General features: G+C 33.9%; 15 protein-coding genes and 2 pseudogenes across 18 annotated transcripts; 8 read left to right on the top strand and 9 right to left on the bottom strand.

Annotated features, from left to right (window-relative positions):
- Positions 1-4,914: 4,914 nt before the first annotated feature.
- On the bottom strand, positions 4,915-13,781 carry LOC110684250 (transcription factor TGA9-like). Of its 3 annotated transcripts, XM_021860666.1 has the most exons (13): positions 13,215-13,778; positions 12,887-13,124; positions 12,607-12,701; positions 12,080-12,162; positions 11,571-11,816; positions 10,515-10,556; positions 10,288-10,347; positions 10,121-10,198; positions 9,905-9,953; positions 8,345-8,631; positions 7,338-7,559; positions 6,014-6,156; positions 4,915-5,302 (listed from the first exon to the last, which is right to left on the bottom strand). In XM_021860666.1, the coding sequence occupies exons 2-13, from the start codon at positions 13,024-13,026 to the stop codon at positions 5,212-5,214; spliced, it is 1,536 nt and encodes a 511-aa protein (XP_021716358.1). In that variant the 5' UTR covers positions 13,027-13,124; positions 13,215-13,778; the 3' UTR covers positions 4,915-5,211. The 3 variants fall into 3 exon arrangements, with proteins under 3 accessions (XP_021716358.1, XP_021716362.1, XP_021716359.1); XM_021860670.1 differs by having other exon boundaries at positions 8,345-8,616; positions 12,887-13,781; XM_021860667.1 differs by having other exon boundaries at positions 11,571-11,813; positions 12,887-13,746.
- A 5,274-nt stretch (positions 13,782-19,055) lies between these two features.
- On the bottom strand, positions 19,056-21,382 carry LOC110684249 (F-box/LRR-repeat protein At1g67190-like). The gene is made up of 2 exons (XM_021860665.1): positions 21,039-21,382; positions 19,056-20,621 (listed from the first exon to the last, which is right to left on the bottom strand). The coding sequence occupies exon 2, from the start codon at positions 20,551-20,553 to the stop codon at positions 19,294-19,296; it is 1,260 nt and encodes a 419-aa protein (XP_021716357.1). The 5' UTR covers positions 20,554-20,621; positions 21,039-21,382; the 3' UTR covers positions 19,056-19,293.
- Positions 21,383-28,750: 7,368 nt separating this feature from the next.
- LOC110684246 (transmembrane 9 superfamily member 5-like) lies at positions 28,751-36,109 on the top strand. 2 transcript variants are annotated; one of them, XM_021860662.1, is made up of 8 exons: positions 28,751-29,333; positions 29,823-29,863; positions 30,655-31,243; positions 31,362-31,490; positions 31,712-31,868; positions 32,243-32,724; positions 33,109-33,477; positions 35,879-36,109. In XM_021860662.1, exons 1-7 carry the CDS (start codon positions 29,191-29,193, stop codon positions 33,323-33,325), a joined length of 1,758 nt encoding a protein of 585 aa, XP_021716354.1. In that variant the 5' UTR covers positions 28,751-29,190; the 3' UTR covers positions 33,326-33,477; positions 35,879-36,109. The 2 variants fall into 2 exon arrangements, with proteins under 2 accessions (XP_021716354.1, XP_021716355.1); XM_021860663.1 differs by lacking the exon at positions 28,751-29,333 and adding an exon at positions 29,445-29,679.
- LOC110684481 (pollen-specific leucine-rich repeat extensin-like protein 4) lies at positions 34,661-35,617 on the bottom strand. Its single transcript, XM_021860937.1, has 3 exons — positions 35,582-35,617; positions 35,464-35,533; positions 34,661-35,343 (listed from the first exon to the last, which is right to left on the bottom strand). The coding sequence occupies exons 1-3, from the start codon at positions 35,615-35,617 to the stop codon at positions 34,661-34,663; spliced, it is 789 nt and encodes a 262-aa protein (XP_021716629.1).
- Positions 36,110-36,776: 667 nt separating the features above from the next.
- Positions 36,777-38,130, bottom strand: LOC110684247 (repetitive proline-rich cell wall protein 1-like). Its single transcript, XM_021860664.1, has one exon. The coding sequence runs from the start codon at positions 38,045-38,047 to the stop codon at positions 36,965-36,967; it is 1,083 nt and encodes a 360-aa protein (XP_021716356.1). The 5' UTR covers positions 38,048-38,130; the 3' UTR covers positions 36,777-36,964.
- A 1,229-nt stretch (positions 38,131-39,359) lies between these two features.
- Positions 39,360-41,475, bottom strand: LOC110684480 (annotated as a pseudogene).
- Positions 41,476-42,850: 1,375 nt separating this feature from the next.
- LOC110684243 (repetitive proline-rich cell wall protein 1-like) lies at positions 42,851-44,441 on the bottom strand. The gene has a single exon (XM_021860660.1). The coding sequence runs from the start codon at positions 44,365-44,367 to the stop codon at positions 43,012-43,014; it is 1,356 nt and encodes a 451-aa protein (XP_021716352.1). The 5' UTR covers positions 44,368-44,441; the 3' UTR covers positions 42,851-43,011.
- Positions 44,442-53,552: 9,111 nt separating this feature from the next.
- LOC110684479 lies at positions 53,553-54,927 on the top strand. Its single transcript, XM_021860936.1, has 2 exons — positions 53,553-54,626; positions 54,712-54,927. Exons 1-2 carry the CDS (start codon positions 53,553-53,555, stop codon positions 54,925-54,927), a joined length of 1,290 nt encoding a protein of 429 aa, XP_021716628.1.
- A 2,726-nt stretch (positions 54,928-57,653) lies between these two features.
- LOC110684244 (60S ribosomal protein L10a) lies at positions 57,654-60,426 on the top strand. The gene is made up of 6 exons (XM_021860661.1): positions 57,654-57,752; positions 57,849-57,885; positions 58,736-58,955; positions 59,313-59,478; positions 59,716-59,921; positions 60,131-60,426. The coding sequence occupies exons 2-6, from the start codon at positions 57,881-57,883 to the stop codon at positions 60,182-60,184; spliced, it is 651 nt and encodes a 216-aa protein (XP_021716353.1). The 5' UTR covers positions 57,654-57,752; positions 57,849-57,880; the 3' UTR covers positions 60,185-60,426.
- Positions 60,427-60,763: 337 nt separating this feature from the next.
- Positions 60,764-66,121, bottom strand: LOC110684245 (annotated as a pseudogene).
- Positions 66,122-75,486: 9,365 nt separating this feature from the next.
- Positions 75,487-77,953, top strand: LOC110684242 (ferredoxin, root R-B2-like). The gene is made up of 2 exons (XM_021860659.1): positions 75,487-75,641; positions 77,210-77,953. The coding sequence occupies exon 2, from the start codon at positions 77,218-77,220 to the stop codon at positions 77,671-77,673; it is 456 nt and encodes a 151-aa protein (XP_021716351.1). The 5' UTR covers positions 75,487-75,641; positions 77,210-77,217; the 3' UTR covers positions 77,674-77,953.
- A 7,298-nt stretch (positions 77,954-85,251) lies between these two features.
- LOC110684241 (glucan endo-1,3-beta-glucosidase 14-like) lies at positions 85,252-91,392 on the top strand. The gene is made up of 4 exons (XM_021860658.1): positions 85,252-85,813; positions 86,851-87,899; positions 88,341-88,465; positions 91,023-91,392. The coding sequence occupies exons 1-3, from the start codon at positions 85,744-85,746 to the stop codon at positions 88,398-88,400; spliced, it is 1,179 nt and encodes a 392-aa protein (XP_021716350.1). The 5' UTR covers positions 85,252-85,743; the 3' UTR covers positions 88,401-88,465; positions 91,023-91,392.
- A 1,906-nt stretch (positions 91,393-93,298) lies between these two features.
- LOC110684478 (aspartyl protease UND-like) lies at positions 93,299-94,360 on the top strand. Its single transcript, XM_021860935.1, has one exon. The coding sequence runs from the start codon at positions 93,299-93,301 to the stop codon at positions 94,358-94,360; it is 1,062 nt and encodes a 353-aa protein (XP_021716627.1).
- A 411-nt stretch (positions 94,361-94,771) lies between these two features.
- Positions 94,772-96,834, top strand: LOC110683965 (aspartyl protease UND-like). Its single transcript, XM_021860361.1, has 2 exons — positions 94,772-95,779; positions 96,030-96,834. The coding sequence occupies exons 1-2, from the start codon at positions 95,092-95,094 to the stop codon at positions 96,650-96,652; spliced, it is 1,311 nt and encodes a 436-aa protein (XP_021716053.1). The 5' UTR covers positions 94,772-95,091; the 3' UTR covers positions 96,653-96,834.
- Positions 96,835-97,108: 274 nt separating this feature from the next.
- Positions 97,109-99,421, bottom strand: LOC110684240 (probable calcium-binding protein CML48). The gene is made up of 5 exons (XM_021860657.1): positions 98,760-99,421; positions 98,538-98,584; positions 97,723-97,898; positions 97,612-97,630; positions 97,109-97,397 (listed from the first exon to the last, which is right to left on the bottom strand). Exons 1-5 carry the CDS (start codon positions 99,181-99,183, stop codon positions 97,287-97,289), a joined length of 777 nt encoding a protein of 258 aa, XP_021716349.1. The 5' UTR covers positions 99,184-99,421; the 3' UTR covers positions 97,109-97,286.
- A 1,499-nt stretch (positions 99,422-100,920) lies between these two features.
- Positions 100,921-103,375, top strand: LOC110684239 (DNA polymerase epsilon subunit 3-like). Its single transcript, XM_021860656.1, has 3 exons — positions 100,921-101,230; positions 101,816-101,934; positions 102,826-103,375. The coding sequence occupies exons 1-3, from the start codon at positions 101,022-101,024 to the stop codon at positions 103,092-103,094; spliced, it is 597 nt and encodes a 198-aa protein (XP_021716348.1). The 5' UTR covers positions 100,921-101,021; the 3' UTR covers positions 103,095-103,375.
- Positions 103,376-105,721: 2,346 nt separating this feature from the next.
- Positions 105,722-113,898, bottom strand: LOC110684238 (protein transport protein Sec24A-like). The gene is made up of 14 exons (XM_021860655.1): positions 113,390-113,898; positions 112,277-112,342; positions 111,519-111,572; positions 111,272-111,444; positions 110,959-111,145; positions 110,691-110,836; positions 110,461-110,615; positions 110,218-110,299; positions 109,984-110,099; positions 109,424-109,522; positions 107,927-108,050; positions 107,557-107,837; positions 106,423-106,637; positions 105,722-106,338 (listed from the first exon to the last, which is right to left on the bottom strand). The coding sequence occupies exons 1-14, from the start codon at positions 113,715-113,717 to the stop codon at positions 106,127-106,129; spliced, it is 2,238 nt and encodes a 745-aa protein (XP_021716347.1). The 5' UTR covers positions 113,718-113,898; the 3' UTR covers positions 105,722-106,126.
- Positions 113,899-119,188: the final 5,290 nt, after the last annotated feature.

Here is a 119,188-nt window from a genome sequence, read left to right as displayed (position 1 = left end):
TCAAACTTTGGTGTTTTGAGGGGTGGTTATTTACAATTTTTCCTTAATTTTATCTATAAAGCTTCCTATGTTTCTAATTAATAGCAAGAATTCTCTTCTTTTCATCCATTTATAATTAATTGAAACACTTCTTTTTATGGTATAGACTTCCTACTATAATAATATTTATTCTCTCATAAGAATCAAATATTAACTATATTTTTTCATTATAAAACTCTTACTTTGGTCTCCACCCTATGTTGTGCAAACCCTATTAATGTGATTAATAAAATAAAAGAGTAAATAATTAGAGAAAAACAGTTCTAATCCAAGTGAAATCAGGAGATCTTGGGTACTACAAAATAATTTTCAAATGAAACTAACTTGCTATACATCTCATCAATTTATTAGCACTAGTAAATTGTATTTTGGGATAACTTTAGGTGGGGAGGGAGTACCAAATAATTCATTTTTTGGTTAATGTATTCATTTATTGCTTTGGGTGTATAATATAAGATCCCTAATAACTTACTAAATTATATTTTTTAGATAAGCATATCCCGTTTATTAGCACGAGTACATTTTACAAATTAGTATTTAAAAAGTGAAAGTGATTTGGAGGATTATTATTACGTAAAGAATTGCGTGTAATAATGGTAATAGAGATTTGAAACTTTATCAAGAATTTATGCTGTAATTGTAGAACAAATCAACACTATCCATACTTTGAAAAAAAAAAAACAGTTCAAAAATAACACTAATATTTAGTACAAAGATCAGGTGAGCTTTAGCCATCAAGGTAGTCGATGCCAAGATGAGTTAGCTTGTTATAATAATTTGTTTCTTTAATCCATATTTTTGGTGTTTATCTATTTTGTTTGTCAACTAAAGCCAACTATTAACCATCAACAAATTGTTTGTCTGACCTAATTTTCTGTTGGATTACCAAGTTGACTTGCTTTTGCTATTGACCTTTCCCTACTATGAGAAGACATGCTTCTGTTTTATCAATTCAGTGGTTGGTTTTCTATGTGCGCTCAACTTGGGTTCGTTATTATTGAGTTTTCATCTTTTAAATTAATACGAAGTATTTCATCCTTTAAATTAATACGAAGTATTTTTACCTTCATAAGAAGACGCAACTAAGTACAAACCAGTCGTACTTAAAAAACATACCTAGATCCAAACCAAAGTGGTTGTTATTTAAGGTCGGCTTTTGTATGTATAAAAATTTATGTATTTCCTACTGATAGTTTAACAGTAAGTAATTCCAGTCTCTAAATGCACAGTTTTTTGTAGTTTGGTCTGGATAGACTTATTGATGACAATCTCAATCATGACTATTAGTTGAACCTAATGACTGATCACCCTAGTATGACCACGTTGAAAGTTAAAACTTAATGACTCATCACCCAAGTATGACCAAGCTAATTTGACCCGATATAATAAGATTCAAACATGTCATTTGCCTACAAGTGTCAAATTGATAACTTAGTTATATGCATCATCCTTTTTTTAACATACTATTTATATCTTGTAAATACCTTCTTTTAAAAGAAGCCATACACTAATACTTTGATAAGCAAAACCTAATTTATAAAGTATCTTAATGCACTAGATTTAAGAAGGATAATGCCATTTTCTAATGAATACAATTAGCAAAAGCATACACTTTGGCAATGACAATTATAATTTTAAAATTTCATATTACAATATCCAATCCATGCTACTCATAATGGAACCAAAAGTGTAAAGGCCAGAAGGGAAGGTGCACTTGTATATTTTAATTTTGAAGCTTATTTAGATTTGATTAGCTAATCAGTGTTTAGTGGTGTGGATAAGAATAATTATGACGATAATCAGAGTATTAACCCGAGATCCCTTTAATAAGTAGGAACTTTTATATTTGATTATTTTCCTGGAGGAAGATCTCTATTCTTTTAAAAAGATTTGGTTATAAGCTGGTGTAGTGTTGTACTTTATAGTATTTCGACTGTATGTGCATCATCAATTTTCTTCAAAATTAGTTGGATTTATAAATTTAAGTGAATCAATACTGATTCAAGTGTCCAGCTTAAGAACTAAATCATATCGAAGTATATATTTTTCGGTTTTTTTTATTTTTATTTTGACTCTCTTGTGCCAATTTAAATGGTCTTTCTTCATGTATTAAAAAGAAACCCAACTAGTATTTCTTTTGAATTTGCACTCCAATCTTTCTCTAGGAGTATCATTTTTCTCGCATTAACCCTTTTTTTTCACAATTTTAACACTTTCATTTATTACCTTTGCTTTCTTTTGTCTTTCTCAATCGCATTAACCCTTTTTCTTTCACAATTTTAACACTATGTAAGTATCTACTGTACTTTTTTTTTTTTTTTCCTCTCAATCCTACCTCGATATTTTTATTCACGTTGATCAAGATTTCAAATGACCTTAAGTGAAAGATTAAAATGGGACGGAACAACAGAGGGAGTATGTGAAATACTAGTAGTAATTATTTAGTTGGCCACCATTATAAACTATGTTGTTTCCTGTTTGTTATGGTGCTTGTGGATTCTGTCATGTTACAATGAAGGATGAGATTTTGCAACTTGAATCCTGGAAAGGAGTTCTTATATATGAGCAGTAACAAATCTGCAGTTAGAATCCAAATTAACGGCTGTATAACAGCACTAACCTATCATTACAAGCCAAAAAGTTGGTTGAACTTATTACTTTTAACTTATTGATTACTCTCAGATGTCTGTATTTCAATAGTGTAATCTCGAGTTACAACTTTGCAAATTTTTTGTCATCTCTAGTTAACACATTGTCTTTGACCCTTTCCCCTTCTACTTTGGAATATAATGAGAATTATGAGATAAGTAATGACTTATAATATAAATACCTTGGATTCGATGAAATTTGGTTCTAATCAATAAAAAATATTTAAATCATTTTAATCAATAAAATTACTTTCAGTTCAATAAAACAGACTAGCGAGCTTTGGTTGTCTAATCGATCTTTCAAAACGAGCATCAGTCTTGCACCAACCATCCAAACGAACTGCATGGAGTATGCATGGACATTGCCAAAGGACTACAAAGTTCATGGAACGCTCCCACTGTCATAAGGTTATGTCTTGCACCTTGATACCACTCCCTAGCTTTGTCGATTGTAGGCGCTCATTCATTGATGATATTGCTTTTCCTTTGTGCACCTAATTTTTTCCTCATTAACAGAATTAACTAGTGACAATATTGTATTGCACATTATAGATGTACACTTTAATTTGATGCTTCAGTTCTGCTAACAAATGAATAACTGACAAGTAGGTATAAAAATATTATATATTTTGTATATATAAAATGAATTTTGTATGAAATTACACATAATAATGCCAAGGTAACCTTTAGGTAGGATAGAAAGCCATCTAGCCTTTTAGCCAGATGGGAAGTCATTTGCTTGATTATGTGCATATTTTTGCATTAATCTCCAAGATTATTGCACCAATTATCATTAATTGCCTGCCAAGTACGGCCACCTGAGCCAAAAGAAAAGAAAAAAAATAAAGTTATTGACATGGTTCATGCTACATATGAATGAGCATTGTAATGATTAAGTAATTGTTTTGTACGAGTACTCTATAAGATAGGGAGTATCAACCAGTCCCATATTTTGTGGCCGGACTTCGACATTGACCATGTACGACCTTGGTCTGAATTTGTCACACTAGTAATGTAACAATTGATTTTAGATAGAGAGAATGTAGCGGTACACAAATAAAAAATAACTCTTGATACTTGATAGTCGTATCGTTTTGAACTTGTGTGGATTAGATGTCTAAGAAATACTTTGTATGTCATGTCTTTCAAGAATCTATTAATCTTTTAGTGAAAAATGATCATACTAGGTAGTGATGTTTAGTCAAAAGTGTTTTTTGTTGCTACATAGCCTATTACCCTTTTTCATACTAAATCAGAACTTTAAGGTTAATTTATGAAATTAAATGAACCAATTTACTTATGTACCTCTGTACGATCTTAATTTATGTTATTTACTTACAGTTTCCAGTAACTTGAAACTGATAAGCTGGCTAACTTGAAAACATATTTATTAATCCCATATTACAGATAAAATAATATAACATATGTACTTACGTAGTATTTTTTACACAAAAATTGGAGCTTAACAAATGGCACGGTTGTGCTAACAGCTTATCAAGGCAGAAATTGCAGATCTGATATCGGGTACTAGCACCGGCGTGCAAGGAGCTGCACGTCAACACAAAAACTAACTGAAAAATGGTACTCCCTTCGTCCCTTGTTAGAGATAAGTAGAAATCTAATTAAGGGACAGAGGGAGTAATTACTATGTATATTTTATTTTTTTTGGGTGACATTAATCTGATATTCGTGTTTGTGTACGTCTACTACTTTTGTTGCTTTACATTTCTTAAGCTTGTATCATCTTTTATTCTATACACTTCTCTTCTTTTGTTATCTCCACTTACAGAGGCACCGCGAATTAGAACTTTTCATACCTATATACATCCCAATCGTATCCATTTACAAGACGACATATTTTTGGTTAGTATTTCTACACCAAATCCACTTTCTTAAGCATGCTATATAAGTGCTCCTTGTTTCTCTTATATTAATCCTTCTTATCAATCTTATGTTATAAATTTTTGGTCGATATTATTAAAAATTTAAAGAAAGCAAAGCAACATCTCGCCTTTTCATCTTCTCACAACCAGCCACTTTGTACACTTAGCCTTTGCTATCCATTATGTTGTTGTGTTAATAGGACATTGGCCTTTCAACCATTTTTTTTATAATTGCATATTACAACCACTTGTTATTAGGAAAATGCAACAAATTTTGTATTTAGTGTATTATGTCTCCTTCCTAACCATCTCTTCTAATCCATTCATATAATATACGCAATAAATACAAAAGGAAAAGCCGAAGAAGAAGATAAAGCGCGAATTATATTTCATATAATATGATTTACAAATCGCACCTACACATTTACATTGTTGCTTTGTTTTTCTCTTTGGATGGGGAAGGGGGCAAGGGGCGGCGAGGGAGAAGCTTCCTTTGATTTACAAGTGAAAGATGACCTAATGGTATACATAGAATTTAATAATTAAAAAAAAAAAAAACTATTCCTAAAAGAAGCTGGAATGCTTGAGTGGAGGAAGAGATTTTGATAGCCACCATGAATGTACTTGATGCCACCTTCATTCTAAAACGGCGAGAAGTGGTTATGTTGATGAGGTTGCACCATCTGCATATCTGGGGCTGTTTGACATGAATTATCGTTGTTCATCATGTGTCTGAAAACATTAAAAGTAAGATTATTAGTTAAAAAAGTCAAGTGATTATAATATAATTATGGTTGATAATTTTATAAAGATGTTATGTGTGACTAGCTATAATATCCTTGGATATAATTGTTATTCCATTTTAGCAATTTATCTTTCATTCAAACAAGTTGATTCTCGAGTGATCTCATTTACATTTTTTAAATAATAAAAGTTATAAATCCTTTTGAATTATAATCAGACAATGACAAGTTAATTAAACTAGAAAAATAAAATGCAACTTAAATTACAAAACCTTTGGGATCATTTTCACAAAGACAATTGTCTCTTGAAGAAACTATCATGAAATAATTACAAAACCTAACTATTTGAAAACATATAAACTTTGTTTTGATCTATAAAAATCATTTTTCATATTTTATGTTAAGTACTTGCATAGAGCAAAAAATCATTACTAAAGCAAATATATGTTTCAGTTAGTAAAAATAATTTTAGTTCAAAAAAAAAAGCATGTGTTGATCACGAAACTTTTGTAACAATTTAAAACGAGAAGTTTAGCATTTAGTCTTATAGAGAAGCATATGATTTATGATTTCAAACTGAATCAAACGTTACTCAATGTCAGGAGGGTAAATCATCCAAAAGTCCATATAATCATACTACCTAGAATTTTATTGACTAATACCAATTCAAATTGTAACTTTGTCCAGTCAAAAAACTTACTCTCTAGGACGTGAAGCCCAGAGGGAACTTAGAGCACGCAACCGGCCATAGTACTCTCCGATAACCAGAAAACATCTAGCAGCTTGTCGAATTGTCAATATTCTGTGTAGTTGATGAAGGGTTTGTTGTCTTAAGTTATCAGCCTAAAATCCAGGAGAAGAAGGAACAAACAGGAAAAAGTTAAGGTACATCACAACAAATCTGTCAAAAAGCAATTCAAGACAATATCTTTATCATATCAATTAGTGAAGGGTACAACTTAACCACTCATTAAGTAGCTTAATCAATGGGGTCCCGAATTCGAGATCAAAATGTTTATAGTCTTCAAACATATTGTCAAAGAGGTTGACCCATATCAAGTTGTTTTTTAAGTCTTAGATTTGGACATTTCCAATCATAGAGTTTGAGTAGTAGATGAGAAGGGGTTGAATTTTTTGTTTTTTCAAGGCATGGTTGAGGCTTTAATCTTCTTTATAATTTTTATTATTATTTTGTTGTTTTCATTTTCAAATCAACTTCTGATAATGACATTAAAAGAATAAAAATCATGCACCAAATCCTAATTAATGACTCTATTATAGAATGATGTGGAACTTTGATCTGATGGCTGAATGAAATTTTATTAATATTAATTAATCACTTTATTTTGCAGGGTATTAAAAGTCAATTTACAAGGTTAAATCAAAGGTGAGGTCAGTTTAATGTCAAGTGCACGTTTGCCCTTCAGGTGTACTATCCACAGAGTTACGCCGCAAAACATGAGACAAAGCCCTTGATTTTGGTGTAATACGGGTGAAGTAATCTCTAATTTCATGATCTTTAGTTTACTAATAACATCATTAATTAAGAAAACAGCATGAATAGCCCCCAGTTTCGTTACTTTCTAGTAAGCGTTGTTCAACCCACTTCTGATAGTATTTGAACTAATAGTGTGACAACTGATTAAATCTCGACAAAGGTAGTATGTTATGTGCTGGTGCAAAATATTATGACAACATGCATGAATGTATTTCCAGAAGTACTACCTAAATCTGTCATTTTCAGAAGTCATTTGGAAGAGATGTACTTTTTTGTCAAGAACTGTTGTAATGGGAAAAGCCTGATCCACAGTTCTTGTCAATTTAAAAAAGTCCAAAATTTGTTAGGACAGATAGACGATTAGTGGTAATACTAAGAAAACTCAACAAACATACTAAGGCAATTATGCATTATGCATGTATAATAATGTTGCCTTGGTTTTACTTAAACTTAGGATAAGTATCAAAGTATGCTTCATTTGAATTATTTGGCCTTAAAAAAACGATTGATAATCTTAATTATTTACCTGGCGAATAAACCCTTCAAGATTAGAAAGTTTGCCCAAAGCAATAGCCATTTGATGCATACCATCAGTAACAGTACTAGTCGCGATGGTGTCAACTAAAGATTGCTGAAGTTGATCTAGGCCTTGGGTGAGAGCCTCTTCCGCCTGTTGCGAGGAGTGTTGTAGACTGTATATTCCCATCAGCTGCTGCTCCGTTAATGGGTCTAATTGTGCTGTTAACATCTGTAACACAAGCCACAAACTTCTCTTCATTAGACTTAAAAGACATTTTAATTGTCACTTTATTGCTTTCACCATCAATCAACAATTAGGATTTAATCAATTAAGTTATTGATCAAGAACAAGAAAGAAGAAATTATCAATTCTCATGCTTTGAAGAGTTGATTAATGACTTAAATTATTGAATTAGTGACACATTAACTAGTTAAAACAAGAAAATTAGGACCACTTCTTTGGATAACATTTAGCAGGTAAAGGCCTCAATTTTCATCACTTTTATTTGATCTTATTTCCTCACAAGTTGCTTTTATTTTGACATTAGCTAGGCTGCTTTTCTTAAAGAGACTTTTCGAAACTGGAATCAAGGATATAATCTTCCTCAGTAAGACACTAAACTTTAGACTAAATCCGCGGAAAAGTAACTCCAGTATCAATTGAAGATAGAATTAAGCACAGATGTGTTGTCTAGGCATAATAATCAAGTGGTGCTTAAACAATAACCACTAGCCCTCAGTATGTAGAACGCGATTTGTTAGTTTAGCATAGCATAGATGCCTCTAGGTAACGCGACAATAATTTGTTGCCACTTTGGCACTTTGCCAAGAGCATATAAATGGTGAGATATTCCGGATAATTTTTCCAAGTACAAAGTACTCCGTAGTACAGTAAAATCTTTGCATGTGAACCCTAGTACAATGCAACATATTATACATGATCATAAGCATTGATATTATTCTTCTGCTACCAAGAATTTTGATTTAATTTTGATTTATATTTTTTGTACGTACCTTGATAAGTTCTGATGGCCTAAATCCACCCATCCAAAGGAAACAACGTTCTGCAGGAGTAGTCCACATTCCGGTGATGAGGTGAAAGATATCGGATTTGGCTGCCACCCCCTTGAGGCGAAAGATTTCGTCATAATGGTTGATATAACCATCTACTATAATCCGAAGATCTCCATCTGATAAATGAGCCTGTAGAGCAGCTCGGAGTTCTGAAGTGTGCCTATGATCATCTTCCAGCCATCTTGCATACTCCATATCGAAAATAGCTGCTCCTGCAACACCATCAACTGCAACATAAGCGTTAATGTATCTTAGCACTCTTAGGAGATGACATTGTATTAAATTTCATCAACTTTTTAAAAAGATTTTAATTTATTGCTAGTTTGCATTGTGATAAAAATGTTAAAATCTAAACCAACAAAATTGCAAATGTAAATGAGTAAATCAATTAATTCTTCTTCTTTTATTTTAATCACTAAATAACAAGAAACCATCCACAACCCTCAAAATTATTGACCCTCCAAGAAAAATTTATTAATCCGAAATAATTTAAATAAGCTAATACTTCTATGGAGCATATTTTACATGTTTTTAAATCTCCATTTAATTAAATTTTCTAAATTATTTGGTCTCCTCTTTAGAAAATCCAAAATTACGGTGTCTTGTTAGATACGTTCCCCTTGGATAATGAGTATGAACTAAATAACAAGAAACCATCCACAACCCTCAAAATTATTGACCCTCCAAGAAAAATTTATTAATCCGAAATAATTTAAATAAGCTAATACTTCTATGGAGCATATTTTACATGTTTTTAAATCTCCATTTAATTAAATTTTCTAAATTATTTGGTCTCCTCTTTAGAAAATCCAAAATTACGGTGTCTTGTTAGATACGTTCCCCTTGGATAATGAGTATGAACTAAAAATCTAAGTAAAATATTCTTGTCAAAATATATGGCTTGTATTTGCAAGTAGCATATAAATAATACAGTCGGTCATTTTTGAATAAATTTGGCATATTACTCAACTCTTGCATTTTGATAACAAAAAAAAATAACAATCAAAATGGTCGACATTATTCTAAATAATTGGCCTGATATTCGGTAGTTCAAGCATTTGTTTTTTCATATCTAATCTATAAGTCAAAATCACAAACAATTTAAATAAATTATTTGCCAGCTCGAGTAAGACTCGACTATATAAAATTCACAAAAAATCTTAAGAAATGTATAATAACAATTTATAAATTATTTGTTCTTTGAACAATGTTCCTGTGGTTTTGACATTTTCTGATTCATTATTGTTCAGTTCACAAGTCTATCTTAAAGAAGCAACATATATGCTATCTTCCTCGGTATTCTTAAACTAAGCTACAAAACCAATCAGGGATTGCCACATTACCCCGTGGCCCAGAACAAATTAGTATTATTGCCCTTTAATTTTTCCGTGCCTAAATTATAGACCACATTTCTATGTTGAAGTAATGATCAAATTAAATTTTGGAGAAAAAAATGATCATAAATATTTTGGAAAAAATCATAAAAGCATGAAAATTCACCTGAGCTAATATTTGAAGGTGCACCACCACCTCCACCCATGAAAAAACCCTGAAAATTCAAAAAGAAACAAATAAATTTACATACTACACTATAATATGCTCCAAAATGTTATGGAATTCCACTTCATTAAGTTGTAATTGTAAATCAAACAATATAATATTAAATAAAATATGAAGTGGAAAATTAAAAAATAAAAAATAAAAAAAGTGTATGACCTGTGCTCTAGCTCTTTGAAGATCTTGCTCTAGCTGTGCTAGCTTGATCCTACTTGATTCTAGCTGCTGTACATAAGCCTATATACACCATAAATGAGACTTTAATTAATTATGTGCTTGAAAATTAGAATTTTGTTTGAAAAAAAATGAGCAGAAAATATTTGTACCTTCTTTCTTAGTCGACTTTTTCTAGCTGCTTCTCTGTTCTGTGCCAAACGCCTAAGCGTCTGAAAACCAAGGAAAATCAATAAAGTGTAACCAACGTGGCTGAAACGTCGTAAATATATACTCTTAATAAAGTGTAACTGTGTAACTGTTTAGACAATTAGCTCAACTCAAAAATAAAAAATGAAGTTTGAGTTTAGTTGATTTAGACATGAACTTTAAGTATTACCTTAGCATCAAGTGGTTTATCTGATTTGGTTCCACCATGCCTCTACAGTAAAAGCAAAAACATTTGAGGTTAAAAACAAGGTAAAAAAAAAAAAGTAAACCATTTTTCTATCCTATAATTATTGTACAAAGGAAAAAATAGAAAGTGGTTAAACTTAGCAAATTTGAAAGAGAAATGCATGTATTTTTCATGCAATAGGCAAGAGTTGTTTACAAAAATTGACATGATTTAATTGAAGAAAGAATAAAAATGATTAGAGGGATAAAAGGGTCAACCTCATTTTGCTGTGCAAACATGGTTGCTGAGATGAGCAAATTTCAGAATATTTTTAAGAAAAAATAGTGAAGTTTTATCACATGCATTTAATAAGTTTACACAGTTTGGAGTAGGAAGATATGCATTTAATATAAATATGACAAAATTTTTGATGGTTTTTCTAGTTTTTATCTTTTTATTTTATTTTTGTTGCTTTCTGATTTGGGTTTAATATGAAGTCCAAAACAGAAGGTTAGGACTTTGAGTTATAGGGATTAGAGCTAAGTAGTACTAGCACTACACCTTAGAATATATAAAAAAAAAAAATTAAAAAAATAAAAGCCATTAGAATATAATACTTAGAAAATAGTGGAATTACTGTGAAGATTCTATCTTTTGCTTTTTTGACGAGATGAAGAAAAACACTCTTTTTCTGTTTTTATGTCAGAAATTTTGATCAGAAAATCATCCAGCAAAACAACTAAAACCCTGCCTTTGATTTTATGAGTGTTTTTGGGATCTGTGAAACTTTTGTCTTTATTCAGAAAGATTTAAAAAAAAAAGAAAATTTAGAAAATTCCAGATAAAGATAACACCTTCTTTATGGTATTTAGTGGTTAAGTAGCAAGAAAAAAAAAAGGACAAGAAAAAAAAAAAAAAAAAAAAAAGGCAGAGAACATTATTATTCTAGGACGTCTCACTCGAAATTAATAGTCATGTTGATAGTGTAATTTAAACCAAGTAATAGTACGACAACAGCAATAACGAAGATTGCGTTGGTCAAAGAATGAAAAAAAGAACCTTTTCTTGAGGTTGTTTTTGAGCAGCTTGATTTTGGGATATTCCAGTTCTGGAGCTATCACTTGCCATTCCTGGTTGCTGAAAACTGCCACCTTGTTGTTGCTGTTGTTTTTGTTGTTGCTGGTTTTTGCTAATCGGAGATTCGGGTTGTTCTAAATTAGTATCAGCTTGACTTGATGAAAGGGTGTTAATTGCTGATCCTGAATCATCTGTACTTTCTCCTCCTGACTTTGTACAACTTCCCTGCTAATAACAATATTAATACTACTATTAATAATTTTACCAAACATTATTTTTTATTTTAAAAATGGGTAGCATTTTAAAAATTGAAAATGTTTATCCAAAAACACAAGTAAAAGGAATAAAAAACAAAAGAAAATATCTTCAAATAAAGGAAACTTCAGAAGACACAGGAGATGGTTGTAGAAAGAGTTTTTTTTTTTTTTTGTAAAAAAAAAGTTTTAGAGAGAGAAAATTAAAGAGAGAGAAAGTAGAAGTATAGTACATACTCTGGTGGTTTGTTGAAACCTCATTGGCCAAGAAGGGAACATCTCCAGAGTTGCAGCAGGTCTGCTTCCATTTGTAAATAAAGCTGCACAAAATCATAAAAAAAAAAACCAATTTTTTCATAAATTACTCCGGTAAAAATAGCGTGTCTAAAAGTTCTTCCTGTTTTAACCTTTATAAGACAAGCGTTATTCAGAATAAAAAATTTGGAAAATGAATTTATAAAAAAGGAGCAAAAAATAATGCAGTTAAAGTGAAATGATGTGTAGAGATATGAAGAGGTCATGATTTCCATGTTAGTAACCCCACGCCATTCTGTTGTATCCTTGAGAAAATGATTTATGTAATGTAAATAGAAATAACATGCACTTTCTTTAAATTTATTGTAAGACACTTTCAAACTTCCCTCCTTTTATTTTCTCTTTCTTCCATTTTTGGTTGGTTGGTTGGTCAAATGGTTAAGTTTATCATATTATTAAACGTCAGAAAATAAAAATTTTAGAAAAAGTAGAGTAGATAGATGTAGTACATGGTTTAGGTTGTTCATGATTTCCAATCTTAACTCCTTGCAGAACAATAGCTTGTTCTAGCTCTCCAAAATCAAATGAGGATCCTCCTTGATTCCTGTGTTTTTTTTTTCCAAATACAACAAAAAAAACTTGTCACGTCAAACAAATACAACCATAAACATATCATTAGTCATTAAACTCGGACTTGTGTAGTTGTCTATATATCTCACACGTTGATAATGTAATTAGAATTTACGACTGTAGATATATTAATGATAGGACGGAGAAGTAATTAATTACATGAAAGGATTGGTTGTTGTAGGGTTGATCGCGGCGGCATGGTGATGATGATGAGGGATTGCAAAAGGAATGTTGTGATGATTTGATGAAGGGCCTGATTGTGATAAACCAGTTTCTCCCAACCTATGACTTGACGCCATGCAAATTTACTTATATGATTAATTTACGCCCACTTCTTAATTAATAATTACACTTCCATGTAATTAATTAGCTTGCCTTAGCTTCTTCTTCGAATAATCTAGATTTAGAGAGAAAATAAGAAAAAAAAAACAGAGGAAAAATGGAATTTGAAGAAGAAAATATGGAAGCTTATTTCAAAAGTTTATACCTTTGGGAAGGAGGAGAGAGAAAGATGAAAACTTGAAAATAAGATGAATGTCAAAATGGTTGAAATAGAAGGGTAGCCACCAAAAGAAGAAGAAAATCAGAAGATAGAGAAAGTTTGAGTCTTTTTCAAAACATGTACTAGTACAAGTATTTATTTTCTCTCCTATCGAACTTTTCCAAGCTTTCAATTCATATCATATCATATCATATCATATCGACGATATCATCGATCATCAACAAATGAAGGAGGGTTTTTTTTTTTAGTTTGTGGGTTTGCTTTTCTCTCTCCTTCTCTATGAAGAAAAACAAAAAGATTGGATGATTGTTCTCTTTTTGAAGAGGATGTTTTTTTTTTTTTTGCAAAGTTATAGAAATAGTAATTATTACAGATATTACTATTATGAGACAATTGAATTTATGGTACAGAAAATCTTGTCCTTGAATGGGTTTTCTTGTGGTTTTGTGGGGTTTGAAAGCTTTAATTAAATAGGTATGGTTTTATATAAAGTAATGATAGAAGGATTAAACTAAATTAATGGGTTTGGAGGGACCTAATTACTATAATACTCCGTATGATTTTAATTAGTGGGGTCAAACGACCCAAGGGAACCCACTAGAATCACTGACTCCAACTCCACTTCCTATTTCTTAACCGACTATGTTTTCTTATTGGTCCCTTGTGAGAAGCTATACAACTATGCAAGATTTGAAGATATGCAAAAACTTTTGTTCTTTGCTGGTAAGGTTAAAAGGTTAACATGTTCGGAATATATATGGGGTAGTTGATATTCTCTCTATTTCTCTTTGTTTACTCTATTAAGTGATGATTTATTTTTTAATTTTCGGTTAAAAAAAACTAATAAGAAAAAAAAATGTGATGGGGTTGTGATGGTTGTGAGAGTAAAGACGTGATCTTACAATTAAACATAGGGTCTGTTCTCATACGTTTATTTTCAGTTCAGCTGAGTTTAGTCTATAAGAACATACCCATAGAATAAGCAAACTTAAAAAGGACGGACCAAAAAGATAACTGGTGCAATGTTAAGAGACATAGGGAGTAGAATAATAACTTTACTTGAAGGCGTTGGAGCCATATCTCATTTGAAAATTTACTTTATTTTGTTGTAATGTGATTTTCATATATAGTGTGTTATTTAGTCTCTTCGTTTGTAAATGAAGGTATCATTTGCTTGATACATGTGTACTTAGGATATCAAGGTGATTGGTAAAAAAATTGTGCAGTTTGGTTGATTAAAGGCGAATTATAAAGATAAGAAGAAAAATGAAGTTTTTTTTAATTAAAGGTAAATAAAAAAATAGAGACATTAAAATTTTCAAAGGGATAATTCTTGTAAAAAAAATTTGAAACTTTTCTTTATAAATATCTAATATTTTGAGTATTAGGTATTTAGACTATTCTATAATAATGTAATCTATATCAAATATATAGCATTACAAAGGGGAGATAAGACAAGGTTTTTTTCATAAAAGGTGGTAAAAAGAGAAACCAAAAGACATGGCATTCTAAAGTTGTTTAGCTGAATCTAAATTGTTTATTTTTAATGGAAATTTGGGTTTTACTTTTTGTTCCATATATTATGAAAATAGATAAAATATTAATTATATTAATGTTGTGCTAATTGCCCTGTCAAGTGTCAACCAAAACATTATAAAAGACCACCCCCTTCCTTCCACTTGTATATAATTGAAAAAACCCTTAAAATCAGAGAGGGTTTTAATTATCTGGTATTATCCTCTTTGTTAAGGAGTCAACATCCTTTCCTTGTCATCACCTAAAACCATGCCACACAAAGATTCTCTCTTCTACTAATACATTTTTTTTTTATGAGGAGCATATCATACATAATGTCTTTCATAGTTCCCATTGATAATATGATTAATATCAATAATATGATTAATTAGTTTCATTAGTTTCCAAAATTAGGGCCCTTAATCCTTCAATTAGGTGCCTTTTTCTAAAATTCTATTACGTGGTTGTTGTTGGTCCATAAATTCTTCTTTATTTCCTTACAACTAATTAATTTGGTAGAATGGAATTGAATAAATAGAAAAAACTAGTTAATAAGTAACTCAATTAAGATACGGAGGATGTAATGAACTTTCCACATCTAATTTGAATAATTGCATTAATAATAGAAAATAATATAGAACAACATTTTCTATGATATTTCTACTATATGTAGTCTGTTTTTCTATCAAATCGTGGAAATTTGGACATAATAAAAGAAAGTAATGCAAGTAACGTAAGTTTTCTATTCTAATCAATATTTTTCTCTTCAATCCTGTGATGTAGTCTATCTTTTCCTTACTAATCATTTAACTTTGTAAAAAGAAAAGGTCACAAGTGCGTAAACTTTTGCATGGGACTTAAATGGCATTAGTGAAAAAAAAAAAAAAAAAAAAAAAAAAAAAAAAAGGAGATCAACCTTTTTGTTACAAATAAGAAAGGATATGCATGATGAGTTGCATTAGTATATTTACGTTTAATTTTTATGTAATAAAATGCATTTCCACATAAAAGAAAAAGACACAAACTTTTTGGCAACGGACCCATCATTCTAACACATTCTTACATCTAATGGGAAGACTGGATTAATGGAAGAGGTGTCACCAAATTTTATTGTATTTTTATTATTATTATTAACTATTTTTTCAAATAAAATTGTAATATTATGCTCATATCTAACCTTTTTGTAGGTAAAATTATGCTTCCTACCAATTATTCCTTATGTAATCAATGATTGGTCTAAAAAAATAAAATGTTTGTGATTCTGGTGATTGGTGAACAGCTAGATGTTCTATGGATTAGATTTATAGATTAATATTAAATTATATTGTAATGAAGTATTTTTATGAACTACTAATAATAATATACTTTCTACTTCTAAATGTGACTTAAAGACTTGTTTTTCATGTGGATTACATAGAAAGTTAGAGATTAGCTAGGCAATCAGAAGATTCTATGAATGTTATAATTGTATTCAAACTAATCCTTGATCTTTATTTAATTATGTTGCTTGTTCTTCTGTCCGAAGGCGATTGGTTTCGTTCAATTGTTATTATTTATCAATCTTATTTTTATATTGACTTATGGATGTGATTAAGCTAGAGTATAATCCTTGCTTGTTGCTTAAGCATGAAAGTAAAGTTAAATTTTTATTATTATTATTTAGTTTAAAAAAAAGGGCTGAAAATGGTCTCTTTAAGACATCCATTATTTTAAGTCAAAAACAATGCATAAATGACTAAATTATGTTTTAAACTTTGAAAAAATAAACAGAAAGAAAATAGCTAAATAATTATTGTAAAAAGTCATGAAATGATTATTGATAAATGTTGAAAAAAAGGGGTGATAAGCCAATCCAAGAAACGTATGTAAGCATGTACTTAATTCTTAATTGAGCAATTGTCATGTGGATAATCTATGATAATCCTTGTTAATAATGGATCATAATCTAATCAAAAAATACAAAGCAATCAGAACCATACAGTTTAATTAATACGTTAATCCTTTTCTTGTTAAGATTGAGTTACATCTGAGACCCTCAGACCCTGTTTGCTTCTATGGCACGGCGCGTTGCATTAACAGATTAACTTGGGCTGCTGCTCTAAACTATCGAATCGAGTGTTACAATAAAAAAAAAAATCAGTTTTTTAGTACTTCTGTTGCCTTTAACAACCATACTAAAACTGTAAACTATAGTAATATACACCAATTTAAGGATTTTTAGTAACTTCAGTTGCTCCAAAATTCTGTTTTTTGGGAAAAATTGATGATTTTTACTCACTTTTATATAAGCAATTTCTTAATGAAAATTAAGCAAATATAGAAAAAATTCTTATACATGAATCTGGAATATTCATATTCAATTGCCAATTTAGTTCAAACTTTCAAGTATGATTATTATTCCTGGTCAGGGTATTGGTAGTGGAAGTCCAATCTCCAAGTTTACTAAAAAGTGAGGCCTTTTTGGTTGGTTGGAATATTTGCTTTCTGTTGCAATCACCCATTTCTATCAGTTAATCAGTATCAAATGAGGTACCAAATGTCTCTCCCTCTGCATAAAAAGATAGCCAAAAGAACAATACACCGCGTCTATTGAATTTGAATGGTTTTTTCCCGTCCTTTATGGCTTTCCATGTTGAGGCGATAGTCCCTCTTATTCTACAGTTCTACCAGTGTAGGAGAAGGTTCACTCCGGCCACCACCCTTGTCCGATGAAGCAACTGGGAGTAGAGAAGGGTGGAATTCAGCCAGGATCAAATAGATAAGATAGCTTTAATTTTACTCCTGCACTTATTTTTTCCTGCATCTGTCAATTATGCATAATTATGTGCTTAAAATTTATTTCATTTTCTGTTCTTTAAGGTCACAAAAGTCTAGAGATAAGATGATATACTACAAGATTCAATCACATACTCAAACCAACTCCGTGCAGAAAATTTGAATAAAGAGCACCTAACCATGTACTTTCTGCAATAACAATTCTAGATAAACTTAATTGCATACTAATCAAACATTATAAAGATGAATTGATACAAGTGATTAGATACATTTAACATAGATAAAACACGAAAAAACACGTACTCTAGCGTAACATCACTACAAGGCAAAAAATAAAGGTGTGATATTTAGTTCTGACTAGTAGTCTTAACAGACATGAAGCATGATATTTGAACAAGTAAACATATTTCAGACACATCAGATAGACGACAGTTGATATTTGCAGCATCATACATTATGGCTGAGACACAATATGCACAAACATTATATCAGGATTATCAGACATCAAAAGTCAGTAGCTTCACACGCCTGTTGTAAGACATCTAGAGGATAGCATAAACACTCCCCATTCCCAGGTCCATTAGAGACTTCAGGAGCAACTCGACCATCTAGGCTCTGAGTCCCGACTAAATCCCCAAAGATAGTAAGGTACACTGTTATAGTAACTGTTGGGACTCAGGATTACGAGTGACGACTGTACAGTGAATAAAGGCAGTACCCTGTCAGTCCACTTTCAACATTCATCTATTTGGTATCAGCATATTAGAACACTAACCTATCTCAAGTCCACACTGATGGATTGTCTCTTTGAAGCACTGGGCAGGGTGCCTGAAAAACATAGTGAAGTAAGACGGGCATCTCTCAAAGCATGCAATGCTAAGGTCATCATGGAATGCAGTAAGCCTGCAACTCTTATATTATTTACCAACAATTCAAGCAGAGTACTCAATTTCTCCCAGTCTTCCTCTTCTTACAAGTCACCACCAGTAACTAAGGGGAAAAATGGTTCTTGAACCCTTTACTCATCATGTCTCTGTAACTTTCAGAAAAACAGAACGAACTTCTTCAGCATTAACTCAGATATACAGTAAATTCATGATAATGTACTGAATTGGAGCATATACATTTTACATGATAGAACAAAAAATGCAAAAACAGATAAATTGGATAGAGCAAAAGGAACAGCATACAAAACACAGTATCAAGGCTAATCTGATCTAAGAACCAGATTACAAAAAAGTGAGTTGGGATATGTAACTTACCAGACTGCCATTCCAAGTAAAACTCTTCTTATTCAGACTTTCCAGCAAAGTTGGACGATTAAGAAACAACATAAATGCATTCCATTAGTTTTCCTACAGTTGGCAGCTCAAGGGAACTACTTTAAAGGTCAAACACAGAGAACAATAAACGATCATGCTCATCAATTATCAAGAGTAACTCACTTCATCATCAAACACAACTTGTCATTTGGCATTATAAAAGAAAGAAAGTGCATACAATTTTCAGTAGCAAGGGAAAAGGATATATCTTGAATCGAACACAACACAGAAGCAGATAAATTGAATGACAGGTACAAAAAATAGGCAGACATGCCTTGCCTGCTCAATGCCTCAATCTTATACAAAAAAAGGAAAAGCTCATTCTTATCATTCACATAAGTACGTAACAGGTTGATCAATCAACATTTAAAAAAAAAAAAAAAAAAAAAAAAAAAAAACAGCCTATATTTGACATACCAAAATTTCGAGTGTACAAAGAGACATTGCTGCCCCTACTCATATTCAAAATACACATCTACATGCATATACTGCCGCATTAGCCGCACAATGGAGGAAGTAAAATTTGCCAATATTTGGCATTCTTCAGGTGTTTTGGTGTCGGAAACAGTCCCATGAATGATCAACTTTTCAAGGTTAGGACATCTCTGCAGAAGCTCTTCAACCCACTGGGAGAAGATATCACTGATAACAGTCCAACCAACTTCAAGTACAACTACATTGTGCAGATGATAAGAACCCTCCAATCCATAATGAATCACTCCATCCCTCAAGTCATTACTTAATGAAAGATGGCTTAAATATGGGAAGCAAATAGCTATAGTTTCCAAATCAACAATATCATCCTCATCATCAAACACCACATCCCAAAGCCGAAGAACTCTCAAATTTGACGACCTAGAGATCATATGATAAAATTTTGGCCAAATGATTGTGAAGTTGCTGACATCGATGACTTCAAGATTTTCAGCTATTTCACCAATATCAAGATGTATAACACTAACATCATCAATTTGAAAACGCTTTAAGGTCCCCTTCCCAATAAGCTCGAACTGCTCCAGAGCACAATCTTTCAGATGCATATCCTCGAGAGAGTCAGCCTCCAAAATGAACTTGTCCAAACTAATGGCTTCAACATATATAGTCTTCAGCGTTGGACTGCTCAATTCAACACTCACTTGGGCATCTGACATGGCAATCTCGGGATTAATTAGGGATAAGGACTCGAGTTTTGGGCAAGCAGTAAGGAGAAGGTTCAAATCCAATGCTGAAATGCTGACATAACTCAGGGAAAGTGAATTGAGGCAAGAAAACCTTTGATAATTAGGTTCAACTCCTATGATTGTATTGTGTGCCAAAGACAGCATCTCCAGCTTGTGTCTCCCACAAATATCCAGAATGTTAAGGTTCGGGCTAGTCCTAACATTGTAATACAATATTCTCAGGCTTTCCCTAGTATACATAAGCCACGCGATAACTGTTGAAGCTGAAAACTCATCAACATCATCCATCAAGATTGTAAGCCCTTGCAAGCCAGTAGTTTGGAAAATTGTCTGTGTAATTAATATCTCTAGCCGGCTAGTTAGCAAATCGCGAAAAACAGGCCAATCATTGGAATTGAATGAGAGACAATGTAGGTGCTTTCGAAAAGCCTCTCTCCATTTCCGGCATGTTGCAGATGCAATCACCACCTCCCTAGCAGCCCCGAGGCGGGACAGTATGTTTCCAATCACTTCAACAGGTAAATTCTCCATGGTCTACTCTGATCATAGACCAAATTCAATTCACCCCAAAACTAACAACAGAATTTTGGGTTTTGCTCCTTCAAATTCAATTGAAGAATACATGTTTATATCACACAAATCCCAATATATTGTATCATGATCACATCATACTTTAATTCTTTAGCCAAATTTTCAACAAAACAACAAATCATTGTATCCAAAAAAAATGGGTATTTCACAATTCTTCAAACCCAATCTAAATCAACATCATAAACACTTCATTTCTAATTATAACAAGACAGAAATCTTCATAAAGTAACTGCAAGATTTTCCTATCAAACGAAAGATCCAAACTTTGAGAATTACCAATGTCAAAACACACAGATCAACAGGCGATTAATCAAAACCAAAAAAATCTTACAATATCTAAAAGAAGCAAACTTTCCGATAAATTAGCAAAAACCCAGTTGTGACAAATGGTTAAAGAATCAAAAAATGGGAAAATTGAAACGTACCCAATTGAAAAGAGTGCAGATAAATGGAACCCAAAAGGAAAAATCCTCCGAAAATTCGTTGGATTTGATCAGAGAAATTGGCTAAAGTGCGGTAGGTTAAAGGAATATCATTGTGTTATGAGCGAGTCAAGCACAAGGCTTGATCGCAGGCGTAAGTTGGGGAGAGAGACTCGCCATCCTTTTGAAAATACGGCGGACCATTATTCCTTTTTGGTTTTCTTTTTTCTTTTTTTATAAAAAAAGAAAGGAAAAGAAAAAAAATGTTCTAGACGTGGGGTTAGCAAACCAACCACACTAGACTAAATAGTGTATTAGTGAATAAAAATGAGTTGACATTTAATTTTTGATTTTAAGATGTGCTGGTTGAATAGTAGTGGCTAAATTTAGACATAAATGAGAAGTGATAATGGCGAATTAATAGGTTTATGTGGTATACTAAATAGAAGATGGTTGAATGCGATTGATATTTTACTTGATTCTATTTCCATCCGTATTCTAGATTGGCTATGCTATTCACTTCGTTGGTGATTGTTAACTATGTTTTCCTTGGATTATTTAGTTTATTAGATTTAAACGCAATCAATTTATATTGCAAATAAGGCAAATCCAAGGGAAAACAAGTAAATTGGTGCTTTGGTAACTTGTATCTAGGATTCTAGGTGGTTTACTTTGTATAACCTAACTGGGTACATGGCTACCTGCACTGCCAACATACACTAGCTGCCATCAGGGTTTTTGCAAAGATAACTGCTCCTATGCTAGAGTCAATACTAGTATGGTATGGTTGAGGATGTTCGGTTTAAGAAAATTGTGCCTCATAAGTAAAATATGTTAGGGTATTTTATAGAAATTCCATAGCAGGTGCCACATGTCGATCCACGTGGATGTGTTGAATAGATGTCCACGTGGCTGAAAGCAAGTTTCCACATGCGTGGAGAAAGAGGTTGATATATATGGGTAATGAAAGAGGTTGATATATATGGGTAATGAATCATTATTGGACATGATCCAAATGCGAAGATCTGACCCGATTACCAGATCCATATCAGTGTCGGTATCCCGTACCTAAATTAAGTGGGAACTATGCATTGAAAGACTACATTATGAATATCTTCCTCAAGTATCATAGATTAAGCCTAGAGACATATTGTCTAATCAATCCCAAGATTTGCTAACTAATCCATTGACAATTGTCCTATCGGTAGATGTAAATCACCTCTACTTCCAAACCCTTTTAGTGCATAATGAAAGATAATGATTAAAGAGATGAGTGCTCTCACCGTAGATACTAGCTCCAACAAGAAGTGCCAAGTGCTTGCACACAAGTTAGACCAGCAAGCTGGATCATAAGTTCGCTTATTTAATTTGAAGATTGCGTGCCATATCTAGGCCCTTAACCAATACCATCACCTATGCATGAAAAGAGCACTACAACAATGTAGATTCGTGCATGACATTGTAGATTCTTACATACATTCGTGTATGCTCATCAACATACATTTGGCTACACCTATCTATACTATATATGAGAAAATTTTCGCTATCAAATTATCAATGCTTAACGATACAAAGATTATTAACATATTCTGAAGTGATAACAAAACCATATACGCCATACTACGTATTTTAATACAAGTATTTATCATACTAAAGGGCTTGTTATGTGACCGAAACCTCAAAAAATTCTCAAAAAACGTGGATCTATTAGCCTTTAATTTTGGAATTTTAGACTTTTTTTTTACCCGGAAAAAAATTGCCGAAATGTTTACCATGGTCCCTAATACCCTCCGGGATTCCAATTGGTTGGGTGGAACCATCCAATTTACCTTTAAACGACCAATTTACCGGTTTACAACTTGCACCATTTTCATTAACTCAAGCTAACCACGAACATTTATGACAACATATAATGATCATATATGGATCCAAACAACATTATATGACCCCGACGTCTATCCCATAAAATCTCAATGCTTTTCGACACCGTGCCCCGAAACATTCGAAATTTCTCAAAAAGCGTGGATATCCTTCGATTTTGGAATTTTTTGACTTTTTTCACCCGAATATAAAAATTGGCGAAATGCTTACATGGTACCAAATACCCTCCGGGAGTCCAATTAGTTGGGTGAAACCATCTAATTTGCCTTTAAACGACCAATTTACCGGTTTACAACTTATACCGATTTCATTAATTCAAGCCTACCACGCAGGGGCGGATCTAGGGGGGTTTCATTGAACCCACAGATTTTTCGGAAAAAAATTATAAGTTTTAATTTTTTGTTTAAAAAAAAAATGGTTAAAACTAATTTATGTGAGATAAATATTCAAATGTCAAAGCCTGGCACATTGGTAAGGGAGTGATTGTTAGAGCATTGAACCTCCTCCTTAAGTCCTGGGTACAATTCCTGAGACCTCTTATTCCTCTACTCCTCTTAATTATTGGGGACTTGAGATTTTTTATTTTTATTTTTATGTGTAATATTGATTTTTTGCAATAGAAATATAGATTTATAGTAGTAATGTATTAGCATGCTTTCAAACTATGAAAACTCGAAAAATGCTTTTGTAGTTTTTTAGTTAATATATGATCATCATTTTTTTTAAAATTCCGAACCCACAGTTCGGAATTCCTGGATACGCCACTGCTACCACGAACATTTATGACAACAGATAATGATCATATATGGTTCAAAATGACATTATATATATGACCCCAAGATATATTTCCTATAATTTCAAGACTTTCTGACACCGGGCCCCAAAGACTTCAAAAATTCTTAAAAAGCGTGGATATTAGCCTTCAATTTTGGAATTTTTTGACTTTTTTTCACCCGGAAATAAAAATTGCCGAAAATTTTACCATGCTCCCTAATACCCTCCGGGAGTCCAATTGGCTGGGTGGAACCATCCCATTTGCCTTTAAACGACTAATTTACCGGTTTACAACTTGCACCGTTTTCATTAACTCAAGCTTACCACGAACATTTATGACAACATATAATGATCATATATGGATCTAAACGGCATTATATGACCCCGAGATGTATCCCCTAAAATCTCAATGCTTTTCGACACCGTGCCCCAAAACATTCGAAATTTCTCAAAAAGCGTGGATATTCAATTTTGGAATTTTTTGACTTTTTTTCACCCGAATATAAAAACTGCCAAAATGCTTACCACGGTACCAAATATCCTCCGGGAGTCCAATTGGGTGGGTGAAACTATCCAATTTGCCTTTAAACGACCAATTTACCGGTTTATAACTTACACCGATTTCATTAATTCAAGCCTACCACAAACATTTATGACAACAAATAATGATCATATATGGTTCCAAACAACATTATATGACCCCAAGATGTATTTCCTATAATTTTAGGACTTTTCGACACCGAGCCCCGAAGACTTTAAAAATTCTCAAAAAGCGTGAATATTAGCCTTCAATTTTGGAATTTTTTTTAACTTATTTTCACCCGGAAATAAAAATTTCCGAAATTTTTACCATGATCCCTAATATCCTCCGGGAGTCCAATTGGCTGGGTGGAACCATCCAATTTGCCTTTAAACCAATTTATCGATTTTTAACTTGTACCGTTTTCATTAACTCAAGCTTACCACGAACATTTATGACAACTTATAATGATCATATATGTATCCAAACGACATTATATGACCCCAAGATGTATCCCCTAAAATCTCAATGTTTTTCGACACTGTGCCCCGAAACATTCGAAATTGCTAAAAAAGCATGGATATTAGCCTTTAATTTTGGAATTTTTTGACTTTTTCTTCACCCGTATATAAAAATTTCCGAAATGCTTACCATGGTACCAAATACCCTCCGGGAGTCCAATTGGGTGGGTGGAACCATCCAATTTGCCTTTAAACGACCATTTTACCGGTTTACAACTTACACCGATTTCATTCATTCAAGCCTACCACGAACATTTTTGAAAACAAATAATGATCATATAAGGTTCCAAACGACATTATATGACCCCAAGATGTATTTCCTATAATTTCAAGACTTTTCGACACTAGGCCCCGAAGACTTCAAAAATTCTCAAAAAGCGTGGATAATTAGCCTTCAATTTTGTAATTTTTTGACTTTTTTTAACCCGAAAATAAAAATTGTTGAAATTTTCACCATGGTCCCTAATACCCTCCGGGAGTCCAATTGGCTGGGTGGAACCATCCCATTTGCCTTTAAACGACTAATTTACCGGTTTACAACTTGCACCGTTTTCATTAACTCAAGCTTACCACGAACATTTATGACAACATATAATGATCATATATGGATCTAAACGGCATTATATGACCCCGAGATGTATCCCCTAAAATCTCAATGCTTTTCGACACCGTGCCCCAAAACATTTGAAATTTCTCAAAAAGCATGGATATTAGCCTCCAATTTTGGAATTTTTTGACTTTATTTTCACCCGAATATAAAAATTGCCGAAATACTTACCATGGTACCAAATACTCTCCGGGAGTCCAATTGGGTGGGTGGAACCATACAATTTGCCTTTAAACGACCAATTTACCGGTTTACAACTTACATCGATTTCATTAATTCAAGCCTACCACGAACATTTATGACAACAAATAATGGTCATATATGGTTCCAAACGACATTATATGACCCCAAGATATATTTCCTATAATTTCAAGACTTTCCGACACCGGGCCCCAAAGACTTCAAAAATTCTTAAAAAGCCTTCAATTTTGGAATTTTTTGACTTTTTTTCACCCGAATATAAAAATTGCCGAAATTTTTACCATGCTCCCTAATACCCTCCGGGAGTCTGATTGGCTGGCTAGAACCATCCAATTTACCTTTAAACGACCAATTTACCGGTTTACAACTTACATCGATTTCGTTAATTCAAGCCTACCGCGAATATTTATGACAACAAATAATGATCATATATGGTTCCAAAAAACATTTTATGACCCCAAGATGTATTTTCTATCATTTCAAGACTTTTCGACATCGGGCCCTGAAATCTTCAAAAGTTCTCAAAAAGCGTGGATATTAGCCTTCAATTTTGGAATTTTGACTTTTTTTCACCCGAAAATAAAAATTTCCGAAATTTTTACCATGGTCCCTAATACCCTCTGGGAGTCCAATTGGCGGGGTGGAACCATCCAATTTGCCTTTAAACGACCAATTTAACGGTTTACAACTTGTACCGTTTTTATTAACTCAAGCTTACCACGAACATTTATGACAACATATAATGATCTTATATGGTTCCAAACGGCATTATATGACCCCGAGATGTACTGTATCCCCTAAAATCTCAATGTTTTTCGACACCGTGCCCCGAACATTCGAAATTTCTCAAAAAGCCCGGATATTAGCCTTCAATTTTGGAATATTTTGACTTTTTTTTTCACCCGAATTTAAAAATTTCTGAAATTCTTACCATGGTACCAAATAACCTTAGGTAGTCCAATTAGGTGGGTGGAACCATCTAATTTGCGTTTAAACGACCAATTATTTACCGGTTTACAACTTACACCGATTTCATTAATTCAAGCCTACCACGAACATTTATGACAACAAATAATGATCATATATGGTTTCAAACAACATTATATGACCCCATGATGTATTTCCTATAATTTCAAGACTTTTTGACACCGGGCCCCGAAAACTTCAAAAATTCTCAAAAAGCGTGGATAATTAGCCTTCAATTTTGGAATTTTTTGACTTTTTTTCACCCGAAAATAAAAATTGCCGAAATTTTTACCATAGTCCCTAATACCCTCCGGGAGTCCAATTGGTTGGGTGGAACCATCCAATTTGCCTTTAAACGACCAATTTACTGGTTTACAACTTGCACCGATTTCATTTATTCAAGCCTACCACGAACATTTATGACAACAAATAATGATCATATATGGTTCCAAATCGCATTATATGACCCCGAGATAAATCTCATAGGATTTCAAGACTTTTCGACACCGGACTCCGAAACTTTCAAAATTTCTCAAAAAGCGTGGATATTAGCCTTCAATTTTGGAATTTTGACTTTTTTCGCCCGGAAATAAAAATGCTGAAATGTTTAACATGGTCCCTAATACCCTCCATTAGTCCAATTGGGTGTGTGGAACCATTCAATTTGCTTTTGAACGGCCAATATACAGGTTTACAACTTGCACCTATTTATCGGTTTACAACGACCAATTTAATTTACTTGCACCGAACCCGACTTGATGAACTGAAATTGACCCAAACCCGTTAAAACCCGAATTTAATCCGACTTGTTACTAACCTGACCTGAATTCAACCCGACCCGTTCCTAACCCGACCCGAATTTAACCCAACCTGTGACAAACCTGACTCGAAATTAACCCGACTTGTTATTGATCTGACCCAAATTCAACTCGACTTGTTATTTACTCGACCCGAATTTTACCTTACCTATTACTTACCCAACCCAAAAATTCAACCCGATCTGTTACTAACTCGACTCAAAATTAACACGACTTGTTATTGACCCGACCTAAATTCAACCCGAATTGTTCCTGACCCGATTTCAAATCACCTTAACTGCAATTTAGACCATTTTATTATTGTTGTTCAAAGCATTTTGTCTTGGGAGACCAAGTCAGTCCAGGCCAGCAAAAGAAAGGAGCATCATCCTTAAATTTAAGAGTTAAATATAATATATATTTTTTGTATGGTCAAAGGAGATAATTATATTCTTAAATTAGAGACTATAGTTCCCTAGTATATTGCCATATATATTATAGTCAAAGGAAATAATTAGCTTGATAAAAATGATAATTATCGATTTATAGTTAGTTGAACCCGAATATGACCTGATTTGGAGATGTCTAGACCTGATTGTAACCTGCAAATTATTGACTTGAACATAACCCGACTTGAATCCGAGAATGACCCAACTTGGAAATGACCCAACCTGATTATAACTCGCAAATTATTGACTTGTACCCGAGAATGACCCGACTTGAAAATGACCTGACCTGATTATAATCTGCAAATTATTGACTTGAACCAAACCCGACTCAAACCCGAGAATGACCCGACCTGATTCTAACCCGCAAATTATTGACTTGAATCAAACCTGTCTCGAACCCGAGAATTACCCTAACCCGTTTTAAACCGTGAAAACCCGAATTAAACCCGACCTATTATTAACCCTACCTATTTTTCACCCGACCCGAATGTAACCCGACTTGTTATTAACCCGACCTAAACCCGACCCAAACCGATAAGATGTATGACCCGACGTGACCCGACGTGACCCGACTCAAGCATGACCCAACCCAAACCCGACCCGCATAGGTTATGGAATTAATCTGAATTAACCCAACCCGAGTTGTCCCGACCCATTCTCACCTGACCCAAACCCGACCCGTTTACCCGAATTGACAGCTCTAGTTATGTTTAGCTTAATTTCAAGGCCTATTCACATTTACTTAATTTCAGTTCAGTTCAGTTCAACTCCTAATTTCCCTCTCTCATAAAATATTCATTTCATCTCAGTTCACCTCCTTAGTTTAGTTCAGTTCATTTCACCTCCAATCAGTTAAGTTCAGTTCAGCTCCAATCAGTTTAGTTCAGTTCAGCTTCAATTAGTTTAGTTCAGCTCAGGTCAGTTCAGTAAATGTGAACCTGAGAGTTTAGTTCTATTCAGCTCTAATCAATTCAGTTCAATTTCTAATTTCTTTCTCTCATAAACAATTCATTTCAACTCTATTTAGTTCAGTTTAGTTCGGCCCCAATCAGTTCAATTTAGTTCAGTTGTTTTCGGTAAATAAGAACAAACCCTAAGGCTAAAAAATAAGTTTAGTTAAGTAAAAATAATTTCGATTCAGTTGAAGAAATAATAGAGAATACGCAAGAATAATTTCAATAAGGTGAAATAAAGAGAGTCGAAGTACAATTAAGACCAAATATACTACTTAAAATAAAATAATTAAAAAAAAAAAATGCCCACAAAAATGTTCATGTGATCAACCAAAAGCAAAAACAAAAATTGACGCAATTTGAGCTAAAAATCAGTTACTCCGTAAAATATACTCCTATGAACGTCATTTCTACGGTGACCCTCAAACGATTTCTCTCAATCTAACACACTGTCACTGTCAGACAGATCAAAGTAGCTTGTTAACCATGTCAAAGATCCCAAATTTGTTGCTGATTTTAGTGATTAATTTCTGGGTTTTTCCTCCAGTTTATTCTTTCAATCACCACTACAATGTGGGCGATCAAATCCCTATTTTTGCCAACAAAGTTGGCCCTTTGAATAATCCCAGGTACCCACCATTTTCTAATTTTTATTTTGTAATTTAAACTTATAATTTGTTCCCAAATTTCATTTTATTGACTTAATTGGAGAATTGTTTCTTGAGAATATAGTATTCTTAAGTTTTAGTGATTTTTGAATGGTAATAGTTTCTTTAATTAAATCAGAAATTTTGAGGATATGGCTAATTTTTTTTTCTTTAGTGTTTTGGCGATTGCTACATTCCCGGATTCAAAATTTTGATCTTGTTGGTGTAATAATTTGTATGTAGAAGATTTTTGAGTCAAATTTGCTTCAGTTATCAAACTTTTCTACTGGACTTGTTATTGCAATTGGCAATGTGGCATCTGACTTTGGTAAAATTTCGAGTTCGATTTCATAGTTTCTTATATAATTCTGTTGGAAATATTATTTAGTTCTGTAGTTCTAAGTGTTGCAGGATTAGCATTGTTAATACTTTTGTGAGGGAATTTTGATATGAATCTTTGTCTTTTTGCAGTGAGGCGTATGAATATTTCGATTTGCCATTCTGCCGCCCAGGTTGGCTAATAGTCTTATAACAATTAGTGCATTTTTCTGTCAATAATTGGGTAGAAGATTGAATTAACATCATTTGTTATATATATTTTTGCAATTACTATCATGCAACTGTGAACTCGAACTTAGTAGAGTAACTTGAATTTTAGCTGTCAGTTTACTGATGTATAGCCTTGCAATTTTGTGCTATCGTAACTATATAAGATAATCTATTTAAGTGTGGAAGGATAAACAGTTTTAGAAGCGGAAATATAGTTGTTAAGTATAATCAGAGCAATATGGCATATGATCATGAGTAGCTGGGTTTGATGACTGAAGAGTGCAGACTAATGTCTTGTACTCTTGTGAGACTGGGTGAAGGGCTATATAGCGCATATTATGGTGCTAATTAGCTGCCTATGCAATGGATGTAATTCAAGATACTGAGACTTTTCTTAGCTAGTTTACACAATCCTTTCTTAGTTCTTACCTTTGCATTTCAAAGCTTGAGCTATTTCCCAGAGATCTGCAAGATGGCTTGCTTCATTATCCTCTCCTGGGTGATGTATCAAATGTGGCTCTGCAGTCTTTCTGTTAATGCACCTAAAATGACAGATTCTCATGTCTTATTTAGTATAAGTGCATCTCTTGATATGTTTGAAATGACCTCTTGTCTGCAAAATATATTCAGTCAGAGTATGTAGTCTTGTTAGTCTTTTAAGATTTTTCTACTAAATCAGTGCTTCAATTTCAAAACAAATCATTGAAAAGAGCTCTGTTGCTGTAGCTGAATTGTCTTCATCTCCTGGCTGCAGATCCTTTAATCAGAAGAAAGGAATCACTTGGCGAAGTTTTAAGTGGTGATCGTCTGACAAATACACGATATGATATAAGGTTCCAGGAAATGAAAATAGCAGAAGAATGGTGCACCACTAAACTTGGAAGGGAGGAACTTGTTAAATTTCGTGATGCAATTCAGAGGGATTATTACTTCCAGATGTTCTTTGATGACCTCCCATTTTGGGGATTCATTGGGAAAGTTGAAGGAGAGAGCTTGAACCCCTATATGAAAGGGTCAAGATCCTATCTATTCACACATGTTCAGTTAGATATCTTATATAATGACAATAATGTTATAGAAGTGCACGCTTTCAGTGACCCCAATCATGTTGTTGACATAACAGAAGATGCTGCAATAAATGTAAAGTTTACTTACTCAGCAAATTGGAATGCAACATCAATCCGATTTGCAAACAGAATGAAAAGATATTCAAAGGCATCGTTGCTCTCACCAGTTCAGCAACTTCACTGGTTTTCAGTCATTAATTCAGCTGTCATCATTTTGCTATCAATGGGAATACTGGCTGTGCTATATTGGTGGAATATCAAGAATGATTTAAGAAAGTAATTTAGCAGCCTCATTACTTGCACTGTTGCTTAATTTTTTATTTTTTTTTATTATTTTTTTCCAGACAGGGCTCTAAGTTCTCCTTGGTCGACAATTAATCATTTTGTATTCTAGGTATTCAAACGGAGATGAAGACGATAGAGAGATTGGATGGGCGTGCATTGAGGGTGATGTTTTCAGATGCCCGACATTGTTGTCTCTCTTTTGTGCTGTGCTTGGCTGTGGCACTCAACTTTTTCTTGTGTAAGGAAACTAATTGGAGCATTGTGCTCTGATACTTGTTACTTGCATCAAATATGTGAAACATGTTATGTGTAGAATTATCAAGTCTAATCTGCATTCTGCATGGTAGTGTTGTTCTATTGCACCTGTTTGCTTCCAGCATATTGAATATGAACATGCTATAACTTGTCTGCTGCAGCACTCCTGGTGTAACTTACTAACCTATATATGAACCTTTTCAGGTTTTGCTGTTTGTTTTTATTAACCTCCCTTGGTCTTCTAGTGCCATATACCCATGGGACTTTATGGACAGCTGTTGTTGTCATTTACACTGTAACATCTGCAGTTGCAGGTTATACTGCTGCTTCATTTCATTGCCAATATTCAGAAACTGGATGGGTAAAAATCTCTATTTCAAATGCATCTGAATTACAGTTGTGTTCCCCTCTTTCCTATTCTTTCTGTGTGCGGCATGTATGGCAGCTTGGGTGATTTAAATATGACCGGCTATGTTCTCCCTCCATCCCTAAATAATAGTTCACCTTTCTATTTCAAACCATGTCAAAATAACAGGCCATTTATTCCCATACTATCCTCAAAGATAATATTAATCAGAATACACAACATTGATAAGGTGTATATTCAAAAGTTCATAAAATAAATGCTACTTATAATAACATCTCTAAAACATGATCAAATATGTGGGCGATTGTTTAGGGATGGGAGTATTAATATATTTTCAATGGTTCAATGAATATAAATTAATTTTGCAGGAAAGAAGTGTCCTTCTGACAGGGATTCTCTTTATGGGTCCATTGGCACTTGTACTTTCTATCCTTAATACAGTAGCAGTATCATATGGGTCTACAGCTGCTCTACCTTTTGGCACCATTGTTGTGATGTTTCTCATACATACATTTGTTACTGCCCCACTTCTTGCATTAGGAGGGATTGTTGGATGTCGTTATAGATGTACAAAAGTTGTGCCTTCTACCAAGAAGTACGTGAGAGAGATACCACCATTAAATTGGTATAGAAAAATCCACATTCAGATGTTTCTGGGTGGTCTCTTACCTTTCAGTGCAGTTCTCGTGGAGCTGCATCTGCTATATGCAAGCATGTGGAGCTACAAACTATTTACACTACCGAGCATTATGCTCATCAGCTTCTCAATCCTTGTCTTACTGACTGCTATATTAAGTGTTGGTTTGACATACATTCAACTTTCTGTGGAAGACCCTGAATGGTGGTGGAGGTATGCTGTTTATATTCCATTGTTGCTTACTTGATGGAGTTGATTCATGCAGCATGGAGGCTCTATATGGCTGAGAGGAAAATCATTTTCTTCCACCTTTCTTTCCCATTGTCCTTTCCTCTTCTAACAATGAGCCAAACGATGAACAATTAAGAGCAAAATCTAAATTCCATTGAAATATCGCTTTCCATCTAGTAACAACAATTTTGCTCAAGTTGTTTTCCTTTGAACCAAATACAAATATAGAGAAAACATTTTTTTCTTACAAGTAGCCTTATTTTCTTCCAGGATGCCTTAACTTTGTATTTTCCTCCTGTTATAGTCGCTGCTGACTTTCTCGTCATTCAAATTGCCAAAGCTTAAATTTTTCTTCTATTTCTGCAGGTCTGTATTACGTGGTGGATCAACAGCTATGTTTATGTTTGTCTATTGTATATACTTCTATGCCAGATCACATATGGATGGTTTCATGCAGTTGTGCTTCTTCCTGGGCTACAACGCTTGCATTTGTTATGCTTGTTTCTTAATGCTTGGTGCAATTGGTTTCCGTGCTTCTTCAATATTCATCCAGCACATGTATCATGGCGTTAAGAGCGAGTGAATTTCATGCCTTTTAATTTTTGTCCCACTTTTACTGACTATCCTCGACAAATACATGATGTGTACCCCCAAAAATAGGGATCCCTGTCGTTTACCTCCATTAATCAAATGAAGGCCTTACAAGATGCAAGACCATGCTGATGAAAGTTCCAGGTTTGTTTCATGTTGAGATTATTTAGTAATATGTGTGTAAATGCATAGCATGACAGCATGAGATTAAGGCTGTTTTTTTTGTCTCTATTGATTCTAAGTGGTTGTTTTTAGGCTTTTAGCTGTTATCAGTTCATAATATATGAAAACGATATTCTCCAACTTTTATGGCTTATAGTTTAGATATTATTATGGAAATCAGCTAGACTTTTTTTTCTTCTTCTTAGAATCTGTCAGTGAGTCAGCAGCTTTTTCATCACATGTAAGTAGATATTCAATTTCCTGAAATTAATCACTGCATAAATTTAGAGAGGCTAACAATTTCTGAAAATGGTAGTCTAATTTGTTCTCACTTGAACTCTATAATGGGTGTTTGCAATGTAATGCTTGTAGGAAGATTATTCGGGGATATAAAATAACCAATATTAAAGTTACTGCGAAACTAGTGGAGGGGCTTGGTATTTATTTCAAACCTCTTACACGTAATTCCTCTGTCTCATTGTGTTTGTCCAATATGATTTTTTAGAGTTAAACTTGCAAATTTATGTTTTTATAGTTGCAATAGTTAATGTGCTTAGCACACTAATATCACTCTTCTAACATACTGTATGTAGGATTTTATACATTCAATATGAACTTTTAGGGGAGAAGGTGTTGAAACCTTGCCACTTTCAAGTACTTAAATTTGCATTGCAATGCTCTATAAATTTCTAAGAGTCAGCTCTTACATTGTTACCTCATTTTTGTCCTTCCAAGTAGGGATTTGAAATAAATATTATGTGATAAATATGCAATTGCTTCTGACATGTGCATCTTTTAAAGTGCTCCCTTTGAAAACTTCCTGACCTTAAGATGATCAAAGCAACGTAACATGACCTGTTTTTAGTGCTATCTATGGTTATATAATAGACAGAATTTGCAAAATAGTTATTGATGTTTATTTTCATTATATGAAAAGGTACATATAACACTCACTAATTCCCTTACACAAATTAATTTAGAATATAAAGAATATTTTTTTTCCATTCCTTATACTCAAAGAAGTAACTTCTCAGTTTCAGAGAAAAAACACTAGTATATTCTTCCTAGTAAAATATTTGATAGCCGAATTTGAAGTATCAATGGAAGAGCTATAATGGATATTATGTAAACGCCAGAGATATGTAGCATGAGAAATTAACTGGTCTTAACGAGAGGGGTCATTAATTGGAGGGTCAAATACTGGAGCTGGAATATAGTCTAGTGACTTATATGGTGGAGGTGCTCCGTTTGTAGGAGATTGGGTTGGTGGAGGTGGAGGTGGAGGTGGAGATGAAGATGAAGATGGAGGTGAAGATGGATGTGGAGATGGAGATGGAGATGGAGGTGGAGATGAAGATGGAGGTGAAGATGGAGGGTTTTCAGGATAATCATCCTCAGTTGGAGCTGGAGCTGGAGCTTGAGCTTGAGCTTGGGCAGGAGTATCACTAGTTGGATTGTTGTAAATTGGAATATAGATAGGCTTCGGAATATATATGGGCTTCTTGTACATTGGCTTCTTCTTATGTACAGGCAATGGGGTGGGAAATGGTTTTTTGTAGATTGGTAATGGGTGGTTGTACTTAGGCTTCTTGTGCTCTGGTGATGGTGGAGTCACAGGTACCTTTGGTTTGGGTTCCGATATAATTGGTATGTTGAAATTTGTTGGAGTGTCCACAGGGTTGCCGTTGTCCTGTTGTTTTGGTTGGTTATTTGGAATGTTATTCTCTGGGTTTGGGATATAACCGTTGTCAAGTTCACTGGCAGAAGATACAACAGCCATTCTGAACACAAGTATCAAAGACATGAAGCAAAAAAGATGGCGAGCCATCAATTTTGGTCTTTCTGAGGCTGTAAGACTAGTTTAGGATGAGAAAAATGTAAATTGGATGGAGCTAAGTAGATGACATGTTGTATTCTTTTATATACAACTCCCCTTGGACCGACTTCTACATTAACAGCACATATTACATGATAGTAAGGAGATAAAGACGGTAGCAGCAGCAGCAGCAGCAGCAAGGTTGTGGTATTGTTCACACTCCTACAATGAAGCAGACATATTAGGAAATCATCATAGATTCTCTCTGACATTTTGTTGCTGTGACAAAGGGCATTTTTGCTGCATTTTAGCGCAAAAGTACATTAAAAATGTGATTTTTTTTTTTTTTTTTTTTTTTGGCTGCTGATTTGCAAAATCGGCCCTGGAAATAGTAGACAAAGCTGCTGTTTTGAGTATTGTTATGATTGTTATATTATCCTTGCTCATTTTTTTCATGTCTTCTTTTTCTCCCCCATTTAGAAGTATTTTAGAAAGCTGTCAATCTGTCATCATCTATATACTTCGATTTTAGAGAATTTGACATTTTATTTTTTACACTTATTACAGTATGGATGACTAAAGATGGGGGAAGAGGAGTTTTGCACAATTTCTATTATACTCATGAAGTATCATGTGCACGGTACTCTGGAATCAAAATGACGCTGCTTGTTCACTAAGTTTCCCATTCTCTTAGCTTCTCTTATGCTATACTATGCTTTCTTTCAATTGAAATTACTATTGGAAATTCAATCAATCTTTTTTTTTCCAATTGCAATTTCTTCAATTGCAATTCTCTCACACCAATTAGTCATTCTTCCTCGTATCTTTTTTCGTCCAATTTTTTCAAAATTGAATATGATTAGTGCAATTTGCTTGGTATTAATTTTGATTATGCTTGTCATAGTTGTATTGAATCTGTTGTTGCTTATGATGCCAAAAGATGAAAGGAAGAGATAGACTACAAAGAAGAAAACATAAAATGGAGGAGACTGCTTGAGGATTAATGTCATTATAAAAAATTACAACATGTTTTTTATTTTTATTTAAAACCCCCAATTAGACTTGTGAACCAACATAAAGTACGCCCAATCTGAACAAGATAAAGCAAAAAAGCAATTACTCTTATAAACCCTTCGTCTCATTTTAGTTGCTCAATTTGATCATTATTTGTTAGAGTTTTTTTGTGCCAAGTAGAGCAATTACTCTTAATTTCATCATTAATTGTTCATTATAAATGTATAATTAGCAAACACGGGTTCAATCAACAATCAACTTTATAAGTCTAAGAAGTAATATTGTTTTACATATTTATTACTCGTATTATTTTTGAAACCACATTGTTTTACATACTCCTTATTGATTTTGAGGGGAAAAAATAATACGTAACAATAATGGTGATGTAAAAATTGATTTTATGATAGATGGCAAAACCCACAAAACAAAACAATTAAAAAAAAACAAAAAATTAAAGAGAGTATAGAATTTTGAATTCATTATTTCGAATTGAAAGTATTACAACAACAAATAAGAACAACAATTAATTTCACTCAACATACCCCTCATTATTTGGGGTACTTTTAAACACACATGTAAACACGTTGGAAGGGAAAAAAAAATGCATAGCAAACAATCATTATTTAGTCATATGTTTCCTCAGTAGCCATATGGAGGAGGGCTTGGGGTGTATGCGGGAGACTTATAAACCGGTGACTTGTAGATTGGAGATGGAGTGTAAACTGGTGACTTATACTTATACACTGGTGATGGGGTGTAAACCGGGGACTTGTAGATTGGAGATGGAGTGTATGATGGAGATTTATACACAGGTGAAGGTGTGTATACAGGAGACTTGTAAACAGGAGATGGAGTGTATACTGGCGACTTGTACACAGGAGATGGAGTATAGACTGGAGCCTTGTAAACTGGAGATGGGGTGTATACTGGTGATTTGTATACAGGGGATGGAGTGTAGATTGGTGACTTGTAAATTGGAGATGGGGTGTAAACTGGTGATTTGTATACTGGAGATGGAGTGTACACTGGTGACTTGTATACAGGGGATGGAGTGTAGATTGGTGACTTATGAACAGGAGATGGGGTGTAAACTGGTGACTTGTATACAGGGGATGGGGTGTAAACTGGTGACTTGTATACTGGAGATGGAGTGTAAATTGGTGACTTGTATACAGGGGATGGAGTGTAGACTGGTGACTTATGAACTGGAGATGGGGTGTAAACTGGTGACTTGTATATAGGGGATGGGGTGTAAACTGGTGACTTGTATACAGGGGATGGGGTGTAAACTGGTGACTTGTATACAGGGGATGGAGTGTAGACTGGTGACTTATGAACTGGAGATGGGGTGTAAACTGGTGACTTGTATACAGGGGATGGAGTGTAGACGGGTGATTTGTATACTGGAGACGGAGTGTAAACTGGTGACTTATATACAGGGGTTGGGCTATAAACTGGAGCCTTGTAGACGGGAGATGGCGTGTACTTTGGGGATTCATATACAGGCGAGGGTGTGTACACTGGCGACTTGTGAACGGGTGAGGGTGTGTAGACAGGTGATTTGTATACTGGTGATGGTGTGTATACCGGTGACTTGTACACTGAGGATGGTGTATAAACTGGTGTCTTGTACACCGGTGTTGAATAAGAATCACTAGCAGATGAAACTGCCACTAAGGTCATGAGAAGAAAAGACATGAAAGAAAGACGATTGAAAGCCATTGTAAAACGAGAACAATGACACTCACTCACTCACTAGATTTGTGTTTAGAGGATTGCTAAAAGAAGTTTGAGTTGTGGAATTCCTTGTTTGTAGATGGGGTTTATATAAGATTTGTCTTTGAATTATTTCTTGATATAAAATCAATGAAATGAATTAAAAATAGATTTGTTAGGTTTATCCTTGTCATCTCAATCTTGTTTGAATGTATGTAACCAATAATTATATTGATTGACTTATTCTTTTATACGTGAATGTGGACGTTCAAATTACCAGTGACTACATGCAAATGGTGTTATTATTATTAGTGCTCAGTAGCTGCCAATCAAGAAAGCAGCCTTGTAATTGATAAATTATAAGCAGAATCACGTATAAAAATTATTACTAATAGCATAATAATTTGCATAAAAACTTCAAATAAAAACACCGACAAAAATTTGCAATTGGGGATTATTATAATATGTAAAATAGTTAGGTAGTTTTAATTGGTCAAATTTTCCATTAGTAAACAATATTATTGCACCAAACTAGTTGAAAACTAAGTATATTTATGTGTATAATAAGAAACAAAATATCACAAATATAACGAAATGTAAGATATATTGTTAGATTGATTGAATTGTGATGTGAAGATATGTTGATAAAATTAAAAAATAAACTTTGCACTAAAATAATAATAATTGGACTACGTATCTTACAAGAAGTGGTCGAGTATTTCATCTCAATTGTACGACAATACGACATGCATGTAGGAAACTAGCAGGAGCGTAGGAAAATTATTGCTTATTTGCTGCTAATGAAGTCATATTGGCGCGTTTTATTGGATTATTGGAATTTAAGTATTCAATAATAATAACTCCTTCAAACAAAAGTGTTCGAAAATAAAATGTCGCCCAAATTCTTCCAAAGCATATGCCCTAAAGTTGTAGGCTTGTAGATAATTGTTTTAGAGTTAAAATGATAGCTTAATTACCCCCAAAAAGATTCGAGTTTGAATAATCAAAAGTCATTTAATTTGATTAATTATAACTTTTAATTTTTTTTCATTTTATTATATAGAATTTTCTATTACCCGTTTTTTACATTTTATATTCATAATTTGTCAGTAACTTGAAAGAAGGATTCGTGTTCACCGACCCAATAATTAAGTTTCTACTACATATCTTAGCTTACACATATAATTGTATACGAGTAAAATTAAATTGAACTTATTCTAAAGAAATTCCAAATATTACTTATATTAATTACTGTAAGTACAACATAATTTATCAGAAATCTAATTCTATCAACTTTTATTTTTACAAAAAGACAACATTAGAGCTTCAAAATACTTTGCAAACTAAAAAGACGAACAATAACAGTTATAGTTAATTGTGCATATCAAGCTAATTTGATAGTAAACCCTATACATTATCCTTCACATACATTTTGGCTTGTCTCATCTCTAATTCATTCAACAATGTCTCAAGATATTATCAAGATGATCCTCCTTCTTCTAATGATTTCTTAGCAATCTCACTTACCTCTTTTACCTTTTCCCTCACCTTCATTCCTTTCTCCCCTTCCATCAACTCCTTTACAATCTTAATCAAACTTTCACACTTAACAAACTTTCTTTGTAACCCATCATCACAATACTCAACTCTCAATCCCACTCCAATCTCCTCGGCCACCATTTTCGCGTTCAAATGTTGTTCGGCTATCATATGCCAACCCAATATCGGTACACTAGCATATATTCTCTCAATGTCGAGTTCCACCCACAATGACTCAAAAACCCTTGTACACTTTCATGCTCTAGAATTTCCTTTTGCTCTACCCAACTTCTTAGAACCAACCCTCTATTTTTTACTCTCTCTTCAAATCCACCAATAACATTTTTTTCTTGGTTAGGTTTTACCCTTAAAACCCATAAAAAAGTTCACACATGACTTCTCTAGCCCTAGCGCGATTTCCTTTAATTGTTGATCGGAGAACTCAACTTGTGTACCAAACGCTACGTATAGGACGGCCTTTCCTTCACTGTGCTTCGTGTCGAGCCACCTAAGATAATCATCTTCCTCTGATTTCTTACGATTAGACTTTTCAACCAACATAACGGCCCAACACACCAAGGTTTAGGCGAAAAATTCAAGTTGTAGTAATTTTAAAAAGTTGTTTAAGTTCATAGAAACCAAAGCTCATTGAAGTAGCACTACGACATTTAGTAACTAATTCCATGTTATCTCTCCTATTTAACGGGCTATCGATATCATCTTCACTCACTTGAATCCACGGAAAATTCGGGACTTGGATCGACGATGACGGATCACAATCATCGGATTCGAGCAGCGAAAATAGACCGTTTAGTGACAAAACCCTTGAAATAACCATGTTATACATGTTAAAACCATAAAAGACTAATCTAGGTATACCAAACTTGGAAGCTGATTGTTGAGTCCAATAAAAGAAAGCAGCGGAGATGATTACGGAGACGGGGTTATGGCCTTGTTGAAGGTTTCCGAGGGCGGTTTCGAAAAAAGGTTGAAGATTATTTGTGGAATGAACAAAAGAGTAGAAGAGGGACATAGAAGGGAGACAGGGAGTTGATCAGTGCATTCGACACCTAGAGGGATGTCGACGTTAAAGGTGGATAAAGTAAGAGAGACGATTGTGACAATATTCGGAATAAGCGAGGATAAAGAAGCCGAGATGAAGGGCTCGTTAGCCGGGGTGGTGAAGATGGTGTGTTGGATATACTTTGAATTATTTTGAAAATAGATAATTATCAAGAAAATGGTCCATTTATTTTGAAAATTAGTTTCCCATGATCAAGGAAACTAACTACCCATTATCCCACTAACTTAGGAAACCACCCATAACAAACTCACGTAAAGTAAAGTAGGAGTTTTTGATGGCAAAACTTCCTATATATATGTAATTCAACGTGAGTCTCATTCAAGCAACAAGGTCACTGCATCCAACTCTCAAAAATACATATACACCATCAAAGTGAGAGTGAGGGTCCAGCACCAAAGTTGAGGAGATTGTTCACGGTTTCGGCGTCGCGACGAGGTTGTTCGAGTCTTTGCCTTCCTCGTAATTAATTTGCAATGGCTGGAGGTATACTAATCAATTATCGCTTCCGCAATCATGTTTTGTATGTTTACAATTCAACCTATAAACATGTTGTTTGCTGTACATGATTTACATGGTGAAGGTCGCGGCGGGGCGTTGGTTGTGGATGAGTTTGGTTAAGCTTAGAAGAGGGATGGTATGGCCTCATTAGACATGAAAGGAAACAATACAATGTGTAAACTTGTATTATTATTCTTTAATTTCATGATATCAATAATTCCTCTCTTAATTCATTTAATGTTGTTACTCAGATCGATCGATCCATATGTTCGATCAATATACGGAATACTCCATCCATATACTTGAAAGAAAACAATGCAAAATAAATGGATTAATAACACAATCACATATTCAATCCGTTTTGTATGTTGACACAACAATGCAAAATATAGGAATAGATAACTAAAGTTAATACGAAGTATAATTTTTATTTCAATCTTTATTTTCGTTCAAAGCATTTTAACTTTTGACATTGTTCACCTGAAATCTTGTAAAACTTATTGTCTCTGCATGTATGTATTTATGGAGTATTAGTTTTTGAAATGAACATTATTAATAAAAATTTATAACTTATACAAATATGTAAATAATAGATCCATTATTTGCTTTAAAATTGTTGAAACCAGGATAAGTTGTGCAATAGAATCATTATTTGCTTAGATTTATACGTAGCATTCATTTCGTATTAATTAATACATAGGGTTTTTCCCTTGATTTACTTTACTATTAAAACTTTAAAAAAAAATGATCTTAAATTAGATGCGTTAGGTATAGCTATACTATTATTTCAAAAAAAAAAAGGTATAGCTATACTACGACGACGTATAATACAGTATAAAATAATCTGCGCAATCTTGTTTTTAAGGAATAATTGAATCAGCCATTATCTTAAGCAAATTTGGATGTTTATTTTTATTCAAAACTAATCCGTTTGACTATTGTTATTTTGACTGCAAAATGGTTGTAATTAATCTAATTATTTCATGATCTAATTGCTGGCAACTAAAACAGCCAAGCTTGAACCAATTAATTAAGTAGGTTTCACTAATTAAAAAAAAAATTGTCTTAATCAGTCATTTGAAATGGAATAAGAATAATTATTAACCTAATCCATCGACGCGTCCAAACTCCGACGCAGCCAGTAGCAATGTAGCATAGCTCATACGTACATACTTTGAGTTTTTCATCTTATATGTTCGCAAACTCCGATATCATACTATGTATATATTTGCCTTCTAATTTTTGTGCCATGGTCCGTGGATATGAACTATATGATGCTGTTATTACTTACACATATTTGTACATACACTCATATGATGAATTAAATATCTTTAACTATTTCCAAAATGTAATTTTGTTTTAGAGACGATATTTATAGGAATTTGAAAAATTAGGAATACAAATTAGAGGAGCTAACTATTTGGTTATATATGATTAGAAAAACTAAGAAATATTTATTTTTTAAAGCAAAACGATTAAACAAAAAGATACAGGGTTATATTATCATATTTATCAAATTATACGAGCAATAATGAAAATAATTTAACAATATTTTATATTATTACTTGATTATTGATAACTCCATTTACTTTGAATAATGTCGTATGTTATTTTAGTTAGTACTTTGTACGAAGTATATAATTAGGGCATTACTAAAAGTGGGCTAATATTTTTAAAAAAAAAAAAAATTAAAACACGCAGTCAACAGAATAATTATTTATTCATTTCAATTTAGAGCAATACGATACATTAATAGAGAAACTTCACCCGACTCCTCAATTGGAGTACAGTCATTATAAAATTCAGCAAAAACAATTAAAACAATCATGTAGCTATGTAATTTAACTTCTTAGTAGCCGTATGAAGGGCTTGGAGTGTATGTAGGGGTTTTGTAGACCGGAGCTGGAGAGTAAGCAGGTGACTTGTATACAGGGGATGGGGTGTAAACTGGAGATTTGTATACCGGGGATGGAGTGTATATTGGTGACTTATAGGCTGGTGATGGAGTATAAACTGGAGACTTGTAAATCGGTGATGGGGTGTAAACGGGTGACTTGTACACGGGGGATGGAGTGTAAACGGGAGACTTGTAAACCGGTGATGGGGTGTAAACGGGTGACTTGTACACAGGGGATGGAGTGTAAACTGGAGACTTGTAAACCGGTGATGGGGTGTAAATGGGTGACTTGTACACAGGGGATGGAGTGTAAACTGGAGACTTGTAAACCGGTGATGGGGTGTAAACGGGTGACTTGTACACGGGGGATGGAGTGTAAACCGGAGACTTGTAAACCGGTGATGGGGTGTAAAGGGGTGACTTGTACACGGGGGATGGAGTGTAAACCGGAGACTTGTAAACCGGTGATGGGGTGTAAACGGGTGACTTGTACACGGGGGATGGAGTGTAAACGGGAGACTTGTAAACCGGTGATGGGGTGTAAACGGGTGACTTGTACACGGGGGATGGAGTGTAAACTGGAGACTTGTAAACCGGTGATGGGGTGTAAACGGGTGACTTGTACACGGGGGATGGGGTGTATACTGGAGACTTGTAAACCGGTGATGGGGTGTAAACGGGTGACTTGTACACGGGGGATGGAGTGTAAACTGGAGACTTGTAAACCGGCGATGGTGTGTAAACGGGTGACTTGTACACGGGGGATGGAGTGTAAACTGGAGACTTGTAAATCGGCGATGGTGTGTAAACGGGTGACTTGTACACGGGGGATGGAGTGTAAACTGGAGACTTGTAAACCGGCGATGGTGTGTAAACGGGTGACTTGTACACGGGGGATGGAGTGTAAACTGGAGACTTGTAAACTGGTGATGGGGTGTAAACGGGTGACTTGTACACAGGGGATGGAGTGTATACTGGTGACTTGTAAACAGGTGATGGGGTGTAAACGGGTGACTTGTAAACTGGTGAAGGGGTATAAACTGGCGACTTGTACACGGGAGATGGGGTGTAATCTGGAGACTTGTAAACTGGGGAAGGGGTATAAACCGGTGACTTGTACACAGGGGATGGGGTGTAAACTGGAGACTTGTAAACTGGTGAGGGGGTATAAACAGGTGACTTATACACTGGGGTATAAGATGGTGCCTTGTATGACGGAGTAGGGTTGTAGGAATAATCAGTGGCAGATGAAACCGCCACCAAAGCCATGAGGAAGAAGGACATTAAAGAGGAACGATGGAAAGCCATTTTGATGGTGGATGACTCAAAGGAATGAAGTATGAGAATGCTAATGAAAGGAAGAGTTCGTTGAGGATAATATGGTTTGCATTAGGGCTTTATATAAGAACATATTAGTGTCCACTCCTTCATATAATATCATTAAAACATATAAATTGATCAAGTCTTGAATTATTTTTAAATATTTGGATTGGTGCCAACTTTTGATCGTGATTTTGTCAATAACAATCACATTGACTTTACCTTTTTTTTTTGTGAATATGGACATTTTTATTCGACAATAATCTTTTGAATATCAATTATTGAAATGCAAAATGCATTAATAAATACAATTAGTAGCTGGCAAGAGGCGTCGAGTTTAACATTATTAACTTATTATGCAAAAATTATTCGATTTAAGTTCAAAAATAAAATCACCGACTTCAACAAGTTGCAATTTGTGGATGAAAAATAAATTTGTTAGGTAAATTAGTAATGATTATCAATTGTGATGTTTAATATCGTCGACTTGGTCTAGTGTGAATATCATTAGATAACATTTTATATGACAGTTTGTAAAAGATGATATTTTTTTTAAGCTGATTGATGATTGGTAGCTTGTCCATTGTGAATTGTGATGCAAAGAAACGTCGACTTGATCTACCTTTGAATTAGAAACGAGTCTACACTGAATTGTTCATGTTTTACCACCATAACTACTTGTTGAATATTATTTCATCTTTTATACAACTATATATGTAATATGCAATGATATATTACGCGTATTTAAATTATTATTCTAAGCTAATTGTAAATGTTCACTCGGTTTAGTATGCCCGTAACATAATAGATTTTTATTAAAAACCAAAAAAAATAGTGTTATTAAGGTAAAGAATATGCATGAATTAATTAAGTACATACGTAATACGGAATATTTATATATGTAATAATATTACGCTTTTTAACTCTTTATTACTCTAGACTCATTGCAAATGATTTACTTTGACGTGTTTTTTTCATAATTTTATTTTGAATGAGCTATTATGGATGATTTATATAAAGGTTTTTTTTTTTTTTTTTTTTGAGAGAAAGCGGTTAGTGCATTAATTCATAGTAAGTGTATCCAAAAGTACATGCGAGGCAATCTCATTTGGCACGAGATTTTCCCGAGACTAATTTTATTTTGAGTGTATTAATTATTAATTATGATATTAATAAGTATTGAGAGTATTGACTTATTAATATAAAGCTAAGTATGAGCAAAGACTAATTTTATTTTGAATGTATTAATTATTAATTATGATATTAATAAGTATTGAGAGTGTTGACTTATTAAGAGGATTAGAGGACTATGGCTGCTAATGATAATAATAACGTGTTGTCGTCAGTGTTTAATGTTAATCATTATTATTGTTTAAGGGAGTAGTTGAATTGTTAGCTACTTATTAGCTTATTAGAATAATAATGGAGCATATATGCAATTATGCATGGTATATATGGTGATCTAAATAACTAATTAATTTGTTATTTGGCATATCCAGGCATACTACTTGCTACTTGCTACTTGCTACTTGCTAAGTTGCTAGTAGTGTAAGGGATTAGTGTAAGTAGTATAACTAACCCTTATAAGTCATAACCTCATTTCAATCCAATCAACTAACCTTGGATCTAAGTATGAATGAGCATATTATGGATATTAATGAGGATATCCGCCATGCCCCGATATTTTTAGTTTAAGACAAAATTTAACAAAATGGCACGTGAATAAAAAAAGTTTAAGACAATTTAACAAAAAAAAAAAACACTCATTTAAAAAAATATTCACATGCCATTTAGTTAAATACTAGCATAGTGCCCGTGCGATGCACGGTTTATAAATCAAATTATTAAACCCGTAGGAAAAATAAAAATAAAAACAAAGGTAATTCATTTACTATTAAAGGACTTGGTTACTAGTGGTCAATAAAAAAAAATTAAAGGGATGTTATTTGAATAGTATTTTATGTTATTTGTATTTCTTTTAATTTTTTATAATGTTATTTTATTAATTGAAAAATAATTGAATAATACTCCAAATAGCTATATAAGCAGTGGACTAATTTCCATGGTTGCTAAATACAACCCTCACCTACTTAACACACACCCTTCTAAAAACCCAAATATACCCTTTCCAATCTCATATTCTCATTTTTACGTTGCTTCCCTCTCTTTCACCCTAAAACCCCAAAATCTTCAATTTATAATCATCCAGTTCATAATCTAATGCCCCGATTTAATTTGAGGAATTCTAATTATCATGAATCGCGACATCATTTTCGCTCGATCTTGGCTGCTAATTTTTCATTGTTGTGGTCAAGCTAAACTTCACAATCTCCCTCATATTTGTTGCTCTATTTTTTCAATCGATTTTAGGTTTATTTTCTGGATTTTTTGCGCTGGAGTTTGAGAATTTTGGGGCTTTAAGTATTCAATTGCACAATTATTAAAGAGTGTTAGTTTCCCTATAAAAAAAATCTTTTGACATTACCTTCTCTTGATTTCTTTCATGAATGAATAATTGTAAAAGATATATAAAATTTGAGTGTTTTCATACTGTTTTTCCAGAATTTTTGATATTTTGCTTATCTAGGTTCGAATTTATGAGAAATCAATAGTATTTAATCTTTTTTGGTTTCTAATTTTCATTACTTTAAATGAATCGAATTGGGATGATATTTGGTTACAAAAAAAAAAGTAGGATTTCGTATAACTTGGGTAATACGATCAAGTCCATTTCCTATAACGATTGTGAATTAGATTGCATGTTTTGTATAGTTGGGGCTAAAAATAGATGAAGCTATACTATTTCATGCAGCTGGGATACTTGGGTAATACGATCAAGTCCCTATGTCATGTAGTAGCTATAATACAAGGGGTACTTGTTCATATGGGGTATCCAAAAATTTTATACTAGTACATTGACTCCCTTTGATAATCTTGTGAAATGTAGGCCAATTTTTACACCCAATCTAGATAATATAGGTATTGATTTTGTTCAATGTAATTGAAATAGAGCAACACGTTTCACTCGTATTGCACAAAGTGTACTCGAAAAAAAAATTTAAAAACAAAAAACATACATCAATTCCGAGTTATTCTTGGTTAAAATTTACATCTATTGCAATCCCAATTAATATTTTAAATCGATTTTGGTACTCTTGTAACAAAAACTTAAAATTTAGTAATAGTTAGGATTGAAAATAATAAGGGAAAAAGAGTTACGTCAAGTAAACCTAGGTTGCGTTTAGCAACCCCCTTTATTTATATCTCATGTTGAGAAAAAACTAAAATTTTCTCATCATATCATCCGCATCAGTAGCTACCATCAATCTAATATATACATGTTTTATTTACCCGTCACACTCATTAAATCTATAAACACAATAATAACCTTATATTTGACCTAGCAGAACATATATTTTTCCTAAGTTAACCATTGTGCCAAAAACTATATATTATATAATAGTCACATATATAACCAACAACTGATTAAATATAGTATACAACACAAATACTTCGTATATAGGTATGGATACTGATAATTTAATATAAATAAAATATACGGAGTATATATTACTAAGATTTATCCCTACCTTAATTATAAAAAGGTTAACAAAACTCTTATAATAGTGCATGGACATTTATATATCTAAAAATGTTCTTTTTACATATATTTTTCCCCATTTAATTTTAAAAGCCTTAAAATTGTCTCTTGAATTCGCTAAATTGATTTGAAAGGTTATGTTTATTTCAATATTTAAAGCCATTTACTATTTTCATTTCCTTTTGTTTTAATTTTTCTATTTAGAATTTATTAGACTATTAGGTTTCAAGATCGAAGTCAATATCTTTTTACCATACAATCACTAAATCAAAGTCGCTCAACTAAAGTTTTGGACGTTGCATAGCTACACAACATCCAACATATTTAATGATTACATGCAAATAATTTTAATAAAACTACGCATTCGATATAAGTTATTAAACAATTTAACTATATATACATTTTGATAGGTTTATATCTTTCATATTAACAAAAATTTACAAATGTTATTATTATATTTTGAAAAAAAAAATTAGACTTTGGAGTTTTGTATAAGATAGATAAAAGATAAGTTAAATCCCGTCATATATGCATTGATCAGTTTTGGGTGTTCTATCCGGTTCACCCTTTGGGCTAATCCAGATTTGAGGATCAGTTCTAGGTTATTAGGTTCCATTCCCCTTCCAATTGTTGTTGCAGGGGAGCGAACATAGGTCCTCCCTACCTAGTATAGTCTCAGTCACCACTACACCAACAACCAATTGGTGTAGTGGTGATTGGGACTACACTTGGTATATATGAAGGACACGTGTTATAAAATATTATATTATATACATATACTTTTTTATATTGTAAAAAAATATTATATTATATACACATACTATTATAGTTAAAAGTATTATTATGTATAAAACAACATAAATTATTGCACATGATTGTTGTATATCTAGTATAGTACATGAGCAATGCACAATTTTTAAATCAAAATGTTAGTTTTTTTTAAAAAAAAATTCATAAGTAATAGCATTGTTATTACGAATATTACAATTTAAAACACGAGTAATAGTTATAATACATTTTATATTTGTCCCTTTTCCGTCAAATGTCTAATTCAATTTAACTTTTATTCTTCTTGTTTAGATTGGTTATTGGTTCTTTTTTTTTATTTATTTTTTTTTATGCAAGAAAAACAAAAGGTTATTGTAAAAGACATTGTATAGAAAATGAAAGGTCGTTTAAAATTAAATTTATGTTCAAGATTATGTATTTTTTTCCAAGACAATATTTCGGCTCAGCATTCAGTATTTGTCAAGGAGTACAACAAACGATAAAAGTAATTTTTACACTATTTTGTATCTTTATCAAAAACTTTTGTATTCATCCGATTACTTGAATTGAAATTAGGATAACTTGTAGACTATTTTGGGTAACTTTTATCAATAAAGCATAAATAACTTTCATTCATTACAGGGTAGCTTTTATAATAGGTGCACAATATTTTATTGTACATCTGATTTTTTTTAAAATGTTTATATTGATTTCATAATTGACGTCAAATTAAATTCTATCGATTTTATTTAATTTTCATAAAAAAAATATTAACCTTTCAAAATACGAAATATTTGTTTCCTTCATTATGCCACTTTAATCATATTGCTTCAAATTAGTTATTATTCTTTAACTTGACTATAAATAAAGATTGGAAAAACTTTATGAATTATTTGTAGTATTGGAAAGTATATATTTATTATAAAAAAATTAAATCAATATTTATGTTAGGAAATCATGAATATCTTATGCATGTATAGAAACTTGCTTTTATTGTTTGAAATTTAACAAAAATAATTATGCTTGAATATGTAAACAGTAATTATATAGATATATTTTATACATAAGATAAGCCAATGAGAGAGTGACATTTGTCATCCTTACATTGAGGCGCTTGTCTTTTAGTATAATATATAGATTGTCTTATGTATTTAATATATTAATTTTTATAATTTTTTATTTAAGATAATTTTTATTTGTTGAAAATTAATGGTAGAAATTGTATTGCCTTTTTCTCCAACTCACTTACTGGAACTTAATTTTAGAAAACTTTGAAAAAAAAAAGAGTAAGTGTAAGAATAATTAAGAGAAAGAGTCTATAAAAAGGTATATGAGTGTAAGAAAAATTAAGAAATCGAGAGCAATTGCTAGAAAAATTAAGAAAATGCATACTCGTATAAACAGGCAAGTGAGCTTAAGATAATGCATACTCGTACTTGTTGGTATTAGTTGTAAATTGACCTTTTATATTTTTTTTGGGAAAGTTGTGAATTTGTATTATAATAACTTATATGAACTTGCTTACATTATTTCCAAATCCTTCAATATACAATTAAATCATTTAAATGCATCCGTTTGTGTTAGGATTATTAGAAAATATTTTTGGGATATTGTTTCCTTAAATATAGGGTTGATTGGGTATTAATGATATTGTATGTATCTTTTGATTTTGTCACGTCTTTTGAGAGTAAAGCACAAATACAGTCCCTAAACTTTTGTATTTGTGCACTTTTGGCCCCTTAACTTTTGTATGTGCATTTTTGGTCCCTCAACCACCATATTTGGTGTTTCTGACCAAAAGTTTAGGGACCTTGCTTAGTCAGCAAAAGTTTAGGGACCATGAGTCGGCAATTTTTTTTTTCCTTTTTTTTCCAGATATTTTTGTTAAAAATATTATTTAATTGTGAGTTGGCAGTAGTCATGATGAAGAAAAGTTAAGGGACTTAAAGAAGCCACGTGGCCCAATTGAATTCCTGTTAATCAAAACTCAGCATTTCGATTTCTATTCCCTATGAAAATTCATCCTTTGGTGGGATAAAAGCTTTTGTATATATTCTAGAAGAGGTGAAGGGTCATTCATCTTCATCGCAAACAGTAGTCAAAAAATACGAGCTCCATTGGTATGTCTGGGTGGGAATTTGGAGAATCATCGACGCATAAGAAAGAAAAACTCGAGTCTTTGACATCAGGTAGAGGTTCATCCCCAATTTCAATTTCTTTTTTTAATATGAAACATACCCTGTTTGTGTGTTCGTAAGCGAGTGAGGGTTTGATGAAAATGATGAAAATTTTGAATTTTTTTTGCGTTGATCTACTTAAATTATGCTTCACTTTGTTATTCTCTGCAATCGCATGAAATTAGTTGTTGTTTTGTGTGATTTTTGTTGAGTTAGGGTTTTACAGTAAAGATTAGGGTTTTGTATGCTCTGTTTTTAATGTGATCACATAAAACGGCCAATCTAATAGACGTGGTCACCTAATAACCTAGGTATGGAGGCTTTGGAAGATGCTCACCCACTGATGGCAACCCAGGATGTTCTTGTGCTGCATGTGTTCCCCAAACTCCATTGGGTGGACCAGATTAGTGTTGAGAGGGTATGCTCGAAGTGGCGGCTATGGTGGACCCTAAGGCACATTGCACCCTACCTCCCATACCGCATTCACCATAGGAATGAGTTCAGGGATTGGGTTCTGAATGACATTCTCTACAAATTTGGGCGGGACTTCTTTGCGTGGATTGAGAAGGACATGACAGTGTACTTCGATGGCTTTCCACTTCTATTCAAGGAGGATTAGAAGGTTGTAGGTGGGGTGGTAGGTGGGGTGGTAGGGTGGGTAGTTTTTTGCTTATGGTATCAGCTGGTTTTTGTGCTGTTAATAGATGGTTTAGGTAGTCTTTTGACATTGTCATAGCTTAATGTATGTATGTAGGTTGAATGTGACATTCATGATGGTTTTTTTTTTGGTATGTCACTGCTATGACACTGTATGATCTAACTTAATCAGATTAGGCTTCATTTAGTGATCTAGGATGATGCAGTTGTATGTAATTCAATGAAGCCTAATGTAGGATATTTTGTAATGACAATTATGATGATTATATTAATGAAAATGAATGCTTTTATTCTGTTTACTTAAACCTTAATCTATTTTGCATTTAGCTTTAATTGTATGTTTGGTTTAATTGATGACATTCATGTTCATGTGTGTGATCACATGGTACTAAAGAAAGTTGTGTACTTAGTTGAATTGCCATTGCTAAAAGCTGTCCATTCTTTTGTCAGATTATGGAATTAAAATCTTGCTTGATTATACATCATGGTGGTCAGTGGCAAATTGGATGTGAATCATTTTACTTGGGGGGAAAAATAAATGTGTTTGAGGATATACCTGCAACTGTGGATATAGATGGTCTGGGATATGATGATATTGTTAAGGTCCATTTCTTAGATCCTAGGAAAGATTTTAACTCAGGGATTAGGTACCTAGGTTTTGACAAAAATATATGTGATCCTTTCTTGAGTTTACTTCTATAATACAAGGTCATTCACATATATACAGAGCATCAGGAACATATCAATCCTTTATTTCAGAATTTAGGGAGAAGGGGTAGTTTTATGAGTTTGTTAACAACAAACATTGGGGAAGATGATGAGCATGCTGAGAGGTCAAGTGAAGGAGTGAATTTGCATGAACAGGAGAATATTCCTAGGCATGACCAAGCTGATATAGATTATGACACTGAAGGGAGTGATGTGGATGATGAGGAGTGTATGCAAGCAAGGTGTGAGATAGCCAATGACAAAAAAAATGTGGTTTCTGATGAGTATGAGTTGGAGATGTTGAGAAAGGTAGCTGCATTTAAGGGTTTGGGAGAAATTGGGAGTGACTTTGAAGGTTTGATGAGCTAGATAGCCCTGATGAAGATGATGATGACAATGACTGTGGTTTTTTAGTTGCTCCACCTTCCAACAAATATGTTAAGTCAAGTATTAAGATTTTGGAAAGTGAAAAACCCCAATCCCAAGTCTTTTATCCTGGGCAGAAATTTGATAACCCATCCACTTTTAAACAGGCCATCATAAATCATTCCATTGAACAAGGCAGAAACATACCTTTTCATAAGAATGATAAAATGAGGGTAGGGGCAGTTTGTGAGCACAAGGACAAAGGATGTCCATGGAGAATTTGGGCCTCTTGGGATAAAAATAAAACAAAGTTTTGTGTCAAAGCTTATGTTGGTGAACATACTTGTGGAAGATCCTCTAAGGTAAAGAAAATGTCAGCCTCTTAGATTGCAAAGCAGTATAACACACAGTTCAAAGTCAACCCTTACATGAGGTTACATGATCTCATGGAGACTGTATGGTTAGATTAGGGCATTAGGATCAGTAGGTACTTGGCTCATAGGGCTAGGATAAGAGGGCAATCTCTTATTGTGGGTGAGTACAAGGAGCAATATGGATTGCTACCTAGGTATGCAGCTGAGATTTTAAGAAGCAATAGGGGGAATACAGTGAAGCTGAAGTTAAATGGGAATGTTTTTGACAGGATATACATTTGTTTTGAGGCTTTGAGGAAAGGATTTTTAGGTGGATGCAGGCCTTTTATATCACTTGATGGGTGCTTTTTGAAGGGTCCTTATGGGGGGCAATTATTGGTTGCAGTAGGTAGGGATGGGAACAACCAAATGTTCCCCTTAGCATAAGCTGTAGTAGGTGTTGAAAGCACTGAAACTTGGAGTTGGTTCTTACACCTACTTGCTGCTGATTTGGGAACAAAAGAAGGGGCAGGCTATACATTTATGTTAGATCAACAAAAGGGCTTGCTTGCTGCAATTGCAGAGGTTTTTCCACAGGCTGAGAGAAGGGTATGTGCAAGACATGTGTATTGCAACTTTAGGGGTGTGTTTGGTGGTATCTTGGAGTTTAGGAAGCAATTTTGGATAATTGCAAAGTCCACAACTGAGAATGATTTTCTGGCTAAATTACAAGTAATGAGGGACCTCTCAAATGATGCTGCTGAGGATTTGTTGAAAAGAAATTATAAGAAATGGTGTAGGGCATTCTACACACCTATGTCTTGTTGTGACAGTGTAGACAACAATATGAGTGAACTTTTTAATGCATATATACTGAAATGGAGACATAAACCTATCATCAGCATGTTAAAAGACATTAGAGAGAGCTTAATGGACATATTACACAAGAAAAGGGACATGATCAAGGAAAGGGATCTCAGTTTATGTCCTAGAATCCAACAACAACTTGAGAAGCATAAGGTATGGGCAAGGGGTTGGAATGCATTCTGGGATGGAGGTTTTTGCTATGAAGTGAGGCATGGGGCAACTCAAACTAAGTATGTTGTTAATCTGTCAGACAGAACATGCTCCTGTAATGCATGGCAAGTTAGTGGGATACCATGCAAACATGTTGTGGTGGCCATTTGGAACAAAGTGGACCAACCAGAGCAATATGTGAATGATTTTTTCAAAAAGCACACATATGCCAAGGCTTATGATCACCTATTTGAGCCTCTAAATAGTCCACAAGAATGGTCTACGTCAGAGAACATTGTGACTGCTCCAGAGCTGAAAAAGGTGCACAACAGACCTAAGACAAAGAGAAGGGCCTCTGCTGGTGAAGTTACTGAGTCTGGGAAGCTAAGGAAGAAAGGAGGCAAAATAGCATGCAGCTTGTGTGGGGTTCCAGGCCACAACAAAGCAACATGTAGAAATGCACAAAGAGATAGCTTCAATGGTACTAACACAACTTCTGCCCACACAACTGAACCTACTGAAGCTACTCCTACAGTCCCAATGCATAACAGAGGTGTGGGTGTATACACCTATCCTAATGGTTATCAAAGACAAGCAACTGTAAGTTTTTGTTATTGCCATAAGTTGATTTCTGTTTATGCATTATATTACTCTACTTAATTACTTTTCATGTCACTTATTTTAGCCAATTAATCAACCAAATCCAACAACTTTTAGAAGAGGAGCTGCATTTTACTCTGATTATGCAGGGGAGCAGACCATATATTCCTTCTCTCAGGAATATACTATGTCACAAACACAACTAGAAGCACCATCTCAATCATCACAAACAATAACAACACAGTCACTGCAGAACTTAGCTAGGACAAAGCAAGTTCAAAATAGAAACAAGAGCAAATGAGGTAACCTCATTTCTTTTTATTTATAATTTCATAATAATAACAGTCATTAGTAAAACAATTACATTTAGATAGCCTACTACCTAATAACAAACCAAGCAAGTACACATGTAGCAAGTGCAAAAATAACCCACAATTCACACTTAAAACATATTGAAACCTTTGATTTTTTCATTTTCAACATAACACAATCTGACTTCAACTTTCTTGCAACTGTGTTTGCTTCAGTAACCCTCTTCTTCAGCTCTTGCACTTCATTACACAACATCTTTTTGTCTTCAAGTATCCCTAAGATGACCTGCCTCTGCCATTCTGTCTGATCTTCATCATCAGTCCAATTAAAATACTTGCAGCCTCTTCTGTTGGTCTCAGCATCATAGTCTGGGCATGCTACAAATCTCCTGCCTGGATTATCTTTAGTCCAGGACCTTGTTCTTTTTAGAGGTAAGCCACAGTGACACCTCCTTCCATTACCACTAGAACCTCTACTATAAGAAGACATCCTACAAAAACCAAAAAAAAAAAAAAAAAAATTATTACATCAATGAACAGAAATTTCAAATTTACATTTTTATTTTGTAGGTACCTTAACTGGAGTTCCTGATGCAATGGAAGCAATTTATTTGAGAAGCCATATTTTTTTGAAGATGAACATCAATTTTTTTGGAGATATTCTGTAGTTTATAAAGTTGTTTTGAATTGTTAATGGCTAGTTTTTTAATAGTGCAAACATTCGTGCACATTTGTTGTGTAATTGTTGTTGCATTAATGGTGGCAGTCCCTAAACTTTTTGCTTAGTCATCGTCCCTGAAGTTTTTGGCTGCTAATTGCTTACTTTTGCTGACTCATGGTCCCTAAACTTTTGCTGACTAAGCAAGGTCCCTAAACTTTTGGTCAGAATCACCAAATATAGTGGTTGAGGGACTAAAAATGCACATACAAAAGTTGAGGGACCAAAAGTGCACAAATACAAAAGTTTAGGGACTGTATTTGTGCTTTACTCCGTCTTTTGAGATATCCTATACTCCATATTATATATACACTCAATCAATGAATGGTGAGACAAGCTTTGAGCCTTTATCAATTTCTACATGGTATCAAAGTCAGGTTCACTATATGAGACTTGTAATGGCTCGAGTATATTGTCAGGCCCAAGGTTTTAGATCTTTAATGCCATTAAGTATTATGGGCCAAATTAATTTGGATCAAGTGATTCTTGAGTTAAAAGGATCTTACATGCAAGGGGGAGTATTGAAGTATATCCTATTTAAATAACACATGTAAATGTCCCACATTGAGAAAAAAAGGAGAGAGTTAAACAATTTATAAGGCTAAGGGGATACTCCTCCTATTGCCATATGATTTTGTGATGGAACCTCCTTAGAATTTGTGAATGAAGTGGACTCTCTCTATCAGCCTAGATCCGTACTCTGATTTGATTTTGTATAATTTATATATAGGTTAAATGTTGGTAGAGTTTATTTTGCTATAATAGTGACAATGTATATTTCCATAATATCAATTTTTATTAAAGTTGCTAATAGAAAATTGAAGATATCAATGGTCAAGGTTGTGCATTATCACATGTGTCATGCGTTAGTCAAATTAAAGCACTTTTTAGATACAAAGAGACTTGGAAAACACAAACTTTCATATGTGGCTGGCCACACCACGTGGCAACCATTATTGGGGTTACTTTGTTAGTGCTATAGGGGTTACTCAATCATTTGATCTGAGGTTACTCAATCGGTTAGGGGTTACTCGATCAGGGGTTACTTGGTGTGTGTCAGTTGGCCACACAGTGTGGCCAGATACAAACAAAAGTTGCAGTTTGAGAAATATAAATTCGGATAAGGATTAATAAGTTCATATAAAATAATTTAAGAACTCTTAAAAGATATATAATTCTATTTTACATTTTAAATACGTTCAGTTAAGTAAAAATAAAGTAAATTGAACACACTCTTAATAGATTTCTTGAAATATTAACTCTAGTTCACCTCGTGTGAGTAAAATTCCTAAACAATGGTGGTGTTTTTAAGGAACTTATTGGGGCAAAAATAGATTATTTAACCATTACAATAAACTATTTGGCCGCTGTTTGGTGGTGAGCTGATTTAAAAAGCTTATTTCATCAAATAAGCTCATTTTCAATAAACTGTGAAAAAGGTTTTTCACTAGTTTATATTAGTAAATTAAGGTTAATAACAATTATACTTTCATCAAACCCCATAACCCTACCACAATAAAATATGTCAATGTCCTCATTAATTTATCAATTTGCATACTAATACTGGTTTAAGAAATAAATTAGCTATAAGAATTCAACTAGTCCATATAACAAACACTTTAATACAATCTGTTTATACAATTAGGTCATGTTCTTTTGAGCTTATGAGCATAACAGATTTCAATAGAGTAGATGTTAGCAAAACAGATTTTAGACCACAACAGCTCAAAAGAACATGGTCTTATTTAATACAATTAATCATTTAAATCAACTATGATCAACTAGTAGTTAAAATCAGGTAACACAATCAAATTCAACTATCAACTATTTACCAAACATAACCCACATCATCCATGACAATTATACAGTCATACCAACACCAACACTTTGCAAGCACAAAAAAACATTACGCCGTTACCCATTTACCCTAGTTTCATATCGAACAATGGGCTAACATTTAAACGAACCCATATCAATAACCCGAACAATAGTCCAAATAAAAAGGCCCAAATTAATAAAGCTTTAACCTATTTAAACCTTCTTATCTACTTCCAACTCCTCTTAGCAGCAGCCGTAAACCCTAGCCACTTCTCTCCGGTACTCTTTTCTCTCTCATTTTCCTCTGCAATTTCTGCGTTTATTTCAATCCCTAATTTTCGTTTAACTTTGATTCTCCTTTTATTTTTAAATCAGGTTTTTGACCTTGCTCGATTTAAGCTGTAATTATGAGGTATGCTATTTTTCTGCATTTCTGATCTCTACTTTTTTCAATATGCACTCTATTTATCGATGCATTTCATGTTATTTTCTGGTTAAATTTGTTTGATTAGGGTTTTTGTTAGTTACTCTTTCTGTATGATTTAGTTTAGGAAATGTATGATATTTCATTTAAAAATCTTAAAATGTTAGTGTGATGTTAATTATATGTGGGAGAATATGAAATGCTTCAAAATTATATGAATCGACGATTTGTTTAAGTTATTTAGTTGATCTTGGTTAGTTTGTTTTGTTTTTTTAATTTGTGCATTAAGACCTTTAATTCTTAATTAATTGATTTTGGAAGGCGCTAACCCTAAAAATATAAAGTGATAGAGTGACTGTATCATGTCAATGTTTTTATTCACTTATTTCTGGCTTCATTACTCTACTCAATACCAAGGTTATATTTAAACTTACATCCTGTATAATCCCTATTGTTCGATAAACCCGATTATATGAAGTTAGTTGTTAGCATTTTGATTTTAGGTTAATCCTTTTCGATGTCGACCTTTATTTGCTTTCAGTGTATTCTGGTTGCATTACTTTACTAAAAATCAAGCTTAAATTGAGTTAATCTTGTATAATCTAGATTGTTTGAAGGTTGTTGACATTATTTTTTTGTTAAAAAAGTTATCTTTCTCCGTTAGTAAAAGCTTAAAGTAATATGTTATGAAGATCTTTTAAGCTTAATTTTTAATAAGTGCAAAGTTTTGACAACGAGACTAATAGAAATGCATTTCTAATTTGAAATGTAAGTACTGAGATTATATGAACTGGTTATTAAAATTGTTAAAACTTATGTGTTTTAATTCTATGTGCAGTAAGCTTCAGAGTGAAGCTGTGAGAGAAGCGATCTCTGGGATTGCAAACGATGCCAAAGAGAAGAATCGCAAGTTTACAGAGACAGTTGAGCTGCAGATTGGTTTGAAGAATTATGATCCCCAAAAGGACAAGCGTTTCAGTGGTTCTGTTAAGTTGCCACACATCCCTCGTCCCAAGATGAAAGTCTGCATGCTTGGAGATGCACAACATGTGGAAGAGGTAATTATCTCTTAGTTGTAGATTTCTATTTGGTTATCTAAGCAATTTTGAAAGTTGGATGAAAAACCCTGTTTAAAATAAGCCTGCCAAATGGTCACTATGCTATTATTATAACCTAGGTTTTTATAAGTTATCAGCTGCTGATCGTGGCATGTATGCTTGTAGATTTCTCTTTAGGCATTTGAGTTTGAACTTGTATAAGATGCTTGTTATGGAAATCCTGAATATAGCATTTTACATAAATTTTGGTTTTTGTGTGCTTATCTTACTTTTGGTGATTGTAGTAATATTTGGTTTAGGCTCACTATACCTTTGTCCTAATTGTTGTCTCATTGTGCTATTTTGATGTGATTGTAGGCTGAGAGAATTGGTTTGGAGTGGATGGATGTAGAAGCATTGAAGAAATTAAACAAGAACAAGAAGTTGGTGAAGAAGCTTGCAAAGAAGTACCATGCTTTCCTTGCATCTGAAGCAGTCATTAAGCAGATTCCCCGTTTGCTAGGACCTGGTCTTAACAAGGCAGGCAAGTATATTTTAATAGCAATAAATATAAAATGGTTTGTATATTTCATGTCTGTTGGTAGTGGTATGGTGATGTGGTTTACGTTCATAAGCTTTTCTTAGTTTAGATTCTGTTTATATTGGGTTCAGTTGATATGAAAATTTTTGTTGTATGATGTTTATTCATCAGTGTTCATGTTGTCAAATCTGTTTCATCTTTTTATGTTTTGCTCATTGGTTATTTACATTGATTATACAGGTAAGTTCCCTACACTTGTTACCCACCAGGAGCCCCTAGAGAACAAAGTTAACGAGATCAAGGCAACTGTTAAGTTTCAGCTTAAGAAAGTTCTCTGCATGGGAGTTGCTGTTGGTAACTTGAGTATGGAAGAGAAGCAAATTTTCCAAAATGTGCAAATGAGCGTCAACTTTCTTGTTTCACTGTTGAAGAAGAACTGGCAAAACGTGAGTTATTTTGGTTTGCCTATGAATTTCTTATAATATAAAAGTCCTGATTGATGTTCTTTGCTGCACGACGAACACATCACAGTCCTGCATTCATGTATTTGTGTGCATCAAATTTTGCTAATTGGGATTTTCTTGCTGTAAGATGATTGCATCTTACCGATATTGCAATTGTGTTCATCTAACTTTGAATTATTTTTTTTTGACAGGTTCGATGCCTATACCTGAAGAGTACCATGGGGAAGCCATACCGCATCTTCTAAATCAGTCTGTATCACCATTTTTGGCTGAGTTGCGTTGTAGGATTTGAATTTTGTTGACTGCCCTCTACTAGTAGTACAATCTTAATTGTTGTGAGCTTTAGTATACTGGGATATTTTTCTCAAATGAAATGGCTAAAAATTTTCTGCTTAATTTTATCATCAGTGACCTCTTTCATATTTGATGTTTTTTACCCTATGGGCAGTTTGAATTTTTTGGGGTTGATCTCCTTGTAGAAGATTAAGGTTAGTTTCTTATATTGCTTGCTTGTGGCAGTTAGAGCAATTGTCTCGTGATAAGATGCAAAACTAAAGTGACTTTTACTCCATGTCAATTAAAGCTTTTTGCTTGTTTGTATGATAGAAGAAGTTCGTTACTGCTAGAAATTCTACACTGATGGTTGAATTTCAAACTCGCCCACCACCCACCCTTTGCCCATCTTCACTAAATATCAATGATGCTTTGTTTTGAGTTTTTGACATTCACAGTTCCCTCTGTATTTGGTTTAGTTTTCCTAATTTAATTGTGATTTTTGCATTCAGGAACTGTATGCCTATTTTATGAAATATTAGAAATTCTTGGATAAATAGAAATTAAACTCTTTTGTTATTGATTAGAACTCATACATTGATCAGAATGAAGAATAAACAATTACAACCTTAATGACCAACATTGTCATTTATTTTTGCAAAATAACATTATAAGGTAAAGGACTTGTCAAACCTCAAACCTTATTATCACTCACTAGGATTTCACTGGGGTGAAACAAAAATTAGTATATTGGCGATGGAGTGTATTTGGGCCTTTGGGGTGCTAATAAGTTGGGGAAGAGTAAACTGGGGAAGGGGTGTAAGTTGGGGAATTGTACACTGGTGAACGCGAGTAGCTTGGGGATTTGTACACTGGTGATGGTGTGTATTCTGGAGATTTGTATGTTGGTGATAGGTTATATTCTGGAGATTGGTATACCGGTGAAGGGTTGTATTTTGGAGGATTGTATGTTGGTGATGGATATTCTGGATATTTGTATACCGGTGATGGGGTGTATTTTGGTGAAGGTGTGTAAGTTGGGGTCTTGTATGTTGGTGCTGTGTAAACTGGAGACATGTAGTACATTGGGGACTTGTATGTGGGTGGGGTGTATGTTGACGGTGGGTAGCTGTATGATGGAGACTTGTACATTGGTGGTGGTGATGAGTATTTTGGAGACTCATACACTGGTGGTGGTGAGGAGTATTTCGGAGACTCGTACACTGGTGGTGATGAATAAACCGGTGATTTGTATACTGGTGATGGGTAATAAGTTGGTGCCTTGTACTCAGGAGAGTAGGAAGGTGTCTTATACCCCGAAGTGGGGTAGTCGCGAGCAGATGAAACTGCTGCCAAGGTCATGAGCACGAAAGATACAAGTGAAGAGTGATTAAGAGCCATTTTGTTGGAAGTGTTTTGATCAGATTATCCTCACAAGAGCTTTAACGAGGACTATTTTGATTAGAGAATTGATTTGTTGAATGAAGAATGAGTTGTGAAGCATATCATTTTTTAATGGCCTATATATAAGCCATTGCTTGGATTGATTCCATACATAAAATCACTAAAATAATAGCTCTAATTTGAGCAAGTCTTCAATCTTTTAATTACGGAGTAGTTCATATAAGTACCTTTGTCCATGATTATTTCAATTCAATGCAAAAATTACTTGAATTGTTAGTTCCTTTTTTTTATTGGTTGCTTGTAGACTTTTACTACTAACATTCAAATTGACAATATATGAGTTGGAAGTAGTAATTTGATGCAAATGACTTATTTTATTATCTAGTAGTACCACTTGGTTATAAATTCATAATGATAGGGAGATTAGGACAATTGGCGTTTAACTTTCTCAAGTTCAGAACTAATCAAAAGACATCTCTTATTATTATTTATTTTTATTTTTTTCCCAATAGTGTTTAAAAAGAAAAATTTATTTTAAAGTGTTTGAATATGATCCAAAACTAAGGTTTGGTGGTACGTTTCGAAGACCCAACAAATTGTCTAACGCGTTTTGATTAAGTACATTTGCACATTTAAAAAAAGTAAAAATACCATGTAAATTTAAAAAGCGATTTAGGTTTTAACCCATATCACATACCTTTACATCTTTTGAGAGGAAAGAGTTAAAGATTTTGCACCGAAGTGGTTCCTTTGTAATAAATTGTAACTTTAAATGTACATTATTAACACACTAAACGTTTGTTATATTGCCTCATTTACAATTAAAGAAATATATAGTCATATGCATATTTATTAAAACCTAATTTTCATAATTATTACAAGTGCATAATTAAATATATAAACGACTAAAAATATACAATAACAAACGTGAAAAAAAGAAGTAGCTAGTGATTTAAAAAAAAAAAAAAAGAAAAAAGAGGAAGTATATTACATCAATACCAATGAAATACTCTCGGCTTTGTTTGCAAGGGAAAAACATATATGGTACTAAATAATGCCCGATATACACCAGATAACTTCCGTTTTTATAAATGAACATACTTATCTACCCCCTTAAATAACCCTTCAAACATATACTCCATTATTTTCACTTTTACCTCTTTATCTTTCTTCACTCCTAACATCCTTAATTTCACCCACCAAAAGCGACCACTGGGTCCACCACCAAGCAAGGCACCCAAATTCAACCACCAACAAAATCGTTTTTTAATCTTTTAATTTTTAATTTTCGTGTCGAGGTTACAAGGGAGGATAATATGTCCGGAAATCGCAAAGGAAACAGGATCGACACCGGCGAGCAGATACATTTTTTTTCGGTCGTTCCTTAGGAACTCCTGGAACGCTTGGGATTTTCAGATCTCCCGGGGTTTTGTTCGAGAATTCTAGGCAAACCATGACAACGCCTGAAATTTTTGAATAGACGCCCAAAGATCCAAAAATCTCATGCTTTCGTAGTATGACGGTGTTTTAAGTTATATGGTTGTTGATGTGGATATGAGCAACAATTATACAAGATGGATAAATGAGATAGAGAAATAAATATTGGATGGTAAGTAAATGATCAAACTCATATTTTCTTAAAAAAAAACCATAAAAATGGTCTCCAATCCTAAGGTGTCGTGGGATTCATGATATTAACGATAATGAGTTGGATTATGCAGAATTGCAGAGGTATTTTCATCATTTTCCTCACCCTATGGCTTCCGTGCTAAGTTAGCGTTAAAACATTTTTTTCTCTATACAATAGTTCATGAAACATAATAGTTTAAGATAAAGGATGGCAGTGGATCTGGACCCGACCTGGATTTGTGGATCCAGATTCGTTTTTCACACATCTGGGTCTTCAAATTTTGGACCCATCGAATCCGGTCGGATCCGGGTCCGACTGAAAAAAAAAATGGATCCAGATTTGACCCCTAGATCCGGACCCAGATCCGTTTACCTGTTTTTTAATTTTCCTATTAAAAAAACTAAAATTGTTTGTTTCTTTATTAAAGATGTTGATAATATTAGTAGTGATAAAGATTAGCCATTTCAAGAGATGAATTTTGGGTGCTCATTTGAAACATCGTATTTTTTTCGTCGCTTATCGAATACATCATCGTTATTTTTTCACTTGCTCATTTGAAACATCGTACTTTTTTCGTTGTTTATAATTTTTATTTTAAAATATAAGTGTATAAGTTGGTTACTTTGTGTTTTTAGATTAGTTGTATAAATTTAATTTAGGTTGAACTTAATAGCCCTCGACGGAAGTTTGAAATGTGTTTTTTGACCAAACATTACATTTTTTGCAAGAAATTAGGCAAAATATATTGGATCCGAATCTGTTGGACCCGTCGGATTTGGATCCGGGTCTCCATTCTCCAGACTTGACAGATCTGGGTCGGATCTGGATCCTTGATACAAAGACGGATCTAGATCTGGCCCGTTGCCATCCCTAGTTTGAGATAATGTCACAACGCATCAGCGATACTTCTTTTATAATTGTGTTGTGTCTCAAAGGTTGACGATTTTAGTGAACTGAACTAATTAGGGCTGAACTGAACTGAACTCTGAAATGAATTGTCTATGAGAGAAGAAAAGTTGAACATAATAGACCTTATGTCATATAAGTGAAATTTGAATAGATTGTTGTTAGATATATTTTGTTTTTCGTTAACTATTACTGTTGAAAACCAATCATATTTTCAACAATAATTTTAGTTTATGTATTAAATTTTCAAATATGTGATTCACTATTGAATACGTTTTTTTTACAAAACTATTGAATACGGAGTATGTTACTTCTTTCATTTGTCTTCCAAAAAAAATGTTACTTCTTTCATTTTAAAATTTGACTTACTTCCATACAACGAAAATGTCACACAACTCACAATGTTAGACCATTAGGCAGTTTTATTTATTTATTATTATTATTTTGTTTTTTTTTAAGTTTGAGGTCGTTATATTTTGTTTTAACCATGAATAACGTTCTTATATGATGTGTTTGACTGCTTGCTGTTTCAACTCCTTATCTGTTAAATTTTGAGCACAATGAGCAGTCTAACTAATATTGTTTACTCATTATAACCTGAAAGCTATTAGAAACTTTAATTTTTCTGGTAATCAAATTTTGTTACCACCTGATAAGTCCTATATATAGGGAGTATATGCATTGACCAAATTATGACATTAATTTACTAGATGTCTAGATGTATATGGCACCTCAAGCAAATAATAATACTACGTACGTAATAGGTAGATACATCAGAATTAAGAAAAACTCGTAACATTTATTTATAAATTAAATATATAAATTATACTGTATTACACAAATAGCCTGTACAATACACAAGCTCATTATTAGCTGACAAATATATATATTGAACATAAAACAAACATGAGATATAAAAAATTTACCAAACCTAATAACAATGGTTAAATTGAATACTCGGTGTAAATATGTAGAATACTACTAGTAGGTTTTGCGCATTTGTAATGAGGTGATAAATAATCAATAAATTGGTGATGGAGTGTATGCAGGAGATCCGTATGATGGTGGACTGTAGACTGGTGGAGACTTGTACTCAGGTGATGGGGTGTATTTTGGAGACTTGTACTCTGGAGATTCATAAACTGGTGATGGGGTGTACTTAGGAGATTTGTACTCAGGGGATTTGTACTCAGGGGATTTGTAAACCGGTGATGGTGTGTATTCAGGAGATTTGTAAACTGGTGATGGGGTGTACTTAGGAGATTTGTACTCAGGGGATTTGTACTCAGGGGATTTGTAAACCGGTGATGGTGTGTATTCAGGAGATTTGTAAACTGGTGATGGGGTGTACTTAGGAGATTTGTACTCAGGTGATTTGTACTCGGGGGATTTGTACTCGGGGGATTTGTAAACCGGTGATGGTGTGTATTCAGGAGATTTGTACTCGAGAGATTTGTAAACTGGTGATGGGGTGTATTTAGGAGATTTGTACTCAGGGGATTTGTACTCGGGAGATTTGTACTCGGGGGATTTGTAAACCGGTGATGGGTAGTATTCAGGAGATTTGTACTCTGGAGAGTTGTAAACCGGTGATGGGTTGTACATAGGTGGGTAAGTTGGGGACTTGTACACTGGTGATGGAGTGTATTCCGGAGACTCATACACATGTGGTGGTGAGTAAATGGGTGGTTTGTATACTGGTGCTGGGCTATAAATAGGCGCCTTGTACTCAGGAGAGTACGATGGGGCCATATACCCCGGGGTGGGGTATTCGCGAGCAAATGAAACTGCGACCAAGGTCATGAATAAGAAAGACATGAGTGAAGCATGATTTAGAGCCATTTTGTTAGATGGACGTACTTAGATCAGATGATTCCCACAAGAGATTTTTATTGTTTTCTAAGGGAATTTTGATATAAGATTTGAAATTGCTAAATGAAGATGAGTTGTGAAGCAAATGATATGTTCACGGCCTTTATATAAGCCACTGCTTGGATTAATTCCATGACATAAAATCACTAAAATAATAAATAAAGTTGTGCAAGTCTTGAATAAAATTATTTTTAAAATGTTCTACTAGATATAACCTATGTCAGCACGAATTTTTCAATTCAACGACAAACATATAATTGAATTGTTCATTATTTTCGAATTAGACTTTTACTAATTACATTCAAATTATTAAATATGAGTAGTTAGTTTTAATGATAGGAAGAGTACAGGTTTAACTTTCTTAAGTTATGAACTTGTCAAAAGAACTCCCTTCGTTTAGTCAGTCATGTAACTCAACTGCTACTAAGCATTTTTTTTTTGACAGGGCTACTAAGCAATATTGACAGCACATAATCAAGAACTTTTTGGGTAAATATAAGAATAATTGGACCAACTAACATGTTTTCATGACTAAAGAATGATATTTTTGGTTTGGATATACTAACCGTTAATTATTATGTGCAACAAAGGGGTATTATTTGTGAGACATAAAATATTCCTTTGTTGCACATAATAATTAACGGAGGTAGTATTAATATTTATCAATACGCGGAATCAATTGATAAGGGTTTCTATTAGCCATTGTGTATGTGTTATGAAGTTCGAAAATGATTAGTATTACTCTGTAAATCACACTGTTTTACAGTTCTTAAAGAGTATTGGCTTTAGATATCATGTAATTCTTTAGGTTCTTGAACAAACTTGGGATTAGTTGTAGTCTTATGCTTACATATAGTAGTACTTCGTATATTTTTTGTTTCAAGGATTTGAACTTGCGACAATCTTTGTCATTAAACTAAAATCTTATTAGTACAACATTATATTATACGATGTTGATTTAATTTGGAGGAGATATTGTCATATTATTAATACGAAGTAATAATCAAAGAAATGGAGTATAGTTAGTTGCCTGGTTCTGTGATTAATTGATCAGATCTTCGAAGCAACTTCGTATTAATTAGCGTTATAAATCTAATTACCAATAATCAGCTCAAAGTTCAGTATTTGATATGGGTGAAGCCCACCCTAGTGGCCCACTTAAATTCAGCTCCATGTTTCCATCTGAGCTTTAGAGGCCTAATTCGTACATTGGGCCAAGTTTGAATTAGTGTAATCATACATCAGTAACATATTAACATCTCCTTATTTTTTTGTTTTTTTGACGGAAACATTTCCTTATTAATTAATCCAGGTTCCAGTATATATATATATATATATATATATATATATATATACGGGGAGGTTCCGCTAAAAACAGTGCTTATGGTGAAAACTAAAAACAAGCAATCTTAGCCATTGAATGTTCACTAGATAATCTGATGGTGTGAAACAACCCAGAGGTCACTATATACAAAAATAAGGTAATTATATCGAGTTATATTAATTTTGATGACATTTACACCGAGGTCACTATATATAGAAATAAGGTAACTATATCAATTTTTACAATATTTACTTAGAGGTCACTATATACAAAAATAGGGTAACTATTTCAATTTTAACCACATTTACATAAAGGTCACTATATACAAAAATAAGGTAACTATATCAATTTTTACAACATTTACATTAAGGTCGCTATATACAAAAATAAGGTAACTACATCGACTAAGTTTTTGACACCATTTACATAAAGGTCACTATATACAAAAAGAAAGGTCACTATATATAAAAATAAGGTAACTACGTCGATTTTGACAACATTTACATAGAGATTGTTATATACAAAGATAAGGTGACTGAAATAAAACTTACAAAATTTCCATGATACTAAGGTCCTTATATACGGAAATAAGGTAACTATATATAAACTTAGGGTAATTATATCAATTTGACGCCATTTACCCATAGGTCACTAAATATAAAAATAAAGGGTATTAAAAAAGTCTATGTAGGATTCGAACCTACATCCCGTGATTACACGGTGCTCGACCAATTGAGCTAATAGGCTTTCAACATGCCAAAAACGTAGATGCTTACAACCAAAACATTTGTCTTATCAGATAACGCATGACGACATAGTACTTTATAGATGCAACACCATAGACAAATACATAGTCCTGCAAAGACGGACCACATTTATGAAAAATTACTAATATTAATCCAATAAACATGAAATTGAAAACAGAAAACCAACATCATAGCTAATCAAAATACAGCAAGATTGGGAATTTTGAGAATTTAACAAACAAGGTAAAAATTGAGCTGCAAAAAACAATTAAAACTAACCTTGACAACATATTCGTGGACTGATTTTGGGCCAGAAGAGTCAATCGCCATAAAACTTGGCATTAATAAATTGTTGAGGCTATTATTATTTTTAACATGCAGCCATAAATCATAAATCGCACAGGATTCACTGATATAACATCAGAAATCACAATTATAATTCTTGTTTAAACTAACATTCTACAAAAGATTGCTCCCCAATTCATAGATTATCCTAGCTATTGATGGCACCACATTCAGATTCGATCTTCTTTGAATTAGCATTAGCTCAATTCTTCACTCATTTCCTAAAACATTTAAAAATTATATGCTGGATTAAAAAGACGAATGTCACTTAGTGTAATGTAATTACAAGCAAAATCTCAAGACTTACCCTCTGTTTTGTAGAGTTCCAATACTTAAATACAAGCCACTTCCAATGTTCAATTTCAATTGTTGGCAGGCAAGCACGTTCTGCATCTGTCAAAGATTTGTTTAATAGTAAAATGACCGGCCTTCAATCTTTCTTTTAAATGCCTATAAAGTGCACTGCATTGATCTTTATCACTTTGGAAATGTGTGCGGCCTGTGCGCCTAGATTCATACTTTGCCTGTAAAAAAAAATCAAGGAAACTGAAATAAAACATATACATTAAAAAAAAAAAAGACTTGTGTCTGACCACCTTCAACAAAAATATCAATTGCAAACTCCAAAAAACAGTTATTACACTAGATAGCATAAGCATTAAGCTGAACTTCCAGTATAACAATGCATACATAACATCCGAATAAACAAGATCAAAGCAATTACCTTTGCTAGCAATTTAGCAACCATTTTGAGAATCAAGGACAAAGCTGGTTGGTAACTTTGTATGTATACGGTGTAGAACCTAACCTACTAACAACAATCTGATTGATGATAGAGGCCAGAGAGTCTCAAGGAAGCTATATGAATTAGAAGGGGCTAATGCTAATCTATAGAGTTGCTTACTATTTTTTTGAGAAGGTTTATAATAAAAATGTCAGGCTTTATTTGCACTAATAACGAATCACTCATCATGAGAACATAATGAATGAATTACACTTGCAGACTTAAACTATAGCTTTAATAAACAATGGATTACAAGATTTGCGGTACTAGTAAACTTGTAGACTTTAAAAAAATGACCAGTTTATTATCAATTACTTACTTTTGCTAAAATCAACATAAGCCATAGACTGTAATTTGCTAAAATCAACTATTTCATGTTTGCACCATTAGTCACTCCAACCAACTATGCAAGTCCAAGTAACATTCACCATAAACTATATGGAAGAATAACAACAATTCGTCTTTGGCTAAAAGATAGAAATTGAAAAGCAGTGGCTCTATTTTGATATATTTTGAAATTGTAACACCATATCATCTAATTTAGCATTAGCTGCAGAAATAATTGTAGATTCAGAAACATTAACAACCAGCTAATATTGACTAATTATATGCAGATCAGAACATACTTTACTATTTAATACATGCAGCTAGCAATCGCATTTACAGAAGGCTTTATCAGACGCCCACACAACAGCCACCAATTGCTCCACCAATTCGCCACCAAAGCTCGACTCCAACATCAGCAATTCAACTTCCAACAATCAACAATTCAGCCAATTAGAAAATACAAAATTAAACGAAAATACAATTGCATTCAAAACCGGAATAAAGTCGAGCAAAAATTACAAATAAAATACAAATGAAGCTCAAGAATGCCAAACGAAGAAATTAAGTCGAATTATAACGTAATTACACTCATATGAAACTCGATTAAGAATGAAATAGCTCAAATAAAGTAAAGAGTAGAATTTCGAGCAAAAAATTACACATAAAAACCTAATTTACTAAGATCAAGCAAAATCAAATAGGATATCGAACAAAATTGAACAAAATCGAACACGAAATCGCAAAATCAAACAAAATTGTTGAAAAAAACTTAGCACAAAAAATCTAACACAACTGAACAAATTAAGCCGTAAAAATCGAACAAAAGTGAAAACTAAAGCCGAAAAATCGAACTATAACTGAAGAAATTAAACCGAAAAATTAAAATAGCTAAATAAATTGAACATATACATTTAAACAATTGAAGAAATTGATGATGAAATTGATAAACTTACCAATTTGATGATAGAATTTCCATCCAAAACATGAAAGAGAGAGAAAGAATTGCTTGAAATTTTAGAGAGAGAAGATGTGTGAAGGAGGAAGAAGTGAGCGTATGTCTAATACACGAAATTAATCTCCTCCGTTAGATTAGAATCAATGGTCTAGATTACTTGTTTTTAGTTTTCAGCCTTAGACTTGTTTTCACATGATCCATTCCCTATATATATATATATAGGTGCACCTTGCATCCCACTATCCTAGGATATCAAAAATGTTGAGTTGTAGAGTATGTTATATTTAGAACTATCAATTCGGGTAAACGGGTCGAATAAGAGTGCATCGGGTCAACCCGGGTCGGGTGAATTCGGATTAATTCCATAATCTATGCGTGTAGGGTTTGGGTTGGGTCATGCTTGAGTTGGGTCACGTCGAATCATACTTCTTATTGGGTTTGGGTCGGGTTACATTCGGGTCGGGTGAGCAATAGGTCAGGTTTAATTCGGGTTTTCACGCGTTAAAACGGGTTAGGGTAATTCTCGGGTTCGGTTCAAGTCAATAATTTGCGGGTTAGAATCAGGTCGGGACATTCTCAGGTTTGAGCCGGGTTCAGTTCAAGTCAATAATTTGCGGATTATAATCGGGTCGGGTCATTTTCAATCGGGTCATTCTCGGGTTCATGTCAGGTTTGGTTCAAGTCAATAATTTGCAGGTTATAATCAGGTTGGGTCATTTTCAAGTCGGGTCATTCTCGGATTCAAGTCGAGTTATGTTCAAGTCAGTAATTTGCAGGTTACAATCAGGTCGGATCATTTCCAAATCAGGTCATATTCGAGTTCAACTAACTATAAATAGATAATTATCATTTTTATCAAGCTAATTATTTCCTTTGACTATAATATATATGACAATATACTAGGGAACTATAATCTATAATTTAGGAAGATAATTAACTCCTTTTGTCATACAACTATACTATATTTAACTCTTAAATTTGAGGGTGATGCTCCTTTCTTTTGCTGGCCTGGACTGACTTGGTCTCCCTAGACAAAACGTCTTAATCAATAATAATTAGGGGGTCTAAATTGCATTTAAGGTGATTTGATCGGGTCAGGAACAATTTGGGTTGAACTTAGGTCGGGTCAATAACAAGGTTAATTTCGAGTCTGGTTAGTAACATATCGGGTTGAATTTTTGGGTCGGATAAGTAATAGGTCTGGTAAAATCCGGGACGGGTCAATAACAAGTTGGGTTGAATTTGGGTTAGGTCAATAATAAGTCGGGTTGATTTCGGGTCAGGTTTATAACATGTTTGGTTAAATTCGGGTCGAGTTAGGAACGAGTCGGGTTGAATTCAGGTCAGCTTAGTAACAAGTCGGGTTAAATTCGGGTGTTGACGGGTTAAAATGGGTTTCGGTCAATTTCGGTTCAAGTCGGGTTCGGTGCAAGTTAATTAAATTGGTCGTTGAAAACTGGAAAAATTGATGCAAGTTGTAAACCAGTAAATTGGCCATTTAAAAGCAAATTGGATGGTTCCACACACCTAATTGGACTTCCGGAGGGTATTAGAGAAAATGGTAAACATTTCGGCAATTTTTATTTCCGGGATATAAAAAGTAAAAAAATCCAAAATTGAAGGCTAATATCCACACTTTTTGAGAAATTTCGGAGGTTTCGGTAGAGTTGTCAATTCGCGTAAACGAGTCGAGTTTTGGTCGATAAGATAAGAGTGGGTCGATAAGAGTGGGTTTTGGTCGATAAGAGTGGGTTTGGGTTTGGTCATGCTTGAGTCGGGACACATCAGGTCATACTTTTTATCGGATTTTGGTCGGGTTACATTCGGGTCGGTTGAACAATAGGTTGGGTTTAATTTGGGTTTTCACGGCTTAATAAAAAGGGTTAGGGTAATTCTCGGGTTTGAGTCAGCTTGTTCGGTTCATGTTAATAATTTGCAGGTTAGAATCAGGTCGGGTCATTCTCGGGTTTGAGTCGGGTTCGGTTCAAGCCAATAATTTGCGGGTTATAATCAGGTTGGGTCATTTTTAAGTCAGGTCATTCTCGGGTTCAAGTCGGGTTCGGTTCAAGTCAATAATTTGCAGGTTATAATCAGGTTAGGTCATTTCCAAGTCGGGTCATTCTCGGATTCAAGTCGGGTGATATTCAAGTCAATAATTTGCATGTTACAATCTGGTCGGGTCGTTTGCAAGTCAGGTCATATTCGGGTTTAATTAATTATAAATAAATAATTATCATTTTCATCAAGCTAATTATTTCCTTTGACTATATGTATATGCAATATACTAGGGAAGCATAGTCTATAATTTAGGAAGATAATTATCTTCTTTGACAATACAACAAATATATATTATATTTAACTCTAAAATTTGAGGATGATGCTCCTTTTTTTTGCTGGCCTGGACCGACTTGGTTTTCCTAGACAAAATGCTTTGATCAACAATAATAAGGTGGTCTAAATTGCATTTAAGGTGATTTGAAATCGGACTAGGAACAATTTGGGTTGAATTTAGGTCGGGTCAATAATAAGCCGCGTTTATTTCGAGTCGGGTTAGTAACAGATCGGGTTAAATTTTTGGGTCGTGATAGTAATAGGTCTGGTAAGATTCGGGTCGGGTCAATAACAAGTTGGGTTGAATTTGGGTTAGGTCAATAACAAGTCGGGTTGATTTCGGGTCGGGTTTGTAACAGGTTGGATTAAATTCGGGTCGGGTTAGGAACGATTCGGGTTGAATTCAGGTTAGGTTAGTAACAAGTCGGGTTAAATTCGGGTTTTGACAGGTTAAAACGGGTTTGGGTTAATTTCGGTTCAAGTCGGGTTCGATTCAGGTCAATAATTTACGGATTACATTCGGGTCAGGTATTCTCCAGGTCAGTTCATGTTCGGGTTCAGGTCTCACATACTCGGGTCAACTCGGGTCTAGTGTTGGTTTCAGGTCGGGTTTGGGTTACCATTTTTTCAATTTTAGATGGGTCGGTTAATAATCGGGTTTTAGTCAGTATTTCGGGTCGGGTCAACTTTTGACAGCTCTAGTTATATTAATAATGTACTCGTAAAAGTTAAATAAGAGTGCATTATAATGATTTTTAAATACTTGCTCCATTTCTCAATGCGCGGAGTTTAAAGAAAAATCGGAGAAAGTAATAAAATATAGAGATAGTGGGGTTAGTGTAAGGTAAATGAGAGAAGAGAGAATTTAAAAGTAATAAAATTGAGTCTCGTTAGTTGAGAGAAATGAATTAAATATTATAAAAGTTTTCCAAATATGAAAATGAAACAAGTATTTAAAAACGGCCGCAAAATAAAGTGGAGCAAATATTTAAAAATGGAGGAAGTAAGAAAAATGAAACCATCGGTGGCTGGGGCATGCTGTTTCACCAAGTTGGTCATTGTCCTCGTGAAACATGAACGGACTATATGCAATTACTGCCAATTTTGCCAACTGTTTCAAAAGTTAATTACAGAGTAATTTTCAGAAAGTAGCAGATTACTCCGTATTATTATGTGAGCCCCAATGTTAAAATAAATCAAAAGAGTTGCTTGTAGAGTCTTTGAAACTAAAAATGACGTAAAATGAATTATTAGAGGACTCAGGACTGCACTAATTGCATATACTTAATTTTTATATACAAATTAATAAGAAAGAAACAAATTAGAATACACTTATAATAATGGGTTATAATAGCTAAACCGTTGGCCGTGCGATGTTGGACCCGACAAATGTGGCTTCCCGTGCCCCTCAAGAGACCACCAACGCTAGCTACTTCTAGCACGGCACCTTCACCCCACTAGCTAACATCTAACCTCATGATTAGCCTTCTTCGAATTCGGATTCGAACTACATGCTGGAATATCACCAATTGATTTTAAGATGGAACACTCCTAAATTTATATGGGTTAAGGTAATCCACGTGTAGAGGTTTTCTTTCTCCAAAAAAATAAGTACGAAGTAGTATATAATTACTTTTTTTTTTTTAAAAAAAACACATAATTATTTACTTACGGAGTAGTATCACATCATTATACTACCTCCGATTTTTATTAATTTGCAACTTTGGGTATTATTTTTGAGATATAAAATATTCCAAAGTTGCAAATAATAAAAATCGAAGGTAGTATTATTTTTCACATTTGTTTTAAAGTTTTTTTTTGTTATTAAAATACAAGTTTTTTTATTAAATCATACACAATCAATGAGATATTTATATCTATATCTATACTTAGTCTATACTTAGTATTTAAAAACACAAACCACAACTTTTTCAAATGACACGTGGCATCACAAGTCACTCATTACCCATATGACACATGTCATCTCCTTTAATATTTGTATTTAAGTTTTTATGCAAATTCAATTAAGAAAGTGAAGTGTTTCATTTCCCTCATAATAAAATAAAGTTCAATTAATTAGTACACAACTACACATTACATCTATTCAAAAATAATAATAATTACGCATTACATAAATATATGAATTATTATAAAATTGTCTTTTCATCTCATAGACTTTAAATATAATCTTAATTAATATGTTATTTCATATCCCACAATCTTTATGAATATAACTAAATTCCTTCATCTTCTTTCACAGTTCTATTCTCACTCTATTTTTTGTTTTCCTTTTAAGTTATAGAAATAAAACATACCTACATATGAAAATAATTAACCAAAGTAACAACCCGTGCATTGAACGGACCAAAAAGCTAGTTTATATAACAATGATAAGACATGTGAGTATATTAAAGATGGTAAAATACGACTTCATTGTTACCGTAATTAAGCAAATATATTTGATACGAGTTTTGATCCAATTGAATCAATCCGACTCATAACAAATTATATCGGTCCAATCTTTGGTTCTTGAATTTGAATAATCCGGGGAGGGTTCATGTATCTACCCAAATAATTTCCTCCAATTGCCTAATTAGCATTAGGAAGAGTCATGTTACTATTTTGTTCCTAAACTTTCTAGAAATTCTAAAATAATTTGTAAGTGTGTTGCGGCAAAGTCTCATTTCCCTTTCTCTTCCCCTTTCCATATAAAAGAAAGCATAGCCACCTTCAAAGAGGGTTAGCCTTCACATTCACAATCAAAACTCCTTGTAATCTCCGTTCTTCTCTCTCTCCTCTTTTCAGGTAAAATTCTTCTTCATTTTTTCTCTCTAATTATTTTGCCATTAATTTAATGTTGTTATTTTTATTTGAAATCTTGAAATCTTTTGGTTTGATCTATGTTTTCTATTTGGGTGTTTTGACTTTTGAATCTTTTCACTTTTTGTTGTCATTTCTTTGTGTAATTTTGAATTTATGTATTGGGATTTTTTGTGAGAGTGAGGTTTTTGGATTTATATTTTTAATCTGAAAGTGACCCTCTTCAAACAAAATAATTTAAGGGTTTGTAATCTAAACCTAAATTGATAATACAATTTTACCAATTATTACATCTCTTTAATCGCAGGCAAAATTTATTGGGTTTTCATTCAAATTCTTCATCTTTACCCGATTTGAAAAAAAAAAATCCCATTAAAAGAAAATTATTTGGTTTTCTGGCTTCAGGTCAATTATAAATCAGCAAATACATTATTTAGGAGCATAATAAGAATTTAAAGTTTAGATTTTTATCATTGTTACTGGCTTACCACTCTTACCAATTAGTCGACTATCATTTACACTATATGAATACATAAAAGCTACGTTCTTACAACTATTGAATTTATGGTCGTTTTATACTTAAAATTGTCATTTGTTAATTTATATTTTTCTGCCTCGTTAGTGCTATTTAGTTTAAGGGTCTGTTCTGCTTAATTTCAGTTCAGTTCCTAATTTCCGTCTCTCATAAACTATTCATTTCAGCTCTATTCAGTTCAGTTCAGCCCCAATCACTTCAATTCAGTTGTTTTCAGTAATTTGGAACAGACCTTAAATTACAAAATTTGATCTTGAACTTTGCTTTATAATGATTTATGAATAAAGTAACTGCCTTTATATAGTTGTAGTGAATAGACCACGAATAGTGTAGAGTACCAAAATATGCAATTCACGAAAAATATTGAATGTGGAAGATAAGAACGAAAAGATAATGTGTTAGTTTGAAGGTTTAAGGAAAAGGGTGAAGGTGGGTTTTATAGAGAGATAGAAAAGCCCGTAAACACGGGCAAGGGAAAAATGGAAGGATCATAGAGTTTGATAGAATACTATGGTTAAGTTTTAGAATGAATATGCCTTTTTTTTTCCATGAGAGAGTTTAAGTAGAACGGTGCTGTATGACCGCGACCAGTGAAGGATATAGTATATTATTTGGTGCTTAATGTGCAGAGCTATCGAATTAGTTACTCTAGTAGTGAAGTTGAGTCTGAACATAATTGAATGTCTGATTGGCATTTTAGTGATAATGTATACGAAGTATTGAGGTTGATGTTTTTTTCGAATGGAACTCCTGTTGGATCAGGATGAAATTGTTTGTTAAGAATGTTAACAATGAAGATGTGTGTATTTTGTTGCTGCTCATACAACTCTTGAGCCAAATTTTCGTAAGACTTAATTGACTATACAACGTATATATTTTTGAGCTTCATCTTCTCGTGATTACACTTTAACTTGTAGTTATCTCATAAAGTTGATTTATCCTGCGTGTTACCCCTTGAATTTGTCTTTACTAAGTTGTAATCATTTGCATGCTTAAGATGTGTTTTAATGAATTTCAGGCTTAAAAATGTCGACTGTGAAGCTCCCTACCCAATGCTTGCTTAAAACCGTTCCGAAGCCAACAGCAATGACCCCAATGGTCAATTGCCCTGTATCTCTGGGTTCTGTGAAAAGTATCTCCAAGTCATTTGGCTTGAAATCTTCATCCAGCTATAGAACCACTGCAATGGCAATGTACAAGGTTAAGTTGATCGGGCCAGATGGAACAGAACATGAATTTGAGGCTGCCGATGATGCTTACATCCTCGATGCAGCGGAAGAGGCTGGGGTTGACTTGCCTTACTCATGCAGGGCAGGTGCCTGCTCAACCTGTGCTGGTCAGCTCGTAAGTGGAACAGTTGATCAGTCCGATGGATCCTTCCTTGACGACAATCAAATGGACAAAGGTTATTTGCTCACGTGTGTTTCTTACCCGCGATCAGACTGTGTAATCCATACCCACAAGGAGGGCGATCTTTACTGAGGTATTAGTCATTTGGAAACTCCTCAAATAAAGTAGAGATCATATATTGGGTGTTGCCGATGGTCAGATGCCATGGATCTTAGTTGTATGATGTAATAAATCTCGAGGTGGTGGTTTTTTTCAACTTTTTCAGAGATTTTGCCTCTCTTTTAGTTTTTCATTTGTTGATCAAAGAAGTCTTATCTAAATGTAATATCTCAAGTCTCGAATGACTTGAATAGCTCACTTGGATCATGAGAAGGAATGAAGGATTATATTGTTTAAACTGTTTTGCTCCAAATTTTGTGTTATAGCTGATCATCAGTTATGTTAGATCATCTTTTACGTACCCTATACTAGTAACTGTGGCCTGACTAATATTATGAACTTAATGTCATTCATTGAATAAGCTAAATCAGTTAATTGTAAATAACATTTAGGATTATGCACCTAAACCTTGTTTATCCTGTCTAAACTCGGGCAATACTCGCGATAATCAGTTCAGTCAAATTGTATTAGAGCATGCACATCAATGATCCCTCTGACCTCGTCTAACACTTCAGCATACTGAAAAACTGACGAAAAAAATTTCATCATCCTTCTTTCCGAGTCTCTCCTATACCCAATTAAGTTTATGTCTCTCTAACATTATTATTATTATTTTTTTCAATATTTGAATCACTTGAATGTGAATATTGGTACAGTTTTTTCTTAGTTTAATCATCCAGTTTGACGTTCTATTCTCGACTGAGATCAAGCAGGTTATGTTACACTAGTCTTTTGGAAAAAAAAAGGCTTACAGAATGTTATACTACGTATGCTACATGAGTTTAAATGGCATGATGCGAGGACAGATTTATAGGATGAAAATTTTCCATTTTCAACATGCTTGGACTTTGTTTTTGTGTACCAAAATATTAATCATAAATTCAAGATGATTTTTTTTTTCCATCAATTTTTTTTTTTTTTTTTTTTTGATTGGGTGAGAAAAGCTAGGTTAGCCCCTTTGATTAAAGGACCAAAATAGAGTGTTATGGTGGTGCCTCTGCTTTGCCATGTAGTCCGTCGCCATATTCGTCTTCTTGCAACAATGGTGAATGGAGTAAAAATGATGTGCTTGCTCAAAACAATAATTGTGCTTGCTCAAAACAATAATGCCGGATCTTGGAGTGCATTGAGGCCTAGTGATTATTGGAGTTCTAGACAAGTTCATTAGCCCAATGGACCAGAACCTTTTGAACCGAAGCAAACAAATAATTAAGGCCCAATTTTTGTAAAAAAAAATCTACTAATCTCGATGATTAGAAAATAGAAAGCTCAATCATAACTACAATCATTCCACATTTCTAATTCTAAAAAAGTCTATTTTAGTGAATGATCTTTTGACAATTAGAGTTGGGGGGGGGGGGGGGGGGGAATAAGAATAAAGTGTCCTATTTTGAAATCCAACTTTCATTGTGTATTAGTAGTGCTTAATTCAAAAGAAGTAGGGTGTCTTGATGGGAAGATTTGATTCTCAATGTCTCAAAAGAGAAAAAAAAAATTGTGTCAAGTTTTCTTTTGAGCATGAGATGACGAATGTACGAGTTCAAAATAATAGATTTCATAAGTATTTGCGTAGGAGAAAAGGTAAATTTTTATATAGGGTTTATTAAATAATCCAATGTATAAATTATATATTCTTAAATTACAATTCTACAAGTATATAAGCTAATTTTGAGTTTTTTTTTTTTTTTTTTTTTTTTTTTTTTTGTTTTTTTTTTTTGTTTTTTGAAGGATGCTAATTTTGCGTTTAATGATGAGTTAGTTAAAATTTTATAACTTTAAATAATTTAATTGCCGATATACCATAAAATAATATCCCTATTGTAAGAATGTCACAATTATATAAGTTGTACAACTAGATTTTAGCTACTTTAATATACTAATATATTTATTTATTGTATTAATAATTAAGGATTGCATCATTATTTTGAATAAAATATTGAAAGCTATACTTACTACGATACGAAGTATGTAGTAGTACCTCTTTAATTAAATGAAAACAAACGATCGAAAGGCCAGCAAATTAATGTACAAATAAGAGCATCTAATCAAATTGACCTTTTTTGGTGGTTGGTTATTGCTTTTCAGCCTCTCATCATATGATTGTCGCACTTTCTCTCTTTTTAATTGAGTAAAAATCAAATTTTCATTATTATTAATATCGAATCATAGCAAAGATTACAATTAGTGGACGTGAAGAACTGGAGATGAAATTGTGATGTATGCTTTGTTTAACTTCCTTGCTTTCATAAGTTATTATTTGAAGATTAATTAGTCTAAAGTTTGTTATTTTTTTTACCTATTTTTTAATGGATGATGATGGATTGATGATGCTTATGAGCATATCACAGATAATTATTTAGTTTCCCAATTAAAAAGTTATATCTTTGATTAACTAATGCTTATAAATCAAGTATTCAAAAACACTTGTGTGGATCTGGTCCACAATAATATTATTGTGGACCCGAGGTCTATACACACGCAACTGACATTATATTGAATATAGTGACCATTATTTTTAACATAGTAACCTTATTTTTAACATAGTAACCTTTATTAAAACTACTACAACGTTTAATAATATTGTGAACTTGAAATACGACGCTATTACCCTAATTTTAGCATAGTGGCCTTTATTTTTCATATTGATTAGTATATAAAATATTTCATTACAAAAATATCCACTTAGGCCTATATATTACCAAAATGATTTTTATTTCAACATAGTGACCTTTTTTAAAAATTATAGTGACCCTTTTTTTTGTTAATAAAACAACCATACTTTCTCTAATGTTAGTGGTCCACAATAAATTAGTGTGAACCAGGTCCATTTAAGAATTTATATCAAGTATTATATAAAGGATACTTGTTTACTCTTCAAGGCTTGGAAAGAAATGATGATTGATTTGGACTTTTCTTGCAAGGCTTTTACTAATTATTGATTTATTTTAGTTTTATGTTCATATTGATGAAACACAAGTAAAATTTGGGAGAAAGAAGACAAAAATAAAAAATAAAAATAATAATAATAATAATAAGGGATATTTATTAATTACTTTGTATTAGGTACAAGATTTTAAATTAATTAGGTTATGTCCGATTCAACTGATTTCATCTGAACTTATATGAAAATCTGATCTTAAATTATTATTTTATGAACTAAATTGATTTAAATAATTTTTTTTTTTGAATTAAGAAGACTTTTCATAATTCGTATCATTAGTATAATTAGTTGAAACATGTAACCCTTCATCACGAATCTATACTTATATATTAAAAAGTGTTTCTAAAACAGAATACGTTTCACGTGTTACATTTTTCAAGTTCAACATGTCAGCAATATGCGCCACATGTCATTATAAACATGACATGTCACTTTCACATGTATTAGGTTTGCATCTAAAAAATGCTTATAACAAGACTTGAACTTAAGACCAACAAAGTTTTACCATCTTAGCTATTTATTAATTTTTTTTATTTTTTATTTTTTTTTTTATCTTACAAAATCATAGTTAACTCAGGTAAGTTAGTTTGTGTCTTATTATACTATTTCTTTCTATTATGTAATGATTGAGTTTGACAACTATTTTATTTTTTATAACCAAACTTAAACTCGAAACCAACAACTTTTACTATCTAAACAGTCGAATTTGATTAGCAAATTATACTTTGAGGGGGTAGATTCTCACGATTAGGAGGAAGAACAAATACAAACTAGCAACTCAGGACACCGCCCGGGTCACACACTAGTTAACTACTCGTACTAATTGATGATATCATTTCTCCAAATAGAGATTACAATTTATAGAAAAATCTAATTAACATATATTTCAACCGAGCAAAAAGGAAGATCATAAATGACTCATATACAACCGCCATATTTGAACTTGCATCAATCAAAATCAAAAACCTCATATCAGCCTCAATGAGGACGTCATAATTATAGTTGATAAAATTGACCACCCTTGTGATGATTCATTATTTCAACATAGAATACGTAGTTAATTACGACTATATTACGTATTCCGTAGAAGAAACAAGCCTCCAAATCGAACTTGGTAAACCAAAATTGAATTGCAACTAGGATAGAACATAGGAAAATCCAAAAAAATAGTAAAAACTCAACTCCATTCATTAGCTAATTAATATAATGAGCAATCATGCACAATTGCCCAAATAGCACCCCACTTTAGAAGATGGCGCGCCAATAGCCAAGTATAATAAAGTATTGCTATTTGCTATGCATTAATCCAATTTAAATTACTATGACTAATTTTTGGAGTCGGATAATATAATTATATCAAGGATATACATAGTACATAACAATAATAATGTGCATAAAATTCATAATTGAATTATACTTTTGTTTAATTTTTATTCTATATTATTCATTTATTTTGGTTGCAATGTAAGACAAATAGCAATACAAATGATTTAATTTAATAATGAAACTTTTGATTTAAACTTGAAATTAAGGGTTCAACTTTTATTTTCATGTATGACAATGAAGAATGATATCCAACAAGTGAGAGAAACTAGCAAGTGGTGCATATGCTTACTTCGAAATGATTTTTGATGTAGAGTATACAAAATTTTTTTTTCTTGTTAAATAGCTATAAAGACAGGTGACAAAAATAATCTCAAAATCCTCTAAAAAAAAAACAAAAATTCTATTCGTTATCCCTCACTTATAAAATTCTAACCGTTAGAGTATAGATATTATGATCAAACTACAATATTATGCAATTTCAGCCCATTTTGTGTGTGCCCCACTTATAAAATAATAAAGTAATCCATATAAAACTGACAAAGTTACCCATATAATACTAACTGAGTAATTCCTATAACACTAACCGAATAATCTTGTAGCATTGAGGACGAAGTAACACCTTTAACACTGACCAAATAACCCCTATTACACTAACGAAGTATCTCCTGTCACACGGTATGACCAGCCATATATAAGACTTTGTTATGCAGTATATATGCAGTATATATATTTTTACTGTTTAAAATATGGATGTAGATTGGTCAAATGAATGTCAAAAAGGTAGCTTTTTTATTCTGACTGCTGCCACGTATTTACACGTGACTAATAGTGAAATTACACGTATACTTTAAAAATCTGATGTAAATTCGTGTCAGCTTCAATTATCCACTTCGTATAAGCTCTTACACTTTTCTCCCTTTTGACTCAAACCAAAAACACCCCAAGTTTTTGTATTAAAGGGATTTATGGTGGCGCCGTGAAGGCGTAGCTTTTACAGTTTTAGCTAAAAAAAATTTAAAAAAAGTTCCAACAATTATCTTCTTGATTACTCTGTATCATCATAAAATTAGAAGCAAAAGCTTATTTTATTCCTATGTTTTAATCGTTAATTATAATTTAGTAATTTATTAAGCTCATTGATAAGTGTTGAAAGTTGGGAGGAACCTACTTAAAGAGGGACACACACATAAGATTTTGATGTATGTGTTAGTAGTTAGTGGATAATAGAGAATATAAAGGTTTAAGATATATTTTTATAAATTATTTGGAGTACCTTTTTTTTTTTTTTTTTTTTTTTTTTGAAAACAATTATTTGGAGTACCTTATTTAGATTGAATTCTCAATTTCTTGTAACCTTCATATACAACTTTTACATTAGACAATAAAAAAAAAAAATTAAATCTTCCTTAATTTCCGATTGATATATTTTGTTATTATTTAAATGTTTGAATACTAGTGTTTACGAGTGTCCCCTATTGAAAAATGGCTATGACTTTGTTAGTCTCCATGAAAGCAACGAGACACTTGTAATTCTTAATGCGCCACATATCATGCAATACAACATACGTAGTAGACTAGTAGTATATGGATTACACTAGGCGGTACCCAAGACATATTTTTTTTTTTTTTAATTTAATATACTTTGTATACGGATGATATATATGTCCATCTATATTTTAAAAATATTTCAGGAACACTTATGCATGCTTACAATTCAAAGACAACAATTTATTTAGTCTATTAAAATGTTTATAGTAGGGAACACCAATTTTGTGACTTTCGAGCATATTATATACTCGTACAATAACTCGCATGAAATTTGCCACACTCTTTTGATAGAGTTGATTGCACATAATCGACAAACCTTATAATTTTTAACTAGTATATATCATATCTTAATTTATAGTGTCAATATATATTACAAGTATGTAGGGTTCGATCTCAAGATTTGAATTACACCTTTAATCTTTATTAATTGTAAACATGTAGGTGGAAGAACGTATGTACGACATAAAACGGATAGGTGAGTTTAGAATTGTCACTTTCTCCATAAAAAATGGGCACTCGTTGTAGCAATCATATGTTCAAGTAACCTATTTTAGAAGGCATGAAACAACAAATTGGGTCATTATTGTGTTCATAACGCGCCATACATTTTTATGGGGTGGAGCTGCGTACTCGTGTAGCCGGTGCAATTGCGCAAAGGACTAACGCGCTACATGCCTACATCGTTGCATTTGTAAAACATAATCCTGATTTTTGGTGTTTAATGTGTTGATATTATATGGTTGGTATTCCGTATATTTTTTTATGTTGATAGTGATGATACGATGGCACAAACCAATGTGGCATGTAAATATCCTTATTAATAATTGTTGGGTGAGATCCTAATTAATAATGATTTTGATAACTCAAATTCTAAGGTATTGTCTGATCTAATGTTTATCTTAAATCTTAAAGATTTTGTATCATTCTACTTATTTTGTGGATCATTGAATTTATTTGTGGATCATTTATACATCGAGAGTATATAATTTTAAATCTAATTGATCAAATATTATTAATGAGATACTCTGATCATCCATATGCACACAATAGAATATCTCTCATAAACAATTATTAAAAAAAAAAAATCTAAACAAAGATTTTTACCAAAAAAAAAAAGAGAGAGAGAGGGGAAAATATCGTGACCTATTTCATTGACCATCACCATGCATAATTAGGGGCATTTAAAAACTGGTGTGTACTGAAAAATGAACTCAAGTATTCCTAACTAGACTACAGAACATGAAAACAACCCAATTTAATTTTCGAGAAAGGGCAAGTCGTCTCGTGCGCGTTAACCACCCTAGTAAGTTGAAAAAAAATTAAGTATAATTTATTTTTTTTGGTTTAATACAGTGAATTAAAACCTTTAAGGCATTTGCACAATTATTGTTGTACTCGTAATTATTTATTTATTTGATAAAGGTCCAAAAGCGATCCACTCGTATTCCGTCCACGCTTTGGACTAGTACGTATTGTTCATTAGAATCTTTTATCTTCAAATTTCAAGTGTTTGATATGATCCATATGTACATCAGTTAATCACTCTAATTCAGAATCACAATACTAATCAACTTTTGACCATTTCTTTTTTAAGGATTGACCAAAAACATTAGATAACAAGATTAACCAAAAAAAAAAAAAGCGCACACACATATACACTAAAGAACTACAACTCTTCAAGTCCCTAGTTGCAAAAATGCAAATTGGGATACAATATCTAGTTGGAAATAAAAAACAATAAAAGAACATAATATGTCGGTAAAATGAGCAAGAAACAAACTTTTAGCATCTCTATAAATAAAAGAGGTTATGAAACGTTTGAGTAAATATTGTGCTCCTAGAAGAAACCTTCCCTCTTCCCTTGTATACGTTACACATTTCCATTTCCCATTATTGCAAGATCCACAACTTACCATATTTACAGTTGGTGGTCCATTATTTCATATTAAATATCATATACTATAATTTATATTCATATATTTAAGAGGGTGCGCAACTTCCTCTTGCTCCCACTCTCTCCTCCTCCTCTCCTTCCTTCCATCTTTCTTTCTCCCATTATCAAAGGAGAAAGAAAGATAATAAATGTGAGACGTACACTACTATACTCATTCATTTTTAATTAACAGAGGAAGTTGAAGCTAAGCTTCTTAATTATCTTTGTAATTAAGGTGATAATTAATAAGGCCGGTGATATAACAGTGATTTTGAAGTGGGTGGCAAAGATTTTTATGATTGTTGTTATCAGATCTGCAATGGCTAATTATACCTCATTTTTCATCTTCTTCTTCCTCATTTCAGGTACTAATCACTCTCTATATTTTACTACTACTCTCTAGCTTTATTCTCTTTTTTTAAGCGTTGATGACACCTCAATGATAGTGATGTAGGCGGGATTTAATCTCGACTATCATATATTTGTCCATATGAATTAAAACAGGGTACTTCATACTTCTATTTTTATTTTTTCATTTCAAATTGATGGGAAATTTTCTTTTTAGAACACAGATTAATATTGCTATTGTCACTGTTCATTTAGTTTGATTTGCAACCTATTCAAACTAGTTTATTTTTTAAATTTCTGGGTTTCTGTCTCTCTATCTCTTTTTTTTTTTTCCTTTTCCTGGAAATTCGGTCAATAATTTTTTAGTTAGGACAGAAAACTAGGCGAAAACCAGAATCATCTTTTTGGATGGATTACACATTTATTGTGACTCTTCTGATTATGAAAAATGGAATTTAGCTGATAATTTTGAGAAATGTTTCATATGCAAACTTTATTCAATATTACGGAGTAGTTGTTACTAGTTTTATTTGCCGGTTTGCCAATTGGTACCTACCCTTTTTCCTCATTTTGTAGGTTTTACTTATTTATGCAAAAAATGCAAAAAAGTTTTTGCTTAGGAAAAAAAAATTATGGTTATTTGACCAAACTAATAAAATATGCAAAATTTTCTCACTATACTATGGTAAAAAATAAGAAAGAAAGAAAAGATACAGTTAAATACGTAAACACTTTTCTACGCAATACCAAAAAAATATAACATTAAATGTAAAGTATTAGTGTAATATTCGTATACAAGTTCTTCGTAAATAGCCTTTTCACACCCTTTATGGACCTTACTTTTTCTGTAACAATAACGGTTGTGAGATGGTTTAACAAAAAATACGTCTTTTGAGTAATGATTGAGTGAGAATCAAATTGGTTGTAGCTTAATTGTCAAGATTGAGATACATAATGCGTTAGGTTATTCCTCCCATTCATCATATCAAGCAATTTTAATATTAAGGAACCCTTGAAAATAATAATTTAATTATTGGTTGTATTTTGATTGCAGGATCAATTTTAAGAATTGATGGCCTAGGAGTGGGAATTAACTATGGGCAAATAGCCAACAACTTGCCCTCCCCAAGCCGTGTAGCAATCCTACTACAATCCATTCAAGTTAGTCGGGTCAAGCTATATGATGCTGACCCGAATGTCCTTATGGCCTTCGCTAACTCGAATGTCCAATTCACAATCGGGTTAGGAAGCGAATACCTACAAAACATGACCGACCCGTCTAAGGCCCAAGCTTGGATCCAAACTCATGTACAACCTTACATTAGCCAAACCAAAATTACATGCATTGTTGTAGGTAACGAAGTTTTAGGTGGGGGTGACACACAATTAATGTCATATTTGTTCCCTGCTATGAAAGGTGTCTATTCTGCCCTTAAGTCTCTTGGTTTAACTAACCAAGTAACTGTCACAACTGCCCATTCTACAGCCATATTGGCTACTTCTTTCCCTCCGTCTTCCGGGGCGTTTAAACCCGAGTTGGCCCAATATCTCCAACCCATGTTGAATTTCCAATCTCAAATCAATTCCCCATTTTTCATCAATGTATATCCGTTTTTCGCCTACATGGGCAGCCCGAACGAAATATCCTTAGATTATGTCCTTTTTAGGCCTAACCAGGGTATGACCGACCCTGTCACAAATCTACATTACGACAACATGTTATATGCACAACTTGATTCAATCTACGCGGCTATTAAGAAAATGGGTCATACCGATATTGAGGTCCAAATATCGGAAACGGGTTGGCCGTCGAAGGGTGACCCGAATGAGGTGGGGGCCACAGTCCAAAATGCAGCAACCTATAATGGTAATTTGCTGCAAAAGATTGAGAAACAAGAGGGTACCCCTGGTAGGCCTGATGTGCCAATTACAGTATATGTTTTTGCTCTTTTCAATGAGAATTTGAAGCCTGGACCTTCTTCTGAAAGAAATTATGGACTATATTATCCAAATGGTAGCCCTGTTTATAATATTGGTTTGCAGCAAAAAAGTTATCTTCCTCAATTTTACATTTCTTCAGGTTATCAAAGGAGATCAATATTGGTAAGCTAATTTTCTTTCATCTTATGCAATTTATTAGATTGTGATAAAATATGCTTACATTTTTGTACATTGCTTAGATATTATGTATAGATTTTATTTTGTTTCATATGTGACATATATGCGGTGTGATTAGATATGTTTGTACACGGAACTTATGGTTAGGTGGTTTTAGGTATAGAGTAACATCATATTACGTAATGTTGGTGTTCTGGAGAACGTCGTACAATGAAATATTCATTTCTAGTCAATCAAATTGGTTATAAATCAATTTTTTTGCCAAATTTTGTTTGATGATTACTTTGTAATAGTTAGTTCGGATAACGAAGAATAACTTTAGTGAAAATCAGTACAGGCATGTATACAACAAAGTTGATGTACATTTCACATGAAGATTATGAAGTCAATTTCTAACACAATTTATTTTTTCCCCTGATTTTACAGGACTTGTGTAAATTCACAATTTTGTCGAGCTTATTGACGGCGTTATTTATATTTGCTTGAGGAATTTTTACATATCGTTTATACGAGTACTAAATTTGGGGAAGGAGGATGGCATTATTAGAAAGGTAAGACTTTGTTATGCATTTTTAACCCTTGACACAAAAATTTTCCTTAGACTTTTATTCTTTTTGTGACATTAATACATTCATACATAGGATTCCTAGAAGAATGTTAATGTTAGTTTCATTTAATTTTATGAATCATGTAATTAAAAGTTATTGTTCATTAGACTTTTCATGTAACACGCTATAATGCAGAAAAACACGCTTAGGATTTAGGAAATTATGTAAGCTTCATTTAGAAAATTATTGCCTTATACGACATACCTGCATGAAAGATTGAGTACAGAACGAAAATTCTATCATCTTTCTCTTCCTTTGTTCTTTTGGAAAATTTGGTATTAGAGTATTATCATTTATCATAAAGAGTTTGGAATCATTAATAATTCAAAGCAATGAAACTTCCACAAATATTCCTATAATAATTTAAACGTGTCTTGATCACCATATGCAATCATGCATATGAATTCTTTTTATAATTGAATTTCTCCTGTCTTGAACATAAATTAATGTCTAAGATGGCTTGTGAATGGAAAGAGACACCGTAGTATCACTATCTATCTGTTGTCGCGTTTGCTGAATTTCATGATACTTGTATTAATTTTCAAAGAACTCGCCGAATTTAAAACCACAACCTAATATGAATATATTTTTCCTTAATCGTCAAAAAATGTGATTTAAGAGTAATTTTCTTTTTCTGTGGCTTTTGATTGTGTAATATTCTATTTCGAAGCTGACCTTTTTGGCTTGACCTTTTTGCTTCTTTTCCTAAAAGAGAGATTTGCCTTGTCAACCTTAGGTGGATGCCAACCCTTTGAATATAATGTGGTTCATTCTAGCTAAGCTAGCTACTCTTATCTCTTATGGAGTATAGCTTAAAGTCGATATGTCAAATCAGTTGAATACTTGAATTAGGTCGGGTAAAGTCGGGTTCAGTACAGATAGATTTTTCGAGTTGTTTTTGACCTTTATTCCGAATCATTTTTCAGCTATATTTTATTACTATGCACGTTTTGGGATTGACAAAATCATGTTCAAAATCCTAAATTTCCGAGTCTTGATCATCATATTTCCAAAAAAGTCTGATAAATTGAGAAAATTCTGATGATGCAAATCCCAGTCATTTCAATAGTGTTGTTTCTGTACAAAAATTCGGAAGCATAGCTTTATCATTAGATAGATGTCATTGCTATCACAATCTTTCTCGAGCTTGTACTCGTATAATGAAAATTGTCGTTATCTTATCGTTTTAATTTGTCAAAAGGGAAGATAATTACCAACCACCCACAAGCTTATGTAACCCTTAATGAGGACAATCTTCAATGAACCAATATCAACCTTAGGAAGTTCATGTACCTTTCTTTCTTTTCCTTAGGTTAATTAATTAATTATGCAAGTGAATAAACATGTAACATCAAATTATGCTGGAGCCACTACTTAAAATTAGTGGTGTTGTAGCTAGATTTCAACATCAAATGGATTAAGGGTGGGAGCCCATATTTTGTCATTGAAAAAAGTTTCCTTTTCCTTCCATCACTTTAACAAGATGGATAAGATAAGCACATATATGGTTGTATTGTCTGTTTGTATATGGTCAATATATATGGATCCGAGGCTATATAGTATGTTAAAACTTTTTATGAAAATATCCCTGTCAAAAAGTATGATATCATAAGAGATGTTGATAGAACTTACTTCATACGGAGTATAAACCTAAAGCAAATAGATCTATGGTTTCATATCGTGTACAGGTTTATTGTCTATTCACTAATTACATAAGTCTTGGTAATTTTCGATCTAGGTTCTGATCAAATCAACTCTAGTTTCGAGTATATCCCAAGTCTAGTTTAATTGGGCATGACTCATGAGGTTTTTTGTGCCTTTGTTTTGTCACCTTATCTGAACTTATCAACCCTATTCCGAACATACCTAAAGAGGACACCAGGTGATGATGTCTTAGACTCGTAGTTGTTTAGTTTGCTTTACACGTTATGTGTCTACATGTCAATTGGCGTTTATTAAGGTATGAAAAGCAACCAACAACTAATCAGTTAGCTGCCATATCAAACTGAAACCCAAAAGAATCAAAATCCAATCTTTAGTGTATGTATACACTGTCATATGTTCTGTTTTTTCTCCCCTACATTGATAATGACTCTCAGACCCAAAAAAAAAAAAAAAATTAGCTGCAACATAACTTTCTTAGCAGCCTTGAATCACCTACCTAGTAAGAAAAATAGATGCTTTTCTTTTAGACTTTTTAGTGAAAAGTTTTAATTATCATGATAAGTGATAATGATATTTAGTGTACTAATCCCTTTCATTCAACCAACTTGATGTATGTGTCCCTGAAGTTGTATCAATGTTGCAAATGTTGAATTTTCTTGTTTCTTCGAGCATCATTCGTGATTTCGATGCATTGTAATAATTGTCGATTTGATCATATTAATCAATTACAGTATGTACTTTCAAGTAGATTAACATACTAATACAAAGTTTTAATCTTTTTTCATTAAGTTTTGTCAAACATTAATTAAACTGTACTTTATTTGTATATCTGCAGGGGAGAGTACAGCAGAGGAAGGCTACAATTTCCGATACATGTGAATTAACAATTGCAGAACAGTTTTTTTTTTTCTTTTTATTTGAAGTTCATCACCAGATTCATTGCTCAGAAAGCTTACATTAGCAGACATTATTTTACTGAAACATTTAAAATAAGGTCCTTAATTAGAAATGCAGGATTTATATTAGTAGTAGTAGTGTCATTAACATGTATTATAAGCAGATTAATTCTTTTGGCAGCCATCTTATGACACCAGGCTTACCCTTTAGCTTAGAATCTTACATCTTTTGATAAATGTAATAGTTAAGTTAATTAATGAGAAAAATTAGTGGTTTTTTTATTGTTAAAGTCAAATTTGTTGTTCTTATCTGATCTATAAGTTTTCTACTGTATTTTTATTTATTTTTTGGACATTTTTTGTGCTAGTGGGAGTTACTTTGTATAACCAGCTTTCTCTTTGATTAATGAGAAAAAGGATATGATGCTTTTTTAGGCAATTAAGTAGATATAAACCCGCTGTTTATGGCTAATTTAAAACCGAAAGGATGATTAGGTTCGAGTTTCTTCGTTAGTAAGCTTTGCCCGTTTTCCTTCTTAATAAAAAAATGTAGAGTAATCTACTTCCAACAATCCTACTAGTACGAATGAAGTATAATTTAAGCAATCTTACTGAAGGACTTTTCATGAATTTTGAGGTAATCAAGAGTTTGAGTGAAACTTAATCATGGGATAATGTTTGATAATCTGTAAAATGAATAACAGAGAATTATTTCTTGGAAAATCTAAATCACCTGAAATTTTAAAATTAGTTTGACTACAAAATTGGTAACTATTATACAAGTTACTAGTCTAGTCTAAGATGAGTTACAATTTACTAGCATGTGGTTTGAACTTTGAATTATGCTATAATTTTGGTTGACAAGTAGCGCACGTGCTAAGCATATGAAGTGTCTTCACTGTACTTCCCTTGAATTTTGGATTTCAATAATGTAGCATGTGCAATGTAGGCAATGTATTTAGGGATGAATAATGGTCACATGCATCATGTACTTCTAGTTCTAAACCATGCATGATGCAAGATGGTAATTAATAGTCATTTATACTACTAAGATGATTGTGCTACTCTATAACAATAATGCCTCTTATGTTATGGTCTTACTATAGCAACAAATCATTTTGTCCGATTAGTCAAAAGCAAAATTCATGCAACTTATACGGGTCTACATCACACGCGTCACCAATGATAATGCATCACATAAAAACAATTCATTAAAAGCTGATGACAACCAGGGTAGGAATTATGTTTCTTGCGAAAAAAAAATCTGGTTTGGATTCTATAATTAAGAAAACCTGCAACTGATGACATATACTGTACTGATTACTGAATAGTGATTAAGGACAGTTTACACTAACAGTGGGCCTCTTCATATGATCTTGGGCTAACTATCTTAAAATTTAACACCGGTCCAACCTCCATTATGCAGTGATTGCATCTTGAGGAATGAGTTATGTATCTTTTAAGTCCATTTTAAGGGGTAAACTAATGTAAATTTTCAGTCATATATAGCAAATATGTAAAGATAATCAAACAGATTTTGTCTAAATAATATGTTGCGGTATCATATGTAATGCAATTTGGACTCTCTTATAACACTATTAATTGGAATGACCCTAACTAGGGAAAATTAGACAATTTCACATAATATAAGTTGTTCGCAAGTAGCTAGAATATGGAGTAACTTAAGAAAATGTATGATCTTACTCCTAACTCCATTCTAATAGATGATGAAGTATTCATCCTATTTAAGATAATTACAAATCATACACAAAATTGGTTAAGATTAAGGTATACAACCTTACTATCATGATATCTAAGTCCTTTATATGACTATGTCCCCTGTATTTTGTACACACCAATAAAATGTTGTAATTCTACTTAATTGCAAAATTAATATCTGAGGCTATAATTAAGCTACAGATCAATCACTAGTTATTCCTGATAATTTCCACAATAAATTCATCTCAAGCTTAATTAATCCATGACTTTTTACATTCTTCCCATCCTCCTTTTTCTCACTTGCTCTCCAATAACCACCATGTCACATACTCTCAAACCATACCTATCAAATCCTTATAACAAAGAGTCTATTTCATTTTCCACCCGAGTGTATAATAGACCTCGATATATCAACCAACACTCATCAAACAAGTCACCATTTTACTCTTCAAAACTCCATTTAGATGTACACCCAAACCCTGGCCGTGGAATAATGATGGCGGTAGGGATAGGCAGAAATAGCACATCGTCACCAATGCTCATGACCGAACTTATAATTGACACCGCGAGTGGCTTCACATGGCTACAAGGTTTCCCTTGTGACTCCTGCTACGAACAAGGCAACTTCCCATACTACAATAGCTCTGCCTCAAAATCCTTTGATCCTGTCTATTGCACGGATGAAATATGTCAAATCGCGCCTTATGAGGCTCATGTCGGGTGTAGTGATGACTTATCACAACCTTTATATGAACGTTGTTCCTACAATGTTCAATATTATGATGGGACTAACTCGAGTGGTGTCATAGGTACCGAGACATTTTACTTCTTAGACACATCTTTGCTTGGGAATGTGCATTTGGAGTTTGTACCATTTGGGGTTGGTACGTCAAATTATTTTACTAGCCGAAAATTATCTTCTCCTGGAGTGGCAGGATTTGCTCGCGGATATGGAACCTTACTCGACAAGCTAGGAGTGAAGAAATTCTCTCATTGTTTTCCTCGCGAAGAGGATGACACTGGCACAATGAGTTTTGGTGATGAAGCTATGATCAAGGGGGTTAAATTAGCCTTAAATGGTGAATCTGAACGATATGAGGCACCCTTGACAAATTTGTACGTGTCAGGAGAGCGCGTTGTGGTGGAATATGACTATGTCTTGCCCGCGAACATGGTGTTTGACACGGGAACTAGTTGGACTTATCTAACCGCGGAAATAGTTGATGCAATTGTTGGTGTCATCAAGAATGTACTAAGAAAGTATCAACCTCGGAAATGGGGTGATAATGAGCTTTGCTACAACATGACCGATTTAAGTTATGTTAGCTTGGATGAGGTAGCTAAGGTCACTTTTGAGTTTAACTATGCAACTAGGATTGATCTCTTCTCCTATAACCTTTGGCTTCGAATCAATGAAATTAATTTGATTTGCTTAGGATTTGTTAAAGGTGAGGAAAATGTTTTTGGTAACAACTTAATGAGGGAGATGAATATAGGTTATACACTTGATAAAGATGACTTTGCTATGTATTTCAATCGTCAGCATTGTTTGAAATGATTTATTACAACAATAAGTTTAAATGAAAGTTCATCGAAACTCTAAATAATTTATTACATTATTATCATACCTTTTGTAAACCCGTACATAGAAATATGGGCAAGTTTAGAAAAAAAAAAGTGCGTTCCTAAGTCCAAACTTAGAGACGGAAATCATTCTTAATTTCAAATCATGCTCAAAATTAGTTAAGATTAAGGTATAGAATCAAAATAAGAATGACAAGTTTTAGATTAAACCCAAATTTGACCAAATCCAACTGAACAAACATATTTAGGTCACATTTTATACCTACCTAGCCTATAAGCAACAACTCAACATTCATGCTTTTCATATGCAATTAATCAAAGATCATGCCTAGATTCATTTCAATTAGAGTAATTTTTTTTTTTTTTTGAAAGGGCATTTCAATTAGAGTTTAGAGGTATATTAGGAAATCAACTCATTACAAATGGGAAGTGCAACAGACTTGTTTTATATACTTCTTACATCATAAAATAACAATAAAATATATATGATTATTGATTCAGAACAAAGAGGATGTACATAGAATCATAAAATCGATTCTCTATATACTTTTCAGATTTGATTTTGTCACCATAATCTTGCACACCCAAGAAAATGCTTTGAACTTTATGTGCTTGCTATAATTAACATGTATGAATATATACCGTACAAAATCAAAGAAACTAACCTAGCTAATGATACACAAAAATTTATGAAAAACTTATTTCATGGCTTTCCCAACTTTATTCACCATCCTTTTCTTTCTCATCTTCATCCCCACCATCTTCTCCCGAACTCTTCAATCTCCTCTATCTTCAACAACATTACTATCTTCACCTATTTCCTTTTCCACCCATGTACACCATAGACGTCGTCAACGATACATCAACACACAACCATCAAACACACTATCAACATTCTCCTCCTCCAAAGTCATCTCAGATACATATGCAACCAATGAACACTTACTAGTGATCCCGGTTGGGATAGGTCGTAATAGCACATCCTCACCAATGCTTAAAACCGAGCTCATAATTGACACCGGCAGCAGCCTCACTTGGGTACAAGCTATTCCATGTGACTCCTGCTACGAACAAGGCGCATTTTCATACTACAACCACTTTGCTTCTGAAAGCTATGAAGCAATTAATTGTAAAGATGATACTTGTAGAGATGTCCCTCGAGCTTCACACAATGAGTGTCTCGACTTACCTTGGGACTCAAAGGAGCCTTGCTCGTATCATACTGAATATGGTGATGGAACTACATCTAGTGGTGTCATTGGTACCGAGACTTTTTACTTTCAAGACCCATATGTTGGGTTTGGGCATGAGCCTGTGCGGTTTGTGCCTTTTGGGTTAGGAACGTCGAATTATATCCCTCGATGGATTAAAACGAGTACTCCTGGCATTGCAGGTTAGAGCCGTCTTAAACATTTTAGGTATACCTTTGCTAATTTTTAAAGTTGGACACACGAAAAAGTTTATTTATTATAGGCAAAATTGACATCAACAACACCAACTATGGCTTGGGTGCAGCTAACAACACGACCTTTAAGGATTATTAAGTCAATGAGCCTAAGATAGACCTTAGGTTTACTTACCCCCTTTGCAAATTGTACATTATTTTGAGCATACATGTCATTAGTTGGTCATGTTCGTTGCAGGTCTCATGCGTGGTCCTGGAAACTTGATCGACAGGCTAAATGTGAAGAAATTCTCTCATTGCTTCCCCCGTGAAGAGGATGCCACTGGTATATTGAGCTTTGGCGAAGAAGCCAAGATCATGGGTGCCAAAATTGCCTTGTTAAATAATTCGCGATACTACATGGCTCGCCTTACAAATGTATATATGGCAGGAAAGTGGATTCCTATGGAAAATGATGTCTTGCCAACTAAAATGATGTTCGACACAGGATTTACTCATAGTTTTCTAGACCCGAATATAATGGACGCAGTTGTGGAAGCCATTAAGGGTGCTCTAGGAAGATACCAACCTCGAAAAGTTAAGGGCTTTGAGCTTTGCTATGACTTGACCCAGCTATATTCTGTTAGCTTGGATGAGGTTGCTAAGATCACTTTTGAGTTCAATTATACTACCGACATTCATGTGTTTTCTTTTCATCTTTGGGAACGACAAAGCGAGAATCAATTGATTTGCTTGAGCCTCCATAGAGGAGCCCCAAAAGAAAACATATTTGGTAACAACCTGATGCGAGAGGTAAACATAGGATATACTCTTGAAGAAGATGATTTGGCCATGTATTTTCATCGCCAACATTGTAAGTAAGAGATGATGTAGTAGTAATATCGTTGCAATCAGTAGTGCGTAGGAATTGGATAACATAGAAGTACAAGTACCATTGTACCAGAGTATGTTACAGAGATTTTTGGTAAGTTGTTGATAAATTCTGAAATCTGAAGTAACTTATCAGGTAGCTAGCCATACTGATAATAAAGACAAACCTTATATCAACCAAAGAAAATTTTCTGAAATTTCCCTTGTCTGATAAATTTCCAATTCTTTGATTCTTTCAGATAATGGATTAAATTAAACAGGCAAGTAAACAACTGCTGTAACAATTAATCTAACCGAGCAAGCAATTGAAGAGCAAACTGCATTCTGATGAATGATGGCGACTCTGACTGGAAACTCTCATATGAAAACCAACGAGCAGTACATTCATCAATTGATTCTAATATGAGTGATATCTAATATGTACTTCATAAGCATGATACAGCAAGATGGTCTCCCAAAAAATTTATTATTTAGATTCACATTTTTACAACAAAAAAACCTACAATAATGTGTCTAAAATAACCTAACTCCATAAAACCCATATACAGCAAAGAATTAGTAAGAAAATAATACATACACATCACAAGCTCCAATAAATTAAATACAGCACATAAGTTACATTTAATTAATTGTATGTTACAAGATATGGAAGAACCATCATCATGAAATCATCATAGGTGATTGTAGCAGAACCAGTGTAGTTTGAATCCTTCTCCTTGAATTTTTCCGTCAAACCCTGTAATTAGAAACAACGTAAGCCCTTGATGATTCAGAAATTCCATGAATAAACAACACAAAAGCCGTCAGCTTTCAGCATTATTATAAAGTTTTAGTGGTATTTAATTATCATTTTTCATAGCAAGAACTCTGTTCAAGCTCCCGGAACTGTTGATATTGTGTCCTTCATTAAGAAAGTTAAGGAAACAAAAGCAAAGGGATTATATTCCTACCTTTACTACCATTCCGCATCTGCAAATCCAACATCAAACAAAATTCAAGGTTAGAAAGAAGCTAACATATATAGAGGAAAAACACTAGCGGTGAGTGCCAAGAAGCCTTACTCAACAAAGCTGTCAAAATCAAGCCGAACTCTTTGGCCACCTCCATTGTTGTAACGGGAGATCAAAAGTTGAAGTACTGAAGGAGGGACAGCGTATCCCAAACTATAAAGAGCATCCCTTAGTTCTTCTAAATCAATTTTCCCACTTCGATCTCTATCAAATCTCTCAAATATTGCCTGAAAGCAGAAAAATTCATACCATTCATTTCAAATTTGCTGCCAATATCTCAATGACATCCACAACACTAGACACAAACCAAATAAGCATTCATACATCATAGGCCAAACAATCCAATTGTAATAAATAAGCATTGTTCTTAAAGGCCAAACATTCCAGTTGCAACAAATATGTACATCGAAACAAGATTAAACTGTATTGTGCAGCTCTAAGCATTGTTCTTAAAGGCCAAACAATCCAGTTGCAACAAATATGTACATCGAAACAAGATTAAACTGTATTGTGCAGCTCTAAGCATTGTTCTTAAAGGCCAAACAATCCAGTTGCAACAAATAAGTACTTCGAAACAAGATTAAACTGTATTGTGCAGCTCTAACTATTGTTCTTAAAGGCCAAACACGCTGCAACAAATAAGATTCTCAAAAGGCCAAACACTACAGTTGCAACAAAAAAAGCACTTCAAATCGAGATTAAACTGCATTGTGCTGCTCTAAGCATTGTTTTAAAGGCCAAATTAGATCCACATATCTTAATTATTAGTCCAGATGTTTAGCAATTTATCCGTCAGCATCCTAAGCAATTAATTAAGCTAAAAAACACATGTATTTATAATTATTATAGGGAAAAAAAATACTTACACGCCATTGACCTAGACAACTCCATAATGCAGCAAATTCACCAGGACCTGCATCAGCCATTCAAAACCCATTAGCCTAAACATACATCATTAGTAACTAATCACAATTAAAAACTCAAAAAGGTGAAATCTTTATACCCAAAACAAAGTATTAAAAAAAAACATTTTTTCATTGATGCAAAACAACAAACATTTGGTGGGCATAAAAAAAATGAAAACATACGAATTTTCATCGACAATTCAGTTGGGTTCTTGAACAAAAAGATAAGAAGGCGAATAGTGCTAAGTCTGAAGCGATGATAACTAGAAGAAAGAGCGTTTTGAAGCTCAGAATCGTCGATAAAACCGCTACTATCCCTATCAACCATCTGGAAACTTCGAATGATTTCCGGGTCAGTACCCAGTGGAAACGGGCTGTACGAAGACCCATAACCCGGTGCTCCGCCGCCTCCACCGCCGTAAGGAAGAAGAGTGGAAGTGGGATTTGAAGTAGGATATGATTGGTGGTTGACATGGTAGCTTTGAGCTGGTTCTGGGTAATTGTAATTAGGGTTATAATTACTGGGATTAGAGTTGTAATTACTGGGATTATATGAAGAAGATGATGAATTTGGCATTGGAGGTGCTGAAGGATTGAATGAAGACATTTATTTCAATTTGGGGAAGAAAATGGAAATGAAAGGATAATAAAGGGGAGAGAGAAAGAGTTAGCGCGTAATTGAGCCTTGTGTTGATTGTATTGGTGCGGGCGAGTGGACGGTGGGTTAGGTGCTTGTAATCGAAAGGGAGCCCCGACTTATCACCTTGATAAACGAAGCGTCAAAACTGTAAATAAATCAATATATTTGGCTAGATGTAACACTTTTGTAATTATATCAATAGCTAAAGGGTTCATATATAATGAAAAGTTATTGATTTATTTACAATTTGTAATTTTATAAAGTGATACATTTGTATTTTCTCAATAATAGACGAGTTAATTAAAGTTGTTAAAGGTGATTTACTAAATTAAGAAATAAGGGTCTTAAGAAAACTATGTCAAATTTGTCAACTAGTTTCTTATTTAAGAGATTGTGACAAATTTGAGTTGAGGGTATTTGGTCAGCCTTGTGATAAAATAAATTTGGTTAGAAGGTTCTATACGACATAGATATAACTTGGTCATTAAGAATTATGGATGTTATTAGAAGAAACTCGTTTCCTAGTGACTTCCCAATTATTAAAAATATTTCATTGGTTGTAATCTTTATACTCCTTTTTTTGTGAGCACTTGTTAGTACTTTTTATTTTTAATATCAAATTATAACACTTAAAAATTAGGCTTCGTACATAATTTAAGAATATTTACATTATGTGTTATGATTTAATACAATCTAATATATATATATATATATATATATATATAAAGGGGAGTTTTTTCCCGAGTTTTTAGAGAGCCACGTAGGATTTTATTTTCTCGGCGCACCATGTAGGATTATAAATCTTAGTAGTATCCAATTAAATAAGAGATTATTAACTTCTTTTAGAATTAAATAATTCAAATGCCACGTAAGCAAAATTGGCGAATGAGATTTTTAAGTTTAAATTAATTAAATATTAAATAATATCTTTTAATATTAGGAATTTTATCTAAATATATAACAAATTTTAGCTCATAAATACCAAAAAAAAAAATCAAATAAACCGTGCATTGCACGGACTTCATCTAGTAATTATATAATTTGTGAAAAGAATTAACTGGAATTTATAATTTAAATATAGATTTAATATAATAATTTGATATTGTGAGTAAAAAGCTTGATATTAGGCCTCAATCATTATCTATGTCATTGTGTATGTTGTTGTTGATATTTTCTTATATCCTATGGTGTAGAGAATTGACATGGGATCCACAAATAGACATAAAATAAATTAATGGTCAATACATCCAATGGAAAACCCTAAAAATGGGCATAACTTAGGTCATGTAGATTGTAGGCCTAGATGTTATGATATCAAGTCTTGTGCTTAAGTGGATCGTACCTAGAACAAGTCAAGAAAAAGTCATGTCGTGTTGTGTCTAACTAGTGTCATTCATTAAACCAATAATAATAATAATAATAAAAAAAAAAAAAGGAGTTTATAAACTTACTAAACCATTTGTTGTATCATGTCATTATCAACTGCCGACTCGTGTCATGTCAGCTAATTTCTTAGACGGTTAAACCTTAGTAACTTAACTCATAACACACAATGAGTCAAGTTAATTATGTGTCATGCTTGATCGGCTTTTGTGTCAGCTCGACCCTTGCCCAACTGTATACAACCCAGTAACCCACTATCAACTCAACCAACCTAACTTTTTTTTTTTGTTGTTGTTCTCAACCAACCTAACTTGGCCCAACTTAAAAAGCCTACTAAAAATGGCGGGAATTGACAATACTTCATTAACCGAACAATCGAGCAAGTAAATCAACTGAGCAAAACACTAAAAAGGAAAATCAAAATGTCAAAAGAGAAAGCGCCGGCGGCAACGGCGGTGGTGGAGGCGGCGGCGCCGGAGGCAGAGGAGTTGCCGAAAACGATCGTACGGCGAGTCGTGAAAGAGAAGCTCTCTGAGATTTCCACTGACGGCGGCGATGTTACTCTTCACAAGGAAGCTCTCATTGCCTTCTCCGAAAGTGCTCGCATCTTCATCCACTATCTATCCGCCACGTACTCTTTCTCTCTCTTTCACTCTTTCTTCCTTCTTTTTTCTCTCTCTAGTTGATGGATTTCTTTCGATTCGATGGTTTTGATTGCTTATTTACTTGTTACTGATGTTGGTTTTGTTAGGGTTTTTGAAAAAATTGAAAATGTCGAAATTGATTGCTTTCTGGGAGATGAATTGGTTAATTGATTGTCAATCATGTAATTGTATGATATAAAGATTGCAGATTTATGATTATTTATGCAAAATATGGTTTAAAATATAGGTAATTTGACCTAGTTTTATTAGAGGGTAGCTTGACCTAGTTTTATTTGCAGTTAGTAGTCATGTTGGTTATCTTTCTGGAGGTGTTTGTTATCGGTTTTCGAATCGTATGTGGTTTCTTTGGTTGTTCATAAGTGTAAGTTGGCTGATCCTATTGAGAATTGTTATCCAAAGAGTCACTTTCAGAAATTTGGGAAGAGGTCTTTGTAAATCTGTCTAGAGTGGGAAGTGGAAAGTATGTCTTGTTGAAATTATTCCAGGTATTGTTTCTCGAACTTGGGATTTGATTGCTTTGCTGATGGATAGTTTGATATGAATATGTGTAGGGCACACGACATATGCAGTGATTCAAACAGGCAGATTATTAATGCTGATGATGTGTTGAATGCTCTCGAGGAAGTTGAGTTTTCTGAGTTTATTGAACCACTGAGGGCCTCCCTTAATGGTTAGTGGCATTTCTGCTTTCAGATGCTGTTTTGCTCGTCTCAACTGAGAATTTCTCATGATTGATCTGCTATTTAGTTTGTATTAAGAATCACCATATTGGCTTTACACTTCAATATGGCTTTTCAAGGAATCTCTAAAAATTTGATGCAGATTGGAGAAATAGATGTTTATCCATGTATTAGATAGTAACGTAGCAGATAACCTGAAGTATGAGAATTAATTCTAATGCTTTTTTTTTTCTTTTTTTTTTTTTTTTTTTTTTTTTTAATTCTAATGCTTCATTATTCTGCAGGTGGACAAAAGAAATTATAATTAAGACTGATAAGTAGACAACTTTATGATAAGCTCTATAGTGTTACTTTAGGGTTTTTACGTGCGTATTCCTTATCACTGCCATATGGCTTGGATATGTCTGGAAATCGGACAAGCTTAAGTCCTGCTTCTTTTTCTATTCATAAGCCCTTTTTTTGCTGGTTCCTTGACTGTTCATCTTAGGTTGCTATTGATTTGCATGATTATAGTATACAACAAAAGTTTTTGTATTTTTTTGTGCCTCAACTAATTCAATTCGGAGTCAAAATTCTTTTCCCTCCCAGGACCCAACCATCAGACCCCCAAAAAGTACATTGAACAATATGAATGGAATTCTGTAACGGCTCAGGTCTGAATGTATCCTAGATCAAATTGCTTACTGTGAGAGGGTAACACTAGCCCCTCTAGTCCCAAGCTACAGATTGTTGCTCTATGCCCTATTTGTTGTGAAGTTGCATGTTCATTTGCAGTTCTACTGCTAATATTGAAGTGGATTAAGGATGTAGAACAATCTTTTAGCATTTAAAAATGTATTACGGGTACAAGATTTTGGGGATCCTGACCAGCTTAATTTCAGAATTTAGGAAAAAAACTGCTGTAAAGAGAGCAGGGTCAGCAAAGGCAAAAGAAGAAAACAAGAAGAGGAAAGCAGATGAAGAGACAGCTACGGAAAATGGCAAAGCTGGAGAGACAGTTGTGGAAAATGGTGATGATGAAGAGACAGCTGTGGAAAATGGCGAAGATGAAGAGGCGGTTGTGGAAAACGGAAAAGATGAAGACAATGAAGATGAAGACGAAGACGAGGAGGAAGCTAGTGAAAACAAGGATGATTCTTATGATAGTTGAGTATAATTTCTGTAATCCATAGCACGTCATGTCTGGCTGACCTTCCAGCTAACACATGGTGTGACATAATTAGGGTAGAATTACAGACAGAGCTGACTAGCATGAATGAAATGTTACATTAGTGTGCTCGATGTTACTTTTCCTGTATAACTAAGGGCACTAGTCTGATGGGAGCTTATAATGTGTATCCTCTGTTTAGGGGTGAATTATTACTGAAATTCAGATTTCATAGAAATTGTAACCTGTCATTGCCTCAGTAATCAATTTTTGTTTGCTGTTAATTGATGTCTACAGGCACCTGTGTGTTTATGTTCATTCAGATGTTAGAATATATAAAAATAATTATAGGAAACAATGGGGATGTAAGGAGCAAACTTGTGATGACATTAGGCAAGGATGGTTTCAAGAATAAAGTGTAGATATGATCTATTGCATGTTTTTTTTAGGCCTTCTAGCTCTGATGTTTGCTTATATAACGCTATAACAGGGTGAGCAGAGCAGTGGCAGATGTATCTATCAGCTGGTTTTTCATCTTGACTCTGATGCTCCTCAATTCACCAGGTCTACAAATATTTCTTACGTCGAAGATATTAAGTGAGGTTTCCATCATCCTTAGAGGCATCCTATCCTAGTTAGCATTTAGCATACATGATATACTGCAATCTATGTAATAACGAGAAAGAGCACATATTTATAAACACAGCTGACATTTTTTTCAAGAAACTGGATAATAATTCAACTGGATATATAGTTAGATGTTATTTACTTGGAATTTTACATTCATATAAAATAACTCAGTAGAAACTATAGAAAATTTATAATTACTTTATGATTTGATATCTTCTCAACGTAAATCCTCTCCATCTGATCATCTGACAGCACCTATGTGAAGATCATGTCAAGCGTAGTTACTCATGCCCAATTCTTCTATATAATCTCTAAAACGTATCCCTAAATAGCTTCGACTTCTTGATATAAATCATTCCCAGCTTGAACCACAGCATAAACCACACAAATGCGCAACACAGAATACAAAATGCAATAGTATTTCAGTACCTGTCAGCCCCCCTGATAAAACTACCAAAAGCTACTTGAGTCGCTTCTGTTTACCTTCAGATCCCTCGTTGAAGGAAGGTGAGGTATGGAACTTGTTCTTAGTGCGATTTATATAGTCATTAACTCGATCATTAAAACTATCCCGTGCACCCACATTTGTAGGGCTTCTAATCTTTTTCCCAACACGATCAATATATTCAGAGGACATACCATTAATACTCTCTGCTATATAAGACTTTGCCCCATTTGCATGAGGAATAACTGGAATTGTATCTTCACAGCCGTCTATTGGAACCATAGTTGTCTTTGGTGGCCTGGGTAGATTGTTGATTGGCGAGGAAACACGTGGATGGTTTCTTTTATGATCTTGAATAACTGCAACCTTATTTGCTGCTTGTTTCCTGCTATCAGCTGCTGGTGGTGTCACAGTTTGCTTGGAGATTCTAGGACAACGATCATTAAGATTTGTGGTTGTCATAATAACATTTGGAGGGGTTTCAGTGGTGACATTATCAACTCTAGGGACTCGAACACAACGATCCCTCAGAGTGACAGGGGAGATAAAACGAGTGGGTCGGATGAAAGGAGAAGGTTTTCGAATAGCAATGAAGAGCTTTTCACAGCAACTCTGCTGTTGTTCAGACTCAAAACCATTCTTATCCATGAAATTGACTAACACAAGTGTTTAATGACGCGACTAACTCAAGTGTCTATTGATAATAACACAGGTAGTATTGCTTGCTTCAAGGTATTACTTATGCAAGGCTGTTATTATAGGTTGATTTTAGGGATAAACTAATCGAAAAGCGAGACTTAAGAGGTTAATGATTGAAGGGGAATTTATGCTAATTCATCCCTGGAGTGGGAACCAACTATCAAGTGTGGAAAATAGAGGAAATATTGTTGTAAGCATTTCAAACTAAGCCACTAAAATTGTAACTTTGGTGCAATTTTTCAAAAGAAATAAAATGGGATCAAATTCTTTTTTTTCTTGGCAAATACTCTTAGCTTGTCAAAATCCAATAACACTTTCTTCCTCAATCTTCAACGTTTGGCATCTTCTAACAAAACAAACTACTTTTATCAATATTTCTGTTGGTTTATGCTAAGAGGTGCACCAATCTAATTCGTTTTCTTTAATCAATCAGATAGAATTGATTTGGATATTCTGCAATAAAACCACTTAAGTATATAAATTTGTATTTTATGTTGTTGAAAGTTAAGTTTGGGTTCCTTTCTCATTTTACAAAATTAGTATAAAAAGAATTTAGCCAAATCACGTGATTACATAGTTATATCTTTAACTAACTTAGCATCTCAGAAAACTTTCAAAAAATGATGTAAAGGTATTTATTTTTCTGTAAAAGATGGGGTGGTTACTGGTTAGAGATTCCACTCGCCAACTTAAGGCTGAATTGAGGTCTCAGAGTTCAAAGTTCGTCAAGAGCAAAACGGGTAGTTTGGGTTTTCATATGTAGATACACTGCAAGAGGGAGGTGTTGTTCTTGACGATGACAAAATGACTAATTTTAAGAAACGCAGAAGCGTAGTATGCATTCAAGGCCAAGAACAAATGCTAATAACAATGTACATTTATCCAGGAAAAAAAATATTATTGTGTTCTACATAATGAGTCAAGCTCACAAATTTAAATAAGGAAGATTGCCGCGAACAAAAAAGTTTAATCTGTCTAAACCTGCTTTTCCACATTCAAATACACTTTTTCATGCTTCAAACCTCTTCATGTATAAAAATTGTCGTCGTTTGATCTTATCTAGTAGTGGTGCCCTAGCAAATTGATATCACTAAAACGAACTTTCAACTAGGGACCAAGTTCTTAAATTACCAGCTTGGCTGACCTTGATCATATCAGTCTTTTCCCTCTTCAGAGCCTTTATTTCCATAGACTTCACAATTGAAATCTGCTTTTCTCTGCAAAGTATAAATAGTGTGGCACACCTATCCTTATATCTCATCTACTTCATATACTCCAACACACTACGGTTTATATCCTCCAAAAAGGAAACAAATCCCATGACACTAGTGAAGCCAGACCCCTCAACATCTTGTTCTTCAATTAGATAGTTCTCAAAAGCTGTGGCATCATCCTGCCCTCCCCGGATAAATAAGAGTTTTGGTGTAATACTTCTCTCTTGTTTCAATTTGTTTATAGTTGTCCTTAGTAAGCCTGAGAGAACAATGAAATAACTATAAGAACTCATAGCATTTGCAGAAGTATGAAAAAAGCATATATCTTCAGAACAATGCTTACAGTCATGAGGTGGTGGGAAAGGCAATCCAGGATCGGCAGTAGATGAATAAAACACAATCAGCGTCGTAAATGCATCCAGGAGAAATATTGGACTACCACTGGTTATTAACGCAGCACGGCTCAGGGAATGGCGTGGATATGCTTGTGTATCTGGAGTTGTATACGAGGTCAACACAGGATATACAGCACAATGAAGAGAACTTGGGTCCAAGGCACTGCATTAGTAGACAAATAAAACGTTAAGTTCTCAGTTGAACTGCCAAATATAAAGGGGATTGGGACAGCTGCCAAAAAGAACACATCTTTGGGTGATTAAAAAAGAAAATTAGAAATATAGAAATGAGGGTGTGGGGGAGATGGAGAATTGGAGGAAAGACCATAGTTGATAATAATATGAATAAATGAATATGATGTATTTGAATCATCAACTGGGGTTTGCAATCCACATCCTTTGAGAGGCAGGGCAATTGCAACTCCAGGCAAATAAAAGTAAAGTGGTCTACGAATTTGTCATTATCTTCCTTCTCAATAACCTCCTCTATATGCAGACTTCTTTCTGATTTTCTTCCCTCCCTCAATTGTAACTAGCTCTCCCGAAGTCCCAACTTACTAATGCTGTCATAGCAATTAGCAATAGTACCCCCCCCCCCCAAAAAAAAAAAAAAAAAGTTGGGGGGGGGGGGGGGGGGGGGGCTGGCCAATTGCAATTGTTTCTCTTGTGCTTGATATACGCAATTATATTAAATAAAATACTACGGAGTACCAGACAGTAAAATGGATTATTTCAGTCTTTCAAGTAACCTACCAGACAGTAAAATGGATTATTTAGTTGGTTGTGAACTACTGCACAAATATTTAAATTGCTAAACTGAACCAAGTATTTAGGTTGAGAGTCCTTGAGTGTTCAGATCAAGGGTCAAAAAGAGGATTTATAATATAATTATCACATTGGTAAGTTTGTGCACAAATGAGCCCTACTCAGAAGGATTGGTAATGGAAGAGACTACAGATTATGTATAATCATGAAACTATGCCAGGGTCCAAAAGTTCCAACTTCCAAAACTGATACATAACTCTATATTTTAGTGGCAGAAAATTAATCATTCATAGTCAAATCATTAGTGCACCAAATACCTGAAGAGACATTGCAAGAATATCCGGTAATCAGGATGAACCCCCTCCTCATGCAGACGAAGCAGAGGACTTCTAAGCAAAGCAAAGATCAAGCGAGGCATAGGCTGCAACTGAGGGCATTGTGCAAATGCAACATCAATTTGTTGAACAGCATTAGAAGTTCCTGTCCCATACTGGACGAGTTTAAGGGCATCATTGTATTGCGCTGTAAGAATTACTAGCCAATCATGAAGCAGCATTCTACCCTCTCGAACACCTTGTTCCAGAGAAGCTTGAATGACCTACATTATATAAGGTTCTAAGAATTACTGGAATTACGTTTGGAATAAAAATGTACATATAGATGACGAGAAGAGAAGGAAAGAGATACCTTGTGAACCAGAATTGAAAGAACCACCTCAGAATCAACACTGTCATAAAGCTCATTAATGTTACGAGCAGTTCCATACTGTAAAGTTCTAATTCTTATCCGCCGTTTGATTGAAAATTTGGGCCTGCAGATGATATTCACATGGTGAGAAAGAGGGAAATGCTTAGACAACTAAGCAAACTTAGCAAAGGCATGACCATAATACAAACATAATTACATAACAGACATCTTTCACAGAAGATTCTCCTCCTAATGTAACTTAACCCTCATGAACAAAGGAGGAAAATGAAAACTACAGTTGCTGACAGCCCAACAAAGCCCACTTAGAGTACTCTGATCAGTGGTGTCATCAGAGAGGAAAGTGGCAGGGGGTGAAAGGCTACTGATGGGTGAGGATATAGGGGATTATACTAATTCATACTTTGTAATTAGAAATAAATGAAGCAAAACAATATGACATCAAGTATTAATGGAAACTGAAGTGGATGGGAGTAGCCCAAGACCATTATGATGGAAATAGAGGCAGAGCTACAAAGAGTTTTCTTAGAAATGCTGCACTGGAGAGGGTGTCTTCAGCAGACTTGCACTTAGGATGATTTAGGCAAATGATCAATTAAAAGAGATGTAATATCAGAAATTCAAGTCTGGTATTCATTGCTTCAAAGAGACCAATTACATAGACAAGCATGGCCAATGTACGGGCATAAGGCATTTAACAAACCAGATTTTCATTTGGGGTTCAAGTATCTGACTCAAATTTCTAGGTTCTCATCTGTAAAAAAAAAAATTAAAAAAAATAAAAAATAAAATTGAGTTGGGCGCTTGCGTTAGATGAATGGGAGCAGGGGCGGATCATTGAAGAGGCTTAATGGGGCTTGGCCCCTGATGGGTTTAGGAAAAAAAATTGAATATGAAAAGGCTTAAAGGCCCATAAAATACACTCTATTATCTAAGAAAGCAACTCAAATAGATAGGAGTACTACCCCAATTCCCAACAAAACACTGACAAGTGACAACCCCACCACCCACGAAGCCCGACCTCTCTCTCTTGCAATCCACTATTCCACTCTGCCATCAAACCACCAATTTAATGAACTAAAGTATATGCACTTTTCCTAAGGGAGCACAATTAAAAGGCTAAAAACAAACATTAATGATTTATTCTGTATTACGGAGTATTAAATTAATGAATAACTATGGATGTATTATTAAATTTGTGAATAACTTTCGTATGCTTATTTTATTATATTGTTGTTTTAAACGTAAAATTATGTTAGAAATTATTGGCCCCCGAAAGAAAAACTTTCAAGATCCACCACTTATGGGAGCCAAGCTTTCAAGAAGTTCCATTTCGCAACCCGGAGGGAGAGGGGAAGAGACTTAACAACACTTGCAGTTCAAGTAATTATGACACCTCAAACCCAGTGACAAGATGCAATTAAAGAGTAAAATGAAAAGCAAGAAAATCATTCTGAAGTACAGTTGTCTCAACCGTACCTACTTGCAGAACTCAATCCTGAACCTAAAAGCTCCTCAGGAGGTACAACCACAGAGTACTGGAAAGCAATTTGTAGCATAGGAGGTTCTGAGGCATGTCTGTCAAAGAACACAGAAGAGAGCTTAATTTCAAAATGAAATCATAGAAGTGCGGACTGCAGAGCAATAAGCTGACTCATGAAGAAAGATTTGTTAACAATGATTTAACTTGAAACAATGACATTAAGCAGACAGAAAAGTCAATTCTGTCATCAAATATAGAGTAAGAAACAACAATGTAAAATGCACCCACAGAACTAGCAGCAAATTAGACAACAATTGACAAAGAAGCCTCTATCTTTACTTAGAAGCTCATCCTGTAACCAAGATTTGCAGGTATGACTTCATTATTTTGAACAGAATTGCAGACATGTTACAACTTATTTTTTGTATTGGATACACCAATCAAAATTCTCTCCATGATATATTGGCTAAGAAAGTTTACAGAGACATTGATTTTGAATTAGTTGAAGACTTTAATTTTATGAACCAAATACAGTTGGCCGCAAACTGAAAAGTACCTTGAAAAGCCTTCAACTTTAGAAAATTCAAAGTCATATGCATAGGTTGCATAAGAATCACAACAAATTATATGCTGAACATTTTCATATTCTGGATCAGGGAAAAAGTGGCCATACTGCATAAACAAAATATATAAAATTAATTATAAAAAAAACTTGTGGTCACAAAATTAACAACTCAGAAACAAAAACTGAATATCAAATGACTAGATAATACAGGTAGCACCAACTCACAGAGTGGCCAACTTTGAATTCAGAAGATGTTCTCAAACGTAGTACACAATTGAAAGCATATGGACGATTTAACATCCGATACCTGAAAGGTCATCAAAGAAACCAATCAGACTTGAAGGAATTTTATTAACATAAGAATAAAAATATATAGTACTTATAATATGGCACAGTTTAGTAAATTAGTGAGGTCCATTAACCGAGTAAAAAACTATAATGTGCTTTTGAGAATATTTGGTTACTCACATGTCCTGAGGAAGCGTAGTATCTTCAGTATTTGGATACAGAAACAGGGACCCACCACTTTCAATGCTTAGGAACTTCAGGGATGCCAAATCTGTATACTCATTTGTAACAGCAAATAAGTCTACACAAACACCTGCTTGAACAGCGACAGCAGCCTGTGAAATATATGACAACGCTTACAAAACTAGTCATAGATAACTATGAAATAATTAAAATTAAATATGACTTACCAGTTCCTTGTAAAATGAGGTCTGCTCAGGAAGTAAAGCACGGTCAGCATCCTCTCGTTTACTAGCATATTGCTCGCCATACCGTCTTGTATCTAGTTGCCCAGCTCCAAAATCAGGAACACCAGACAGGAAAGCAAAAACCCTTGCTGTGACATTGTTAGATAAGATAAAAAGACTTCAGTAATTTTTCAATCATAGAGAGAAGACTGCACAAACAACTGTAAAACCAGGGCTCATAAAACCACCCTACAACTTGAAGCAGGAATACCTAATGCAAATGTGGTTCCATATTCTGATCCAAGGTAATTAAAAAGGGCCTCCATTGCAGCTCCAAAACCTCGGCCACCTAGTAGTACACCATCAAGAGCTTGACTAGCTGCTGCTGATTGTTCCCATGATGACATTGGTTTAAGAGTTTCAATGGCAGATGCAATCCGCTCTTTACAAGTCTCCACCTAGGTAATGATAGGAGGGTCCAAGACTTAGGGTACACAATCATATAGAATTTTCAAGGTTAGAAGACAAAAGTGGTTACTTTCCACTAAACAAAATAATTCAGCAATAACTACTTGAGGACATACTGGGGCTAAGAATGAAAACAAGGGCATGACATCTTCCAGCCCTATTTGTATTGTGCCATCAGCATCAGGTGGGATGAAAACATTCTTCACAAGTGGAACAGGGCCTTGCACATCATACAACCCTAATTTGAGGCTGAACACAGCAAGCCCAAAGAGTGCTCCAGCAGGAAGTGCTGTACAGAATTTTGATATACTAATCATAGATCAGCAGAAGTAAAGAAGCACACTGTAGTTACTGCAATCTAACCTTCCAAAGCAGCCAGTAATGCACTCTTGATAAGGTCCAGAAACTCTTCGGAAGCTGCGAAAGGAAGGAGAAGTCAGCTAACTTTGCCAACTTTCATGGAGAAGAGAAGAAGATAAATACATCCAAGTATCTACCAGCTTTAAAATTTTCAACTATAATTGTAAAACAGCAGTATGTATGCTAAACAGCGCATGCACACACACACAAGGTAGTCTCTCATACAAAGTATCTAAACAGGTTCATATTTCAGTATATGAACACAATCAACTACCTGACTCCAAATTTGTTGATAAGCGCCATTTAACTTATTGCTTGAGACTTTATCAACTTTGATTAGAACGCCAACGATATCAAAAATAAAATCCAAATACATCTGTTATAAACTAGTTACAATATTACAACTTTTTAATCACCTTGTTTTAATCACTACCGTAAATATCAATGGCCATTGTTAGAAAAAAAAAATTCTAAGAGTATCATACGTATCACTAATGGTTCGCAAATTCCCCTATATCTATAAGAATCCATTTCTATCACAGCTCTTACAAGTTACACTTCATAAGATAATCTAATAGATAGCCTGTGCTAAGAAGAGAGAAAAATAACATTCTAACACATTCAACTACTTTGTAATAAAAGAAGATAAACTAAAGTGCCTATATCAAGCAAAGCTCCTCTAGTTTACCCATGGCTCTTCATTGAAATGGCATACATTTCGAAAATAATTTTAAAAAGGAGGCAAGCCGAGGGGTACTTACAAGACAGGTCAACTGCTGCCACATAAACTGGGCGAGCTTGCATTGATTCATCTTCATATCCTTCCGCTGAAATCATAAATGCAACGACCTCAATACATCAGAAATCAAACTTCTGGAGCTGAATTCAAATTATTCAAACAATACATTCGGAATTCAAGTTTCTTTCACCAAACCTAACAATTAAAAGTTCCTTATAAGCTCAAAATTAATAGCAATACCATCAAAACATGCAAAATTGCAAACCCAAACAGAAGAATCAACTGCCTAATCAAACCCTTCATACCATTCTCAGAAACAAATTAGAATACTACACTGTGATATGCTAAAATTCACAAACCATTTTGACCACCTCAAACATCAAAATCAGACACTACTGCAAGCATCATATTAAACTTGTGAATTCTCGGTTTAGAGCAAATACTTCACAAGCTTGAACACTTAAAACATAGTAAAATACTGGTGGGAGGAGTCATTTTACTCAGATTTTCTAAAGTTAAGCTATATTGAAGGTACAGGGAATCTGATATTTCAACAATAGCAGTACATATTAAGTGTATAAAGAGCTTAAAAGTGTACTGACATAGACAAGATTTGATTTTGGATACCACCTTCCACGAGTTTGAACAACTAAGCTAGTTGGCAACCACAATTCCGCAAGTACACCTCTATCTCATCATTTTTTCTTCAATGGCATAATTTACATCAATCGAAATATTTATAACTTCCAAAACAATCAAATTGAAGTCCCTTTCACTAACAACAAGTCATGCAACATCAAATGTTGTAACCTTAATGCTGCATTTCTCACTAATCAAAAAAAAAAAATACAAATTTATTTAATTTCACTCCAATTTCACCTAAATGATTAATAATGTCTGTAAATTATGTTCAATTACCAAAATTCACTAATAAAAAGCCATCCGACATCAAATGTTGTAATTTTAATGCTTTATTTCTCACTAATCATACAAAAACCATGCACTATGGAATTATAAATTCAACATTACTCCAATTTTTCCAACCTAATTAATTAATACTCAATAACCCCTTTAATTTAACAATCAAATACAAATACCAACAAATTAATTGATCAGTTACAAAAGTGCAACTTACAGGGTAATTCAAGATCAATGAAAGACGAAGACATCTCAGGGCAAGATTGAGGATGAGAGTACTTGGCAATGGAGTGGGCCGAAAGCCCATTAAGAGTACCACAAAGAGAGCAAGTCCAAGCCCATTGATCAAGCTCGCAATAAGAATTGAAGTAAGCCCAACAATTCTCACACCTCGGCAAGTTCTCCCCGTCGGATCCCATCGACGGTGAAATTCCGTTCTCATCTCTGCCGGAAAACGGCGAAACTGTAACACCCCATGGTAGACCCGACGACTCCTGCTCATCCGGGTCCATTGGAAACCGGGTCATCGAGGCCCGAACCGCCATTGTTTGGTAGGAGAGAGAAAACTCGGGTTGCAGAGATTTGATTTGATGTGATGAAAGTGTGGGAGAGTGTTTGAAGGTTGATGATGGTTGGGGTGTAGGATTAGAGGTAAAAGAGGTGCATGTTAGCGTAGGTTAGCACTTTTTATTTTTTAGAGTTGAATTGTCTAAAAGAGGTCCACGTCGGATGAACCAATTACGGTTTGCCACTTGGTGATGACGTGGCAATAATTTTTGTCTCACACACTATAATAAGGATCTGTTTTGATTTATTGAATTGAACTGAACTGAGCTAACTAGGAACTAAACTGAAATTAAGCTGTAGAGAACAAGCCCTAAGTATGACCACTAATATAAGCTAAGCAAAAAAACATGCATATTGCTAATTAAGTTATTAGGAAAACATTGATCAATTACAATAATTAACCAAATTTATTTGTAAAGGTCTATTTTTTGGAAAATTTTATATATTACGAATTTGATATATTTTTGTTCACGAGACGAAATGGATATTATATACTTCACTACTTCATATCTTCTTACAACTTTTTATGAAGTTATTAAAACTTCCTTCGTCAAACTCTCGTGATACTTGAACAAGATTTGATCTCATAAGCTTATTTAAACATTAAAATTTTAAATTTTTTACCAACAAACCATTCAATGATGACATTATCACAACAATAGTGCAAAATTCAAATGATGTTGTGATTAAAAAAAAAAAAAGTGAGGATTTTTTTTTTTTTGTACAAATGGGCCCTAAAGGCAATCAAAATTACAAATGGAGGTGAGAGGATTAAAACCTATGATCTAACTTCTAACAATCACAACAGGAGACGATCACATTTTATATGCTAAATATCTATAATTGTGTAAGAGTAAAAATTATAAAAAGTTGATATTGTGAAATTATTTTATGAGACAAATCCAACAACATCCTACATGACTATATTTTGCTTAACGTATACTCCGTATTTCTCTATCTACCTTTTAACCCCACTATCATATTAGGATTTTTTGTCTAAAACTACCTACAAAATCATTTTATATGCTTTTCATGTGGATCATGATGATACATATCATATTTATTTAGGAAATAAGACTTAAAATGTGTTCACAGGTAGGGGTGTACATAAACAGGACCGGACCTGAAAACCGACCTGATCCGGACCTGTTGGGACCGGACCTGACCCGGACCTGTAGATTCAGGTCCGGTCCCGGTCCTTAAAATTCAAGGTTCCCGGTCCCGGTCCAGATCAGGTCCAAACCCGGGGTTTTCAGGTCTGGACCTGAAACCCGATAAAAATGTATTTTTTTAAAAAAAAACTTTTTTTTCCCAAATATCAAACCAAGAAGTCAGTTCATTTTTAACCCTAACTTAATCACTCATTCCCTAACCCACTCAGCCGACACAAGTCACACAACACACTTACAAACCCACTCCCTCACGCTGCACACTCCTCTAGCGACCACTGGATCGCGCGATTCTAGCAACCCCAGCCACTAGAACGTGCGACTCTAGCAACCGCAACCACCACATTGCGCGACTCCAGCAACCACAGCCACCAAAACACGCGACTCTAGCGACCGCAGCCACCAGATAACGCGACTCCATCGACTGTAACCACCAGAATGCGCGACACTAGAGGCCGCAACCACCAGATCGCGCGATTCCAGCGAACGCAACCACCAGATCGCGCGACTCCGGCGACCGCATCCACCAGATCGCGCGACTCCGGCGACCGCATCCACCAGATCGCGCGACTCCGGCGACCGCATCCACCAGATCGCGCGACTCCAGCGACTGCAGTCACCCAATCATACACCAATCGCCGTCTTACTCGCTTCACGATCTACCCCGACCTTCCTTTGCGACCATCTACTTTGAAGGTGGTAGGTCTGGTGGTTGTTGTTGTCTAGTATTTTTGGTGTTTGGGAATTGGGACTTTAGTCAATTTATACAATTTATGTAGTATTCATGATTGATAATATCAGATTTTATGTTATTATTTATTTTATTTTTTAAATAAAAAATCAAAAAATAAATAAAAAAACAGGTCTATTCAGGTCCGAACCCGGACCGGACCTGATTTTTCAGGTCTAACCCGGAACCGGACCTGTTGAATCAGGTCCGGTCTCCGGTCCTCAAAATTCCCTGATTCAGGTCCCGGTCCCAACAGGTCCGGTCCAGGTCCGGTCCGGTTTTGGACCGGTGTACAGCCCTATTCACAGGTAATTACTTTTATCGGTGTCTTAGTTTAGAAACATTTATCTACCGCTCACTTGTTGAATAATCGGTAACCTTCCCCAATTAACTAGCAGCACCTATGAGCATCGCGCGCACCAATAGAAATTTGATACATCATCAAAAAAGGGGGAGAAATTAGGAGTAAAATATAAATTAAGGGCATGTTCTCACACGTTGAAATTCAGTTCAGTTCAGCTCAGCTCAGTTCAATTCAATTCAGTTTAGCTCCTAATTTCCTTCTCTTATAAAATATTCATTTCAGCTCAGTTCAGTTCAATTCAGTTCGGCTGAGTTCAGTCAATGAGAATAGGCCCTGAATTCTAATGGAACATGGGCATTATTATAGCCAATAAAAACATGACAAAGTAAGGTAGTATGTAGGGACCACATACAACAATTGTATGTGTAGCCTTTACCTCGCGGGAGGCATGTCAAAGGGTGGTGAATTGTCATAAGAACTATTTTATGGTCATAGCCAAATAATAAAATTTTGTTTATATTTTGTTAAAGAAAGTTAGTTAATTAATCAATCAATTTGGATACTTCTCTTAATATGTATCCAATAGAGTTTATTTGTACTAAATATACAATCTATACTATTATGTATACAATATTAGTAAACCAATTAAATAAAGAAATTAAACTTAAAATATAAAGAGAGAGTGAATCACATCAATAGTAAAAGTAAGTAAGAAGTACAAATTTATTATTGAAGGTTATAATACTATAAGAAATTACAATGACACCATAAAGACATCACCAAAAGAAACATATTGCCTTATGTATGGTTGGGAATTGGGATAAGTTATATATCAATTTACATTACAACGACAGGCGCTGTTATCATTGGAGCAACGACAATTCCCCTTGCAATCATTAGGACTACACGGGTTTTCTGGTTGGCAATTTAACCAAAATGGAGAAACTCTAAGACTGTCGATACCTTTTTGTTAAGTAGAAACAATATTATTAGCTCGTTGCACCTGTTCCCTTTTTACCTTGATAATAGTACATATCCTGAATCGAATGTCCATTGTCTTGATCTTATCAAGCATCCAAGCAATCGATATTACCTTCCCTCGAGAAGCTTTTAGATTTTCCAGCAATAACACATAATCGGAAAGGATGAGAACTTCCTCCTTTCCTTGTGTTCCATCCCATTTTAACGCTTCAAGGCATGCCCAGGCCTCACAATGTAAAGCCGAGGAAGCAGTCCCATGTTTGCTTCCATCATCAAAAGTGTAAAACAGGTCGAACCCAGTGACAGCCCAGCATATACCCACCCTCATAGACGCCTTATCCCACGAATCGTAAACTTGCAAAATAAAGTAAGCAAAGCCAGATTCTGTACTCTTAAGTAGAGCTGTCAAAAGTTGACCCGACCCGAAATACCGACTCAAACCCGATTATTAACCGATCCATTTAAACCCGAAAAAATGGTGACCCAAACCCGACCTGAAACCAACCCTAGACCCGAGTTGACCCGAGTATGTGAGACCCGAACCCGAACACGAACTGATCTGGAGATGACCCGACCCGAATGTAACCCGTAAATTATTGACCTAAACCGAACCCGACTTGAACCAAAATTGACCCAAACCTATTTTAACCCGTCAAAACTCGAATTTAACCCGACTTGTTATTAACCTGACCTGAATTCAACCGGACTTGTTCCTAACCCGACCCGAATTTAACCCAACCTGTTCCAAACCCGACCCGAAATCAACTCGACTTATTATGGATCTGACTTAAATTCAACCCTACTTGTGTATTGACCTTATCCGAATTTTACCAGACCTATTACTAACCCGACCCAAAAATTCAACCCGATCTGTTACTAACCCGACTCGAAATAAACACAACTTGTTATTGACCCGACCTAAATTCAACCCAAATTGTTCTCTCCTGACCCAATTTCAAATCACCTTAAATGCAATTTAGACCACCTTATTATTGTTGATCAAAGCATTTTGTCTAGGAAGACCAAGTCAGTCTAGGCCAGCAAAAGAAAGGAGCATCATCCTTAAATTTATATTTGTTGTATGGTCAAAGAAGATAATTATCTTCCAAAATTATAGACTATAGTTCCCTAGTATATTGCCATATATATTATAGTCAAAGGAAACAATTAGCTTGATAAAAATGATAATTATCTATTTATATTTAGTTCAACCCGAATATGACCTAACTTGGAAATGACCCGACCTGATTGTAACCTACAAATTATTGACTTGAACATAACCCGACTTGAATCTGAGAATGACCCGACTTGGAAATGACCTAACTTGATTATAATCCGCAAATTATTGACTTGAACCGAACACGACTTGAACCCGAGAATGACCCAACTTGAAAATGATCAGACCTAATTATAACCCGCAAATTATTGAGTTGAACCGAACCTAACTCAAACCCGAGAATAACCCGACCTGTTTTTAACCCGCAAATTATTGACTTGAACCGAACCAGACTCGAACCCGAGAATTACCCTAACCCGTGAAAACTCGAATTAAACACGACCTATTTTTCACCTGACCCGAATATAACCCGACTTAAAGCCAGCCTGTTATTAACCGACCTAAACCCGACCCAAACCCGATAAGAAGTATGACCCGACTGAAGCATGACCAAACCCAGATCGAATTAATCCGAATTGACCCGACTCGAGTTGACCCAACCCACTCTTACCAACCTAAACCCGACCCGTTTACCCGAATTAACAGCTCTACTCGAAACCTCCAAAATTTCTCAAAAAACGTGAATATTAGCCTTCAATTTTGAAATTTTTTGACTTATTTGCATTTGGAAATAAAAATTGCCGAAATGTTTACCGTGGTCCATAATACCCTCCAGGAGTCCAATTGGCTGGGTGAAACCATCCAATTTGCCTTTAAACGACCAATTTACCGGTTTACTACTTGCACCGATTTCATTAACACATTTCTACCACGAAGATTTATGACAACATATAATGATCATATATGGTTCCAAACGGCATTATATGGCGCCGAGATGTATCCCCTATAATCTAAAGGCTTTTCGACATCGAGCCTCGAAACCTCTAAAATTTCTCAAATAGCACGAATATTAGCCTTCAATTTTGGAATTTTTTTACTTTTTTTCGCCCGTAAATAAAAATTGTCGAAATGTTTACCATGGTCCCAACACCCTCCGGGAGTAAAATTGGCTGGGTAGAACCATCCAATTTGCCTTTAAACGGCAAATT

Source organism: Chenopodium quinoa, unplaced genomic scaffold, assembly GCF_001683475.1.
Source record: "Chenopodium quinoa cultivar QQ74 unplaced genomic scaffold, ASM168347v1, whole genome shotgun sequence".
Lineage (NCBI taxonomy): Eukaryota > Viridiplantae > Streptophyta > Magnoliopsida > Caryophyllales > Amaranthaceae > Chenopodium > Chenopodium quinoa.
This window is presented reverse-complemented; position numbering and strand designations above follow the sequence as displayed.

Excerpts from the sequence above, each read along its gene's own strand:
- LOC110684250 (XM_021860666.1), bottom strand. The coding sequence starts at position 13,026 with ATGGCGTCAAGTCATAGGTTGGGAGAAACTGGTTTATCACAATCAGGC. Across the intron at positions 12,163-12,606 it reads TCATGAACAACCTAAACCAT|CTTTATTTACAAATGGAAGC; the intron begins GTACTACATCTA and ends GATTTTGTGCAG. Across the intron at positions 11,817-12,079 it reads GGTTTCAACAAACCACCAGA|CAGGGAAGTTGTACAAAGTC; the intron begins GTATGTACTATA and ends TATTGTTATTAG.
- LOC110684249 (XM_021860665.1), bottom strand. The coding sequence starts at position 20,553 with ATGGAGAATTTACCTGTTGAAGTGATTGGAAACATACTGTCCCGCCTC.
- LOC110684246 (XM_021860662.1), top strand. The coding sequence starts at position 29,191 with ATGTCAAAGATCCCAAATTTGTTGCTGATTTTAGTGATTAATTTCTGG. Across the intron at positions 29,334-29,822 it reads GGCCCTTTGAATAATCCCAG|TGAGGCGTATGAATATTTCG; the intron begins GTACCCACCATT and ends GTCTTTTTGCAG. Across the intron at positions 32,725-33,108 it reads GACCCTGAATGGTGGTGGAG|GTCTGTATTACGTGGTGGAT; the intron begins GTATGCTGTTTA and ends CTATTTCTGCAG.
- LOC110684481 (XM_021860937.1), bottom strand. The coding sequence starts at position 35,617 with ATGCAGCAAAAATGCCCTTTGTCACAGCAACAAAAT. Across the intron at positions 35,534-35,581 it reads CTTTGTCACAGCAACAAAAT|GAGTGTGAACAATACCACAA; the intron begins GTCAGAGAGAAT and ends GCTTCATTGTAG. Across the intron at positions 35,344-35,463 it reads CTTTATCTCCTTACTATCAT|CCTCAGAAAGACCAAAATTG; the intron begins GTAATATGTGCT and ends CTAGTCTTACAG.
- LOC110684247 (XM_021860664.1), bottom strand. The coding sequence starts at position 38,047 with ATGGCTTTCAATCGTCTTTCTTTCATGTCTTTTCTTCTCATGACCTTA.
- LOC110684243 (XM_021860660.1), bottom strand. The coding sequence starts at position 44,367 with ATGGCTTTCCATCGTTCCTCTTTAATGTCCTTCTTCCTCATGGCTTTG.
- LOC110684479 (XM_021860936.1), top strand. The coding sequence starts at position 53,553 with ATGTTAGATCAACAAAAGGGCTTGCTTGCTGCAATTGCAGAGGTTTTT. Across the intron at positions 54,627-54,711 it reads GTTATCAAAGACAAGCAACT|CCAATTAATCAACCAAATCC; the intron begins GTAAGTTTTTGT and ends CACTTATTTTAG.
- LOC110684244 (XM_021860661.1), top strand. Across the intron at positions 59,479-59,715 it reads ACCTGGTCTTAACAAGGCAG|GTAAGTTCCCTACACTTGTT; the intron begins GCAAGTATATTT and ends TTGATTATACAG. Across the intron at positions 59,922-60,130 it reads TGAAGAAGAACTGGCAAAAC|GTTCGATGCCTATACCTGAA; the intron begins GTGAGTTATTTT and ends TTTTTTTGACAG.
- LOC110684242 (XM_021860659.1), top strand. The coding sequence starts at position 77,218 with ATGTCGACTGTGAAGCTCCCTACCCAATGCTTGCTTAAAACCGTTCCG.
- LOC110684241 (XM_021860658.1), top strand. The coding sequence starts at position 85,744 with ATGATTGTTGTTATCAGATCTGCAATGGCTAATTATACCTCATTTTTC. Across the intron at positions 85,814-86,850 it reads CTTCTTCTTCCTCATTTCAG|GATCAATTTTAAGAATTGAT; the intron begins GTACTAATCACT and ends TTTTGATTGCAG. Across the intron at positions 87,900-88,340 it reads ATCAAAGGAGATCAATATTG|GACTTGTGTAAATTCACAAT; the intron begins GTAAGCTAATTT and ends CTGATTTTACAG.
- LOC110684478 (XM_021860935.1), top strand. The coding sequence starts at position 93,299 with ATGGCGGTAGGGATAGGCAGAAATAGCACATCGTCACCAATGCTCATG.
- LOC110683965 (XM_021860361.1), top strand. The coding sequence starts at position 95,092 with ATGGCTTTCCCAACTTTATTCACCATCCTTTTCTTTCTCATCTTCATC. Across the intron at positions 95,780-96,029 it reads GAGTACTCCTGGCATTGCAG|GTCTCATGCGTGGTCCTGGA; the intron begins GTTAGAGCCGTC and ends TGTTCGTTGCAG.
- LOC110684240 (XM_021860657.1), bottom strand. The coding sequence starts at position 99,183 with ATGTCTTCATTCAATCCTTCAGCACCTCCAATGCCAAATTCATCATCT. Across the intron at positions 98,585-98,759 it reads TGAATTGTCGATGAAAATTC|GTCCTGGTGAATTTGCTGCA; the intron begins GTATGTTTTCAT and ends TGGCTGATGCAG. Across the intron at positions 97,899-98,537 it reads GTTGTCTAGGTCAATGGCGT|GCAATATTTGAGAGATTTGA; the intron begins GTAAGTATTTTT and ends TTCTGCTTTCAG.
- LOC110684239 (XM_021860656.1), top strand. The coding sequence starts at position 101,022 with ATGTCAAAAGAGAAAGCGCCGGCGGCAACGGCGGTGGTGGAGGCGGCG. Across the intron at positions 101,231-101,815 it reads ATCCACTATCTATCCGCCAC|GGCACACGACATATGCAGTG; the intron begins GTACTCTTTCTC and ends GAATATGTGTAG. Across the intron at positions 101,935-102,825 it reads ACTGAGGGCCTCCCTTAATG|AATTTAGGAAAAAAACTGCT; the intron begins GTTAGTGGCATT and ends GCTTAATTTCAG.
- LOC110684238 (XM_021860655.1), bottom strand. The coding sequence starts at position 113,717 with ATGGCGGTTCGGGCCTCGATGACCCGGTTTCCAATGGACCCGGATGAG. Across the intron at positions 111,573-112,276 it reads GGCAGCAGTTGACCTGTCTT|CTTCCGAAGAGTTTCTGGAC; the intron begins GTAAGTACCCCT and ends TTCCTTTCGCAG. Across the intron at positions 110,616-110,690 it reads CCTCATTTTACAAGGAACTG|GCTGCTGTCGCTGTTCAAGC; the intron begins GTAAGTCATATT and ends TATATTTCACAG.